This window comes from Hippichthys cyanospilos, chromosome 9 (assembly GCF_059441005.1).
Source record: "Hippichthys cyanospilos isolate Australia breed blue-spotted pipefish chromosome 9, RoL_Hcya_1.0, whole genome shotgun sequence".
NCBI classification, from domain to species: Eukaryota; Metazoa; Chordata; class Actinopteri; order Syngnathiformes; family Syngnathidae; genus Hippichthys; species Hippichthys cyanospilos.
In genome coordinates, this window is record NC_142377.1 from 7,262,109 (window position 1) to 7,387,500 (window position 125,392).

At 40.8% G+C, this 125,392-nt stretch overlaps 3 protein-coding genes across 3 annotated transcripts; 2 read left to right on the plus strand and 1 right to left on the minus strand.

The window, feature by feature from the left end:
* Positions 1-13,858: 13,858 nt before the first annotated feature.
* On the plus strand, positions 13,859-51,419 carry lrig1 (leucine-rich repeats and immunoglobulin-like domains 1). Its single transcript, XM_088423326.1, has 18 exons — positions 13,859-14,731; positions 27,255-27,326; positions 28,558-28,632; positions 32,156-32,293; positions 32,506-32,649; positions 33,947-34,090; positions 34,440-34,583; positions 36,374-36,517; positions 38,593-38,673; positions 40,080-40,151; positions 41,182-41,253; positions 41,357-41,520; positions 42,280-42,636; positions 43,851-44,132; positions 45,522-45,956; positions 46,084-46,218; positions 47,291-47,536; positions 48,514-51,419. The coding sequence occupies exons 1-18, from the start codon at positions 14,529-14,531 to the stop codon at positions 48,717-48,719; spliced, it is 3,114 nt and encodes a 1,037-aa protein (XP_088279452.1). The 5' UTR covers positions 13,859-14,528; the 3' UTR covers positions 48,720-51,419.
* An 849-nt stretch (positions 51,420-52,268) lies between these two features.
* On the minus strand, positions 52,269-79,682 carry slc25a26 (solute carrier family 25 member 26). Its single transcript, XM_088423328.1, has 10 exons — positions 79,533-79,682; positions 78,056-78,212; positions 77,008-77,126; positions 71,796-71,900; positions 71,184-71,231; positions 60,037-60,081; positions 58,498-58,567; positions 57,092-57,156; positions 54,817-54,890; positions 52,269-52,542 (listed from the first exon to the last, which is right to left on the minus strand). The coding sequence occupies exons 1-10, from the start codon at positions 79,563-79,565 to the stop codon at positions 52,443-52,445; spliced, it is 816 nt and encodes a 271-aa protein (XP_088279454.1). The 5' UTR covers positions 79,566-79,682; the 3' UTR covers positions 52,269-52,442.
* An 11,680-nt stretch (positions 79,683-91,362) lies between these two features.
* On the plus strand, positions 91,363-110,468 carry LOC148418669 (death-inducer obliterator 1-like). The gene is made up of 15 exons (XM_088423127.1): positions 91,363-91,459; positions 91,683-92,667; positions 93,675-94,050; positions 94,479-94,829; positions 96,024-96,249; positions 97,904-98,462; positions 99,606-99,765; positions 99,860-99,976; positions 100,666-100,821; positions 101,933-102,086; positions 102,619-103,096; positions 103,735-103,882; positions 105,044-105,133; positions 105,221-105,416; positions 106,134-110,468. Exons 1-15 carry the CDS (start codon positions 91,378-91,380, stop codon positions 110,006-110,008), a joined length of 7,953 nt encoding a protein of 2,650 aa, XP_088279253.1. The 5' UTR covers positions 91,363-91,377; the 3' UTR covers positions 110,009-110,468.
* Positions 110,469-125,392: the final 14,924 nt, after the last annotated feature.

Below are 125,392 nucleotides of genomic sequence, written 5' to 3' on the forward strand. Positions count from 1 at the left end.
CACTCACCACATTCACGTCACAACAAGCCGTTTTTGCCGCTGTTCACGCCGCACTGTTTGTTTTGTAGATTAGTGAGGGAAGCTTGCCCAGTAAAAAAAAAACAACAAAAAAAACAAAACAATGTTACAGCAGTAAAGAAAAGAAGGAGCATGGCCACCACCGGTGATGAGCTCAATGTTTGTTTTCATTTGAATGTCACAAGGTCTACGCTTTTTTTTTTGTCTTTTCCAGAGCTGCACCTGTGGAGCCATGGCCCACGACTGGTAGCATTGTTTAGAGTAGGATCCAGCCCGAGGCTCTGGGCCAGAAGAGACTTATCGTCACCTTGAACATGTTGCTGCAAAAATTCCTTCTCAATTCAGGCTCTTTGCAATGAATCGGCCACTCAGTAAAACTCAATTTAGCGCTTTCCTATACCGTATTTTCCGCACTATAAGGCACACCGGATTATAAGGCGCACCCTCAATTAATGACATATTTTAAAACTTTTTCAATCACAATATAGTAATACTCAAAGTAATAACAATAACAACTCAAACAATAACTCTAAACTCTCAATAGCATCATAACTCAATGTCAATATGAGCAACCTTGTTCAACTGTAAACACACAAAAGAAACAGATAAAGCTTACTTTATCACTTCATTCCCCATCTACGAATCCCAATCTCAATATTGGTCCATATATAGGGCGCACCGGACTATAAGGCCGCACCGTCAGCTTTTAAAAAAAAAAAATTAAGGCTTTTAGGTGCGCCTTATAGTGCGGAAAATACGGTCATTTGAGTGTAACTTTAAAGTGTTTAGGAAGTGTGTTTAAAGTGTTTTTAAAGGCATACTAATTTTTCTTACAAAGGCACTATCATTTATTTTTCAACCAAAATCAGCTTTACAAAAAAGCTTCATATTCCTTATCACTACCTATTCCCCACTTATTTAGCTATTTTCAGCAGTAGAAAATAATATTGTCTATAATTAATGTGACGACTAGATTTTTTGTTATCAATGAATATCTTTAAAAACGCTTTTTTTTTCCTACTTGCCGTCAAGTAAAAAGAGACTCACAAGAGCCCAAGGCACACAACCAATCACTGCTTAGCCTATGAATGTCACATGATCAAACCTGGAAAAAAAGTTCATATTGGCCATATGAAAAGTCAACTTTTTGGAGCTTTTAACCATGTTGCAATGTTGATTTTTCACCCTAAACGTCCCAAAGTATTATTTTCCCTTTATCAGTGCAATATCTAAGCATTCCTTGCTAATTCTGTGCTCTCTCACCGGCCCCAGTATAGCTATAACGGAAAATCTAATGTAATGCTTTTAATTCTGTGAAAAGAACCAAAAAAAACCCACGGGTTTTGAAATGTATTTTTTTCCATTACTACCTCTGCATTTCAGTTATAAATGTATTTTTTACAATTACAATTTTTAAAACACCTCATTTTAAATTTTGATGTGCTATATACAGTATGCTAAAAAAGCACATTTTTTTCAAATAAATTCAGAAACTGTTTTTAAATCAACAAAACAAAATATTTTAAGGTTTTTGGTTGCAATTTGCTGAAAAAAAAGAGTAAAATATTGAATTGAATCTAGTGGATTCATAATGCAACTACAGCCACTACTGTAGCTTCTATTCAACGCACCTTATATATGAAACCCGGTTTAAAATAGGCCAATCATTGAAGAGGCACCTTATAATGCGGTGCGCCTTATAATACTGAAAATGTGGTAACTTTTTGCTAAATTGCATGAGAGTGACATGGCAAAATGTTGTATGCCTTTATTCTTTTTTACAGAGATGCCCTTCATGCGATTTATTACTGACACCATTTTTCAGCCGAATAGCCACAAATAAAACAAAACAGGATGATGCTTCACGAGCTATCAAAAAATGCCCTCAGTGTTACCAAATGTACTCCCAAAGTTTAATAAATCAGAGTCGGCGGCTAAAATATGGCTAAGTGGATAAAAAATGTAATATTTGTAAGATCATCCCAAACGTTTTCCAGGCTTAACGATACATGCAATTGAACCTGCATAAGCACATGTGCCATGGCCCCCAACCTAATGGGCCGCGTAATCAAGATAATTGCATTTAAACATAGTCGTTTAAAGATAAACGAGCGGTAAGAAAAGACAGCCTCTTGCATCTGTCTGCGAATGGCTCTGCAGCTGAGTCCCGTGAATGTGCATCAGTGTTCTTCAGAGTGTGCAAAACTACATCTGAGCGGCAACTCAAGGCTTTATGGGAGTAGTATACAAAGCAATTCAAATATTCAAATAAAGTATTCAAATAAATCTCGGTTTAAACTTCAATGTCACATTGGAGTCAAATTCTCGATTGTTTAGTAGTGCTGCACTTTACTGTAAATTTCGCCGCTACTTTTTCTCGCGCTTTGAACCCTGCATCGTATAGTCTGGTGCAGCTTATCTGCCATTTTTAAACTAGCGACCAGGGGGCGATCTCCCAGTGAACAAAGGGAGACGGACGAAAACGCTATAAAAGTATTGATTTAGAGATAGAACTGCTATATTACTCACCATCGGGGGCACTCTACAGTATTAAATGCAATCGGGCATGTCACTGTTATGTTGGCACAGTATTCAAGCAATCCTATTATGTTGGTATTTTGTTGTAAACATGTTGATGCTGCTTTTATTTCTGAACACTTGCAGGCATGTTCATTCTGTGTTGAAGACGTGATCTTGCAATAACCAGACAGTTTGGAAAAAAGTTTTAAATAAAAACGAATTATTAATGAAAACTTCTTCCATGTCCTGTCTTTTTTATTACACCTCCCGTGCGGGCTATACTTGACAAAAATAGATTTTTGATCAATGTGTGGCTTATACCGGGTGCACCTTATATTCCAAAATTTACGGTACTTCTGCATACTTCGACATAGGCTTTGAAGAAAAAAACAAAAAGGTGTGGTTATGATTGTGTGGGTCGCAAAGCCGTTGTGCCTTGTTCATCCACAATCATTCCCACTCAGCGCCGGCAGGTTGAGGGTGTGAAGGTTGACCAAACAACTTATCCCTGGTGCAAATCACATTTTTCAGCTGTGACGAAATACTGCTTTGCATTTCTACATTCCACTCCGGCTGTAACCTTCTGTTTCATTCTGCTTGTTTGAAAGTCAGGTGATGACAGACGTATCTGAGCATTTGTTACATGATACGGGGTTAACATGGCTGTGCAAGTTGTTTGGAAAACACGGATCTTTCTTTTATACTGGATTACATGACATGGATAATGCTTTTGGAGAGCGAGGGAGATTTACCTTTGTAAAACAGCTTAAATGTAAGTGTAACGCAGTGTAGTATAATCTCCTCTAGAGCAACTAGATCCGACATAAAGTTGGCAATGTCACACCGACTCTTATTTGATGCCTCATATTACTGTCACTGGCATAAAGTGAGTGAGTTTTATTTAACCCTGTGGAATTATGGGAAAAAAAAACAAAAAAAACATGGATCTAATCTCTGTAATGCTGGCTACCCAGAAAAGATCAGTCATGTCTTAAAATCTCAGAAACAAATCGCAAACTCCTTTCATATAATCCAGCCTCTTCATTTGTGTCCACTTTTTTGGACATTGGTTTTTGGTCTAGGACACTCAGTGTAGTAGGATACTGACTTTACAGGCATGCATAGAATCAAACTGAGATGAGCCAAAATCTAATGAAATCAAAATCCGTTTGCAAAACAAAGTATGAAGACTCACATGCAAGCAAAGGGGCTCAGTACCGAAATGTGAGATGATGAAGTTTCAGCCAAAGCAATCAATCTTCTCCCCTCACGAGTGGCCAGACTTACGCGTTCTCCATCTCACTTCAACCCCGAGGTTAATTTCCTGCTATGCTCACAATTGAATCAACCTTTGGGCTGTTTGACTTGGAACCTCCACACAGGTGTCAAGACGGTAATTGTACCTATACACACAAGTCTGACCTTTTTTTTTTTTTGGCATAATCAAGAGGTTGACGTTTGAACTTTGAAAGAATATTTTGAGACAAATATTTTGTTTGAAGACATAGTTTATACTAAAGGCGCATTAATTCAACAAATGTTCGATCATCAAAGAGTTGACATTTGTGATCTTTAATCATTTAGAAACCAGAATTAGTCAAGTATCCTCAGAATTTCAATAACAAAAGAATGAGGCGGTCCAAATATGGTCCAAAATTTAGTGTGCGATTCCTGGATTCAAAAAGTGGGCGTGGCACTCAAGGGCCATAACTCAAAGGTAGAAGGGTTGAATTTCAGAATTTCTCTGTTCACATCACAAAGCATTATTAGAATTAAAAAAAATAATAAAAAATCAGGCAAATTAAGGGGGCTAGTTTTTTTTTTTTTTTTTGGGGGGGGGTCTTATTATGGCACGACCCTTTTACTTGATAATAAGAGTTTATCATTACCTTTTCTAAATGCACAATTCTTCCAGAGGTGGAACCGTCGGTCCGTTGGTCCATCACCAGGGGACAACCGTTTTGCAGAAGAACCACGAAAACTAAAAAATGAATACACAAAAACTATTGACAAAAATAGGGTTTTTGTCCGTCATCATGTTTGTCATTCCCAAACGGTTCAAACCAACAAAAATGTGTAAAACGTCCATCTCGTGGTAACGAACTGACGATGGAACATTGAGTAAAATAATACAACAAACCGACAAACTGACAATCACAGCACGGTTCACTTTGTAAAAACCGGCGACGTGACGATAACGCAAAGAGGCCCAAGGCGCCAAAGAACGATGAATGACAGACCTGAAGAAATTTGTAAAATGTCCATCTCGGCTGTCTATCATTAAAAGGACAGACAGCAAGACAAAAAAAAAAAATCTGAAATGTGGCACACTGTCACGCCCAAGGCCTTCCTGATGTGCCTGCAGGTTAAAAAAGCACAACAAATTGAGCACAGGTGTGTGTGTGCGTGTGTAGGAATGGAGACGATCAAGCAGGTTTGACACGCGGAAGCACCCAACGGCAAAACCAATTGCCTTTTGCTTTCCGTGGTGCAAAAGGTTAAAGACATCTGTCGAATGAAAACATGACGAAGACGAAGAAGTACAATGCGAATGTCGGCGTATTGCTGTCGGTGGCTGTCATGACAAAAACGTGACTTCATTTGTCACGTGGCGATGTTTACAACTAAGCCATTGGATATTAAAATTGAATGGAAGCGATCCATGGATCTGTGCGTTGTTTATCGTAACAGTAAATAGCCACCTCAAAACCACCGAGAAAACGTGCATTTCTGAGGGTTCTGTGACTTTTGCCAACTGCTACCAGATACATCATATGGAAGACATTTGTCAGTGTCTTGTGTAATACCAGATGTCAAAAATTTTGACATTTGACGGCATGGCGAATGCCTGTGTAAATGTGCTCTGTGTTTGTCAGGGTGCAACGGAATGTTAACACAAGACACATGGTGAATTAATCTTGGTGTTTGGGTGATAGTTTTATAGCTGCGCTTGATGATGCCCCATTTCCTGTCTCTGATCAATTAATGCCCAATTCCAAAACACAATTTTGACACAAATATAACTCAGTGTTCCCTCGTTTTTTGTTAATGAGGACCCGCTCTATTGCACCCCACAGATATTGTACGTACATAAACCAAATTCATGAAATGTGTTTAGTAAATCCCTCCCTATCTTTTTTTCACTAAAAGAATGTGCATTAGTACAAAACTTTGCAAAATAAACACATACAATGGTTTGCAATGGAGTCACAATAACAAGTCAGCGTTAAGATGCTAGACGTTCCAATTAACTTGCTCTTAAATTGAAAATATTTTCCCGACAGGCAGGGCTGCACGATTATGAACAAAGTAATAATCAAGATTATTTTGGTCAATATTGAAATCACAATTATTAATCACGATTATTCATCATGTTATTCATTAACATGTCTATTCATTCCCCTTTTTTAAAACAAGCAGTATATGAACAAGGCCTCAAGGCTTGATACTTACTTATGATGAATAATGAACTAAAATAAACATATAAAGTAAATATTCCGTCAAAGGCACGGCAAAAACTTGGCACACAGGTCAACACAGTTAACTTATGTCCTGAGTGTAAACCAATGAAAAAAATGAAGACTGCTTAGATGCAAGCACGATATTTACTTTTAAGCAATTTTTTTTAATCAATTAGCAGTCGAAATGTCATTTACGGTCATTTCAAACTGAATTTATTCCAATTTTTGCCAATCGGATTTTTCAAAACGGGTCTCGATTGACAGTCGGGAAACAATGTCCCCTGGTGGTAGGATGGAAAAGTGCTTCATTTGACTTGTAATTTTAAAAAAATTAAGAAAAGAAGGGCTTACTTTTTAAATGTTAATATCGCCGAGCATCAGTCTAATTAATCGTGGCAGCCAATATGGTGATTGTGATTCGATTAATAATTAACAGAATTTTAATCGTGATCAATTAATAACTGTGTGGCCCTATACCGACAGAGTATCAAAAAGCACTAAATTCGATTTGCTAAGACCTGCAGAAACTGTCTTAACATCTCACATACCCCCATGCCTTTAGGTATACTCAGGGGTCCTCAAACCCCCATTTGAGAACCGCTGCAAAATTATATAAACTTGGGAGCACAACAGTAACTTTTTTAACTTGTTTGTTACGTAAACGAATCATGCAAAACTTTCGCTTTGAGGTTGAGCATGACTTCACTGACTCAAATCTGCCGTTCCCAGCTTGAGATTCAATCTCCCCTTTGATCTGCCATGAACAATGGGCTCACCAACAGCTTCATTATAACATGCTAATTTCCACGATGATTGATTAAAGTAAGCTGCTTCTTTTCTCTGCCCCGCACCAACCCATAGAGCTCAATGCACAGTGGGGGCATAACAATATGTAAAAGCTCCAGCTCCTTTGCTCCCAGTACCCTGCCTCTCATTTATTTTTTTAACATTCCCTAAGTTCCAATCCTTGGTTGCTCCTTCTTTATTCAGCTTTCCTGTTCAAACTCTTTTCACAAAGTCTCTATTGAAGCAAGGGAAAAAGCTCAGTAGAAGCAGGTGGTCGCTCTTTTCTGCAAGGCAGGTATAGAGGGGGCCGAGGGCTCTCTGCATGAGTGAGCCCCACTCCTCCATCCCTCATTCAGCTTTGCTTTAGCCTCCGCTATTCACAGAGGCCCTATTTTGTCAGAAGCAAAGCAACGCAAGGTAAAAGGAAGGATCGTCCTTTCCCCCAGCTCTTTGTACTGCACATAAACATCCATACAAGTGCTCCCAAAGCCTCAACTAACGAGCGAGCCTCTGTGGAGAGAGAAGCGGGTTTCTAGAAAAGAAGAGGTATGATTAATATGGGCTCTTTTCTCACTGATGGAATTTCCTTCTTAGCCTGCCGGGTGGTTTTCTGCCTCAATTGGAATATACAGTACACAGGAAGTCCATGAGAAACAAAGTTTCTCATGCAGTAAACTACGATCTTATTCAATCATTGTAGTGATGCATTTCACGAGAGTTGTAGGAGGATTAAGCTTTTTTTTTCCGGGGAGGGGGCATATCCAACCTGTGAGTGCACCATCGATGAACTCCAACATCAATATCTAAGCAGTTCTGGTGGTGCCAGTCTGTGAGTAAACAGACGAGGTGTGCACCATCAGTCGATTCAAACATTAATATTGATGCTGGTTTTATGACATCCGGGGACGTCACAGGTACCCAAATAGTACCGTCTCTAGTTCAATTTCTCAGTTGAACTTTGTGATACTTTTACGACTCCATCAGCAATACCAACCCCCCTTAAAAAAAAAACAAAAAACAATTAAATTAAAAACAAACAAAATTATGCAAGTTAACTTCGCCATCAGTGTAGGATAGGCACGGGTGAGCGTTGACGATTCACAATGCACGCAGGAGATGTGGTGCATTCAAATGCATTCAGACATTTCGAATTCTGGGAGAATAATGTTAATATTGAAATAATTTGATGATCAAACTGTTACCCGCCTCGTAATTTGCCTGGCAATTGTCCAATAAGGTGAGGACCGTCGCTTACTTTTCCCCGACCGTATAAAGCACTGAATATAATTGCACCTCATAAGATGATGCTGAATGACATGCTAAAAAACATAAACACACTTCAAGAGCAACACTTTATGGCCCTCTGGGCCGTCAAGACATCACTGCACTATATAGCACAATATGTTTTCTGTAATTTATGTCGTTTCTGTGTCTGGTGCATGCAGCATCCACTTCAACCTGTGGGCCTGGAAGGGGGCTCCTCCCACCTGTGGTCCCTTCTGGAGGTTTCTGATTTTCCCCAAATTTGGGGTTTTTGAGTTTTTCCTTCCCCTTCTGGGAGCTTTGACAGGGGATGCTGTTGTGTACCCTATACTGAAAAGATGTCTCTGTACGACCTCTTTTCATTCTGTGAAGCCCTTTGAGACTTTGGTGATTTAGGGCTATATAAATAAAATTTGATTGATTGATTGAAAAGGGTATCTGGTTACCCCTAGGAATTCATTCTGTATCATTGTAGGTTTGAAGGTTTTAATTGAATTTGGAAGAGCGGGTCACTCGACTGCAGATTTCCAAATGTGCTGCACCCTTGAGCAAGCCGGCTATGTAATTTGGGGTCAGAAAAAAAAAAAAAAACCTTTATTCAAGTTCAATATGAAATATTAGGAACTATAGCAGCCTGTTCAGAGTGAAGATTACTCTTGACTGGAAGTACAAACACTTGGGCGAACGATTAGTCATTTTATGGTCAGCAAAAGTCCTACGTGAGCCAGCGCGAGACACAAAGAGTGTGAGATCCTTTGGTGGTTCAAATGCATTCGCAGTAAAAACAGAGAAACAAAGCGTGCTGGCAGACAAAACGGAGTTTGGCTGCCACAGATGTACAACACAGAGGTCACCTTTCAAAGAGTGAAACAAGCACATTCCTCTCCTTACATGGAACAAAAAAACAGTTCCAGGCCATCGCTTCTTTTATGAAATATTCTATTGACAAGGCTTATTAAAACAAACACAGGCAAATACACAAGAGTTGCCCGTCCGTGTACGGCCTCGCCGCTTCAACTTTGTCAGCGGAGTGTTGACACAAGTAAACACCTGCTGAAAGGACATGGAAATTATCCGCCATTTTGCTCATACTTTCAACAATGCATACCTTCATAGCGACTGACACTGTGGCTTAAACTGTTAGCATAACAGACTGAGCGAACACCTCTACCCACACCCACCACGTGATAGAACAGGTCAGGTTAGGGATGTGGAATGGCGTGTCTCTCATCACTTGCCACCGGCCCACTCAGATACCAGTTTAACTTATGACAGAAACTTGGCACGGAAAAGCTTGCCTCATTAGACAAACACTGAGAAGAAGAACACATTTGAGCTCACACTTCCAGTAAGGAGAGACGGAAAATAATGAAACTGCGAAGAGAGGCGAGCAAATGCGATGTTTAGACACCTGCAAATGCTTCTGAGGTGTCAAACAGCCGCAAGAAGCGTCATGCACGTTTGAGTGTTTTCATCGTCTCAAACACATCTATACATTCATATATCAATCTGTTTCTCAAGCACTTTAAAAACACCAACAGCAGCATAAAAATGTTGTAGATAACAATTACGATCAATTAGAGGTACAACAAAATCGTCAGCTAATCAATTACCAAATAAGTTTGATTCTTTAGACATAAAATTGAATAAATGCTAAGAATTTCAGCCTGCCTAATGGAATTTTCATCAGACTTTTTTACTCTCGTACTGAGCAAACTTTGTCTTCTTTTGCAGTGTCTGCTTTGATTTTGTCACCTACATTTTTACAGATTTCCTGACATATCATGGACCACCAATTAAGCACCAATTAAGGAATCAGACTGAGACTAGTATAAGTACTCAACTCTTTAGCAGGCACAGATACCAAATATCGATACCGCTAATACGTTTTTAATAGATACAATTTCAAAGCCAGAACACAAAGTAGAAATCTTACTTAAAGGGACAGTGTGTAAGATTTTCATTAAAAAGGAATACATTAAATGATTGTGAATTTCAAAAACCTGCAAATGAATGTGTTCTTAAAGACCAGCAGTATGTTTTTAAACATCCTCACAGGTCTAGTTATCATGAAATTATAATACATGAGGGGTGGCACTTCTCCGGAGGCGGCCATGTTTGCTATAGATATGTACAATGGTACATGCAGAACCTGCAGCACCGCCTGCTGTCCGTAATGAAAAACGGCCTGAATCTTACTCACTATCCCTTTGAAATTGCAAGACATCCATGTAAAGTTCCTCTTTTCTAGGTTTTTTTTTTTAATCCTAAAATGGCCACTAACATCAGCCACCGTCACAAGTACAGATACCTTGAAGCCTGGTATTGACATAGATATAGATATCTGATATTGGTACACGCCCATTCCTTTACCAAAGCGTTAGAAAATGTCTGACTTGCAATGTCAATTAAAAAAAAAAAAGGAAAATAAAACGTTTTCCAAAACCTGATAAATGAATCAATTGACAAAATAACAATGTATTATTAGAATGACAGTTATTTGCAGCCCTGCAATAAATGGATAACAAAAAAAACGTAAATACAATAAAATATGAACAAAATGCTGAGTCAAACCCAGAATTTTAGAACGGAGCGACAGACGTGGTACCAATAGGCACTGTGCTCTTTTGCTTTGTGTTTCTATAGATTTTTAGACATGCAATGTGAAGCCCAACTTTTACACATCATGATAAAGTTTCTTTTTTTCTGGTATCATTGATTGTACTTTTCTCTAGATGTGTATAGCAGCTCAGCGGGGAGCGTGGTATTGACAGAAAGCATTTCTGCTTCCTATTAGCAAAGCATCGCCTTGCTCCCGCAACACCCGTTAGCCATCCAGTCCCAGTATGGCCAGTTGGCGGCCTTTCACGCCTCTCCGTTTTATAGTTGACGAATCGCTGCAGCAGATGGTTTGTTATCTTTGAAGATTCCAGAAAGACAAGCATGATGAATCCGCCATAGGCCGCGCACATCCATCAAACATCTACCCGACATCGTGATGTCTCTCCGGCTCCCCCCGAAAAAGTGTGCACCTGAGTCGCATGCACCGTTTTATGCCAGCTTTCCACTGGAGACCAGCCTGCGTTTAAGAAAAGTACGGCCATTCCAGCTGTGAAAATACCAATATGGTCAGTGTCAAAAACTTCCATAAAGAAAATTGACAAGGGCTCATCTGGTGCAGTCATTAACTTTTTTTACGGGACGCTGTCATGGAAGACTCACGTCCACTCGTCTCATCAGTCACAATTTCACACAGCAACACACAAAGCCAGTGGAGTCCATGAGAGCAGAGGAACAAGTTATGGTAGCAGATGTTGTTAATGCATTCCTTTCCATGTCAATTCTTTGCAAGGCTCATGAAGGTTATAAATCTGTGGCAATCACTTCAAGACGGTACCGTGTGAAATGTCTGAGGTGTAAGCCAAATAAGTCACAGGCCTGTGTAATGCTACTGGATTTCGCAATGAATTTAAACTCTAAATTACACAATGAGCATGTTTGTTGGCGTAATTTGCATGATCAAGCTCGATGTTTCTCAAATGGGGGTATCCGGGATATTAACAGGGTCTCTGCGGGTACTTGCAAATCTAATTTCATGATTTTCAATGCCGTGACAGGAATAGTAGTTTTCTTTACAAATTGACAGCAAATTAAATGGTACATGGAGGGACTTTTTTCCTTATAGTCACTCCATTGCAAAATGTTGCATGCCTTTATTTTGTTTCATAAGGATGCACATTGCCATGAGTGACAAAAACTTTTGGCAGGTGAGCCAGAAATAATACAGATTTACACACACACACACACACACACACGCACACACACGCACACACACACACACACACACACACAAACAATCTACAAATGTAGTTCCAAAGTTCCAAATCAGACAGGGATGGCACAGCACGATATTTATCATTTACTTTTTTTTTTCATCCAAAAATGCTTTACATTGGTTAGGGAGTACTTGGGTGAAGAAATATTTTACAGGAGGATGATCATTGAAAATAGAAAGAAAAAAAAAGCTGTTGTTGTGTTTTACAGTGTATAACTCTACAGCTGGAATACTAGTCAGATTTTTAACCTAGTGGCCTGCTATATGAGTTTAGTTATTTGTGTGGTAAGATACTAAAAGCAGGTCACCCGCCGAATAAATCACATAAACAGTTCCCCTGAAATAGATCCCAAAGCACCTGATCCATCTGTTGTAGGACCATCAAAATAACGTGTCTAGCATATTTGGGACAACTGCAGTTGGAGACCTTGTCTTGTTAATGCAAAGACTGTAGGCAAATTATAAATTAAAGACAACTTTTTTATTTGAACATTCAAATATTAGCAATGCATCAATCATCACTTGTTTCCACACTGCCCTTTAGCCTTTCAGTAAAATGCACCACGATTTGTTTTAGCTGCAGGCTTTTACACATGAACAACTCCAGCCTTAAACTAACTGATGACAGCTTGTTGCACTCAAGTTCTTTGTTGTTGTCAGTTTCAAAATATTAGGTAGTGACTAGTCAAGACACTACAACTCCACAACGTTAAACTTATGAAAATCATGACATACCATTGAAGTCATTTTCGACAAGCCTCATTGCCAAAACAGCGTCCTCACTCTTGTAGGAGAGATGGAGACCTTACCTGCAATGTGAAAGCTTCTCCTGTTCTTTGGAAAAGAAACAAGGAACCATACCTCTGAAGTGCCTGTAGTCCCACATGTGTGAGTATCTGTGCACCTACAAGCATGATTAATAGCAAAAAAAAAAAATTACCAATTTTTTCAACACAAAACAATCAGTTTGACATTTATGCATTCAAAGAACACATATCAGTACCTAGTAAGATGTTATGGGGAAAAAAAATGTATATCCAAGCAAGGAATCTAATGGGAGAACTGGTTTATTGCAGATGTGCATTTCTGAGACTTGAAAAAAGATCACTTGTTGCTTAAATATGAATCTATTTTAGTTTCTTTATTCACAGTACTTTTTTTTACACTAAAATTAAAATACTTCCTCGCGGTCAATTTGCGTCCACTCTTGCGTCAGTCAGGATCGTCGATGCGTCAGTGAAGTTAAAAATAAGCATTCTGCAATCCAATGACAAGATGTTGCAAGGTCTATTTTTAGAGTTTGAGTATTTACTGCATATAATTCTATACTGTTGACAGAGTATTGACAGATATATTGTCATATATAGATATATATTTTTTTGCCTACACTATTATTTGCTCGATTATGGAAAATAGTCTGCTCGGCAAAGTGAACCAAGAAAGAATTTCATTGTGTAATATTACTACGCATGTGACAATAAAACTCTTGAGTCTTGAATTGCGCTTTAAAATGTGAAGCTGACTATTGTGGAGGTCGTTTAAGTTTGAGGATTTATTTCGTTTACGGTGGCCTCAAATTAAAACTTAATGACATTTTAAACCGGTTTTGTGATTATAGCTTGTTGTAAAGCGATTAAGTGGGCTGTCTCGGACGGTGGCGGCCCCTTTAAGAAAGAGCGAGAGTGAGTGCGAGGAGGCGGTGTTGGAGGTTTCACACCCTGGGGTGGGAAACATGGGCGGGGCTTGACGCCGCTGACTGACAGCGGCTCATAACGCCGCAACTCGGGAGAACCCGAACGAACCTATAAGGTAAAGGTATTGCGTCTACGTCATTTACGAACAGCCAATTGCAACGAGTCTGAGGAGGCTCCTGGAATCACTGTTGTGTTTCCAACGTGGGACTACACTATCCTATCGCAAAAAAAGGAAAAGTAAACCAGAGGACAAAACTCTTGGTAGCGCGGTACACGGTCAAGAAGAGGCAGACTTCTGACCTACTATTACTAGGATTGTTTATACAAATGAAAAACTTCTCGATCGCGTCCAGGATAGGAGTTCGTGAGCCTTTTCAAAGTTGGACTGGGAGTTGGATTTTAACAGTCGAGACTGAGATTTGAACGCTATGCTCCGCTTGACTTGAGACCATCGCTGGAGTCATTTTATGTTGGAAAAAGTTTTTGCCGGAACGTTGTTCTGTGTAGTGGACATTGAAGTACACGGGCATTGTGAAGCGAAATTAACTTTTGTCATGTTTCTAGTGAACTGGGCACACCGTGCCTTTTAAATGTCTTTTTCTTTCTTTTTTTGGACGTTTGCGAACATGTCAAACAAGTTGGTGGCAATGTAACGTTTACTGTTAAAAATTGTTTAATTGAGTCGAAAGTCCAAGACGCGAAACTTTATTTTTCTGCCCAAACTGAATCACCTTTGATTCGAAGCGCGCGTCGGATATCGAGGAGAAAGTTGCACCTCTTTTCAATGACTTTTTCTATCTTACCACATGTGTTTTTGCTATCGAGTGGAATTCGAATGAAACTTTTAATTTGTTTTAAAGTGCAAGCAATCTTTTGGGGGCTGCATTAATATCCCACTTTGCGGATTCTAGGGGGGGCTCAGCGGCGGTGCTTTTTAAAACTGGATACAAAATGGCGGCGTCCCCGGGACCTTTTGGATATGCTTCACGCTTTCTTTTTTATTTATTATTTTCACTCGAACTTTTTAACAGTCATGGATTGACTTCCGAGTTGCAGTGTGCTCACAACTGTACCTGCAATGGAGATTCGGTGGACTGCAGTAATCTGGAGCAGACAGCATCGCCTGAAGACTTGCCTGTCAGGACGGTTTCCTTGTAAGTAAATCACATAATTCCTCGTAATTATTTTCCAAATATTTGTTTCTGTCTTGAATTACTACTGTCTCAGTACTTGATGCTTGTAAAGCTTTCTTTTTTAATCTTGCCTAATGGGTAATTTTGGAATTTGCATGATGTTGCACGGCAAATACGAAGTTCACCTGCGGCAACGCACCTGTCACGCAAGTCATCAGAGACGATATCGAACATCCGGGTAATTTGTTTTTCTTGAACATCGAGGTAGTTTTGTTCGACAAAAAAAGTTTTGGGGACAAAAACAAAATTAAAGTTGCTTACAACCCACAAAGGTATATTTTGAATTTAAAATATATTTGAATATATGTAGATGACATATGATATATGACAATACTATTTATACTTGTATGCAAGACATTTTTTCTCTTTTAATCCAACTTTAAAGTATATACATGTAATAAACAAAATATGCGTTTTTAAATCTGTTTATCTATCTATCGACCTACCTACCTACCTACCTACCTACCTACCTACCTACACACGCACACATAAAGTATAAACTCTCCAAGGTATGGATTTGGCAGGCGTGCCTACAGACAGTGGCCAACATTAAGATATATGTTTTAATTACAAAATGATAAATTATATCCACTACATACTCTATGGCAGGGGTCACTGACCTTTTTGAAAGTGAGAGCTACTACTTTGCTACTGACATACAAAGGGCACCGGTTTGTGCGAAGATGTGGTTCATGTTATTTATTTCTCACAAAAATTAAGGAACAGCTGTAGTAAATATGGGAATCAAGTGAATTATGTTATGTTCATGTAAGATACTGTATGTATAATTGTTTGTAACATTCCTGGAAAATCACACTGTTCTATCACTTCTGAAAAAAACACCACCAATAAAACGAATCAGATTTGAAGCGGCTGCACATGCTTGCTCTAAAAATCAAACCCAATGCAAGAAATAGAAAAAGAACTTGCGCGATAACAACTGAGCCAAACAAGCTGACGGTAAAGGTTAAGAAATGAAGGCACAGCAAGGAAAACTAAATGCCGACTGAAACAAGCGCCTGAATTGGTCACGTGATTTTTCTTAAAGCGATACAAGCACCGACATGGCGTTTCGCTCTATGAGCTTGACACATGCACTGATTTATCAGTGTTACTGGGCCCATCATTAATACACCAACAAGCATAATAGTTAGCGGTGTTTTCTTTTATTTTATCTTTAAAAAAAAAAAAAAAAACTTAATTGTGACATCACATCAAATTCTTCAAGTCTGACTTAATGAAGTGACAAGCAATATTTTGGGTTCATGACATGTTTCACGAGAGCCCAAAGTAGGCAGGCCCAATGTCAGACCAATTTAGCACTGTCCATTGCATCATCTCGAGATGCTGTTTTACAAAGTGCTCAACGTAAACTTGCCCGATAATGACTGTATGATTTATGACGTGTATTTATTTTTGTATTTTGTAGTACTAACCGCAGACTTCACTTAGAAACTCAAGTAGTGTATAGTCCGCCCATGAAGGTCTGTGTGCTGTTCCCTATGAATACTTTACACACGTCAACATCTTGTACGGTCTCCCCCAAATCAACGTATTTTTTTTCATCGTGTCAAGGACTGCGCCTCTGACAGACAATTTGAAAGGGAACGAGAGGCGCTGCTTTAATTGGCAGTGAATCAAGTCAGCCATGTTCACGTCCGCAACAACGGAAAACACCTGTTTTTAACTGTGCCAAACTACGTGCATCTGGAACAATACTAAAACCCAGTCTAGCCCGCCCGCGTGCAGATCTGGGCCACACCTTGTGCTACCCTTGCATTCGGCATGAAAAAAAAAAAGCCATTTGTCTTCCTCCCGCAAATGACCATGCAACTTTTCAAAGTCTCCTTATTACCTTTTTCTCTTTACTCACACAAGCACCGCCACTGAAGTGCAGTACTGCATGTGCTTATTGGCTATATATGCCAATACTATTATGGTTGCCTTGGCAGGACATGTTCAACTTCTGTTGGACGTGTGTCACAATCATAACGGCCGCGTTTGGTCTGCGTAAGGCGATGGTACTGATCCAGCGTGGTCTGGTCTCTCTCTGTTTTGTTCACAGGCAAAAACAAACTTCACAGCTTTAAATTACAATGTTTGAACCACTGTTGCATATTTCTCCGCTTGAGATTGTCAGTTGCTGGCAGCCAATGCGAAGAAAATCTGTGCTGCCGGAGACCTTTTTATTGTCACTAACCACAAAATGGTAATTTCAGGATTTGATCAAGAAAGTAGATTTTTGTCAAAACACATTTTGGGGGAAATTTCTTTCGCTTGTTTGTAGTACAGTGAAACAAGGTTATTACTGTTATTACGATAATTACAGAGTCAATATGACACATTACAGTATCTGAAATTGAAGTGCAAGACAAATTACTGTGCCGGTTGGTGTTTCCGTAATAAACATGTCAGAACAATGAGTTGTTCTTTTATATTTGACGGCTGTTTTGTCTAAATGTACTTCACGTACTAAATGTACTTTGCATACTCGGAACAAGCTCACCGAGTGTTTTCAAGTAATTAAAAATCTCACTTCATACAAACATGTCAGTTTGGTTCAGTTTAGGGCTGCAAACTAATAATTATTTCAATGAATGATGAATTTGGCAATTATTTTGTTGAATAATCAATGAACTGTATTTTCAAGTCTCAAAAACCGGACCGCATTTCAAATACAATAACATAGTAAACAAGTTACTGGTTTAGGCCAAAACTCTTATGGAAAAAAAAAGTGATTCGTGTTTGAAATGAATTATGCTAATATGCCCTAATTTACCCTGCATGCAACAACTTTGCCATGTTGCAGATAGATTTTACAGTTTTTACTGAGCAGAGTGAGCGGGTGGGCTGGCCTGTAGATTTTTTTGACGAATTGGAACTAGAACAATAACTACCTCTGTGTACATCATATGGAGAAAAGTTTGCTAAATGTTAATGGTGGTAAATTCAGAGGATCTGTCTTCTAATGGATTAGTCTTGCCTCACTAATACTTTACAGTATTCCAGATAATCTTGTGACCCTGATTTTAAACGGTCATTTACAAGAAAGTGATGTCAAAAGAATAATGGAACACACCACGTACACACTCCCTTAAAATCCATTTAGTCTTCTTTGTCGCTTGTAGTCTTCCCATCTAGAGGAGTGCTTGTGACATGTAACAAATGGGACCACCAGTCTTGGTTGTTTGCTGGTTGCATCCGATTGATGCTCTAATGACATTCAAAGCAGCTTTCCTCTCATGCAGTCACATATTGTCTCTCAGGAGTGGGGCCTCATCTTATTTTCAGCCACAGTAATGTGCATAAAAAGCACTTTGCCCACAGCGCCACCAACCTAATGGGATTTTTCAAGCCAAAAAGAAAAACAATGAGGATTATTAATTTTGACTGTGATTTCTGTGATGGGATAGCATTAAAGCAGCGTCTGTCTCGAATGTATTTGTTTAGTACATAAAGTACCTTCTTTTGTGGCATTTTATTGTACTTTTTAGTCTTCACTCAGACACTACTGCGACAGCAGCTCAAAGAAAGTCTGGTCTCAAGCCAGCGGAAGCCAACCACTGAATGATCCTCTTTGTAATTCAACATTTCCCAAGTGGTTTCCCAAGTTCCCCAATGTGCTTGGCATGCTCTCCCCTAACCGTAGCCCCAAACCATAAAGAGTAGACTTATTGGTAAACAGCGTCCTTCCTCAACAGTTGGCTTTGGCCTCTGCCCTCAGGAAATGGATTTGTGTCGGTGGTTTCCTGAGAGTGACTGGTTGCTGAGAGGGCGGGGCTCCAGATCACCTGGCCTCTGGGAATATGAGGTGATAACGGGGAGGACCGCAGGGACGGCTTTTTCAGCCGCCTGAATGCAAGTGTTTTGTCAACGTTGCGGTTCGCCACCAATCCCGCCTTCGGGCTGGTCCCGCTCGTCGGCGAAAGTCCTGCCAGCGCTCGGAAATCTCAATCGCTGTGTCCTACGTTTTGCATTTGGCAGGAATGGCTTCATTCCCGTTTCACTTCATGCTTATTAGTTATCCTGGAACATTTGCTGTCAACATTGAGGGACTGGACGGCAGCTAAATGCAGACATGCTTGATGAACATTTAGTAGACACATAGCAACAAGAGCTGCTCTCAGAGGGCTTATAACCCTTGTGGTTTCACGGCAATTTCACACTAGGCCGCGTTGTAATCCCGTGGTATTGAGAGTGATTATATACCAAGTTTGTTTATTGCCATAGTTTTCCTTGCTGTGTGCCTCGCGTGTTCCCTGGCAGATATTTTAAAGTCACAGTTTGAGCATCACAGAAAGTTCTGTTTTACTTGGCTCTGATTTTTATCAGCTGTTATTCACTTTTTGTTTCTAGAAGAGTTTTTTTTGGCGATGCACTGTAAAACTTGTGGCCATTGCAAATATACCTGTGTCATGAATGTTGAACAAATATGAAAAACAACTCCTTGGGGAGTTGTATTAAGAGCAGCTAGAGCTTGAGCTAGTTCTTGAGATCAGACTTTGGCTTGGACTCAGACCACTTTTTAAAGGTCTTGCCTGGTCTCTGAGTCGAAGGCATTTTTTTTACGGTTGAGACTTGTTCTGCAATGAAGTTGCAGAATTTATAGAAAAAGAGTAATAACAAATTTGCTTAGATTGGAGATTTTTTTTCAATTTACCATTTAAAAAATGACAGCAGAATTTGTTTTTGTTGCAAACGTAATAATGATAATGAAAAAAAGATACAAATCATTGTCTTTTTTGCGATCCCTTTTTGATATCATCCTGGGATCCAGCCTATTCATTTGTTCACTGTAGTTGACATTTGTTTTTTTATCCATACGTTTCGTCTCGTTTGAGCTTCCCTAGTAAGTCCTGGTATGCTCAGTAGAGGACATTCTGGCCTTTCCAATGATGAATCGTGTTTGGGTGGAATGTAGATAACTTTGCCGTCTTGCTTTGACAAAATGGAGAATGCATCAAAATGCATGAATAGGTTAGGTCTCAGGAGGACATATGCTGCAGTGTTTCCAGTGGTTCAGGTGTTCTGGGGAACCGTAGCATACCACTGGTTGGTGAGCTTGGAAGGATGAGAAAGCTTGGAAAAAAGAACAAAAGCGCAGCATTATTGATCCCTAAATCGCATTGTCTGTAGTTACTATTTTGGTTTCAACACTGGGTAGGATTTAGGAGCGGAGGGCTGCCGCTCCTCAATGAGTGTAGAAGAAAACACTGCAGTCTTGTCCTTGAATTGTTCTTGACCTCCAGTCTTGATCTTGTCTCGGTCTCGACCTCCAAAAGTCTTGGTTTTGTCTCAAACTGGAAGTCCAAAAGCTTTTGTTTTTCTCGGTCTCGATCTCCAAAGGTCTTGGTTTTGGCTTGGTCTCGACCGCCAAAAGCCTTGGTCTTGACTTGGTCTCAACCTTCAAAAGTTTTTGTTTTTTCTCAATCTGGACCTTCATAAGGTCTTGGTCTTTGCTTGGTCTCGACCACCAAAAGTCTTGGTCCTATCTCTGTCTTAACCACCAAAAGTTTTGATCTTGTCTCGATACTCTCTAGTCTCTAGGGTGCCTAAGTATCAGTTGTTATGGTCTGTTCTACAAAGCTATCTTGCGCATAAAGGATAAAGCAAATATGAGGAAGTGGAGTGGACTCATCTGCCATGCATGTTTGTAAGGACAATTAGACAGCTGCTGCCGCAAGTCATTCTACTGGAATCTTGCCAGTGGCATTTTGTGAAGACATTCTTTTTTTTCTTTAGCCCCCCCCCTCTAAAGTCTGTCGACATAGTGGATTCATCAATGAATCATCTGGGAATTATCTACATCTGCAAGGAAAAAAAGTGTGACCTTCTCAAAGGTAAAGATAATGAAACTTGGATTGTTTTCCCCCAAATTAAAAAAAAAAAAGAACTAAAAAGATGAGGGAAAAAAACAATTTTCAGTCTCAGATCATTTCTAGAGCCTCGGATACAGTGTAGAAAATGAATGAATTAAATGAGAGCATTTCCATGCGAATATCCAGTGTTTAATAAAAGAACACAGTGCTATAAGCACATATGGAACGTAAATGCAGTATAGCCAGTGGGAGTGTTATTCTTCCAAGCTTGAGTCGTTGAGGCCGGCCACAAGGTCATGCTGCGCCTCTGGCTACTGCAGACCCTTTCGCCTGAATTTCTCTTGTTTGGACAGTGTTGTCTGTGTGCCAACGCACCAGTGCACATGGCCCCAAGATGTGGCTCAACATCCTGCATGGGAAAACTTAAGACGCTAACTTGCTCTCCCAGTCAGGGTGATCTCAGACGTTTGAGCAACTCTTTGTTGCTTTGCGTGGGGGCAAGGAGCATGTGTAATGCAAAGTGGTTAACCGTGCCTTGCCCCGTTAAATGCCGTGTGTCTCCAAAAAGGCAGCTAATTTCTAATGTAAGTTTTTTAGTCGAGAGATCGTGATGGCCATTCTAAAACTTTGCTCTAAACGTTTGGGTGATTTGTCTTCATTTTGTTTCACGATGAGTATCTCCTAATCACGTAGCTTGCAAGTGAAAGACAAACATGTTTTGATGAATTTATGAGCTATTTTTTCTGTCACCATCACTTGCTACATCGATGAAGATGAATGAGCCTGTCTCAAAAGAGTCTCTGCATTACCTTCAGTGTGTGTCATAGATTAGTTTGTACTCTTATGTTAGGGATCACAGGCACATTGTTTCCTTCTTGAAAAGTGATATCTTTTCATCGCTTTGATCAAGGAGAAAATTCTTCTCATCAACCCATAAAACTTTTCATTTTCAACTTTTCAAAGTCTACCTTGACCTTTATTCTTTATTTAACTCTTTCAAGCTCAAAAATATTTTTACGTTTTTTTTTTTTTTTTAATCACAAGTCCAGACATTCAATCCTTGGTACTTCCCCCCCCCCCCCCCCCCCCCCCCCCCCCCAAAAAGATAAAACCTTAGAAATTTTAATATTTTAAGGTTTTTATTTTTGAATTTAACGTTTTAAGTCTTGCTACTGTCCTATAATGAGGGAAAACAACAGTTGCATTTTTTTAAAGTTTTTGTCCTAAGGGGGGTCTAAAAATGTCTGATAGTAAATTAACTGTAATCATTTACTTTAGCTAATTACACTTAAAGCACCTACTTTAGTTTCTAATTCCCAAAAACAATCGATTACTTTAGTACTTAATCATCTAAAATGCTTAATTCATTGTGGTACCAGCCATTTTAGACCATTCTTTAGCAAAATACTTTAAATTTTGACAGAAAAGCACCTGGGATGTTTGGTGGTTTGGACTCTTAGGAAAAAAAAAAAAAAAAGTAAAAATATGTCTTTGGGATTGAGCGAGTTAATGGATTTCTGCTGCCTCTTCTCCTGGTGTGGTCTTTTTTATAGCGCTCACAATAATTCTCTCGTCAACTGCAGCTGTTTTCTTGTTCTGTTCTCTCAACATCTGTTACTTAAAGCACAGGACATTACAATTGGTTCGTGTTGGCTGTGGCGCTAATTGGTTTTCCATCTCTCAGCTTCTGCTAGTTTTCTTCACCTATAGACTAGTCTCTGATTTTCATGTGGGTTAGACTTCTAACGAGTGCTAATAATGTCTTCACAGGTTATGTGTAACATATGTTAAAGTATGAGTCGATCTTATACGATGTAGGGCTGAATTTAGAGCATTAAACAAATCGATTGCTGACTCGGATTGAGTAGCAAATTGACCTTTTGAAACGTATCAGAATTTTCCCATTCGACTCAAACGTTTCATAGCATGTTGTTGTTAGGGAGGACATGTTTTTACACATTTTAGCCGGGTAATGAGCGTTACATCCCTATCCTCCAGTCCTTGAGGGTCGGTATCTTGAATGTTTTCCGGTTTCAAATGATTAGTTCTCTAGCAAGCTTTGCAGGAGCTTGAAAATGATCCTAATCATTTGAACCAGGTGTGTTTGAGAGAGAAAGTTCGAAAACATGCAGGATACCGGCCCTCGAGGACTGGAGTTTGACACCTGTGCATTTAACTGTTAAGTAATCAGTCAATGGAGACCATCTAGGCAGTGTATCAATACCGTTGTTATCACTTTGCTGTGGTAGCATGAATTGAGTTTGAAAACTTGGACAGTGGACTGGAGAAATGGTCATTTGTTAGCTTTGCACATGCTAGCGTGAACGATATGAATTTAAAAAAATTTAATAAATAAAATTTAATAATAAATTTAAAAACAGGACAACTTTTTTTTCAAATTCTAAGTGTTCATTACTGTGTTGATCGGTAACATCATAAAATAGGCAAAAATGTTGATCATTGTTTTCCAAAGTGAAAGCAGATGTTTGTATTTTTTTTACTTTTCATTTACCAGAATGATTGTTTCTTTTATTTATGGCTGAGAGGTTGAAATTCTGAGGACGAGGACGAAGCGATCAGTTATCAAAAATAATAATAGATTATTTTGATAATCATCCGGTTGCGTATCTATTAATTTCTAAAGTGGTCCACTTGGGTGACTACATGTTTTTCTTTCATCATGCTATTTATCACATATAGTAGTAAATCTTGCTTATCAAGGCAAACTTTAACTTGTTCAAGAAGATAAGACGGACGCCATTGCTTCCGCATCTCTTTCGCTGATGCCGAAGATGGTATCCAGGAGCTTGCTCATAGTTTTTGTGTACACCCTCACTGCAGTTGCCTGGCTATAAAGCAGAGCCTGATGACAGAGAGAATTGTGTGTTTGTGTGTGTTTGCACGCATGTGTGTGTGTTGGCTGTCGGCCACACAGGTTATTTGCTATTTGATGAGTTTTATGATGCTATGAAATTGACCACTTTTAAGGGCTTTTGCCTCCCTGCGGGACTGAAAGAGGCTCGTCACTGACATCACTAAACACTCTGGATGAGCAAAGTTCAAACTGCATTTATGTCTGATAGGAATAGAAAGAATAATGATGATGTATGTCCAAGTTTCTTCTGCTTTTCCTCTCCCACATGGTCTCTGTACTGACTTAACAAGCATCATGTCATGTTATGACATCATCTCTAGTATTCTCCCAGCTTTCCTCTGGTCCCTCAGCACCCATACAGAGCACAGCTTTTTTTTCTAAAGCTTTTTAATGTGCTCTATTTGTCAGATGAGCTGCAAGGTGCAGCTGTTGAGCTTCGTTTTTCTTTATTTTTGCTTTGTCACACCGGCCTTTGCTACCTTTTTCATTTTATTCTTCGAAAGATTTCTCGTCGGGCAAGTTTGACGCTAATGTCTTCGATTAGCCGCATATCCTTCCAGCAGTCGGGCCACTTAAAATGACAAATTGTGACCGACACCATGAGATGAGCTGGACTATAACTAACCATTTGTGCATGTTGTGAGTCACAAGTAATAACTTTAAGTTGTCTTTTGGCAGACTTATAGGTTTTAACTCCAAAGGTATTGACTTGCCATAATTCATGAGGTTTTATATGTATTTTTTGTGTTGCGGAAAAAAAGGTTTCTGAGTATAATTTTAATCTAACGTAAAGTTGATACTGTTTAAAGTTTAAAACAAAAAATGAATACAAAAAAAAATGGCACTCCAGTTGGCCATTTGAAATCAAAGCAGCATAACATATTGTTGTCAGGGAGGAATGTTTGAATGGCATCTTGTGTGATTTATGAGATCATCTTGCACAACGTCTTATGATTCATATCAATGTCTTTGTCATTTGTTTCTTATACCATGCCAGCTCGAAGGGAGCTTGCAAAGTTAGCTAGCTAGTATGATGGACACCACCATTACTATGATGGTAAAATTAGATTTTTTTTTTTTTGCAAAAGTATGGATGAGTTCGGGATTTGCTATCATTCTGCCGCTTATGGAAAACCCCAATTTCATGATTCGGCTCATTTTTAAATGACAAAATATTATTGCCCAGCTGTAGTCTACCCAATCTGTTGAACAATACTTGAAGCGTTCATAAACAAAACTACTTTGCCGAGTCTGAGTTGAATCCCAGTTTCTATTTCTATTCCTCATTTCACGACGATATCTCCTTTCCCTGTTGGGTATATGGAACAACTTGCGATCTCGTTTCCTCTTCCTCAGTCAGAAATGACTTGTAGGCATTTGATCTCTGCCCTGCCAAATTTCTTCTAAAGGTTTTTTTGCTGGGCTTCTATCTGGAAAGCATTAACCACGCTCAGTGCTGGATTCCCCTTTTCCACTCATTGGAGAAGGTAAAGAGGGAGGTAAACTACTGTTACTATACTCACATACAGTAGGTGTTAAATTGCAACAACCCTTATCTGATAGGCAAGACAATAAATCAGTTTGAATGAAGTAGAGATAAATATACTTGTTGAGCATACAGTATGCCACCTCTGGCTGAGAAAGGCGTGCACGCAAGCGAAGCAAAGTTTGGTGCTGGTGCACGAGACAGCCCGAAAGAAGGTTGCAAGTTTCTTTTTTCTTAACGCTTAGATTCCCCATAACGAGGTAATTGCCTCCTGTTTCAGGGGACGACAATTTAGCTATCGAGACCACAAAGGGAGGTGCCCCATTAAACGATCATAACATAGACACACATGTACGCCTCCACGTCAGGCTTTTGCCTGAGGGCAGACACATGCTCAGCGATTACCTCGTCACCCTCTCAAACGAGGAGAAAGACACGTGGAGGGAAGTGGTCATTATCTGCAATCAACCCCGGGAGATGTAAAAGGAAAATCCGACTAGCAAAAGTCACTATATCCTCCTCCGAGACTCAGACTATTTATTTGTGTCCAATGTAGTGGACGTTTATTTTTGGTCTATAGCTTTTGAATAATTTGGTGTGATTAATCGATTAATTGACAACTAATCGATTCATTTGTTAATGGATTTGTTTGTTGATTAACACGGACAAATTAATTCAGATTTTTGGTTGTCAATTAATTGTTAAGAAACCTAAAAGTTGTCCAAATGCTCAGAATTTCAGCCTCTGGACTGGGAATATTGCCAGATTGTTGTCGTGTTGAATCAAAATTAAACATTTTCAAGCAACTTCTCCTGCTTTGAAAACCAATAATGAACATTTTGGCTGATTTTTCTCATCTCTACCAATCAGCAAACAAATCATAAAAGTTTTGGATTTGCATTATCAACATGAAAAAAAAAACCCAAACCATGTTTTTTTTTTTTTTAAGCTATTGCAGGAACTGAAAAATTCAAATCAATTATTTAATTAAGATCATTTGTAGTTGCAGCTGTAGTGGTATTGTTGGAAGTGCTGGTGAAATGATGCTTCATGAAGCACTTGTGATTTTTTTTTTTTAATTCGTCTGCATACCACTCGTTTGTTTGTTTGTTTTTTAAATACATTTCCACACTAATGTTTATCTTATAACCATGAACACCATCTAGAGGAGTAAAAAAAACAAAACTAAATAAAATCACAAGTGATTCATGAAGCTTCATCTTTCCATCGTTTTTGTTGGGGGAAATTTTTAAAAGAAATCAATTAAATTTCCACTGCAATTGCATTTATCTTTTTAACGAAAAGCCTCATCTAAAACAAAAACAAAACAAAAAATCACAAGTGCTTCAAGAGGCTTCAGTTTACCCATCACACTTTGTTGGACAAGAACAACCTTCTGTTAGGGGATTTTCCTGGATTCCGGTACACTATGTTTTCTACAAGAAATCAGTCTCATGATTTTTGTCTAATTTTGAAAAACAGAAGCACCGTTTCACATTTTCCTCGTGGGCCAAATGAGGAATGTGGCGCATCAGGTAAAAGTTTCCCTAAACAAGAACTCATCTCTCAGCAAGCCTCCAAAACATTCCCAGTCGGTCTCGTACGTCTGGACAGAGAGGGGGGGGGTGGGGGGGGGGGGGGGGGGGGGGGTAAGCAGGGATCTGTGGATTCCCTTTGTCTCACCCAGTCTAACCCCAGCAGCAAACACAAACAACGTTCTCACTGCAGCTATCCCTGTGCCAACAGGCTGTGGGCCAACAAAGCGGGAGGTGGATGTGAGATGGTATACATTGGACTTGTTTATGCGTGAAATTAATTTGATGAATTTGGCATGGGAAACTTTCTGCGAAATGCAGATGTTTGCACTCCAATACCCACAAGTAGCTCCGCCTCCCACTCCCACATTGCCCAAGGTAACTACAGTACACGGTGTTGCTGAACAAATCACTCTTCCTCTGTATATCGAGTGCCGGCTATTAAATCTAATGTTTGACTAAAGTGCAAATTGATCGTGCAGATGAATGGCCGGCTCGTTTTGTTTGCACAGTGAGCAATGAGGGAGAGTTACTCTCTTGATAGTATTGATTTTTGACCTGCTTGGATTCAACCGGATGATTTTACGCTTCAATTACGGTTTGAATTGACCTTCTTGGCACACGGGGGCAGACCTGTTGTTATTCATCTGGTTCCTAAATGTGACTACTGACAATTCCCGTGAATAAACCAAAAAAATGCATTACTGTACTAAACCACTCTGGAAATGTGAATAGCCTCAATTCATGATCACCGCCTTTGTTTTTCCAGGAATCTTGGCCACAACAAGCTGACAGCCATCAGCGTCGATGTCTTTGACAACCTACCAAATTTACGAGAGCTGTAAGTATCAATAAAGACTAGAAATCTACAATCAACAGTAGGGCCCGACTAAGAGGGATTTTATGAAGCTGACACTGCGTAAGAAAAAAATAGTGATTACTTATTAATCAGCCCATTGATTTCAATATTTAAACTAAATAAAATAACATTTACTTCGTCCCAATGCATTTCAAGGGGCAACAATTATACATGGCCTTTCACAATTTACAAGCCGCCCTGGTACCTATTTCCCGTAAATAGCAAAGGTTAACTGTAAATATATTTTTAAAAAATCCTTTTCAGTTTCTAGATTGCATTGCACTGTGCATTGCATTTAATTAATGGATCTTTTTTTTCGCTATTATTATTCTAGTGTACAGTATATATGTGAAATTGTTAAGCGAGAACCTCCTGAAATGTATGTCTGGTCACCCAAAAAAAAAAATAAAATTGGAGATTAAACCATACCTAGCAGGGGTGTAGCGAAATCATTTTCTTTGGGGTTACCAGAGTGATGCAACTCCTCAGTGAAGGGTGAGCGAGTGTGTGTGCATCATTCTTTATCATACACTGTATTACCAGGGTTTCAGAAAAAAAAATCATTATTTTAAAATTAAATGAGCAATTAATTAATATAAATAACTTACAGCTGGTTTCAAGAGGTCTATGAATGCTGCAGGCTTGTAAAAATGGCAGAAAAATCTGATCGTTTCACCCTCTGTCTGGGGGTGGCCACCAGCCCTGGCCACCATGTAGCTTCGCCTCGACTTATAATCATACTGATAACGTTTAATAAAAATGGGAACGAAACAGAAGACTCCCCAAAAGACTCATAAGACCGTCACTTGTATACTTTGGTGTCCATCTCAATGCCGCTGAGTGCCTTGGAGACATTTTCATGACAAAAGTTTATTTGTAGCCACTTAAGCGGCGCAGTCTTGTCAACTAGTAACAATTGTGGTTGGCACTTAGTGGCAGCTTCCTCGTTGGTGTTACCTTGAGCTAAGTACGATTGAGAATAAGTGGTGGTTTTCTATATTAAGCCTCCCCTTCTACCACCTGATACTGTAGCCAACGATGGCCTTGTAAATATTTTATATGGCGAGGAGGTCTTGGCTCAGTTTCACTCAGCTTCACAACACAAGACACACTCATTTGTTTTATTCTTTTGTTTGATTCATGTATTTGAAATATTTTGATTTTTTTTTTTTTTTTTTTTCATCTCTCTAACCAACTACGTGTCATTTTTCAGGCGGCTGGACCACAATGAGCTGACCTCCATACCGGATTTAGGAGAGGCGGCTTCCCAGATTGTAGCGCTCTACCTGTGAGTATGGCCCCACTTCAAGCCTGTTGCCAGAATAAGCCGCCTCTTCGTTACTGTATTCTTAGGCCACTGGCCTCTTTGAAATGCTCTTGAAATAGTCTCATGGCATCTGTCAAGGATGCAAACGCTTTGACGTGTCACTTTTAGAAGAGTGTCAGTATCGTTTGCAGAAGCACAATGTTATAAGATCTACAACAAAAAAACCCACAATAACTGGATTTCCATTTGAGGTCTTTGGGTATCGTCGTAAGATTTATAACTGTAATCCTATTAGCCAGACATTTGCGTCGTTTAAGCAGACCGCTTGCTTGGAGCGACCGCTTGTGTAACAGTCTAACTTGGTTTCTCCAGAGTCGTGAATCAGTGCCTGTGGGGACTGCCTGCATTGGCATCTCGCTGGAGATTGACTGCCTTATTTGGGAGGGACAGTATGTGCTAATGCTTATCCTGGGTAAAACTATGTGCCTCACAGTCACAATCAGAAATTACAATTATGATTGCAGAAAGGTTCCATTTTATTTTTGAAATGGGATTTGGCAGTAGTAATTCCAAAATTCATTCTGAATGTTTCTGTCTTAAAATGCGTAAATTACATGGCCGTATTATGTTTCCATATACTGTACAATACGATGAACAACAACATTCTTATAACTCATTTATCCTAAAACAAGTTCAGTACTTCCAGCGAGTCCAGCAGTTCTCAAATGAAGGTGTTATTAACCCTTGGGAAAGCACTTCATAGGATACATAAGACTTTTAACAGGGTTTCTGCAGGTAACAGCTACTCTAATTTAGTGCTGTGGCAGGAATATTGCATTGACTGTTCAAATTAAGAGCAAATGAATTGGAAATGGCACACTTTATTGTTCACTGTTGTCTGGACTCCGTTGCAAAATGGGGTCTATGAGATTTAATGCGAGATGAGCCTGAGAGTTTTAATGCCGTGAAAGCAAGAGTAGATTTTTCTTTTCAAATAAGAGCAAATTAATCACATGTCACAACTTATTGCTAAATTTTGTGATAGTGACTCCTTTGAAAAAATGGGGTATTTAAGATTTTAACTGGATATCATGCTTTTTAATTAATGATAACTTGAAGTTACTGATCGCTAAATTGCGTGATAGTGACTCCACAAAATGTAAGTAAGTTTAATAAGGGTTTATTGTTGTTAGGAATGCATTTTCCAACTTGAAAGCCATATATGAACCGGCTGATATTTCACAATCTATCTCCTGGAGTTCCTGATTAAAATATGCCTAGAGATACACCACAAATGTAGTTTCAAAGTTATTCTTTTCATCTAAAAATGCTTGGCGCTGTTTTGGGTGCATTTGACTGAAATATTTCACAAGGGGTTTGCTTGATTGTAAAAAGATTGAGAAGCACTGAGTTAGTCCTTGCCTGACCATGAGCTCCACTTTTAATTTTGCTAACACCTCGCTGGTGTGTGGGCCGCCTGCCTGATAGCCTGCAGCTGCTGGTTCCTATAACACTGGTGATCATCAAATTGCTCCAGCGCTGAGCATTGCAAGAGTCACACCTTAGCTCCTCTGTCATGTCCTCTTTGCTTCTCAGAAATGATACTGACACATTTTTGTGGTCAGCATATTTGAGCTTTTGGAAGGGAGGATTTGAGGTTTTATCAAGCCCTCGCATGCAACAATTTGATCTTTTCACCTTTCCTCCACAGACTTTGACCAATTATTTGATAGCCGTGGCTCTTTGATACAAAAGATCCATCAGATCTCTGTCCCGCTTACTCTCACTACAGAAAACCTTTATTTTCCCCAATCATTTAGTAACGCCCCTCCAAATAATCACGGTGTCTTTTTTTGGCCTGACTTGAAGCCTGTTGCCAGGGAAGGGCCCATGGGCCTGACAGGAGAAGAGGCTAGAGGGAGGGTGGAATATTTACAAAGCCACACAGCTGAAGTGAAGGCCCACCGTAGCACTTGCAGCTGCAGCTGTCCGTCACATAGCTTACAGTAAAATGGGTAACAGCGAGCCGTGGAGGAGGATGAGGAGGAAGGGGTGGGGGATGGATGTGTCAGATCAGGGTGACATCACCGTACAGTCAAAGAGAAATAGTGTGGCAATAGAGGGCATTGTCAGAGGGTCATGGTAAAAAACGGAAGTTTAAAAGGAGAAATGAAAGTTTATGGTAACCTCAGTTATATCAAAGGGCCTTTGTGTCCCATTAACCAGCGGCGGGTCCAAAAAAGATCATTGTATGGCTTGAAATAAGCCAGTATATAAGTAGGTCTAAAAGTAGGTTCACACCCCTGCTAGTGCTTGAAGAAAATGATCCCAAAAATTGCACACGTGTTTAATGAGATTAAGTTGAATCAAGAGTAGCAAAAAAAGACACTCTTTGACATCAAATGCTTCAAGCATCAGCCTTGTCACTAGCTGTATGAAAATGATGGCCGCCAGTGTGGGCCAGTAAAGTTTTCATAAACGCTGCTATTGTATGTCCCTACTTCAAACACGGCGAGCACTCTCTCTCACGCACAGCTGGATCGGCGACCGTGGGAGGGAGCAAGATCGGGTGGGGGCTGGAGTGCTGGGACTGGAACCGGCAAGAGAGGTCAATCTCTTCCACCAGTCTGAGGCTGATCTGTTTTTCCCAGCAGAGGTCACCAGCTGTTGACCCTCCCTCACTTCTTAACTATCCCCTATTTTTCCTCCGCCCCCATTCCATCCCCCATGCGACGTGCTCAAAGTAGCCACTGTGTGTGTGTGTGTGTGTGTGTGTGTGTGTGTGTGCGTGTGTGTGTGTGTGTGTGTTGTTATTTGTGTTTGTGTGCTTGCATGGGTCATCCTTAACCATTTCTGCCTGTGTTTATTCAGGTGAGCACTGTGGTGCGACCCCCTCTTGCCCCCACCCCCGCCCACCAATAAATGACTGTGTGTGTCCATTTGCTAGCTGAAGGCTAGAAAGGAAGGAGGGACTGACCTTGTTTTGGCAGAATTTGACTGACTGAGCACCTGCTCTCTTTTGCTTTCTTTGGCTTCCTCAACACACACGACCCTGGGAATATATTGTAGCTGGTCGCGTATATTTCTCAGACTTGATTGGAAATGAAGATGGGTTGAATTCATAGTAATGCCTCTCTAATATATTTTGCAAAGGTCTCCTAGGAAAGAGCAAAAACGTCTGCCCCACACACACACACACACACACACACACACACACATCTTGTCCAATTTAAATAAGATCTATTAAATATGTCTAACTATACCTAAAACTGTATCCTTTTTAAACTTTAACGAAAGGAAAACACAATGTAAATCAACTTTTTACTGGGTTTAGCTTACAGGTTAGTCTAAAAACAAAGCATTCCCCCCATCACATGACATATTTGAGAAGACCTGAATTAATGTCTCGCCAACAGTTTTCAGAAATAGCGCTATATAATAAAAAATTGATGCAGCAATTGGCAAAATATGTAACGTTTCAATTCATACAGTGAATGTTTGTTTGTTTAAAAACAAAAACAAAACTGCTTTTGCTTTTTTCCAGACATCACAACAAAATCCGGAGTATTGATGGCATACGAATCAGAACCTTAGTTTCCTTGGAAACCTTGGACCTGAGCAATAATGAAATCACGGAACTACGAGGACACTCCTTTCCCGCAGGCCTCCAGATTAGAGATTTGTAAGTACTATGGGACTTCAAAATACTCATTACACAAGTGGCATCTTTAGTTGAATTCTTTGGCAACATCGTAGTTTTTTTTTTTTTTTTTTTTAACATTGTTCAACTAACGTTGATATAATACTGTTACTCATTTGCACAAGCCTGTTGGCGGGCGCTGCGCGACCTCACTGAAAAGAAGAAGTCATGTGGCTGTGTTTGGGCGTCCGCAGGTACCTAAGCAACAACAAGATCAGCACATTAGAGCTGGGAGCACTGGACCATCTGGGCTCCACTCTCCAGGTCCTGAGATTGAGCCGAAACCGTGTCAGTCAGATTCCCGTCAGGGCATTCCAGCTCCCGAGGCTCACACAGCTGTGAGTAACCTTTGGATTTATATCACTTTGGATCAGTCAGAACCAATTTCCTTACGCAAACTATATACTTTTTTCACAGCTTTTGCAACTTAGACTAACTCATTCAATAGCAAAGTCGTATTTTCACGTATCTTTCAAGAATCTTAGACATCCAATCCCAAGTAATGTATTTCTTTATGTCTTGATATTTATTATTTATTTATCTGCTGATTTACAAACATGGAGAACTCTTTTGACATGCTCTTTACCCTAATATTTGAAAAAAAAAAAAATTCAATAGTTAAATTAGTTCGGCGTATTCAATGTCTGGATTCTGTAAAGATGCGTAAATACATCTATGGAATTGACTGAGTCGTAATGTGTCAGTAATTTATGGGCTGGAGGCATTCCACAATGTTGTCGTTTTAAAACTTTTTGAGAGATTGAGTCTGACAAGTTAAACACAAGGTATATTCTCAAAGATTCATTGGTGTCTTTCATGACCTTATTTCGTTTGTTTCCCGCAACATGCCGTATTAAATTACCTATAGTCGACTCCTTTAACCCGAAGAGTGAAGGTGTTCTTGGAAATGAAGTCTAACCTGTTTTGGCCCCACCAGGTTCTGCTGGTGCTTTTTGCTGGCGAGGCAAATGCGTAACTACAAATTATACACAAAAGAATAAGCCTGATTATTTATATTTTCTCTTTTGAATAATTCTTACAAGTAGCATACTGTGACGTGCATACATTGTGTGCAAAGAAAGATAAAAGGAGGGTTCAGATATAATCCATCCAAACAAAAGTGAAGATGTGATTTTTTTTTTCAATAAAGTTCAGTTTTTTGGCTGAAGCCTATTGGTTTTAGTGATTTTAGTTATTTTTCTTACTCAATATTTTGTTTGAAAATAAAGTTAGAATGCTGACTTTTATGTTAGAACTATTTTGACTTTAAATTCGAAGTCAGAAGACAAAGCCCCATCATTGTTTTTATTTTATTTTTTACTGAGAGTCAGAATGCGGACTTTAGTCGCACTGGCTTTGGACTAACTGGCTTTAGTCAAAATACTGAGGATTGTCAGAATTCTGATCTTAAAGGTCTGACTTTAAAATCAGAATTGTGAGAATTAAGTGAGAATCCTCAGTTAAAAATTCCAATTCTGACTTTGAAGTAAGAATTTTCAAAATAAGTTAAAAATTCCCACTTTAAAGTTGGATTTCTGACTTTAATCTCAGTCTGAATCCTGCAATTAGCATGGAGGACTTAAATAATGCATATCTGTTCTTTATATTTCGTGTTTGTGTGTGTCCAACTTGCAGTGAACTCAACAGGAATCGCATCCGTCAGGTTGAGGGTTTGACTTTCCAGGGTCTTTCCAGCTTGGAGGTGCTGAAGCTACAAAGAAACAGCATCAGCAAGCTGACTGATGGAGCTTTCTGGGATCTTGCCAAGATGAAAGTCCTGTACGTACCTAAGGGAAGACAAGAAACAAACAATACATAAGCTCTTAGAATCAGAATTTCAATGAAATCCAACCTTACCTTTTTTCTCATCAAGTCCCGTTTGACTCAGCTTGAACGCATGTGTAAACTAATCTCCCACTAATGTGAGGTTGATTCATGGATTTTCGACTGTTCAGGATTTTTAAACCGACAATTGTACATTATCAGTTTCTTTATTGAGAATGACTCTGTTATACTGTAGTTCACGCCGCAATAGAAAATGACCCACCCACCCTCAAATTAATTTTTAGGCATTCGACAGCAGCATTCTTTTGTCGTCAATGCACTTTTGTCTTTGTTTTGAATACAGACACCTGGAATACAACAGCTTGACTGAGGTGAACAGTGGCTCCCTGTATGGTCTGACTTCTCTTCAGCAGCTTTTCCTCAGTAACAACTCAATAACCCGCATCAATCCTGATGGATGGAAGTTCTGTCAAAAGCTGAGGGAATTGTGAGTAACACGCCATAATAATTGTCAAGTTTTGAAGAGCATTGCTCTTGTTTGCCTGCGTCCTAGATACCTAGCTTTTGACAGGGAAGTTTACGTTCAAATTAAAGCTTGAAGATGAGGATGAACAGTCAAATTATGTACAATCAGGTATCAGCCAGAAAGTAAAAATCGAAACGTAACGCTTCAGAAGATCGAGAAGAGGAACAAAACTGACAACGATGCTAAACAAACGAGCACTCAAAGTAAAAAGCGGACTTTTCTTCCAAAATGGTCTTAGTTATCAGTGGTTCAGTTATCAGTTATAACTCTCCAAGGATTGAATGACATTGCAAGTTTACACTCAATATGCTGTGCAATAGCAAGTAGGATAATCTTGTTTATCCCATAATTAGACCTGAGCTCAAGAGCTTTAAAGCTGTCTTATACAAGTTTCTTTGCTGTTTAGTTTTTTTTTTTTTTTTCCTTCATCCCGCGTGCGTATGAGATCGTGTTGTGGTAATTACACTGAAGGATCACATTTGCCCCCATTGTCAACTGAAGGGCAAGGTATTACCTGAAAGCCTTCTCATTTCTGTTGACATGACAGTCATTTCAGCGCTATAAAGCGCTTTGCTCAGCTGAGGCGTTACTAACTGCGAGGTAGCCTGGGGTTTCCGTGTTTGTTGATGTGTAACAGTTAGACAAGATTATGACTTAGATGGCTCGCATGTAAGTTTGCTGTTCATATCTCGGGGCCATATCCTGTAAACATGTCATTGAATGATAGATTGAACCCTGGATGTTCTCTTGGTGCTACACAAATAAGTATCAGGCCATCCTGGTTTTGCATCCGTGGCGGGGTCGGTTGCGCTGTCAACAGCAAAGCTCTCCGCGTAAAGTACATGAGGAGGGTAAAGGCCAAAACAACAACTTCAGATTTATTATTGTTATTTGTTTAATACTGTCCAAAAAGTACAAGCACATTATCACTAATGATCATAAAACGTTTCAAGTTTTTCTTGTATCGAAAACAAATCAGCTAATCTTTATACTTTACATTAAAAAGATCATCTTGCAGGCCAGGTTAAAGCACTGTGTTTGACACCCGTCATAAACAATGTTGCGTTTCTAGCTTTTTGATATACCTCCTTTTAGATCCACATTGGGTCCCAAGGAAAATTATGTGTTGCTATTTTAAATGTAAAGTGTTTAATAAGAGCATTGTTTATTTTCTTGCCAAGAAATGTGTTTGGCTAACAGTTAGCCGCTAGTTATTGTTAGTCATAGCAGATGTTAGCTGCTAACGTCTGCTATGACTTCGTCAATTACTTTCTCTGACGGGCAAAGTGATGATGAGCACAAATCGAGTACCCGATAGACATTCAACAAGCATGTTCTGTCAGCTCTTTCCGAAGCTTACCCTACTATGTCTGAGCCCAGTGACCGTTTGCGGCCTACCATCAATTTTTCAGCAGTTAGGAAAACAACACCAAAAAGGACATTTGAAATGACCCATGAGGCTGTTTCAAAAAATCTAGGTGCCACTTCTAAAAATGTAGTGAAAATACTTTCGATCATAGGTGTCAAACTCCAGTCCTCGAGGGCCGGTATCCCGCATGTTTTCGATGATTCTTTTTCAAACACACCTGATTCAAATGATTCGGATCATTTTCAATCTCCTGCAGAAGCTCTTAAAGAACAAAAAGTTTGGACACCCCTGTCAGACACTGAATTTTTTTGTTTCCCCTCCCTTTCTGTCTGTGACTCATCCATCCGTCCTACTTACTCCTACTTACTCCTTTCCTCTCCAGGAATCTGTCGTATAACAACCTGACTCGTCTGGATGAAGGCAGCCTTGCTGTGCTGGGGGATCTCCACACCCTCCGTCTGGGGCACAACTCAATAAGCCACATCGCTGAGGGAGCCTTCAGAGGCCTCAGGGCTGTACGCATCCTGTAAGTCTACCCCCCTCATGCGCCATTAGCAAGTCGAAATCACTCTGAATAACCCCCACATAACTGCCATGCCCTTGTGGATAATAAGGCCGAGATGTGCCGCAGGGGAGCAGTGAAAGCGTAGACGCTTTAATATTTGTTTGGCTCTATGAATATTCGATATTTAACTATCCAGACCCTACAGCTGATTGTACAAGACTTTAAGGCATTTGCTTATTTGAAGTTTGGTCACATTTACATTCAAGTTTGTTTTGAGGTGTTTTGGACTCACTGTTGTCATGGTTTCTCGAGCAACTTTTGGGTCTTCTTTCTTGCTTTGTTTCTTTTGTCTGGTTTTGTTTTGGTCCCGAAGGAGTCTTTGTCGCTCACTTCCTTGCCTTTGCAACTCATCCAACAAGTTAGTTTTCCCGTTGCGATCTTTTTTTTTTTAACTAAACCTTCAACACATTAAGAACAAAACACACAGTACAGTATATTGGTGAATAAATGACAGAGCCCTGGTGACTGATCACAGTCTAGGTCAGTGGTTCTCAAGGGCGGGTACATCAAGTAAGATTTTGAAGCATTTCTGCAGGGATTAGCAAATCTTATTTGAAGCTTTTTCATGCCATGGCAGAAAAAGTTCATCTTTGTTTTTTCTCAAATGAAGCAACATATTGAGGAATGGTGTTTTTGTAAGTCCAAACATGAACCAGAAATAAAATGGAGCATGTTACCTGATCAATTTGCGGAGGTGTTGAATAAAATAGGCCTAGAGATGAAACTACAATGGAGTTGTAACATCATCTCTTTCATTTCTGCCTTCTCTACCAGAAAATTGCATCATTAATGACAATGCTCTTCCGTTTAAAAGGTAACAAAACAAAGGCATTTAATATTTGGAGTCTCTATAACACAATTCAGAAATCGGTTTCTTCATATTCCACTTAATTTGCTCTTAATTTGAAAAGAACAGTTCCGGTCACGGCAAGTTTCTGTTCATACCTTCAGAAATCCTTTTAAAATCTCCCTTATCCCCTCAAGTGCCTTCACGTACCCCCAAGGGCAATTGTACCCCCATTTGAGAGCCGGCATTTCTGATTTTTGTTGTCATATTTCTCCTCCGTCCTCCCCCCCTGCACTCTTGTGTCTTTGAGGCAGACCTAATCTAATCAGCGGAGGGGAGAACAGCCATAGACCGGACCCGAAAGTTAGCTGGGGGAGCTTTAATTGGACCTGCTTTGCTGGCTGATCTGGCATGGCACCGGAGCTTGCAGCGGGGTGTGAAAGCTCCAAACAAGCCTGCGTGTCCCCTTATTCGGCCACGGGGTTTGTTGGCCCATGGTGTGGCCCCCGCCCGTTAGCGCTCCGCTCCCCTCCTAGCGTGGTCCCTTGCTCTTGAGCCCCCACCACTGGCCTTGCTTTAACAAGCCAACAAGCATTCACATCCAGCCAGCCAGAAAGAGTAGGAAATTGGCAGCTCCAGTTTGACGGCCAGTGGGGGATGAAAAGAACAAGGGGGTGCAAAGCATGGGAAGGAGCAACATTATGTTATTGTGAAGACGGTGATGGGTGGGTGTGATTGGCCAGCAACCTCAAAGGTCTTTTCTCTAAGTTTGAAAGATGATTTAGTATAAAAGGGTTTGTTCCTTTCCCACATAGTTGGCTTTGACTATATTGCTAGAGAAAGCAACTGAAAAACATTCAACAAGTGTTAAGGAACTCCCGAAAGAAGCCATTCTTTCACCACCTCTATTCTAGCTTCGCCCAGCCATTGCCAAGCTTGGTTTGCATCCCCTATATCAGACAAACACAGCCGATTGTCCGGCCCAATACAAAACGTTGCGGCTGCCAGGCGCATTGCCGTCAATTACGCTTGACGGCGGGTTCGCCGTGACACACAAACACCAACACGCATGCTCCTCTGCCTCGCTAAGAAAAGAATGCGCTTAGTTGGCAGAGTACAGCAGCGGAGGGTCCCCTAAGCCAGGTGTGAGAGGGGACCAAGCATTAGTGGCGGCAGACTCCAAACATGTTCTCATCCTCCCTCCTTCCGGTGTTTTTATCCTAACCCTCTTTTCTGTCATTCTCTGCAGGGAGCTGGACCATAACGACATCTCAGGCACAATAGAGGATACCAACGGGGCTTTCTCGGGATTGGATAGCCTCAGCAAGCTGTGAGTGTCACTCCTCGTTTTTAATTTTTTTCTCCTCACTTAAAAAAAAAAAAAAAAAGAACAAACAACCCTCCTTGCCCTGATGCACTCTAGAAATACGGCAACGACAGATTTGTTTTGTAGTAAAAATTAGGGGTACAATTGGTTATTTATTACGCAAGTTTGAAAGAAAATTGTTGCTAATTTTAACTACATGCCACTTTACAAGCTCGAGGAGGTTTTTCAAGTTTCTCCGCTGCTAAATGTTGCCTTCACATGTATGTGGAATTTTTCTTTTTTTTTTTTTAAACAATCCACAAACCATGTGTGGCCCAAATCGTCCTCTGTGATCCTACCAAACATGTTGCAACACTTTTCACATTTACTGACAAGTTTGCTTTCATCTTTTAAATCTGGCTTCCCTATTATAAGGATGAACCTGAATAAAAAAACAAAAAAAACAAAACAAGTCAAAAAAAAGTTGAGAAATGTGCCAAAGTCCCCTTTGATGTAGCGTAGGTGCTGTCTGAGCGGTCTTGCTCAGTAATCAACCTCCGGGATGTCCAGCCAAGATGGTTCCCAGTGTGTGCGCTGCAAAAGAAGAAAGAGGAGGAGAAAGGGCTTTTCTTCTCACTGGCGGGGGTTCACTCCCCAATAGGCTTAGTTCAATTTCTTCTCCATGCTTGCGCTCCACTTGCCCCTGCTTTCACGCTCTCTGTTGTCGGGAGCTGAGAGAGGGTGAAATTGAGGGCCGCATTCAGTCATCAAACTCAAACGCCTCACACGCCCCACACTCTGACCCCTGCGTCTTTTGTCAAGTGTTGGCCTAAGTGGCTCGCCGCATCCAAATCCTGGTGCGCCGAGCCGTGGGAGGGAGGGAGAGGATGCCCAAAACCAGAAAGGCTTGGCGGCACATCAAAGTGAGCGCACAGGCAGGCATCAACTCGCTTCTTTTTAAAAAAAAATGTAAATATTGGAGGTGCAACGATTAATCAGGTAATTCTCAACTAATTGATGATTAAATTTATATATCATTATTCTTGACAGTCGATTAATAATTTAGAGATAGGTAACATTCTCTTTCGGTTTGGATTTTTTTTTTTCTAAGTCTTATCAAAGCAGAGTGATTATATTATATTGAATCAAAATATGAATAGGCTTTTAAAACATCTATTAACGTCTGAAAAGTTATCACCATTTTTGCACATTTTTTCCCCTAACTAAATAAAAATGTGAGGGCATTTTCTGGGGGGAAACCTATTTTTTAAAAAGAGAATGGAAATTAAAATGTGTTCACATTTGCACGTTTTCAATTTCCCGCCTCTCATCAGGTTTAGCCTCGCTAATTGTGCTTCGCTCTTTTTCCAATTGTCACCCCAACCCCTCACGCTTCTTCCATCGACATCCTTCCTGTTGGGAAACGGCAGAACTCTATTTGGAAACAAGATCAAGTCCGTGGCAAAGAAAGCCTTCGCTGGCCTGGAGACCTTGGAACACCTGTGAGTAGTCCACAATTTCCTTACGATGGAAGTGAGATCACTTTGTCCAAGTGAAAACATCGGTGATGCACATGATTTGCTTTATGATGAGCAGTGGCTCAAAAAATGGCCGGCGGGCCTTATGTTTGAAATCTGTGATTGGGTAAGTCGGCCCCATAATTTTCTTACAATAATTAACGGCCATTTAGTCACCTATCACCTGAAAATGACTTCACAGTTGCTGGCTTGTTATCAAAGGCCTGAACAACTGAGATGTTATTTTTTTGTCATAAACAAGTGCCAAAATGGCCGCCCCTGAGATAGATTAAAACAGATTTTCTTGCTAAATTCATATTCCACAGATGCAACTTTAACCCGTTCGCTGCCATTGACGACCATCAACGTCAACCATTTTCATTGACATCTTTGGCGATCCATGGCAGCGAATGAGTTAATATAGCATTTGGGGAATCTGAATTAATCAGCAAAATCAGTTCTAATCCATCTAAAGGGATCGTCCGTTTTGACACTTGCTCTCGACTGAAAACGACATCACCGTTGTTCGGGGCGTGGATAACAAGCAATCGCAACACAGCTCGAGTGTCTCGTGACCTTACTCGGAAGAATAGATGAGCCACAATTGGTTGCAATGTCATTTTCAGTCAACAGCAAGCAGAAAAATGACCGTCCCCCCCTGAGATGGATAAAATTGAATAAATGTTGCCACTTAATTCATAACTCCACAGACGTAATATTATTATTTAGAATATTAACATTATATATTATAATTCAAATAAAATTGAACAGGTTGTGAGGAGCCTTTGTGCCCAGCTGCTTCTATCTCGTTAGCCTTCCACAAGTTCAACTATGACCTTTTGTTTCCTGCCGTGGAACAGGAACAAAGTTGTCCAACATATGGCGCATTCTACGAGGAATTCAAATTCCCATAAGCTTTTTCACAGCCATCTTCAGGCACGCACACCTGGATTCCGTTGGCCCCTCACTATGCAAGAACGTGTTTTTTGATGACTCGCTGCTGTATCCCCCACAGGAACTTGGGTGCCAACGCTATCCGCTCCATCCAGCCTGACGCCTTAAGCAAGATGAAGAACCTGAAAAGTCTGTGAGTACTTTTCCACGTTGCGCAGCGCAAAAGATTTGCATCAATTTTCCCCGCGCACGCAATCTCCCAAAAGGATTATCCAACTGTTGCCGCTCCTCCACAGTCTCATCCAGAGCGACAGTTTGCTTTGCGACTGCCAGCTCCGCTGGCTGCCCGAGTGGTTGGTGGCCCGTGGAATACAGAGCGCTGTTAATGCCACATGTGCCCACCCTGACAGTCTTAAGGGTGCCAGTGTGTTTCAGGCCCCATCCAGCAGTTTTGTCTGTGGTGAGTAATATGTGTGTGTGTGTGTCTGCTTATGTGTTTACTCGCTCAGCATAGCAGACGTGCTCCAGGATATTTGCCGTTGTCTCTTTGAAATTGTGTTCTTGTTTGCCCCCTGGCATTGCGTCCCAAACATGGAAAACGTGTTTTGAGGTATTAAATGAAGAGGGCGAATTGTCTACTCTAAAAATGAAGAAAGCAAGCAAGAAAAAAAGAAACGTTTACACGTTTTTGTCCACTTTTGTGTCCATTTTGTCTCAGCAAGACAAGACAAGAAAAGTTAATTGCATTCTACTCAAACACGAGACCTCACCGAAAAGGCCAGGATGTCCTTGACTGAGCTCACTAGGACTTAGTCAAGTAGTCTCCAATGACTCTAAAGCTATAGACCATTAACAAATGTCCACTACAGTGGACACAAATGTCTCAGGAGGATAACGTGACAATTTTGTCTACATCCAACCTTCTTATATTCACTTTTAAGCAAGTGTGACACTACCGACGCGGAGTAAATATTTTTGACTGACAAACCCATTCAAACGTATTTGGAAAGACGTTCAAACTTATTTGCAAGTATGTCTGTGATGTCAAAAAGAGCATTTTCTCCCCATCACCCCAAATATGTTTAGACACACCTGCAAATATGATAAAACAAATTTGCCGTTCAGTAACCTGATTCCCACCGTATCTTGCAAAGCTCTCCCCCTTTTTATTTTCTCCACTTTTCCATCATCTTTTCTTCCTTTTGGCTCCATTCTTTAGATGACCTTCCCAAACCCCAGATCACTGTTCAGCCCGAAACCAGCGTGGCGGTCCTGGGCGGCAACGTGCGCCTCACCTGCACGGCCGCCAGCAGCAGCTCGTCCCCCGTGACCTTCGCCTGGCGCAAGGACCAGGAGCTACTTCGGCACGCCGAGACGGAGAACTACGCACACGTGCGCTCTCAGCACCAAGTCGCCGCATCCGACGGGACGGGTGGAGGCGGCGGGGGGGTGATGGAGTACACCACCATCTTGCACCTGCGCCACGTCACCTTTGCGCATGAGGGCCGTTACCAGTGCATCATCAGCAACCACTTTGGCTCCACTTACTCCAGCAAAGCCCGTCTCATTGTCAATGGTAAGATTGTATTAGCATGTTGGCTAACATGGATGTAACTGACGCTATTCACTCGAGCGGTGGCTACCTAAAGTCACCCCGGGGCCACGGGAGATTTTGAAATGTATAATGTAGCATTCATACAAAATTCCTATTAAGCTACTTTTTAAGTTATAGACATACTTCTGGAAAATAATGTCGTCTTTTTCCGACTATAAGGAAAAATTTTAACAGAAAATTCTGTTTTGTCATGTTTAGGCCGTACCGCACTATAGCCGCAGGTTGTTGAATCAGATATTTACGCAAAATGAGGCTCCATGTCAGGTTTTTTTTTTTTTTTTTTTTTAATTTCAAAGTTTTTTTTCCCCTCAAACTGCTTGGTTACAACAATATTCTTTCAACACAGACTGAACATGCCTGCACATTAGAAATAAGTGCAGCACCGACATATTTTTAACATAACACCGACACTCGTATTGTTAGAATACTGCACCAAAACAACAGTAATGCACCTGATTGCATTTACAACTGGAAAGTGACCCCTTGTGGCGAGTAAAATAGTAGTTCAAACTCAACCCTTGTAGAGTATTTTGTTGATCTTCACGTCAAAGGCTTTTACATTAAAGGAAAAGCTGAAATTTCACCCAGATGGTGACTTGTCAGATTTCAGCACGGCACAACTACTTTGTTATTACACTACCAGAAGTGTGCGATCCGTTGGCTGAAATACAGTGATGATGTTGAAGAAAAAGACCCAAAAATGGTCAAAATATTGCACAAGGGTTCAACAAAAAAAAACGTACTCGTATTGTGTCGTTTTCTTCCTTCCTGCCTGGAGGTTGTCCCCCAGTGGCTTGTAAAAACTGTACTGGACTATGAACCGCAGGGCTCAAAAAAGAGAAAAAAGTAGCAGCTTATCGTTGGAAATTTACGGGACGTATCTGACAACAAGGCTGTGCAAAAACAGGCCATTAGTTATCTGTTAATATGTGTGTGAATGCCTCACTTCCACCAAATAAAACGCCTGTCGACGTTGCATTGATATGCTTTCCATTTGACAGAGGCGCAATTGAGTTCCTCTTTGCCTCCAACAAAAGTCTCCTCTCTCTTGCCTTTTGTCGCAAATTGATTTGACTCCATGACGGAGGCCATTCGCAATTACGACAGAATTATCCGTCATCTCGGCGTCACGCGTTTGAAAGCCGGATTTATGACGGAGGCCACTTTGTCGGCAGTGCTGCCATCTTTCGTGAAGACGCCCAGGGACAGCACCATCCGAACGGGCCACACCGCCAGGCTGGAGTGCGCCGCCGAGGGCCACCCGGCGCCGCAGATCGCCTGGCAGAAGGACGGCGGCACGGATTTCCCCGCCGCCCGCGAGCGCCGCATGCACGTCATGCCCGACGACGACGTCTTCTTCATCATGGACGTCAAGGCGGAAGACATGGGCGTGTACAGCTGCACGGCCAAAAACACGGCGGGAACGGTGTCTGCCAACGCCACGCTGACTGTTCTAGGTAACCCTAAGTCGCCGTTTGCTTCTGCCCGCTCGGATTTGTGTAAAAACCGCCGTTGATCATTTTCCCACATATCCAAAGGCAAACGCCGGTAAATAACTCGGCTCTGGTGTGGGAAGCTGCAGAAAGGCCGGCTTTATATTTTTCTTTTCCTCGGCAGCTGCGGCCTTGCTGCGGGTCAGGGGCCAAAGGTCGGCGTTTGGGGTCAAAGGGGATTGTTGGGGGAGCAAGAGCCACTCACAGAGGGATGCTTGTCAGACATTACCAAACAACCCCCACCACTACACCTCCGCTCTCTATGGGAGCCACCAGAGTCTGAGTGCTCGCACTTTATTGGCTGCTTGGTCTTCTTGCTTCAAACCAAATTGACTGAGGTCACCTTTGTCCTTGCTGTTCTCGCTAAATATATATATATATATATATATATATATATATATATATATATGTGTGTGTGTGTGTGGAGCAAAACGGGGTCGGTTGGCTTCGTGGGGCCTCCGTCTGGAAAATTGTATTGGGTAAAAAAAAAAAAAAAAAAAAAATGGAAGCCCGAGACGAGACTGAAAAGAAGGCGTGTTTGGGCGCTGGAGAAAATGCGCTGAAGTAAAGAGAGTGAGAGAGGATTGATAGAAGAGAGGCGGACCACTGAAGTGTGTTAAGGGAGATCTCTTAATCTGTGTATGTCCCGCTGTGAGGGGAAGTAGTAGGTGAAGACTTCCATAGTGGGTCATTCCATTGACATAATGCAGTTCTTAGTCCCTAACCTTTAAAACAAAAATCAAATTCAAAACTATACAAAATATTTATTAATACCTGTCATTTCTTTTTGACAGCAGATGTTTTTCTATGTTCCAAAAGAGAACACTTTACCTTCATTATTTTTTGTGTATCGATACAAATGAAGTTTGAAAGGGTCTATCAGACACAGATGGCATCTTTTAAGTTATTGTTTTTTAAACCCAAAAAAGCTTTGCGCTGGTTAAGGGGTACTCGGCTGGAAAAAAAAAAAAATCACAGTGGGTACATCACTGAAAAAAGGTTGAGAACCACTTTTATTGAGGTCCCCACAAAGAAGACTAATACCCCCCAGTAAGAAGACTAATACCGCTCATATCAATTTCACTTAACACACTGACATCAGTTTGGAAAAAAGACATTTAGTTTTGACTCAGATGATGAGTTTCTGATGGCAATATGCTATGAAATAGCGCCAACTACTGCCAAGGAGGACATTCACAGAGACAGATATATTTTTGCCCTTGTGTATTGGCGGCCGGTATCGGCAGCCTCCGCGAGTACCCAGTACCCTAAAATAAGGCCATTACGAGCCTGATAGCAATACCTGGCATCAGTACAGGTCTAAATCAAAGTGTCGTGGCTCTCGCCTTCCAGAAACCCCCCACTTGGCCCAGGACCTGGAGGATCGCAACGTGGTGGTGGGCGACACGGTGGCCCTCCAGTGCAAGGCGCTGGGCAGCCCCCCGCCCCGCATCACGTGGCTGCACGACGACCAGCCCCTGCGCCCCTCGGACCGCCACCACTTCACGCCGGGCAACCAGCTGCTTGTCATCGGCGCCGCCACGCTGGAGGACGCCGGCCGCTACACTTGCCTCATGTCCAACACGCTGGGCACGGAGCGCGCTCACAGCCAGCTGCTGGTCACCCGGCGCCGCGGGCCCTGCGCCCCGTCGGCCGGCCTGAGCACGGTCACCGTCGGGATCGTGGTCATCGCCGTGGTGACCAGCATCGTGGTCACCTCCCTGGTGTGGGTGTGCATCATCTACCAGACCAGGAAAAAAAGCGAGGACTGTAGCGTCACCAACACGGGTGAGTCTTTTTCTACAACGTCAGTCCGCTAAAAACACAAAGTACGCAAACGTGGTTTGACCTGTCGGAACCGCCCTCGAGGGAAACAATATTTTTGTTTGAGCTTGTGACTTTTTGTTTTCTCTAGATGAGACCATCGTTCCTCCCGACGTGCCAAGCTACCTCTCCTCTCAGGGAACTTTGTCAGAGCGCCAGGATGTGTGTATCCGCGTAGAGGCCGCCGGCGGACCTCAGCCCAACGGACACATTGTCGACTCGACAGGTAGCCGACCGCCATCTTACGTTTCTTACGGATAACGCTTGTTAACTATTTTAAGGAAATTTAATTCCATGTTTCTTTTTTTTTCTTTTTTTTTTTTAATTGACTGGTACAAAACAGTATGCTTCCACCTAGGTGTGAAACGAGCCCTTGAGTAATTTGAGTACCTTGGACTAAAAAATGCTTGGATCCTTTTTTTGCTGTCTCAGTACCTGTCCATTTAGTGAATGCTATCAGGAAGAAGTGCATCAACAAGTACAACAACACAGCAACCTTACCTACCAAAATGACATGGGCATCAGTTCCTTGGAACACTTTTATTTTGAAGTAGATATCCGCAGCGTGTCGCGTCGTAACAGCTAATTTTGCTCATCGCCAGCGTCCTCCGTGTCGTGAAATCGAGTTCACTTGCTATGTATGTTAATTAAGGATGCTTGGAAAGTGATCGGTTTGCAGCTATTAGCAACGGCTACAACGTTAGCAGCTAAAAGGGCTAGCAGCGGCAGTCAGCCAGCACTGGATGCTAGGCTAGCATTGTTATCAGCTAGCAGCACTCGGCTGACCGTATAGGCTAGTGTCACCTAATAGTGTCACCTAATAGACATTTGTGAAAAACTATGAACAAAGAAGGTGGAAAGGCATTCATTTCTGCTCATGCATGAGGAGAACGGAGAAGGACTGCGCGGATACTATTCTGCTGCCGTCTAAAGCATTCTCTCGGTCTGAACCAAATAAAAAGAGAGGGTTTTTGTTTGGTTCAGAGGTCTCTAAGATCACATGAAGGCTCCAGCCTTAAAAGGGCAAAGTGCAGCTGGGGAGAAAAAGCACAGCATGACCGACGTGGTAAAGTTGCTGTTCCTACTGATCACTTTTTACTCAAACGTTCTGCTTTAGCCAGCAAAAAATGATGACGAATGATGAAAATTTAGACATCACTTTGTTTAAAAAACTATGTAGGTTGATACTTAAATATCTAAACACCCCACTAATGAAGCGGTTCCCAAACTTATTTTGCAGCAGCCTTCCTCTGGAGACGAAATCCTTAAGTTGTTTTTTCCGGACATTTATTCTCTAGGTTTCGATGGTCCGGTCATGTGCACGGATTGCATGGAAAACGGCGAGCACTACTCCAAAGATCCGGACTACCAGGTGCACGGCTTTGCCCCGTCGGGGCTTAGCGAGTACCATCAGAACCCCGCTCCTCCGCCCTACTCCCAGTGCAACCCGGGGGACCGCGCGGCACCCCTCTGCAACGGGGTCCCAAAGGACGCTCAAGGATTACCTGACAACGTGCCGCAAGCGAATCCGTGCCATAAAAAAGGTAAGCTGCTGGAATTTGGGAATTCGTGTGGAGGCAAATGTCTGGCGCCGTAGCCGTTGATTGGCGAAGGCGGGCACCTCACGGCGTTACATTGTTGCGTGGGCCCAGCTCCTGCCAAACTTTTCATTTCGCGCCTCAACTTGTCCTGCTCGCTATCGAGCTGCAGGCGACCGCACGCAAGCAGATCTCTGTTTATGTTGCAAGTAGGCAAGGACTTGTTGACGGTTTGCCGTGCTGTTAAAAAAACAAAAGAACAAATCAAGGTTTTCTTTTTTTGGTTAATCCGTCAATGGGGGAGTTTAAACTGAGAGGAATATGATTAGCTGCTTGCAGAGTTGACTCAACAAGCGACCTCTTTGAAAATGATTTGAATTTCAATTTTTTTTAACCTATTTGCATGCATGAGAATAAGTCTTTGTCTTAACCCCTTTGGATCTAAAATGGAGGGCATGACGCGTTTCCGTGCCTGAACCAAGAAATAACGTTGGATTTTGATGATGTCGCCCACTCGCGGAAGATAATCAGACGAAGCTTTACCAATCGAAATCAAGTTTTGATGCTTAGCACTTTTGGATCTTACAAGATGGCTCTGGAAACGCCACTTCTAAAAGGCAAGTTTCATTTTTTTCTGTAGAAATGGAAGTGTTGTCACTGATAAAGTTAAGAAAATATACCACCAATATATATCAGTATGTTAGAGGATTTTTTTTCAGTCCAGTGCGCCTCATAGTGGACATTCATGGATGTGCGATGCAGCTCAGTGATGATGTATCACTTTATTTTAGTTTTTTTTTCCCCCAAAGTCACACGGTATCACCAGTGCTTGCAGAGTTGACGCAACACGCCGTCTCTAAAAATAGATGTCACTCATTGTTTTCATATATTTCTTAATGTACCAAATGTTCAATATTTTGTTTAACAATAAAACAGAAATCCAGCTAGGATATTTTTGCTGAATCTTGTCTTTTCCGTCCCAGCGAGCAGAGAAGGAGGAAGAGCGGCCGCGCGCACTTCGCAGGAGGATGGTTTTCACCCTCCGGTGAAGCTGGCGAGCCGAGGTCACCCGGACGACGAGCCCGAGCTCAGACAGACTCTGCTGTCCAACGGGCACGCCGTCGGAGCCTCGCCCGACGACGGCGCCTCCCCCGAGGAGAGCCGTCGACTGGCGGCGGACTCGCTGTAGCCGCGCCGTCCCCGCCCTTTTTTTTCGGGTTGTCTTTCTTTGCACTGGGAAATAAACTGCTACCTCGTATGGATTCCAAGCGCCCCCGAGCCTCGTGGAACTCGGAGCGCCAAAAGGGGGGAAAATCCGGAGTTTGAAGGCGGAGCTTGTGTGGGTGGCGTCCCATCTGAGCGTATGTGCTGTACATAGTTTAAAAACCTTCTGTTGGGAGGTGACCACTAAGAATTCTGAAAAAATGTGACTTGCATTTGAAGCAAATACAGTGCCCTGAAAAAAGATTTGCTCTTTTCTCAATTTGTGCTTTTTTTCTGTCCTTTATGAATTTCTTTGATGTTTGATTTGCAAACAAAAGTCAACATACGCAGATGTGCCCCCCCCCTTTTTTTCCCAATGTAATAACCCCCAATAATTTATTTAAAGGTAAGATTTTTTTAAAAAACAATCCTGTTCAAAATCTTCATTTAGGAATACTCAATCTGCTTTTGAATCAGTTTTGATGTACTGTAGATGTGTGCATCTTTTGCTTAAACTCCACAATTTAAAAACATGTAAAGCAATCTGCCAATCTTTGCAAACTTTTTTTTTTTTTAAATGACAAATTAATTATCCACATATACCAGCACCTCATGGGTCACAATCTATTATTTTACTCCTATCAGTCCACATGTGTGGGTGTTATTTTTTTAAAGTTATTGACCAATCCAAAGTGTTGAAAATAGCTTGTTCTTTCGCGATTCAATGCTAGTAGTTGAACAAAGTAATAATAACTATGACATGTAGCTTATTATTTCTGAATTATTAGTGTACTTTTTCGGTTCCATCAATCAAAAGTCATCCAGCTCCTGAAGAAGCAAAGCAGCCCCAGGCCAAATATACAGGTACATTTTTTTCTAAATAACCCAAATTATTTCACTGACCCCTCACGAAGCTTCATGTGTCCATCTCTACTATTTGATTTATGCCAATGCAAAAAAAAAAAAAAGTCATTTGGGAAGAATGCAAATAGTTTTTCAGAGCACTGTGAATGTAGGGAACCATGTACAGTACGTGAATGTGCAGGGACTTCAGACTGTACATAAGAGTTTTCTTCTATATCTTTTATAAAAGAGTATTTGGATTTATGTGCATGACAAAGGAGTGATAGTATTTTTATTCAGAAAAAAACAAAGGAAAAAAAAACCCCACCCCTTTTCAAGCTTTTCCGAACAGTCAGCTGTGGTGCCTTATTGCATTGGTGAACGGAAACGATGAGACACTGGTACACTTGCAAACTAAACACTTGATTGCACTTGAATGTTTTTTTTTTTTTTTTATATCTGACGCAAACCCACCAGTCACAGCCAAATGATTATTACTACTTTCATTATCCCTGGATGTTTTATGAAGGACAAGCTTTTTTTTTTTTTTTTCTGTGTGTAAATGATGTCAGTGTGTATGATTGGTGGAAGGGGCTGCCAACAAAAGCACTTGTTTGCTCCCTTGGTTTTTGCATCTTGATTTTAGGCTCCGAAGGCTCGAGACATCTGGATGTCATTCCGACAGACGTGCAATTCCGTAGCCAAAAAAAAAAGTTACGACTGTTGTATTGTTGTGTTACTGCTGTAAAGTGAATCTGCAAGAAACAGTCAAGTTCTCAGAATCGCTGCAGCTTGAACCTCCCGAGACCCAGCCGATACATTTGTGTCCACTGTAGTGGACGTTTTTTTTTTTGGTCTATATCAGGGGTGTCAAACAGGTTTAATCCTGCGGGCCGCATGGAGGAAAATCCATTCCCTAGCGGGCCAATAAAATCATGGTATATGTTCATATAACTTTAAAACTTTATTATTGTTTTTTTTTACACGGTCCAAAATAGTACAACATTAATTAATCATAAAACATCTTAAGTTTTTCATGTATTAAAACAAATTCTGCTCATTTTTATGCCTTCCAAAATCATCTCACGGGTCAGATTCAACCTGTTTGCGGGCCAGAACTGGCCCATGGGCCCTATGTTTGACACTAATTATATATATATATATATATATATATATATATATATATATATATATATATATATATATATATATATATACACACAAGAACAAAACTACCAATTGTTTTACCTTGTCTTCTCACTTCTAAAATAATCCTAAGTCTATTTTTAATGCTTTTTTTATAGCTTTAACTTTTGACTGCTCTAATATATATATATATATATATATATATATATATATATATATATATATATATATATATATATATATATATTTGTATTTTTATTTTTTTATATGACCTCATTAAAGCTAACCTACTAGAGCCTACTGTCCTCAGTAAAGGACATTGTGGCCTTCCAATACCGCGCGTTTGATAGTAATGCATTTCACTTTCCGATCTTGGTAAGACAAAATGGACACAACAGTGGACACATAGAAAAAGGCTGCATCTCAGGAGGTAAAGTCAAATGCAAGTTGCAGCCTTCATCGGAACCGTGAGCCTATCGGGGTAAACAAGGGGGCACAGCAAAAACCCGCTACCGTCGCAGTCAGAGCAGCGGGTAAAAGGGACAAACAACGCCAGGTGTAGCTCTACGTTAATTTATTAAAACACATTGAATGTCAGCGTTTAAAAAAAACAATGATGTCTGCCATGGTATTGAAGTGTCTAATAAAATCCCATTTGGCTTTCCAGACCGGATCCCCACTGGTTTTACTAAACAGATTCAAGGTGCGTTTTGTTTTGAGTCACACGAGCCGGCAGCCGACTCGTGTCACGTGTCCCCGCCGCTTATGGACGAGTCATCAATTCAAATGGAGCGTGCGCAGCAGACGTGGAAGCGAAGACCTTGATCTTCAAAGCGCACGCATACGTAGCCCCTGTTTCCAACAGGGATGTCTCCAAAAACAGCAGGCATTTTTATGCCCTTATGCGGCCCGCTTAGAATATTGACGACCGAGTCAGAGCTGACCAACGCGCATTCCGCGTGGACGTTTGCTAGACCAATCACACGCCGACCATTGTTGTCCAACAACCTGCTGACAAGCAGCTCGACAAACAATCCCACCTGTGTGCTATCCGTCTCCCCTCAACTGAGCTTAGAACATTTTCGCCAGACTGGACAAGTGAAGGGGGAAAAAAACTACCAGACTTCAGCATTGTAAATTCTTCATTTACAATATATAAAAGTAGAGGTAAAAATCACACAAAATGACATACCGTTACATGACATAATAAATCCATGATTCACATTCCTAGTTCTTCAATAGTTGCACAGTGATGGCCAGATGAAGCTTCATGAAGCACTTGTGATACTGTTCAACACCTCTAGATGGCACACCCATAAGAAAGTGAAAAACTTGAGCAAACTATTCTTTTTAAGATTAACAAAAAAAATATACTGTAAATAAACTGTCAGCAATTGTTAACTACAGTGTTTATAAAGGTTACAGGTTTTTCTGAAGCTGAAAAAAATAACCAAGTGCGTAAAAAAAAAAAAAATGATGCCAATGCTTGTTTTATTGGGATTAACAAAGCTTGTTCCCATGGGGTAATGCCCCCCCCCCCCCCCCCCCCCCACCTATTTGAGAAATTCTAGTCTAGAGTAAAAAAAATATATACTGTATATCAAGTGCTTCATGAAGTTTCATTGTCTCATTCTATTGCATCTTAACACATGATAATTTACACATCACCCAAATTAGCGGCAAAAAATGTTCATGACTTTGTGGCACCCACTGACTGCGCTTATGACAGCAAAGTCCGGTGGACTTTCTCGTAGGCTCCCAGGAAAATGAAACCGCCAAAGCTGATGAAGGTCATCCTCGGTATGCTGCCCGCAAACAGCCTGCGGACAGAAGCAATTTCAGATTATACAGGACAACTCTTAACTAGAAATTGATGCTCCCTACACAAACTAGTGATGGGGAAAAAAGCTTCATGAAGCACTTGTGCCTTTTTTTGATACTCGTATACAGTATCTACTATTATACTGTATATATGTCTAAATATATATGTCTAAAAAATATGTACACACACACACATATACATATATATATATATTGTCTTTTATTATTAATTATATATTATTATATATTATTATAATGATATATTATTAATAATTATTTCAATGATTTTTCCATATCCCACGAACAATATTAATGCATGTGTGTTTGTTGTGTTGCGGTCACAGCTGTTTTAGGGATTAGGCTTCAACCCCCTGAAAGTCCCAAGCGCTCCTCTCCCCTTCCCTTTACGTCTCTCTACGTGGATGGTCGGAGACAGCTCCACACACATCCTTTTACTCATTTTCCCCTCTAACAGCTGGCTTCGACTTTTAGGGGATTTCTCCCTTTCCGTCGTCTCCTTTTTTTGCCGTGTCATCTAAGATCTTAACACATGTTGCGACGTCTCCACATTGGCTCTTTCTTGATATTCCGCTCTGTTTTTCGGCCAATCTGTTTTATATCCGTCTTAAATTCTGGAAAATCGTGTCACCAATCACAACGTGCGACCGCATCAAACGGTTCACCATAAAGGTTGAAAATTTTACTAACTACGACCCAATTAACGTTCCGATTATCGCTGCAGATGTCCAACCCGAAACGCAACGTTTTCGCTCCCTCGATCTTCTTTGCTGTTTACGCGGCGGCGATCCGGCATACACTGAGCTCGTTAGTTTGGTTGCCTCAGCGCGCCTGCGGAGAGCGCCGGTTGCGTCACGCGGCTCCCTCCTCGCCTGAGGTCTCCGGGGCACGCCGCACACATGGAAGCACTTTGGAGCTTCACTACGCCGCAATTGGGTATATTAACATAATTACTGCTTTAAAGCCTCAGCAATTTGTATGAGCCGTGCCCGAGCGCGTACGGTACGAGGGCACCGCACGCTGGCCTTTGTGTCTCTCATTTCCACTCTCCCGCCTCGTTCCCCGAGTCTCACTTCATGTCTGCGCTTCAAGTTGCAGTTACATGAAAAAAAAAAAAAAAAAAAACGTCGGAACTTGCGGACCGCCGTCAAGGGGTTCATCTTTTCCTCAGGGGTCACCACAGTAAATGGAGTGTCCCAATCTAAGCCTGTGTCCTCTCACTTCAACCTACCTTCGCGTCCTCTTTCACTACATCTATAAACCTCCTCTTTGGTCTTCCTCTAGACCCCCTGCCCGGCAATTTCAAAATTCAGCATCTTTCTACCTATACAGTACATTGACTGTCTCTCCAATGGGCCATCTCCATCTCCTGACTTTATCTCCCAAAACTCTTAACATGTGTTGTCTGTCTATGTCAATATGGGTGCTGCCATATGAAAGATTGACTTCCATTCTTCAGTTAGAATTGTTGTAGGTAATAGCTGTGTTGTGTGGAAATACTGCCATCCAATGGTCACAGTTAGCACTACGGTGCTCACTCGGCTGATATTAGGTAAGCTTAATCAAGGGTGTCAGCTACCGTCCATAAAAAAAACACAATTGATGAAAATTGTATTATTATTGTTATCACTATTTTAAAAGACGAGAATTCTCATTAGAGTTAAGTAAAAAGAAGTATATATAATATGTGTGAACGCAAGAATAATACATTTAAATGGTTTATTGTCCCCTGTATGCATAAATAGTCTTTCGCTAAGTAAAAATGTACATTTTCTTAGTTTGTCCAAAAAGCGGATTAATCGCAAACATTTTCAGGCGGATATCCGAATACCAAAACTTTTGGTGGCTGCAGACCTTGTTGAATGGTAACTTTTCTCTGCAAAATTTTGTTCAGAAAACTCAACTGGCACAGCACTTTTTTTTTTTTTTCAGAAAATGTAAAACTCAACTGTCACAATGCAGCATCGAACTCCGTTGCTGGGTGACTTTCACATAGTATTCCATTTGACTACATTTCCCATGATTCTTAGACACCAAATTGGAAGTAGTTCTAGTGAAGCTTTGCGCAAACGTGAATGCAAGTAAATAGGAAGGACTTTAACCCTAAATGACTTTCTACGTGATTTATCGTACCGATCGTTATGACGACTGCGTGATTGACGTTCACGTGTCCCGACAATTGGCTCGCTGCGGAATAACAACGTTTCGATGACATTTGCTACAAAAACAAGCGCGGCCCGCCTTTGCGCACTCACCCGGTAATCCCTCGACTCTTCCACACATCACAAAGTACCAGCGGGATGTTGCCGCTCGCCGTGGTTGACCCAGCCTAGCACAGACGGCGAGACAATAGAGGTGCGATGACGGATAAAAAGGTCTGCTTCACTTCCTGCTTCGCAGAGAGACAGCACTGTTTAGTCTCCCCCGCCTCAGCTTTCTTTGACCCTTTTTTCTGCTTATGTGTCGGCCAGGTGACGACTCCAACACGCGTGGTCAGACAGTGCTTCAGAATCCCACTCAGCCGTTTGCCCAGCCACACACACACACACCTTTGTATAGCTGTACTTGTGAGGACATTCATTGACCAAATGCGTTTCCTCGCCCCTAACCATCACAAAGGCTAACACAATTGGAAACTATACTAATAGCAAGTCTTGACCGTCAAAAAGTGAGGACCGGCCTAAATGTCCTCACTCGTCCAAAATGACCTCACTATGTCGATAGAAAACTCAAAGGAGTTCTCACAAGTACAGCTGTACAGGCACACACACACACACACACACAAGGGAGGGTTTCCTTCTATTGTGGGGACATAATTGACATAATGCATTTCCAAACTTTGCTCTGAGGTCTACAAATGGAAAGATTGGAAAGGGCAAGTGCCACTTTTAATTTTTTAATATGATTTCATTTTTAACAGTCACATTGAACTCAATCAAGTAACTGTCTATTTTTTTGTATAGTAGTTTTTTGTTGTTGTTGTTGTTGTAACTATGACCTGAGCATCTTTTTATAGGATTTTACTAGCATTTGGGGCGGTCAGTGACCTAGTAACGCACCAGAAAATAGCTGCAGCTGCACTGATTAGCAGCTGAATGCCATTTCTATATTTCGATCCAAGATTCCCAATTTTGAAGATTTCTCATCTTACCGAATTGTTAAAATGAGAAGTTTGGTTATTTTAGTTCAAAAATGTTTATTTACATTTTTTTCATGTTTAAAAAAGCTCTAAAGTATGCAACAGATTTCTAAGTTGCTAATATAAACTTTGGTTTCTGTCATGGGCCAAATAAAACTAGAGTGAGGGCCACAAATGGCCCCTGGGTCATAATTTGGATACCCCTGGCCTAACCCTCAGCCCAAATCCAATCCAAACCTCGACTCTTAAAACAAGTCTTGACCCTCAAAAAGGTCTGAACTTGATCAAAATGGTCCCCATAAAGACAGTGAAACCCAGGAGTTGGTCCCCACCTTGTGGCAAAGCCAAGAGTGGACGCACACGCACACAGACAGACACGCACAGTCTGGTGCTTCTTATTTACACAATAAGGCTTAGCCAGCCAGGGCGTTTTGGATCTATCAGTGTAGGGTGGCAGAGACCCGCAAGACGGGTCCGGTGGGGTGAACTCAGCACACATGGCAGAAAAACACAAAGTCTGTCTGTGTGTGTGGCTCACTGAGCATGAAAGAAACAGCGGCAAGCGTCTGCCGTGAATCCTAACGACCAGATCTGCTGCAACCAAATGCGTAAAACGGAGATTCCCGCATCTCGTCAGTGTGACGCCACACCGAGATGAAAAAAAAAGAAGTCTAGTCCTTATGGATGTAGCAGCCAGATCATTTGTTTCCACTGTAGTGGATGGACATTGACATTTGAATGACGGGGCTTTGCGCTACCATAGCGCCAGTCCTAACCAAGCAGTGATGAGCTGGGATAGGAGGCAACAGTTGGAGGAGAAGATAGAGGGGTGGAGGTAAGCTCTGGAAAACAGAGGAACGACGGTTAGCCGCAGTAACGAGTTGTGAGAGTAGGAAACAGTTGGAGGAGAAGGGCCAGATTAAATCCATTCGTGGGCCCGCATACTGCATGTTTGACACCGCTGATTTTGCGTATGGCTTTGAACTGGGCAGAGATTTGGTCAAAGGTTAGGCAATCATTTCTGATGTCTAAAGTTAGGGTCATGCATTCTGTCAAATGGATGTCCCCACATGGATGTCCGCGTAAGAATGTGCGTGTGTCCAGGCTGAGAGGATGTCCATCCAGCAAGGAGTTAACACGTCCAACCTTCTGTTTCACCTCTCGGAGACAAGCGGCCTTGAGATGGAAAGTCTTCTGACGCGCTTCTTTCTAACACAAACCATGCTCCGCGATCCAGATGGGATGACACGTTGTGTGTGTGTGTTTCTTCAGTGTCCCGGTTCTACCTCAGTGGATTTGCAGCCTGCGAGGCATCACCTGACAGGCTTGTTTAAAACGAGCCGGCGTCGTGTGCGTGTGTGAGGGAGTGAGAGCCAGAGAGTTGTGCATACCTTGGCCAGCATGATCCTGGTCTTGGCCACATCAAGGGGAGTGGTAACCAGCGCTGCCACCGCACCTACGGGCCCATACATGAATATCACTCAGGAGATACATTAAAGCTGTTGCGCTAACGAGAAAGTCTAAACACATTTTTTTTCCTGAAATAATATGTTCTGTTCCACAAACGCCTGCATGTTTGTAAAACCGACAATTGTTTAATATAACACACTCAGATTGTTAGAAACTGCACCAACCCAACAGTAACATGCCTGATTGTGTTCACTAGTACAGAGTGCCCCCTTGCGGTGAGTAAAATCAAAGTCAAAGTCAAGTTTATTGTCAATTTCTTCACATGTGCTTAACATACAAAGGAATCGAAATTGCGTTTCTCACTATCCTCAGCGTTTTACATGTGCAATAACAAAGTGCAGGTGCGCAAGACCAGACAATCCTAAAAACTAGATTCTCGTCTAGAGTAATGTAATGTTCAGTATGTTAGATCTACTTTACCTAGTGTTGCTAAACTAATAACTAAAAACAAAAAAATAGCCCTTCAAACGCCATATCAATACTTTGATAGCATCATCTTCTGTCTCCTTTTGTTTCCAGGGAGATTGCCCCCTGGTGGCTAGTAAAAATACTGCAGACAAGCCTCACTGGAATATAAGCCTCTTATGGTCTAAATTTTATTTTAAGGGCTCCCTCTCTGCCCAAATCACAGAACATAACGCCTACACGCTCATAATTGTTAGCATACTGCGCCAACCCAACAGTAACATGACTGATTGTGTTTATGAGCGGAAAGTCCCCCTTGTGGTGAGTGAAATAGTTGTTCAAACTCCATATCAATACTTGGATGGCGTCATCTTCTGTCTCCCTTTGTTTACTGGGAGATTGCCCCCTGGTGGCTAGTAAAAATCCCGCAGATAAGCCGCTCGGACTAAAGGTCTCTTATAGTACAAAATTTATTCTCTGGCCAACCCAATGAACATAACAGCTATCGAGATCTATATGAAAAAATATATATATATATGTGACAAGTGCTTCACAAAGCTTCATTTTCCCATTATTAGTTGATGTTGTTTTGAAGAGAAGCCTCCCAGCAGTCTGTGTTGAGGTCACACAGCTGCAGGAAGCCATTCCCTGGAAGTTACTCCTCTCTTCTCCCCCGATACTCATCCAGGCCGAGACAGGACCATAAACTCTAGTTGATGGAGTTGGCTTTGCGCCGGCTGACATTTTCTCTCCCGACAACAATGCAAATTCACCATTGTGCAGATTTTCCTGAAAAATCCAAAATGTTTTTCCCTCCATGTGTCTGAGCGCCAAACAACGTTTCTTGTCTAACTTGGACTTTTCACCTATCCAGCCCCCCCCCCACCCCCCCACCCCAAGCAGGGCCCATAATCCTCTGCACCTGCAAAAGCTCCGCACAGCGCAGCCTGCCAAGAATGGAGCGTGTGACCTCCTCTTTGCGACCACTGAGTCTGCAACACAGAGAAAATGAGACAGACCATAAGAACTAGATTCAGCGTTTACCCCCCAGGAGAGATTGCACCTTTCAACCAAGTACTCCTTAACCAGTGTCCCCTTTTATTTTATCCAGCAACTCCAGAAAACAAATTGTGTAACATCGTCTGTTTTATTTTTGGCTTGTTTACCGGAAAATAGCATCACTGATACAGTTGGCCCCCGGTTTACGAACACCCTGTTTTACGAACAATTCGATTTACGAGCGTGGACCACGGAGATTTTTGTCCCCCACTCACGAGCAAACCTTTCGTCTTACGAACAATCTGACATGCCGGCCATTGTGTATGCAAATATATTTTCGTTTAGCTGCGTCAACAAAATCAGCAGTGGAAGCTTGTGACAGTAACGTGAACGCTATTGCTCTTACAACGTCACAGTCACTGTCTCAGTCACGGTGTCAGTCACGGAGTCAGTCACGGAGATGCCATATGCTATTGGTCGATTAAGGTCACCCGGTCTCACTCACGGAGATGCTATTGGCCGGCGTCACGTCAATCACAGAAATGCCGATATGCTATTGGCCGAACGCCTTTATCTAGCTTGATGGCACAGCTGGTCGGGATGGAAGGAAGGAGAGAAAATGAGTGAAAAACGGAAGGAAGGAATGTTGTGAAGACTTTGCAAACTTTATCTGTTAGACATGGCTTCTAAAATTGCTAGTAGCGGTAAAGGAAGAAGTAAGAGGATGATGACAATAGAAACCAAGCAGGAGATAATAAAAAAAAAAAGAGGGAGGCACACGCATAGTTAACCTTGCTCGTGACTATGGACGGAACCGCTCGACAATCTTCAAAGGGCAAGACTTTCCTTGCCGGGGTACGGACCTCGCTCGACAACAAAATGGAGAGGCTTCTTCTATTATGGATTAAAGAGAAGGAAATTGCCGGTGATATGTTTTAGCATCTCCGTGACTGACACCGTGACTGAAACAGTGACTGTGACATTGTAAGAGCAATAGCATATCAGCGTAACTGCGTCAACTATGCGGGTTGGTCTCTGCTCCCCTCCGCCTCCACCCAGCTCAAGTCACGTCGCTCCAAAGGTAAATGTCATTTTTCCTTTGTATATGTTATTTAATTTGACTGTACAGTATATTATGTTACTCATTTTTAATGTGTGTATAAAGTCGTGATGTTTTTACCTAAGGTTTTTGCACGCGTTGCACGCATTCACGGATTAACATAGGTTTGGATTGCCCGTCATACGAGCAGTTCGAGTTACGAGCAGAGCCGCTGAACGGATTAAGTTCGTAACCCGGGGGCCCACTGTATATTCCAATTAATTTCCTCTTGATTTGAAAAGACGTGTAATGCTCCCGACATTCATGATCATAAAATTAGATTTGCTGATAAAAAATTGTTCAAATTCTACATAACCCCAATTAAGCATTTTGCTATCAGCAAAGCAAGGCTGCAATACGTACCTTTAAATATTCCCAAAGCGGAAACTGCACCAGAGAGAACGGAATCTGCAAAACACAACAACGGACTTTTGAACATCTGCGCTAGTATTCAAAATTCAAAAGATTCATCTTTAATTAAAAAAAAAAAAGTCCTGCTGCCTGTGCCTTTCTTTCCACCATTTTTTCTCCCCCTTGGTAGTACGCTGACTTGCCGAGTTCCTTTTGGCTTGTGATGATGAATGAGTGGTCTGGAAAGGTTGACTGCATATCGAAGGAGCCAACTTCAAATGAAGGATAGATAGAATGACGACGTCGGCAGTTTGGGCATTGCCACAGGAAACAATTCATCGGTGCATAGGAAATTTTCAATCATTGGAGCCAAAGAAACGCAGTGTTTTTCTATCATAGCGGGGACATCTCAATGACATAACGCACTTCCGAGCTCCTAACTTTAACCATCACAACAGATTGCCTGATGCTAATCCTTAGTTTAAACTCCATTTAAATCGAATTCCAGCATATATTCTAAAAAATTAATTGTCCTCAAAAGAGGTCTAAACATGCGGGGTCCATTTTTTCTATTGTAGTGTGGACACCTTTATATTCTGAAAGCAAGGAATGCTCCTCACAAAGAGATCTGAACTTGTGGGGTCCACCAAAATGGTGCAAGTGCAAGAGATCCCCACAAGGAAAGTAAAACTCATTATTTGGTGCTCACCATGTTGCAAAAACAAATTACACACACACACACACACACACACACACGAGGGACTTTCTGTCGTATTGGGGACATCCTGAAGGCAAAACTTGACCCTCAAAAGAGGGCTGGGTTTGTGGGGTTCACCGAAATGGTCCCCACAGGTGCAAGAGGTCCCCAAAAAGACCGTAAAATCTGGGATATGGTCTCCAGCATGTCACAAAAAATACACACAAGTAGGGGTGTCCTTATATTCTGTAAGCAAGTGTTGGCCCAAAAAGGAGGTCTGAACTTGTGCAAATCACCAAAATGGACCCCAAAAGTGCAAGAGGTCCCCACAAAGACAGTAAAATGTGGGATTTGGTCCACACCATGTCGCAAAAAAAAAAAAAATACCCACACACACTTTTGTTTTTGTTTTTTTCTATTGTAGTGGGGACATCCCTATATAGTGAAAATAAGGATTGCCCCTCACAAAAGAGATCTGAACTGGTGGGGTCCACAAAAATGGCCCCACAAGTGCAAGAGGTCCCCACAAAGACAGTAAAACTTGCACCATGTGGCAAAAACAAAGATCACAGATTTTTTTATGATCGTTGTGGGGACATCCCTATAGTCCGGAAGCAAGGATTGCCCCTGTCTGAACTTAGGGTTCACTAAAACGGTCCCCATAAGTCCAAGAGGCCCCCACAAAGACAGTATAACCTGGGATTTGCTTCCCGCTATGTCGCAAAAACAATACACACACACAATCAAGGAAAACCATCGAAAAATGTTGATCACATCAACAAAAGTATCATTCAAGCATCTGTGCCTTTCCTTCCTTATCCGTTTCATCGGACTACAACTTCACAACTGTGTTTATGCCGTTGCATGAGCTAATTAAACACTCGGGCCAAAGCGAGTTGATCTCATATAAACAGTCAAACTCCAAAAGTGCATCAATACAACATCTGCTCCCTGAACTCGCCAAGAGCTTTGCAACTAATTGGGCCTTTATTTGTAGATGACAAAGTTTGTAAGCGAATTGGGATTTTACCGGCATAACAATGTCATTAGCTGCTCCTAATAGGCTGGTTTCAGTACTACGCTTGCCGTGAGAGTCAAACCGAAGCGAGTTCACCGCAAGGTCACGAACAGTTTAGTGAGCTCGAAAAGTCCCCGCCCTAATCGGTCAAGCAAACGTCTGCCGAGAGGAAGGTTTATTACTTTCACTTTCGAGAGATACGGGTTAATTTCGGTCGTTTTGTGCTTGGTGTGTGTTTCCGATTACAATTACGGGCTACAAACGCATGCGCGAAGAAGGAAATGAGCCGTTTGGCATCGCGCTTTGCGAGGGCATTTGGGGACTTTGCGGCTCGTTTGAAAGAGGGAAAAAAAAAATCTGGGTTTACATAAGCAATTGAGCAAGGAAATGATATAGCCACTCAGTGACAGTGCAAAGTATTTATTCCTAACAAATAGTCGAATACAGAAAACAAATTCAGTAAAGCAATATTTTGGCACCATTCCACAGAATGGGCGAGTTTTATGCAAAGATGTTAGCTTCATTGCCAGATAAGGAGTTGCTTTTTTTTTTTTTAAGTTTAAGGTCATTTGGTGCACTTTTTTCTGTTTTAGACTAAGCTGTAACCCATATAAACGCTGTAAAAAATAGACAATTGTTGAACGTTGCTTTGTTTTTTTTTTCTTTTGTTAATGTTAAAAAGGATTCAGGTTTAGGTATACCAATAGAAATTTTATAGAAAATAATCTTATTTATAGTCAGCGCATTGAATGGGGGGGGGTGAAAAGTTTTCTCTTTCTTGGGGGGGTCTTGGCAAAATATAATTGACAAGCACTCTAAACTCATCTCTGTAATCAGGACACATCTATATATATATATATATATATATATATATATATATATATATATATGTGTTTTTTTTTTTTACACACCCTATCCTGGACTTTGATTACTATCGTTTTAGTCAGGTCGTGTTCAATAAAATATATGAATAATGTGACAGCATTGGGTTCAATTGTTAATGTAAGCAGTCATATGTTTACTAATGTGTTAAATGACAGCAAATTTGGTACAGTATGAAACCTAACTCAATTGAATCTAATCGGGCAGTTGTGAATCAAATCAAACTGATTTAAGATATTTGAAATATATTCTGGACATGATTCGAAATCTGTAAAGTACAAAAAAAAAAAATCATAGCATCCTTCCGTTATCAATGAAAATGCGAAGAATGCCGGTGAAGCGCTGAGAAAAAAAATAGCACAGCCATCTTGTGTTAGCATATGAGATTCTTGCTTTGACGGAGACTAATATTTTACAGTTTGAAGATCTGCGAACCTCAACAGACATGGCTAAACTACTGGAGTGTGTCCAAATCCTACGTAGTCACTTGGCATGGACTACAATAAAAACAGATAATCCCTAAAAGTAGAGCAATTATATCGAGCTGCGTATATTCTGGCAAAAATCCTGTCAAAATAAGGCTGTGCGTTTTGACTACATAGTGAGAACTTTGTTCCAGGAGCTCAGCAGCATCTGCTCCCAAAGCCCTCAAACATCTGTGGTATCCGACCGGGAAATACAAGAACGACTTTCTCACAAAGCTGCCATTTTGCATGTGAGTATAGTGATTGGCGATGCGTTAATTCATTCCGGAATTAATTGTGTAATGTGGCTTTTTCATAAGTAGAGATGCATTTTACATGTAAATAAAATAAAAAAAAACCCTCCTAAACCCTTTAAATTAAGCATATTAATTGTAGCAGTTAACAACATGAATGCAGTTCACTTGTTTGCCTTGAGATGGTGCTGGTTTGCTGGTGATGAGTGCAGAGAGAGGGACATCTTTTTAGGACGTTCTATTTGTATGTTTTTATTTGACATTTCCAGTGATCCAGGAATCCTTTTCAAGTCCACAGGAGCAATAATATTTATTTTGGGGATTATTTTGAGCATGTACATCTACTTAAGGTTAGTTTGGGGTCATGCGAAGTGCTTCCTGTGTGATGGCATTACTAAAGATGTTATTGCTAACGCGAACATCAGACGCGACAGCACAATGTGGTATGTTACATATGTGTTTTTATGCGAATATGTACAATGTTAGCCGTAACCAATGTCATATTTACGTTTGTTAGGTCTACGGGGTAAATTGTTGGGAGGAAGTGTGGATGAAACGAGTAACGATGAAAAATGGAAGACCACAGTGAACATCAATGCAAAAAACTATTGTTTCATTTGTGGGCAAGCCGGCATTTAATAATGATTAAAATGCGTCACAAACTGTAACAAATTCGGTAGACGTGTTGGCATGAGCGCTGGTGTCTCGTGTATCATATTATATGCTAACAACGTCGCCTTTTGTACCTCGAACTTTCTCTTGTTACTAGAGACAATATTTGTCCGCCGAGGAGTTTCGCAGGATGAATTTCTTGTAAAGAGGTATTTGTAAGTAGAGGTACCACTGTTGTTTAAAAGAAAACTGTATTGCGGGCCATGTAAAAATGTACCGGTAATTTTCTTGTATGCCGTGGGACGCTAAAATATGGATGGCGGGCCACAAATGGCCCGTGGCCCGTAGTGTGGACACCCCTGGTTTAATTATTCCTTTAAAATGGTTTAAAATCGTTCCTCATCAAGAAGGATTGAAAAAAAAATCTTGATTATTTTTCTGACAGCCCTTATTTGGGTATCTTACACAAATTTTTGCATGCGGACGTGAAGGCTTGGGATCGTATTTGATCTGACGCACGCGCGGCAAAAATGACTCTTTATACATGCTCGCTGACACCATTTGCGGCCGACGGAACGAGACAGCGCCACTTTCCCTTAACGTCAGGTTCTATGTGATATTCGTATTGGGACGTGGGCCGACACGGCTCCAGGTGGCGTTGTGTTTGTGTGTACAAAGCCATAGTTGCCAAGTGTATTAGCGGGGACTTTATTAGTATTCCGAGAGGCTCGGGCCTGTCACAGGTCCTTAAGCGCTCAGCGGAGGGCAGAAAAACACATGTCAAAATATATTCCGCATGAGCCTGATTGGAGGACAAGCCAAGTTGGCTGCAATTTGACAAACGACTTTTAATAGGTCATACTGCAGCTTGTGCATACTGATGAGCTTTTAAAAGAGTGCAAGGCAAGATGATGGATGTTGGGACAGAAACCAGGAGACAAATGTATATCAGCGACCATGCCTAAGGAGAGATCATATGAATCGTTCTTTCTTTTAGGCAAGTATCCTTAATGTTTGCAAGCTTTTTTTCTTTAACTGTGAAAGTCTTCCATTTATTTCTACTGTAAATCTATATACAATGCAATACCGGTAGAAAAATGTCAAATTGTTGTTTTTGTTTTTTTCAGAATTGGGGAGGGGGCTCACCAGATACAACAATAGGTACACCTTAAAAATAATATTTTAGAGGTACAATAGTTAATCCATTAATAGACAACAAATCAATTATTGACACATTCACTTATTATTGACGGCTATACAAGTCAAAGCCCCGTTTTAAGTGGTTGGGCAGGATTTTCCTGACTATAAGGCGCACCTTAAATGATTGGCCAATTTTAAAACTGTTTTCAAATATAAGGCACACCGCATTATAAGGCGCATAAAATAGAAGCTACAGAAGTGGCTGGGGTTGCGTGATGCATCCACTAGATAGAGCTGCCGAATCAAAACAAAATGCAGATAAGTCAGTCAAACGTTCCCATCAGAAATTAAGCCCATGGCCCCCCATACCCCAACGCCCCTCCCCCAGCTATCTACATGTCGTGCAAAATATGCCGTACTGTCTTTTAAGTGGCGCACGTGCCAACATTTTTTTTTTCCAGACTTGAGCCACGCCCTCTGTTTGGGGCATGGCTGAAGACATGTATTTTCCTTCCACTATCACATCATATAAATTGCTTCAAAACTGGAGCATGTATATCAAAATTTCAAACAGGGTGTTATAAAAAAATAATCATTTTAGAAAATAAATTTGTAACTGAGATGCAGAGGTAAAAATGTAAGAATTTGCATGGCGACTGAAAATGAAAACCCGCGGTTTATGCGATGTATAAGGCGCACTGTCGGCTTTTGAGAAAATTGAAGGTGCGCCTTGCAATGCACAAAATACGGTATACAACTATCACAAATTTCTCATTTATAGCCACCGCAAAGAGGGGGGGGGGGGGGGGGGGTGCAAAAAATAACTGAGACGCACAGGTTTACAGTCAAGTGCGCTGTAATGACAGTTGTTCCTATGGAAAAAAAATGAACACAAAACACCTCCAAGAACATATCGTGAACATATCATGTTATAAGAGAAGTATATTTGTGAAGCGGCCCTTGAATCGGATGTCATTTTGCTCCGTAGGTAAATAGATTAAAAGCATTCCCTTCAAAATTTGACAGCGATGCTCGCCGATCGCCTAAGTGAAGAAAGTGGAACCTTGAAAAGAGATCAGGAACAAGTATGTGCTGAGTCTGTTCCACACTCGCCACCAGATGTGGAGCAAATGATTCATGAGCTGGAGAATGCAGCTGGATCCCATGTTAGTACTCGATACCCAATGAGCACTGCAAATCCATCTGTCAGAATGTCCTAAAACCCTAGGATTTGGAATCCACTACATGAATTATATAGCATTAGGAATTTCAAATGCAATTTATAAAATGAGCTAACAAAAATTAATTTGAAACCATCTTGGGTTGATTTGAGAATTAAGATAACCGTTCTGCTGGTGTGGCGCATTAAGGTGCATTAAGTAGTTTTCCAATTGCATCATGCTTGACATTTTCCAAACTGGAGCCCATTCTTTGTCCCAGTTTAGTTTTTTTTACAGTATACTTTGCACACACCTTAAAAAATGCTGTGTCATCCATGTTTGATTTATTGAACTTAAAAACTACATTTGTAGTCGACAGCAAGTGGGAAAATATGTATTTAAACCTTAGCAGTATTTTGTCCAATGCTTTGATCTTTACATCAAAGGCATTGAAAGACGACCCGAGGGAGCTGAAATTTCCACCCAGATGGTGACAACATGTCATTTTTTTTTTTATTTGACACCATTTGAGGAGGATCTGTCAGCCACATAAGCAGAGTTTTGATGCACAGATGTGCATTCTTTTATATCGGACATTTTCTTATTTACAATAATTACCGTAACGCTACAAGCTAGAAGGTGCACGTCAGTTGACTGTTAGCAGCTAGTGCCTGTTGCAGCTAACAGCAGCTCGTATTCTTTGAGTTTGTTACCAGCACTATTTTCAATATGAGAAGCGAGCGGCCTGAACCAAGGTCCGAGTCCATCCTTGTTCACACACAGGAATATTACTAAAACGGAAAAGTTAGGATGTCTCCAGCTGTGTGCACCCGTTAGAGCACGAGAAAAGGTATTCCATTTGACTCATTTATTAGCTGTGGTCTTTTGGCAAACACAGACAGTCATAAACCTGGTGGAACACGGATAATGTGCAAGGGGGCGTCCTATACACAGGTGCGTTGTATATTTGGGGAATTACCTTAGTTATCAAATGAATTACACAGAAAATGGCTAAATAATTTTAGTATCCCTTTAACAAAGGCGCTCCGAGAACTTTGTCCACCCGTGTATACTGTTTTCAAATCCATAATGCATAAAAGCAACATAGCCTTGAGCAGTGTTTGCTCCAAAACCGAATTTGTGGTAGACGGGTTTGAGATCATCCCTCCTTGCAGAACGAGCAAGGGGCCCGTTCAGAACCGGAGTGTTCCGCCTTAAGCGACGGCCAATCACTCATCTGAGCTTTTCCAACTCCTCGGTGCTGTACCAACGAGAACGTGTCTGACTGCACTTGCTGAAGAATTCCACCTGACAATTTTGAATGCGACGCCGCGTGTGTGTGTTGTGTATGTGTGTGTGTTGGTTTAAACAAGCCAAAGTGGAGAAGTTGAAGAAGGCATCTCCCATAAGGCAATCAAAGCGCTGCCTCCAGCTGCTCCATCCCCGCAAATGTCAGCGCGGGCCAGTATTATTCACAACAAATTAGGACTTGTTTTGAGGGAAACCAGGAGACAAGGGAGCTAATTAAAAGAAGGTGAGGTGGAGGTGGGAGGAGTCAAAACAATCATTTATGAAACAGTACCATATTTTTCAAACTATAAGTCACACTAGCAAACATTTAACAGAAAATTGAGTTTTGTCATGTATAAGCTGCACCAGACCAAACCACAGGTACTAACATCAGATATTTACGCAGAAACATACGACATAAACATTTATTTTATTTTTGTTTTTAAAATGTTCAACTTTAACACAGACTGAACACGTTTGCATATAAAGAAATAAGAACAACACTAATATATTTTCGATATAAAACCGAGAAACTCGGATTGTTACGATACTGCACCACCACAACAGTAACTTGCCTGATTGGGTTTACTAGTGGAGAGTGCCCCCAGTGGCAAGTAAAATAGCAGTTCAAACTCAAAACCAATACTGCCCTTGTGTCTTTTTCTGTCTCCCTTTGTTTAAAGGGAGACTGTCCTCTGGTGGCTAGGAAAGAAAAAAATGCAGATAAACCACACTGGATTAAGAAAAAAAAAGTATTTCCATAAGGTAGTATCACAAAAACAATGCTACCTGAAAAGTGCTTCGAAACACTTTAAATGAAAGTATTAAATACATAAAATACATTTATAACTGAAATATATAAAAATAAGAACAGCAGAATGAAGACGACAGAATGAAGGTTGATCAAGTAAATTCCTCCCAAGTTTTAAAAAGGCCATTGAGGCAATTTGTCAAAGTGCCAAATATCGGCGCATATAATCGGTCTATCCCTACAATGAGTTGCTAGTTTAAAGCCATTCATGTCTAATTTTTGAAACGTATCCGGAATCTGTATCAATCAGAATTTAAGAAGGAAGAGAATAAACCACAACAAAGATTTCTGGAGATTTGAATTGTCTTGCTGTGTCTCATATTCAAGTTGACAAATATCGGTGCATATAATCGCTCTATCCCTATGTCGAGTTGCTAATTTAAAGCCATTTGTGTCTCATTTTTGAAAGTATTCAGAATATGTATCAATCAGAATTTAGCAAGGAAGAAAACAAACTAAAACAAAGGCTTCTGCATATCTGAATTGTCATGCTGTATCTTAGTCAACGTTGCCAAACAAACATCGTTGCATATAATCGGTCTATCCCCACGACGCATTTCCAGGTTATAGCAGTTTGTGTGTCATTTTTGAAACGTATTCCGAATCCGTATCAATCAGAATTGAACAAGGCAAGAATAAAGCAGAACGAAGACTTCCACATCTCTGAATTGTCCTGCTGTGTCTCATAGTCAAAGCTGATAAATTGAGTGGAGTGACTGCGTTCAATAGTCAATCCAGTGGGGCTCAAGGTGCCTCAGACTGTCAGTTTCACTTAGAGCCGCAGTCATTACGCCCCACTCCGCCAATAAAACATCTAATAGCTCATCTCCAACTCATTACGCCATTTCAAATTGCTGCGCTTTATATCAAATTGAACGTCACCTTACAGCGCTTTAGATGAAAAGCTGAGGGCAAATATTCTTTGTGGTGGCTGATATTCCAAAGTGAAGCGCAACGGGGAGGAGCGAGGGATAACAATGAGCTTAGCCTGCCATCTAGTGGTAGATAGAGGTCATGGGAAACATACGTCTCGTGTCAAGATTAGAAATTTACTAGATCGGTGGTTCTCAAAAGGGGGTACGGGTACCCCTGGAGGTACTTGATGGAACTGCGGGAGGTACTCGAGATTTTAAGTAAAAGAAACATGCAAAAATCCTTTAAAAATAATTATTGAAGTAATTTAATGTTTCAGGACAATAGTTCATAAAACAAATTTTATGTTCGGTAGGTTATTCAATGTCATTATTTTAAAATGCCAGATTCTCCCTAATACTAGAATGGTTTGACCCAACATGTCATCTGCCACCTCTCGTTACCTGTCAAGATCATGATTTATTTTGTGGACGAATATACAACAATAATTAAGTTAAGGATTTATTTTGGAACTTTAATCCCAAAAGTGGACACTTTATGTTGAATGTGTTTCTGTGGACACATACTTATTTATAATTATTTCTTTTTGAGAACAGGTCTGACATTTTATGTTGATTTGTGTTTGTGGACAAATATATAATAATTACGTGATTTGGTGTCTTCGGAAGACACCCTGCCAGCCAATTGCAGGGCCCTTTACACAATAAGCGTAATTGGAACTTGAACGGGACAACACGCTTGCATCAAGCCCATGTCTTCTGAAGGCTATGTAATGAATATATAGCACAGGTAGGACCTCAATTAGTTGGCGGGCAAGAGAGGAAGGCCACGCCATGGCATATAAACAAAGTTATCTTGACAAGAGTGGCTTGCCCACCCCCCAAAAAAAAAAATAGAGAAAATGGATTACCTTCCCAACAAGCGTCAAAGCCAATCACGGCACGGGATCCTTTGCTGTTGTTGCGCCGCGTATCCCTGCCGCCGCCGCTGCCATTCATCTGCCCTGTGTTAGTATGCACGCAGGTCGTGCGCCAGGCTACAAATGTATTCATTTATTCGGAGTCCCTCCGAGAAATCACAGCGTCTTGTTGTCCTTTTTTTTTCCTCCCCCCCAGCTGTCCAGATGGAATTTGCGTGAATAACATCAGTTTAGTGAGGCAGAAAATAAGTACAGGCTAGCACAGTGGAGGGGACTAGATTACACCCACCCCCCCACCCCCCAAAAAAAGACAGAAATACAAATGTCACCTTCATATACTCCTTTGTGGCTCAGACTTCTCACTTATTCACACAATTACGGAGTATCAACTTTTTGGAATGCTACTATAGCGTTTTAAGACTCAAGAAAATCACAAATAAAAAAAATATGTCATTGTTTTGCATTCATAATGCAATAAATGAATAAGATAAACCACTTAGTCACTTCTAAAAGAGCACAATGTAATTAATGCATAAGGCATTTAATAACCAACTTTGGAGCAGTATTCAGAAGCTGTTAGAAATTGGGAAGGGTTGCTGTAATATTTTTAAGGGGCGCAGGTCCATCCACTGACTTTGAGAATATAAAAATAAGAAAACACATAAAGCAAACGAGAAAATGGAACAACTATACAATAAAACTGAAAAGATCTAAATCAATGGATGTGTTGGAAAAGTGTTATTATTAGAAAAATATATAAAAAATGAGGGGGGAATTGACTTCCCTGTTAAAGTTTGATGTCAAAGTAATCAGATGAATGTATTACAAAACCTAAAGAATAGTAAATCATTTTTATTACAAAGAAAAAAAACTATCCACGTAGTGTTTTGACAATGTGAAAAGCCAACAGATAATACTTACATGTCTGTGTTAATTTTTGTTCTAGGCAGTTAAAATGTCCTGATTAGAAAGCAGAACATTTAAAACCAGCGCTTGTTGCACTTATTGTTAAAATAAATAAGTAAATAAATGATCTTACCTCTCTGAGAACCGTACTGCCAAATCCTCTGTACAAACCTCGGACACCCTGTTTAATCAGAAAACAGTTTCAGAAAACAGTTTCGCATAATTTAATGTCCTGTCGACGGTGCTCTTTCTTTAAAGATAAATGAAAATGACCATATTTTGGCCTATTTTATGACCAAATGGCCTATTTTAAAAGTGTTTTCATATAAAGGGCGCACCGCATTATGAGGCGCATAGAATAGAAGTTACAGTAGTGTCTGGGCTTGCATTAGGCTTCCATTAGATGGAGCTGAGCTAGAGGGAATGGCAACAAAACAATCAGATAAAACTTTATTAACAGACAATCAGAAATAATAAAAACTGACGTTTTTTGCGCTTTGATCCCAAATAAATTGCTTCAAAATTGGAGCATATCAGCATTTCAAACAGGGGGGCGATAAAAATGTTGATAGTAAAAAATACATTTATAAATGACATGCAGAGGTAAAAATGGAAGGATTTTTTTGTCATCTCTATACTATTTTAATGCACTAGCATTTAATATCAACATTTTCCACGAGGTATGCACATCACAGTATATACGTATACTGTATAATTTTGGAGAAATGGAAAAGATATGTGGTACCTCTTCCCCGAGTGCTACCACCAGCACGCGGTATGTGCTGGACGAAGGAGAGGCTTGTGTCCTTTGTTTTACCACCTCTGTGGGGACCCGGATCAAACACGCCACCTACAGGATGAAAGAACAAATAAGGTTGGGCGGCTGAACATTATCAATCTTTCATATGATATCATACTTGTTTACATAGACATCACACACAATATTTTGTTGGCCTTGAAAGATGAGTTAAAATGCTAAATATACTGGCCCTCTCGAGGTTTCCTTTTTCGATAACGCTCGGCACTAAAAGAGTAATTGAGTTTACGTTCAAAAATGAACGAACCATTTGTTTCTGTTTAATTATCTTTGCACTTCACTGTACTCCTTGAAAAGAAGTTGTGCAACCTCATACTGTATTTTGATTGCGGCAGTTTTCCTTCTACTGGATGTTTGTGTTTTGATTTTTCATTTATTAATTATGTTTTTTTTTCTCATCTTATGTTTTATACAAAAAAGGTATTTAATGAACTTATGAATGCAATTTAGGGGGAAAAAAAACTTGTTGGGGGGACCAAAAAGGAAGTTATTTTACTTTAACTTTATGTTGTTGTTTTTTTCAACAATATATTTACAGATGACACCGTCAATTGTGACCGGATCAAAACACAAAGCAAAAATCGACATATAATTGTCACTAATTGATTTTAAGCAACACAACATGATTTTACCAACCTGGTCTTCTTGAGAATAGATTTACTTTCACGTGGCCCCTGAGCTAAAATTAGCTCATTTTATGCTAGATTGTAGCATAGTTTAACCAATGAACATGGCGGAAAAACCAGCAGACATAGCACCAGAACAACTGGTGAAAAATTCACCAGGCTGGTAAAGATGCCCCACTGGTGACAAGCAATTCCACTTATCGTTCGCTACACAGAGGAAATTGTGAATTGTGAGCCTTTTTACTAGTGCTCCATCTCCCATTTTAGCTTTAAGGCCCGAATAAGTCGGTGGAGACGCTCCCTTGCGGATATTGCTCTTAAACCTCATGTGCGGGGGTCAGGGCTACACCACCAGCTGTTAGTGGACAAAAGGTGACCTGGGAACAAGTCTGTGATTACAAGGAAAAACAAACGCAAGCACAATCAAGACTCGAGCAGGTGTTGCATGACAACTGTCTCAAAGCCAATTGAGGATTTGCATTCATCGGTTGCTTAATTCGTCTTTGCATAGCATCGGGTGAACTTGACGAGCATGGCAAACCGGCGCTCATTTCACCATGGAGCAATAGCACCCCCAAGTGGCTCAATCTTTAAATGCAAGGCATTCTGACGTCACATAGCTCGTTTACCCTCCTCACTTTAGTCAAGTAACCATGTATAATAATGCAATATAGGCCATTTTTGTTTCAGAAGGCGATTCCCCAAAGAATCAAAGTAATGCGGCTTAATGAAAATAAAGTGGCCGTGACAAGAAATTACCGATTAAATTGGTCAGCAGTTGAAACCCATTTTGTTCCCCGGTCACTGCAGAGGTGAAGTCAGAAATTGCCAAGGATTAGATCAAAAACAGGGACACGTTTTTCATTTATTTATCTGTTGTTTGCAGGGGGGAACTGAGTCAAAGCTAGTTTACGCAATTTATTAAAGACTAGATTACATCACTGAAAACTATGGAGCTAATTGAAGGGAATAACAGCGGTGAGGCTGTCACTTCCCATAATTGAGATGAAAAAGCAAAGACATTTTACTCATGTAAATTCGAGATAAGATTTATGTGTATTAAAAAATTACACCTGTGTTACTGGTAAACAACTGCAATAAATGGTTAGAATACAGAACGATATATATATATATATATATTTTTTTTTTTTATAAAAATAATTTGGCCATTTTTTTCTGTCCAATTTTTGAAGGACCATAATCGGTCGATCCCTATTAATACCTCCTTGTATTATCTATAACTGATAAAGGAATTAAGCGTAGAATTAGAATATATCAATTTTCATTTTGTGAGACATGAGCCCGAATTTGTGAAACACATCACCCGCATTAAATAGATTTCTTTCAAGATAGAACCTAGGCTTAATAGTGAAATATATGTTCCTTTGGGCTGGAACTTAACTGTTTTCTGCTGAAAAAAAGCCATTATTTCCAGTAGCCTTCCTGAGCCTCATACGTTAAATTCATAAGGGATACAGTAACAAAAAAACAAATTGAAGAACTCAGACGAAAGGACGAGCGGGAAGAAAACGGGTCATGTAGAAAAAGGCAAAGTGTGAGGACACGGCACATCTCCCAACTTGGAAACAACAGCCAATAAATCACAAAGCGCAGTGTTGCTCCGAGGCAGGCATGGATTATTTCTCAGTGCCAGCTTCAAGTAGCTGCCAGTTTTACCATCGACGGCATTTTCCTGTACACCCTCCCGCAGATGTGAGGTAAGCGAAAGGGTACGGCGGGGCGTAAGCATGCCAGAGAAGGCCGCCGCCTGCCTTTGACAAATGAGCTTTCACACCAGACGTCGAGCGAATGGGAATGAAGATAAATCTGATCTAATGGCTGGATAACAGCCTGCTAGAGCCTGACAGCCACCATCATCTTACACATTCTTTATGGGGAGCGTCCCACCGTCATCGCCGCGCAACCGCCGAGACACTGCCGGTTCTTGGGGAGGCGGTTTTAATCCTAATGTGCGTCTCCCAGTGACTTTTTCTGAGGTGGCCCCTACGCACTTTAGTGTGCATGTTTCCTACAAAAAAGTTACTATGGGAAATGTGTTAGTGAACTACAGTAACACTCCCACGCTCAGTCCTAACGTGGAGTGGCAAGCCGTCTAACAGCCTGTTAATACTCGATCTTGTTCCGCCGCAAATGAAGGCATTTTCAGTCATGACAATACATAAGGGGTAATTCAGGGGAGATTAATTTGTGGGAGAAGGGGAGGGTATGTGAGCGGATGCTCAAGGGAATAAGAAAGAATGACCAGGAGAGGGCTGTCACTTTAAAAAAACTTGCATTGTTGGTAGTGCTAAGGCCTGCGAGGAGAGTTAGCGCCCGCTCACCATGCATTGTTTGTTGCAAAAGGAAATATGTTTGAGCCCAAAAAGAGACACATGTTCAACTTCCGTACTATGGTTAGGAGATCACTGGACATGAGAAAGGGAGGCAAGGTTTTGTTAAACACATTTCATACACTATATTTATGTAGGTGAAATGTCGGGGGGGGTACGACACTGAATTGACTTATCGGGGGGGGGGGGGGGGGGGGGTTCCCATGAACCAAGAAAAGTGAGGAGACTCCTTAGTTTCTTCATTATTGTTTTTGTTCTAAGTTGTCCCTTTTCAAATGCCACATTGCTTACAGTTACGCACAAATTGAAGATTTTACATTAAATATTGCACCCATTTCAATGGGGCAGACATTCCACATTTCAGCATGATTTACTGTAATACAATTCTACATCATTGCATGGACTTCGTTGTTTTAGGCTTAGCTCACTAGGTGTCACTTGCTCAATTATCAAGGGCTCAATACATTTTTAAAATACCACTTGAATTGATAGATTAATGCACTGCCACAACGGTAACATGCCTAATTGCCTTTACTTGTGGAGATAGTACCTTAGTGGCTAGTAAAAAAAAAAAACTGCAGATAATCCACAGAGTTCTAAAATCATAATGTCTGATTTAGACTAGTGGAGACACATCGAACATATTAAAGAAGATTTTTGTCTTGACTTCCCCTTTAATGTCTGGTTTCATCACATCCGCACCAGCCCAAGCTCATCGAGCTGTCACGCTTATAACAGACGTTCGGCGCAATAACTTTAAAAACAGACCAATAATGAAGACTCAAGAGAGAATTATGTGCCTGCGATTGCATCATCGTGTTAACATTTAGACCTTGGATACAACTAAGCGGTAAGCTAGTCCTTTCACGGCCAAACCCGAAGATTACTCCCTTTGAAGAACACGCATGAAGAAGCCAGACTCTAGCGGGATACAAAAACCGCTCCGCTCCACATCGAGGATTTGAATCTTTGATGTGCTCAAATCCAGAACAGCGGGAAATGGGTTCAAGCTAGTCCCAAACTCGGCCTCACCTTTCACACTTATCCGGCTTCAGCCACGAGCAAAAAGTTGAAACCAAGTGCAATCCCCCCCGTGGATCATCCGCTTCTGCTGTGATGTCTCTGTTATAATGATACTTGTGACTGAATTTGCACTAATGTGAGCGTCAACAGTGTGAGACGCCACAGGGACGCACACCCACTAGGAAAAAATCCATTTCATAAACATGCAAAACTTGGCTAGATTACATCCATCTAAAAGCCATGAATACAGAAAGTCTCGTGCTGTGGTATAGCAGGAGGGCATCCCTTTTTTGGTACCAATGCCTATATGAATACCAGTAGCCCACTGAGTATGACTGGGAGAGGACGGTCCAAGGAAATTACACTGCCCCTCGGTTTCAGTCATTGGACATTGTGGGGACCTGGCACAGTAAATTAGTCAATATCATCTTTTTCTTTGCCCAGCAGGATTAGTAAATACAGAGATGGCCTAGTGAGAGCTTGTTCAACTTACCCAGCTGGACCTTACGGGCAATTGCACAACTGCAAAGCCTAATCCTTCTCAAATGGGGCGGAACACCTGGGTAAGGGTTTTGTTTTTGCCATGTAAGGTGTAATTGCATTAGAATAAAGATTCACATGTATTTGTATTATTTGAGGTACTTTGAGGCACTTGTTTTATTCTCATTTTAGACCTGAAACCTGTGTGTGTGTGTGTGTGTGTGGGGGGGGGGATTGCCATGTAAAATGTAGTGGCAATAAAATAAGGATCAGCACGATGTTTTTTTGTTTTTTTTAAAATTTTGTATTACTTCAGGCTTTGTACTTGGGTACTTTTTTTTCCATTTTGGACTAACACGTAAGATGTATGGGGGCGGGCCCAAGGCGATGCAGGGGAGGAGATGACCCAAGGGAAAAAGCTTTATTTTTGCCATGTAAAGTGTAATTGCAATAAAATAAGGATTAAATATTTCTTTGATTTCAATCACTTTGATGCATTTGTTTTTTTTTTTCCATTTTAGACTAACCTGTAACCTTTATGGGGCAGGGAGCAAAAAATGTGTAATCGCAATAAAATAAAGATGAGCAAACCATAACTGGGAAGCACTGGCATAAACAAAATACAATGGTTGGGAGACAAAAGTCAGCAGGCACACTTACCATTTCACCTAAAGAGGCCGCTAGCATGTGTGTGACCGCAGCCACTGGCGGGTCTTTTAGCACTCTGCCAGAACCAAGGAGGGACTTTGCATAGTCGTAGGTGACAAAAAAGGCAGCCGCTGAAAGCAAGCAAAACCCAAATGGTCAACGCCAATACCATTCGTTAACTTGCCTCACTACGTGTGAATAAGTTCAGATTGTATTTGTGCAAGTTGTATTTTGGAACCTATAGTGGCTTTTCATGTTAGAACAGAAAAGGTACATTTTTGTTTTAAAATGAAGAGCAAATTAATTGGAACATTCCTATACGCATTGACATTGGTGATGCAAATTTCCAGTCGGAAGGGAAGAAGAATTTAGAAATTGGGGTGGATCATATAATCCAGTTATTGTTTTAATCTGGATCCAGTCTTTAGTTTGAGAGGTTGAAAAAAAATCATTAGAATGTGGGTAATTTTGATGAAAAAAAACAAACGGATTATTCTCATCCGAAAAGGGAAGAAAATGCAGCAAAACTTTAAAGTCATTCTTATTTTGCACTCAATTTGTTCAACAATTACAGGGATGACATTGATGAAGTTGACTACCAATTACATGAAACTTTCAGTTAAGTAAAAATAAAATAAAAATGACCAAAAAAACTACCCAAATATATTTGTTCATGGCAAAGACTTGGAAACCACCACCAAATTCAGTGTTTTCATTATTTAAAATGTTCTTGAATTGTAGATTAATACAGTACTTAGGTCTGACGTGTCCAAACTAGGGCCATTCGTGGCCCACCATCCGCAATTTTGCATCCCGAGGAATATGAAAAAGTATATATAAAAAAGTTTGATGAGAGACACAGTTACAAGTGTGACAAAAAAAATCAAATTTTCATCACCTTCAACAGAAAGCCTTCAAGGAGCATACAGAAAAATATAGGAATTATTTGGTAAACGATAAACATGAATCCTAAACGTATTTTTTATTGGAAAGCCAAAGTGATCTTTCAAGTATCAACAGAACAACACGGTACTTGCTGCAATCACCATTGTTGTCTTACCGCTAGGAAAGGAGCCGAGTGCAGCAGATGGGACCCCTGCATAGATGCCTCTGAAGCCCCCGGCCTGGTAGAATCCTTGCTGGCTCTGCAGTCTGGTTTTAATGGTGTCCAGCGGGAAAAGGGTAAGATCCACGCACATCCCGGCACAGCCTCCGGCCTGGGTAACAAATGCACTCTTAATGTTGATGCTACGTTCCACAGCAGTCCAATTTCCATAAACATGGGGTTAGCATAAGTATGCCTGAAATTGTATCCTTTTTAATATTAACATAAGATAAAAAATCAATATAAATCAACTTATAAGAATTGTTAACTTTACCTTTTAACGTACAGGTGTCAAAGTCAAGGCCCGGGGGCCAGATCCAGCACGCCACATCATTTTATGTGACCCGCGAAATGCTAAATAGGACTTTAAGTTTCTGACTAAAATTACCAATTCTGCAAAATGTCTTCAACTTCAAAAAGTTGTTTTCGTTTTATTATTATTTTAGAAAACAATAAGCATTATTTTTCCCCAATCCTTCTTCAAAATTAGACAAACGAAAAATTATTTGACTTCACAGCCATGACGGCCTGCCGACAGATCCTAGAAGTACAGTTTGGTCCATGATTAAAATGTGTTTGACACCCCTGTTTTACAGAGTTTAGACAGGTTATAGGTTAGTGTGAAACTGAAAAAAAATAAAGTGCATCAAAGTGCCTGGAAAAAAAAGGAAATTCTTATTTAAAATACAAACATTTTTTACCCAAATGAACTGTTTAATGCTGAAAGAAAATATTGAATCAATAATTAACAATAAATGTAAATTGATTTGGAACATTAACAGAGGAGCCAATCAATATCTTAAACGTTTAAACCTGTACAAAAAGATCCCAAATATCCCACTGAGTCCAAATCCACAGCACAACACTGCCACTGAGTCAATGTTTGATCATGTTAATTAATCATCAAGAAAAATTGGATCACTCCCTTAAAACACACGAAAATAAAAAAGTGGATGCATAGTGTATTATAATGTTTGTGCTTAAGGACATTTTATTATATTTATATTTAGGCGTGTCACAAATGTTATTCGCACTTCATAATTAATTTTAAAAAACGTTCACAAAATATTCCTTCAAGCGACAAATATTTGAGAGAAAACGTACCTAAATTAGGACTCTAATAGTGTTTTTTAATAATAATAACAATAATACTCTAGTTCCTTTCAAGAGATGTTTCCTAATAACCCATGCATTATTGATGATGGTAATGATAAAACTTGAATAAACACAAAAAAGTTAAGCTGGATCACATAACATATCAATGTGATATTATGTGCAATCAAACTAAGATCGGAACATCCAAAGATACATGCACAGTAGACCGCTCCAAAACAATAATTTCTGTGTTGATTCGGCTCAATGTAATAGGTGGCTATAAACGTAATTACGTTCCAATAAATAGTCAAAATTAACAGTACTGTGATATTCATACCACAAGAGACGAAATGAATTCCCGTCTCTCCATGATCCGCTTTCAATCCATCCGATCGTCCGCTTCAAAAACTAAGAGTTAACAACAACAGCTCATGATTGAAAGGACACTCACATCAAAACACGCCCGCACAGGGCGGCGCCATTTTGTCGGAACGACTTCCGTGTTGTGTAGTGACGCAATAGTCACATGATGCCAAACGCCGTCACCTTGTAAAATGTTTTTTTTATATGATTTATAATAATTTATAAAATTTCACTGAGAAACATATTCGTATTCGCTACTTTGTAAAGTAAGACTAAAGCAAATAATTTTAGAAGTTTATATTTGCGGTATTCAAATCTTATGGTGCAGATCCTGACTTTTCAAAATACTGTATATTGTATCCTGTCCTCAGTGAGGACAAGTCTCTCATTGATTTACCTTTTTTCCATTACATAATTTATTCGTCTAAATTCTAGACATTTTAAAAGCATTTCAATATCCGTGAAAATAAATACAATACTGATTTCAGGTTGACAATACAAATAATTTAATCATTTAATCATAGCTCCTATCTTTGGCCAGTCCACAGATTCTTGTTTTTCATTCATTCGTGATGCTGTTGCGTGAGCGTGTAGGAGTGAATGTGTTCTTTTCCAATGACACGCCGACTCTGTTATTTATGGGTTTCTGTCAGCCAGGCAGTATCTCCCATTAGGGAAGAGCAGGCAAGAGGCCGCCACCTCCTTATTCAGCCCGGACCCAATGATGTCTGGGCTGAGTGCACCCAGTTTGAAGCTCTGTGCCCATCATCCATCTTGTTGAAGCGGGTCTCGGAGGGATCCCTTCCAATGCGGGCCTCAGCTGGACTCGGGTTTGGATTCTGCCTCGTTTTCCTGATGTATAATAAGCCCGAGGAAGGCTAGACGGCATCGCTTACAATCTCTTCACTCTTTTGCTGTTTTTATAAAGCAAGGTCATGGGTGGTGTGTGTGAACTAGATTCTTTGTAATGTAGATTATGATGCTGGACGTATTTTATAGTCTCAGAAATTCAGAACATTAGATTAGATTTATTTCACATTTTTGACCCGATGAAATTGCGAACATTACTCATTTACTGTAATTCCCCAAATATAAGGCAAAACTGTGTTGAACACATCTTTAATTTTGGGATCAAATTCTGGTATCTTCTATGTTACCGTGTATACTGTAAAACGTACAGACACTTTGGCAACAATATAAAAACTACAGTAACAGAGAATAATACTCATCCTCCTAAATTCTTCGTATTTTCTTGTGTTCATAGCCGTAAATTATGTATTGTTATATTAAGAATTCTTAACACAAAATAAATATGTATCACCTTAATGGCCCGGTGTGTGAACAAGGATGGACTTAAACGTTGGGTCATTATGCTAGTTTTTTTTTTAAAACCAACTTTGGTAACCACGAACACCGTAAAAAGCTATAGGATGAAAGGAGAATGTAAACAGGAAATACAGAGCGGCCTTCCAGATTAGAAGCAGATATTTCGAAACAAGATAACATGGGTAAGTAAACAATGCATCACACAGAATAAATCTCATTTTAATGCTAATGCCCCTGTTTGTGAACACGGATGGATTCAGACGTTGGTTCGGTCTGCTTGCTTCTATTAATGAAAATGTGGTGCAACCTTGGCGAACAAAAGCCGCTGTAAGCAACTCCCAACTGATTCTGTCCGCTTTTGATTAATTTATAGGGATAGTCGTCCTCCTACTAGTCCATGCACGGCATCCTGATTAACATTGCATTTTTGGATTATAAATCAGGGTTCCACCTGTTTTTATCCATCTCTGGGGGCGGCCATTTTGTCAGTGGCATTCTCCAAAAAGGGGTTCATGATTCCAAAATATTTGCGAACCCCTGTTATAGAATATGTCTAGCTAGTTGATTTATGCAATTTTACTGTGGTTGATAGGTTTAATAATAAAAAAAAAAAAACACACACACACACCCCTGACATAGAACATATTATCATAAAGAACTTTTCGGGCTTGACTTATTACTGTGACATTGATGAAAATCTTGTGAACAGTTTATGCAGTCCACGTAACTCCAAAAGGCTCACATGCTTGCAGCGGTACCCCCAAAATTTAATTCAAAGACTTCCTGTGTGAGAGAAGGTGTGTTCCGTTACCCCTGTGTAAGGTTAATAAGAAGCAACCAAAGTCTGCGCGGCTTTGCAGGGAGCACAATTGATCTCGACCCAGCCGGAGTATGATCTGAGAGATAAAAAGGAGCGAACGAGAGAGGAACTGATTCACTGTCAGCTACGAGTCAGCAAAGGGCAATTCTAGCCCGCAGGCCGTCTTTGAAAAACTGAAGGGCAAAGCGTGGTGGATTAAGCCACAAAGTGGGGAGGGCCAAACCCAAAGTGTTATTGTGCTAACTCAGAGCGGGCGACTTGACAGTTTGCCCTTTTTTGTTTTATTGGCAAACATGGCGCCGTCTGTGAGGATAAGCCATTTGAACCTAAAGTTTTTATCTGACTTTCACCAGTGAGAGTGCATGCAGTGGTCCGCAGACCAGACCTATTCATATGTGTCCACTCCTGTGTCCATTTTGTGTCAACAAGACAGCAAAGGTAATTGAATCTACAACAAACACCCCGGGAACCACAATCTCTTTATTACATCTGAAGAGAAAATGAAATGCAACCTGAAGCAATCGCAACATAAACATCTACCAATTAAAAAATGTAACTGAAGCCACATGATTTCATTGTATGCAATCACCTGATAAAATACAATTTCGGCACCCTAACCTACAATGAGGGCTACACAGACCCTTTTGAGAACCACTATAGCACTGATCAGCAATCAGTTGCTTCCTGTTCCTATTAATTTGCTCTTGATTTGAAAAGAAACCTAGTGTTTGTCACAACATCAAATTGCTGACCAAATTTGACTACAAAAGCCCTATTAAATCTACCTTCATGCTTTTTAATTCATTTTCACAACAAGAACAATGCAGTTTCCTTTTCAAACTAAGAGCAACTGAATTGGAACATGAAGTAACTTATTGCTGAATTGTGTTAGAGCCTATACACCGAATTAAAAATGTATCTGGAGCCATAAGATTTTGTTGCTTTATAATCTTTGATGATGATGATGATGATGATTATTATTATTGTTATTATTATTATTATATTATTATAAGTATTTTTATCCTTACTGTCTAGTTGTAAATGAAGATTGGCTTTGTCCTTGGGTGTGAGCCATTTCAAATTTCCACCTATATTGTAATTAGACCGTTTTAGACACCTTTTAGACACCTTTTGTGGATCTTTTTTCTTTTTTTTTTTAACATACCGGCAAGCACCATCTGTAATGACGCTTGGATGTGAGTTCTGAGAAGCACACGTCTTGATTCTGTCATTCATGAGACAGCGGGACAAACTCGGGTGGAATAAAACTGCTGCTCATTAGGCAGTCCCACATTTGCATCATTGGGGCGCAACAACAGCAGAAGCAGCCACAGATGCAACTAAGAAATAAATAGTTGTTTTTGCTCTCAGGATGATGGGCTACAAGGTTGGGTGACAGGGAGGGAGACCAGAAGGCTGCGCCGGCGAGAGGTGACAGCCGCAACGGCCTGTGAGGAGAAGAGAAAGGTTAGAAAGAAAGATGAGAATAAAAGAGCATTCATTATATATTCACTCAATCGACAAGCTGTCAGGCCGCCGTGCCGTCCACAAAGCCGCCGTGCCTTCATCACGCTCCCAAAACTTGCAACCTTTACTTGGATTTACTGTTAAATTTCAGACCGTAAGACGCAACTTTTTTCTCATGATTTGAGCCCCGCGGCTTCTAGTCTGAATTAGGTGGCTCAGTGGCGCAGTGGGTAGCACGTCCGCCTCACAGTTCGGGAGCCCGAGTTCAAATTCACCAAAATTAAAAAAAGAAAACTTCCATATACCATCTTTCTGTGGAAATATGAGATCTTACTGTTAGAATAAATGGATATAAGATTTCCCCATATTTACTCTGAATTGTATTGCAAAGTGGGCGGCTCGGTGGCGCAGTGAATAGCGCGTCCACCTCACAGTTCAAAGGTCCCGCTTTAAATCCACCTGGCTCCGGCCTTCCTGTGTGGAGTTTGCATGTTCTCCCCGAGCCCGCATGGGTTCTCTCCGGGCACTCCGGCTTCCTCCCATCCCCCAAAAACATGCATGGCAGGTGAATTGGACATACTAAATCGTCCTTAGGTGTCATTGGGTGCGTGAATGGTCGTTCGTCTCTGTGTGCCCTGTGATTGGCTGGCAACCAGTTCAGGGTGTCCCCCGCCTATGGCCCGGAGCCAGCTGAGATAGGCGCCAGCAAGCCTGTGACCCCTGTGAGGATAAGCGGCTATAGAAAATGGATGGATGGATGGATGGATGGATGGATGGATGGATGGATGGATGGATGAATTGCAAAGTAATTATTTAGCTGTGAAAATTTGTTTGAATCGTAAAAAAGAAAAGTCTGTGAACTGTAAAGGATTTCTGTGAACTGCGAAAGAATCAACCACACGAAGGCACATGACTCATGCAGCTTCAAGAAGATGGGAGGCATCATGACCTAACTACAGAACAAAACAACCTATGGATGACCATTATGGAAAAGAAAGAAGGCACCACTTGTTTGAACTGAGAACTGTTAGTACACACACATACGCACACCTACACACACACACTTTTGTTGATGAACCTTTAGGGTAGCAACATTTGTAAATGAAGGCTACTCTGATCAATAAATGTGGCCAGTTTGTTCTCCTCGCGAGCAAAAGAATCTACATCTGTTGTCTTCCTTCTTTATGCGTTGTTTATTAAGTATCCCATAAACCACCTATAACCCGGTGCGACTTACAGTCCAAAATTTACGGAAACTTCATTACCATATGAATGACCAATAAAAACCTAGCTAAAATCCGATCATAATCACATCTTCCCATTCTTTTTTTTTTTTTTTACTTCCCTTTCAAGCAGTTCAACACCACTGGGCCATCTGTGAAATATGAGCTGCCCGCAGCGTATCGATCCCAGGCTGCTAAGATGGATTGATCACAGAGAAGACAACCCAATTGTGACGCATCCTTTGAAATGCTGCAGAAGCGCTGCCAATGGCTTCGATACTTCGTATTGATTCCTGAGATGAATTCAGCCGTGATGCAAACAGTTGCGTGATGCGCCTTTTCACTTCAACCTGATGAGCTGAGCTCAGGGAAGATCTGTCACTCGTACCTTTGTCTTGCCATCCATCCATCTATTCTCTGTCTCGCTTATCCTCATTTTGGGAATCTGCTGGATGCCATTTTAGATCCCATCATATATATATATATATATATATATATATATATATATATATATATATATATATATATATATATATATATATATATATATATATATATATATATATATATATATATATATATATATATATATATATATATATATATATATATATATACACACACACACACACACACACACACACACACTCATTTTCTGCTACCCATTTTTTTCCATTAATACCTAATCGATTTTCGATCAATTAAATTAATTAAGTTTAAAAACGTTTATGATTAATAGTAATGTAAATTGTTTTGTGATTAATAGCAATGTTGTACTTGTACTATTTTGGGCCACAAGGAGACAATATTATTCCCAAGTGGGCTGGACCAATGGAGTCATGGTAATTATAAAACTTTAAAACAACAACTTCCAATTTATTATTCTTTTTTGATACTGTCCAAAATAGAACAAGCACAAAATCATTATTAATCACAAAACATTAAACTTACTATTAATCGTAAAAGATTTCAAGTTTTTCATTTACTGAAAAAAAAAAAATCAGCAAATTTTTATATTTACACAACAAAACTATCTTGCGGGACAGGCGAAACCCATTTTCGAGCCAGAAAAGGCATGCAGGCCGTATGTTTGACAACCCTGGTCTGGTTTGTTTTTCTTTTTTAATACAAGTACATTATCATTACTATTAACTCATTCAATGCCAGGGATGTATTTTTACATTTTTTTTAATAGTCCATACATTCAATCCCAGATACTTAACTATCGATTTAATACTTAAGTATCTGGAAATGTACGTTCCTAATGTACTTTTTTCATACTTAAGTATCTGGGTTTGAATGTCTGGACTCATAAAAGAAAAAAAAAGTTCAATTACGTCCCTGGCATTGAATGAGTTAATTATAAAACATTTCATGTTTTTCATTTATTAATCAGATCATTTTTATACTTATTATTCCAAAATCTCATGAATTAAACCCGTTAGTGGGCCAGAACTGGCCCACGAGCCATATGTTTGACACCTCTGGGTTACATGTTCTGCATGCAACTTTCGTGGAGAAACAAAAGGAATTATTGTGATGCTTCGGAGAGGAAGCAGCACAAAAGTCAAACTTTTAGAGTCAAAAGTTTTTTTTTTTTTTATTTTATTTTATTTTTTTCAAACCAACACAGCAAAAAACTCAATCTACAGTGCATCCGCGTATAATGTTTCTCACGAGATCAGTGAACGCGTAGTTTCATCTGTGCTTCCAGCCTTTTCTGCAGATGGATCAATAGCATCGCTTCCCCATTTCTGAAATGAGAACTCTTGAGAAGCTTTTTGTGACAAAAAAACATAGATTTATAAGGGGGGGATCGATTTCATCTAATAGAAAAGGAGGAGCGGGGTAGAATTCCTATGGATGTGTGTTTTTGAGCATGCATGTCCATATATGAAGTAAATCCTTGGAGGCGTCCCCCCGCAGCCTCCTCTGCGGTTCAATGAAGACCGAGAAGCTCTATCACAGTAAAATATGCACAAACATGCTTGGCAATCATGTCCTCTCTGGTCCAAACGTGGCATCTAATAGAATTATGGATCTGTTCTCGTATGCTCCGCGGAACAGTGACATTTGATTTCATGAGCTAATACAATGGCCCCAATCCAACGTTTGAGTCACAGGAGATCTCTTGACAAATTGTGAACATGTAAGTGAGAAATGTTTTAACGCTGCTGGGACTCACTACTGGAACATTCTTGACCTCCGTGTTCACCTTTGCTTGGCATCGGAAAACTTTTGAGAGTTAGCCAAACTGGGATAGTGATGAGCTCTACGCCCTACGAAAAGACAATGAATATGATTCTGAAACATAAATGTTACATCAGATTGTCCTCTGCTTGCGAATGGTGACCTTTCAAATACAAAGGAGTGAGAGAGAAACTAACCTTTAAAATTGAAATAACATCTGGATAGCTAAGGCTGTTTTGCTGCGGTGTCACAGTGTCATCTAGTGGCCAAACGGTATACTACAATAATTCGCGACCTGGCGTTTTGGAACGTAACACAACTATAAGAATATGATAGTTGAATATTAATATTAAATATATTAACATTAAATTATATATATATATATATATATATATATATATATATATATATATATATATATATATATATATATATATATATATATATATATATATAAAATATTTTACAACCATAATTAATATTAAATTGAAAATGTTAGTACCAGGCATCATCTTCTTTTCAACTAACTTGAAATATGCTCAAAAATCTATAGTTGGAAGTTAAGAAAAAAAAATCAGTACAAAGTGTCTTATAACATGATTTACTACAAAAAGAAAACTGGAGTTACTTTGAAGGACCGCAGTCCTTAATTTATTGTGCTGAATATTATTCGGCTTATTAACCAGCCTGTTCATTTGAGCTGAATGTGAATGAGACAGCTTTTTAAAGTCATAATTTACAACCCATTAGCCCTGCATGCATTATTGATACATAATTTATATATTTCACATTTATCAGCTGACAATGACAGCTCATTTCGCGATTCATCTTTCCAATAATTGCTGTGATCAATAATAGCTTATTTGCAGAAACATAGCTTAGGATTTTGTGAATGCCTTGCATGATGATAATTCACGCAGTGGCAATGTATAGAAAAGAAAACCACACTGTAACAGAATGACCTTGTCTATTTTGAGTGGTAGAAAATAAAGTTTCAACACATTGGTCTGCAAAGCATGTAAAATATGACAAGAATACTTTTTTAATCTTTAATGTAATATCATTCCTTCCATTTGTTGATGTTTTTATTTATATGTCTGCATAAAGTTCGGTAGAAATGTATTAAATGAAAATATATGCCAAGTTTATATAAATACAGGAAAATTTGAAGGAAGGTTTGCTGGAGGCCAAAATGTGTTTTGATGAATCAGAACAGCAAACAATTTATTGGACTCTGTCATTTGTGTTGTTTAAATTCGCCTGGAACGCTTTCACAGTGGAACTGGAACAGTCTAAGTGACACACGTTCTCCGATTTCCCACATCCTATAAATGCAGCATAGTCATTTTCGTTAGCGTTTTCTCAATACAGTGGCACAAATGAACATAAAGCCATGTACTCACAGCAATTAAATGTGAATACAGTACTACAGAAAATGTATCTTTAGAATAATAAATACATGAAATTCGGTCGAGAAGAATTAGATAGTCGTAATTCCGTTTCAAACTTTGCCCCCACCAACGTGGCTAAACTAAATCAACGTCATTTCGTTGGGTCTTGGACCCGCCCCCTTTTGCACTCCAAGCCAGCAGGGGGCAATAGTGGGTCAGAGCGCCGCGTATCCTGTTGATGGTCAGGTCAGCCATCTGGCGCAGTCAGCTAGCTTCAGCAGGATTTGGGAAAATGGAGGCACGACCGTGGAACGAACGAGGGCACATCCGTATTTCTGCCGTATAGGTGGGTAGACTAGTGTGGGTTTTACTTCTTTCGTTTTTGTGAATATTGGTGGGATGCATTCGACTTTTTGACCAACCCACCAGGTGAAGGTTTGTTTTTTGTTCTCCCCCCCCCCCCTCAGTCGACGCCTACTGCAGTAACTACGTGCAAGATTGTACGTGTGAACTTACTTCCGCCAAATATCTCGATTCTTCTTATTATTAGTGTGTCAAATTAGTAGTAAACAAGTAGTGTTTGTAATTTCGAATTTTTTAATGCATATTTGCACATCCGAACGACTCGTCTGTCAAATTACGAAGCTAGCTAGCTAGCTGGTGGCTCGTGGTGGGCGGCCGACGTCAAGAGGATTTGTTGAAATGCAATTTCTTAGAGGATTTGGTTTCACGACGATATAGCGGAACCGCAATAAACTTACAACTAAGAGAAAATCGAGATCCGGTGTTAATAAATTGCGATTTGTTGGCCATGCACGTAATTATTTCGTTAAACAGCGCCATGTCGTCTTAGCTAACGTGATTAGCCAATGAGGCTTTGCGGCCATTACATGTTGATGTGTAGCCTCACGCATGACTCTGTTGCGCCGATTATCCGTTAGGTTTGAATCACAGTGTCCGATATTTTACGTGAGCTTTCCTGCTGTGGTGCGACATTTGCAGGCCCTTGGATTGTGTTTGTTCAGGGCCGCGTGTGCCCCCGTTTTGGGGGTAATAACGTAACGTCATCAGCTAGCATAGCATCGCCGCTAATGACTTTGTGGACGTTGTTATGCGTGAAAATGATGACAATCGTTGCGGGTTTTTCCAGCGTGTCCTTACCTACGATGCGCAAATTGTGCAGGACTATCTCTCCATTTTGGGCCGTCCTCCCATTTTGTGAATATCACACCCAGTCACGTGGCACGGTGCGGCGCCACAAGCGCAGTCGATCAAGCTCGCCACTGTTTTGTTTTGTAACGGAGGAAACAACTGCACGAGGATGCTTCAGAGCGATACAAGATACTTTATGCTGCTAAAAGACTGCACTGCGCTTCTCGATGACCAAGTATGCACGATAATTTTGCAAACCAACAACATCGAACTGAAGTACTCTTAATTGGAAAAGGTTGCAAATACCTTCACATTGAATTCAACAGTGATGGGCATAATGTTTAGTTGTTGCCGTTTGACGTTCACACTGCATCCTGAAGTGACCCAATTCCAATTTTTTTTGCCCCTATGCGACCTGTATCTGATCTTTTAATGGCAGTGTGAACGACACAGATCCACTTGCGCATATAATCCTGAAAGTTGTCATGCGACTTAAGTCTGAATGGCCAGGTCGCACTCATCCGAACCACGTGTGTCCAACAAGCTACAAATGCTACAATTCTGCACTCAAAAAGGCAGAAACAGGATGGAAAAACAAAAACAGCAGGCGAAACGGAGACAACTCAATGAAGAGCGAGAGAGGTTCATTAAATCTCAGTTGAGGGAGAGGGATGAGTATTAGGTTTCTCTCACTCTTTTTCCCTCTCTCTTAGAACCAGCGAGCAAAATGTTGCTGGGACTGCCCCACAAAATGCCATGGCCAAAAATCTCACCCTTCCCCTCCTCAATTCCTTCCTTAAATTTAACAGATTGAAAATATTCTGGCTCCAATATGACAGCAAAATCACCAGGTACTTTTGTAAAAACTGATGTTACGCACGCCCACTGTGTGTGACGTCGCAGTGTCCTCGCAGTGCATTCGGTTTTGGGCCGTTTAGCGTCCACACAAGGGTCATATACAGGTCGCCCTTATTTAGAAAAGAGAAAGACCTCTCAAAAATTCAGACTTGAGCAATAAATCCTGCAGTGGGAACGTAGCCCTATTTGCTCATGAGGTGCAGAGTGCCCTTTTCCTTAGTTGCATTTTTTATTTCTTCTAACAGATCTTCAAATCCTGATGATTGTAACCTTTGTTTTGTTGAGGAATTCCAGGTACAATTTTCACAATTAGTCGATTTCCTTCCTTGGATTTTGATCATAAAGAGGGCAACTGTGTGAAAGGATGTTTATATCCCCCTGCGACCCAGCTTATTCATTCATGTTCAGGGTTTTGGCAAGTTTGTCTCAGCAAGACAGCAATGTAATCGCATCCTACCCAATTTAGTAGGGCAGCTCAAATGAGTAAAAATAAATAAAGACCAAAAAAGAGTGTACACTCCAGTAGACACACATCAATTGGCTGGGTCTCAGGGGAAATAGTGTTACGCTTAGGAATGAAGTAAATCCTTGAAAAAAAATACACATATAAATTGTGGAACTCATTTGAAGATAATTTAAGCAATATTTTTAAACACATTTTCTCATTTAACCATCTGTTCAATAGCAGATGTAATCTAGTATGTCTTGGATTTGCAATCAGCTGTATAAGTGTTCACAAAAACCTTGACACCTGGAATTAACACTCAACTGGCAAGCATAGTTCCACGACTTACATGTTTTTTTTTGTTTTTTTTTTTTTTACCGGATTACAGCTAATCAAAACGTATAATCTTAAGCATCTCCATTTTCTTAACCACTTGCTAAAAACTGTGTTTTCTTTTTTGAACCGGATTGCAGCTAATCAAAACGTATAATCTTAAGAATCTCCATTAACCACTTGCTAAAAACTGTACTCATTTATTTATTAAATAGAAGTGTGTTTTATGTGTTCCTAAAATTGGAGTTTTCAGAATTCCTGTACAAAAGGAATTGAGTTAAACTTGAAAACAAGCCCTTAATTTGCATGGAAATAAATATTAGATCATTTCAAAATAGTTAAGAAAATCAACACAATCTATTAAGACGTCTTGCACTTAATTTTTTTGTAAAGACTGATTTCGCATAATCCTAAATGCGGCTGAAATTGGCACTTTTTTCCCCCCTCAAAGTTGCTTTCAAAATACAAGCATATAGCAATTTTTCAAATTTGGTCTTGATTTTTTTTTTCCCTAATCAGTCATCTGCTTGAACGCTTTTGCACTTCATTAGTGACTCTGTTGTGCTCTTCTTCTAACTAGTGATTCGGTTTCAAAGTAGTGATTGACTCCACCCATGGAGGAGAATGTGAGCCCTGAGCGCTCTCTAGCTCATGAGCCAGAAAAGAGCCGAGGCCATATGGATAGCTGCTCTCAAGGTACCTTGAATGAGCTTGTTTTTCCCCTTAAAGGACCCTTGGGGATACTGCCGTTTTATTGGGTGGTAGTGTGCTGTGATGTTGACTAAGAGAACTTTAGATGGGTGGAAGGTAAAGGCACACAAGAAAACAACTTTGCCAAGCACATCTGTGGGTGATTCTTAAAAGCTTCTATGAATCCTGTGATTAATTGTATATTGAGCTTTCTGTGATGTGTCTACAGGTGATGGAGAAGTGCGACCCAGTAAGCAAAATCAAACTTTGCCAACAGGAAGTGAAAAGGGGGCAGAGGAGCCTATAAAGAAAGCAGACAAATCTTCCAGAGCCAACAGCGAATTCAAGAAAACGTGGACATTTCGTCGGTCCACCGTTGCTAAAAGAGAAATGCCGGTTGAAGCAGCAACCGACAGCCCCGAAAGCCGCTATCCAGTGCGCCGTAGCGGCAGACAGCCCAAGCGGACCGACAAACTGGAGGAGTTCCTCTCCACTGCCAAAAGAGTGTTAAGAAAGAGCGCGCCTCCAAACCTGGAAAGCGGAGACCCTCCTTCGCAAACCGCCACTGATGCCGAAACTGCCTCTGAGGCCAGCTTCGATGGCAACGCAGACACAAAGACGGCGGAGGACAAGCCCGAGGCGTCGGAGAGGAGAACCCGAAGCAGCACCAGGGAGCAGACCCGAAGGTCAACTCAGCGCGGTAGTTGGAGGCGGCAAACGGAAAGCGCCGCCGCCAAAGACGAAGGGAGCTCGGAGAACGACGACAGCGAGGATGGCGCCGAGCCGCAGGACAAAGATGCCGAGAAATCGGGCAAGGGGGCCGTCGTCTCCAAAGTAAATGACGGAAATGCAAATAAGGAAGAGCAGCAGCCTGAGTTGGTTGTGGAGAAAAAAGAGGAGGAGAAGCAAAATGTTCAAGGGGAAGCTCAGGAGGAGAACAACACCGATGAGGAGACGGCCGGAAAACCTGAATTGTCAGTGAAACGTGGCCCAATCCGAACGTACATAAATAAAAAACGGGCCGCCAATGCCAACAGCACCTCCGCCAAAGGGCCTGCTCCCGTGCAAGCTGCCGGCAAGGCGGGCGAGTCTCAGGAAGAGGACGACAGCGACGACGGCGGCTCTTCTACCTCGTCTTCGTCAGGCAGCGATTCTGATGGAGGATATGACCCCAATGCACTTTATTGCATCTGTCGCCAGAAACACAACAAAAGGTTTGTTTTAACGATCCCAAATGCAATCCTAAACGAATAAAATTGTGATGTCTGGAAAATAGCTGGGGAAAAAAAATCCTAGTCGAGTCTAACTTCAAATCAGTGAATTGCCTTCTAATTTGTATTGGTCAAGGAACTTGTTCTCTTGAAAACTTGGAATCTGTTGACACAATGGAATCTTGGGAGTGGGCTTATCAATGACAACAAATCTATACAATCTTGACTTGCAAGATTTTCAAATACACTGGGCCATGCATATTTACCATGTTTTTTTTCCCGTTCTATCGTAAAATCATATAACCCTGCTTATTTGTGTGAGCGCCAATTGATTTTTGCTCTTCTTGATCTCTATCCCAATCCCATGTGAACAGTAAGGGACCACTGTACACTGTTTAATTTCTGTTTTCTTTATGCCATTATAATCTATAAAATCCTCCTGAGACCCGGCCTATTTGTGTCTACTCTTGTGGACATTTGATGTTTAATATATTGATCACAAATCATAATTTTGGTTAGTCCGGAGATGATATTTAATATATTGATCACAAATCATACTATTTAGTACGGACATTTGCCACCTGCTGTCAACTGAAAGCCATATAAACTCAGTTTGTGAACATCACAGGACCAGCAGGTGAGCTGTGATTGGTTGTTACTGGAGCCTTGAGCACAGATGTAATTTTCAGTCCACAGAAAGTGGGAAGATACGTTTTTTAAAGGTATGGACCGTATGTGAAAAAACATTTAGTTACTAAACTATAGCTATGATACCTGTTTTTACTTGTGAAAAGGGCTGAGCGAACTGTCACTTTCATTATCTTCCACTTAGCTGGGAAGCAGGGAAGCTGAAATTTCCTCATGTCCAGCCAGGGGGCGATCTCGAGGCGTTCACAGGCCATCCAGAGCGAATGTTCTGAGCTGTCACGCTCATATTAAATGTTCTTTTCCTTTTCTTGTGCTGCTGCGTTTGCAGTAAAATTGCCATTACAAATGTCCTTACTCACTAGGTTCATGATCTGCTGCGACCGCTGCGAGGAGTGGTTCCATGGAGACTGTGTGGGCATTACAGAGGCTCGGGGGCGTCTGATGGAGCGTAATGGCGAGGACTACGTTTGCCCAAACTGCACGGCTAAAAAAAGCCAAGTGATCAGGCCCGCCACCTCCATGCTGTCCCTGAGCACAGACATGAAGACCAAAGCGAGCGCCGACCCGCCTGCCGCTGTTGCCGACTCTGTTCCCGCGGCAAGTCCAGCGCCGGCTCCTCAACCACGGCCCACGTCTGCCGGCAGTGACGAGAAAGGAGCAGAGGACGTTGGGATCAAAGGCAGAATCGAGAAAGCAACAAATCCTACAGGAAAAAAGAAGATAAAAATCTTTCAGCCGGTAGGTCCTGAAAGCTTTCAAAGTTCACATATCCTCTTGAGACCCAACTTATTTGTGGACACTAATGTGAACATTTTCTTGGGGGCTAACTCTTTTGACCTATTTGAGCTACCCTACTAAGTCCTAGTGTGGTCAGGGGAGGGCATCCTTGCCCATCCAATGATGTCTCGTGTTTGGGTTGAATGCAATTCACTGCTGTCTTACTGAAACAATAGACGCAACTGAAACAATAGACGCAAATTCGCCGGGTCTCAGGTGGCTACAAAACAACATTTTGGTTAAAAGTGGTTTTAAAAGTGCATATGTTTTGCGTATGGTCATAAATGTCATAAATAATGAGGATAGTGTCCAATCATGAATGCTAATGACATTTGTCACTACTAAATCAACTTGCTCATTATTAGCTGTTGTGTACTGGTTTGGAGCAGACAATACAGCAGGCAGCAACACCAAGCACAGACCAGAAGAGGGCGCCTGCGCCGGGAAAGCCGGCGTGCTCGACACCAGAGGCAAAAGCAACACCGGAGATGGAGCAGGAGAAGGTGGCTTCAAACGTGGAGGTGAAAACAACGGAGTCGGACGAGGCCGGGAAATCGGCGACGCAGGAGGACGTGTCGCTTCCGAAATGCATCGGCCCCGGTTGCGAGAGCAACGCTCAGCCAGATTCGGTGTACTGTGGGAATGACTGCATCTTGAAACACGCCGCCGCTACTATGAAGTCCTTCAGTGAAGTGAAAGAGACGAAGAGCAAAGCTCAGAAACCCACATCTGCGTCAAAGGTAATTCGGATTACCTTAAGTTGCGAAAAGATGCGCGCTACAGCCTCCTGAGGCGCATACGTTTATCAGCAAAGTGTCTTTGCTCAACTTTTGATTTGTTCAAAGATGATGTCACCACCAAGATGGCAGCTCCACTCCTGAGTTTTTTACTGACACATTTTCCATACAGTTTTGAACATGAAGTACAAAGTCCGTTTCTACAATGAGCTTTAGCGTGAACATGACTTGTATGCTTGCTTGCTTGTTTCTGTATCTAGTCTTTTGTTGTCTCTGTTTTAGTGTGAATTTCAAGTGTCAGGTTATGACCAAAAAGCTTTGACATAAACACTTTGTGATGAAGTTTGTGCTTTGATCATAAACATGGAAGTGGAATATTTTATAACAGCCACTGTTCAGTCTTCATGCTAATCTTTTAGGTGACTGATTTTTTTTTGTGGGGGTTAAAATTTACAATTTGAGTTATAATACAGCTTTTGGGTCTACTTTACTTTTTTCAACTCTACAAAGTGAAGTCAGGATAAAATACTAAAATGAACCATACTGTTAGCAAGTCAAGTGTTTGCTAACTTACAAGTGTTACAAAGGGAAGGCTAAACAATGGGGATGAGAGCTCTTGCTATGCAAGTGCAATTTCATCAGCGCTTGCAATTTAAAGCTTGCAGGGCCTGTATAAAATAGTGCTGTGCATAATACCCACAATTAGCTCATTTGGTACAAGCCCTTTTTGGAACTTCCTTTGGCCTAGTTCTTGAAAAAAAATATATAAATAAATGCTTTCGAATGTCTGGACTCTCTAAAAAAAAATATATATATATATATAAAAAATCGTAAAACTAAGACCTTTGGCAATGATGAGCTGACAATTCCGAGGCGTACCCTTTCATCTATTCAGTTGTTTTTGACTCGTTTCAAATATTACTGTTGCAAACTCACAGTCGCATACATTTTGAATTTATGCTCATACATTATCCCAACTATACTTTATAAAGCATCAAATAAAACTTCCATCATGCAGACCTTTGCAGCCATAGATGAAAATATTTTGGCTACCCGCCTTTCCTAACAATTGCACTGCAGCAAATAAGATATAAGCTAGTTAGTTAGCCGCAGTTTGCTTAGTAAAGATTACAGTTAAAAGGCGCCATTTATCTACTGTCCCTAAACCGCTTTGATGTGCATCTCTGATCCTTTTAGAGGGGAGCTGCCAGTCGGACGAGGGCCCAGAAGGACAACAGGGAGGAGGACACTGAGAGCGACGGAGATGACGCCGACTACGTTCCTGATCCAGACGATGAAGACGCGCACGCCGTGGAAGAGCGTCCGCCGCCTGCCACTGCGTCCTGGTGCAGCGACCATAATTACATTGCGACACCACCCGAAAAGACTCCATCCATATCAGCAACAGTGTTAAACAAAAAGTGTATGTATCTCTTTGAGGGTCTTTTTGTTCAAATTGTGCATTTTTTTCCTAATAATTATTTCTATCATGCTAGCGTAACCTAAACAGGACATTTCAGATTTTTTCCTTGTTTGACATAATCATGCCTTGTTAAATGTGAATTTGATGGCGCGTGCCTCTGGATGGACTAGTGGCAGCTGCTGGAAAGGTAAGTTGTCTGATTAACGTTTGAAAGGGAGCATCAGATTCTGAAGCTGTGGATTGGATCAGCCACGTTTGCCAAATTGAACCTCTGGGGGATCCGATGCGTTAGTGCATTCGGGCAGTGACCATAATTGTCCTGCTAAATTGCCCTTTCGGATTTGTCAATCTGGTTGTTAGCTAATGATGCGCACTTCGGGATCTTTGAGAAAAAAAACGTCAAATTACATTAACGGTTTAATCATAGTTGGATTGTTTTGGTTAAGATGGTGCGTATGTGTAGGGCCTATTGAAATAACCGCTTTGTAAGTGTCTCCTTCATGGAGGTTCATCACATCAGCAGGCAGGTAATTTCTCCAGCAGGTACGTCTCATAACGCCTCCCCACAGATTATGTGACGCTATAGCCCGTCAAGATCAAACACAGTAACATGGTGATTTTTTTTTCTTATTCCATTTTGAGCGCATTTAATTATGATGCATCTTTGATAGTGGGAAACTGTCTTAAAATAAAAGATGATGTGACAGACAGATTTTTGGATCCCTTCATTGATTGAGTTTCTGAGCAGTGTTGGCTTGCTATCGGATATCCCGAAGGTCAGCAACAAGCATTTGCGTCTGGGTCAAAGAAAAAAACGCACTGGAGGTGGCCATTGCGGGGGACCCATTTCCCAGATGGCAAGCGGCTGAAACGGGATCTACCAGCCGATGCTATCCCAAGTGACCGATGGCAAGGAGAGGCTGGAGAGAAGTTGAGAGGTGACCCCGGAAGAATGAAGCTGAGATTTACCTACCAAGGCTCCCAACAGCGAAGGCGTTAGACATACTATGAGTGATACTTTTCACACCTTGGTGTTTGCTCACCTTCGTAATTTCCTTGATGTCATGACACGCCGTTTTATTGCATAATCAGTTGGGGCCCTTTGAACTTGGTTCCCCAATTGTCAAAACCGGCTCATGTGGACAAATGTTGCAAGTGTGCTTTAAAAAAAAAAAGACCACTGGTTAGGGATTAATGCTGCTGAGTTATAATGCATCAGAAAAAGTGTGATTGTAGAAGCATTAATGCACCTTTGTTTGCTTGCCCTTATAATAGGTTAAGGATCCTGTTTTTTTTTTAAGTCTTACATAATGGTCTGTCATTTCAGACTTTTGTAGTATGTAGCATATTTCCAATGGTCTTTTGATAGCTGTAATCTGACAGATTTACTCATAACTGGTCATGTGAGATCAAATCCTGCTCAGCAAGCTCTTCTGTCATTTTTTGTTCGGGTGTGTTGCAACAAGAATGCTGTTGCCACAAATGTGGTGAAAAAAATGTCATCAAAGTACTGTTGATGATTACTGAAGGCTGAATTTGTCCTCATATTTGAGTGCTCTCAATTAGCACATTGAATGATGTCACATTTAACAATATTGTGATTGGTGGCAAATTTTAAAGTGTTTTTTTTGTTTTTGTTTTTTTTTAATTGCAGCCCCTCCGAAAGAAGAGAAGCAGACAAAGAAACAGGCCCCAGCCAATGTCAAACCTTCCCATGATTCCAAGCCCCCTACCAAACCGAAGAAGACCATGACCACCAGGGCATCCAAGGTGTCTCCAAAGGGCAAGAAGTCCAAGTCATCCCCTCCGTCCAGCAGCTCCAAGCCAACCAAGAGATCTGCGACCCCTCCCTCTAAATCTGCAGTCAAGGCCAAGAAAATGCGGCCGACGCCTACCCCGGCCCCGTCGCCTTACCCTCCAGGCCCCATCCATGTCACAGGAGCGCTAAGAGTCACAAAGAGCAACTTTACCATTCCGAAGAAGCAGCCTCAACAAAAAGACTCTCCGTCCCATCAGTCCTCGTCATCCTCAAAGGTCCCATCATCTCCGGTGTCCACAGCTCCCACCGGTCACTCTTCTTCCCCGAGGTCTCACCATCCTTCTCACCATCCACCGGCGTCCTCGGCAGCCTCTGCCTCCCCAATGCCACCTCCCTCTAACCACCAGATGAGACAGAACATCCGTCGCTCCCTGACAGATATCTTATACAAGAGGTCAGAGTCCTTCAAATGTTTTCATAATTCATAAAGCAGCGGCGGTTCTCAAATGGCAGTACGAGTACCCCAGGGGGTTCTAGATTTTAACAGGCATGACAGAAGCAATGCATTTTCAAATTAAGAGCTAATTATTTGAAGCATCAGCCATTGTGTTAATGCTGGATAAAGTTACAAGGTTTAGAAAATCAGACACGAGTAGCAAAGCCCACCGTTATCTTTTAAAATCCTAAAATGCTTTATGCTGATTCAGGTGTGCTTGGCTGGAAAAACAAATATTTCATGGGGTACCTCTTTACTGTTGACCATGATTCCCCAAATATGACACTTTTTTTTCCCCACCAAAAATGAAGGCCAAATGGATGAGTGCGTCCTATCGATGGTGACTTAACAATCAGATTTTTTTTTTTTTATTCAACTTGTTGATATGAACACAAGAAAACATTAAGAATTTACAAAAGGTAAGATCCATGCTGTTTTGCTATTGTTTATACATTGTTGCCAAAGTGTTGGTGCGTCTTATACGCGGTAACATAGAAAATACCTGAATTTCACCCCAAAATCAACTCTTTCAGTGCCAAGCGTTATTGGAAAAGAAAACCAGTTTATTTAGCGTTTTCATTCACCTTTGTAGGCCAACAGAATATTGTGTGCTATGTCTATCTAAATATGGGTGCTGCCATATGAAAGATTGACTTTCATTCTTCAGTTAGAATTGATGTAGGTAATAGCTGTGTTGTAAGTGTGGAAATACTGCCATCTAATGGTTACAGTTAGCACTACAGTTCTCAATAGGCTTATATTAGGTAAGTCATGACTTTAGGCATGGGTTTTAGCGCTTCTTCATTAAAAAACAAACAAAAAAAACAAACAAAAGCGTATTTTACCAGAATTTTATTATTTATTATCGTTATTACTATTTTAAAAGACGATCGTCCATGTCACGGAATGAGTTAAGGGATTTGTCCTATATACATGGTGACAACCCAGATGAGTTTTCCTGCTTGGTATCCTAATGGGGCATCATTGGCTTTGTGTTATCCTCAAAATAAGAGTAAATTAGATGGAACATGAAGAAATCTCTTGCTTGGTTTTGCTACTGTAGCAAGAGCATTGATTGACGTAATACTTTTTTATCGCCAGGGTGACTGACAGCGATGATCTGAAAATGACGGAGAGCGAGGTCGCACGGCTAGCCGCTGCCATTGAAAAAGAGATGTTTAACCTCTGCCTCAGCACTGACAGCAAGTACAAAAACAAATACCGCTTGCTCATGTTCAACCTGAAGGACCCCAAAAACAAAGTGAGTCAACCTGATCGGAAACTTCTCAAACAAACAGAAAAACTTGACTTTTCTGCTTACGAATAAAGATGTTAAATGAGCGGGTTTGTTCCAGGGCTTGTTCTACAGGGTAATTGGCGGGGAGGTCAGCCCTCTCCGACTGGTAAGGATGAGTTCTGAAGAAATGGTTTCCAAGGAGATATCTCGGTGGAGGAAGCCTGATCCATCCCAGGTAAGTGTATTTTCATCTTCACATTGCAATACGTTATTGCAGCCATTCTCAAATAGAGGTTTGAAGGCTTTAAAATGTTTTCGACGTGTATCGCCAAATTTTAATGAATGATTTTAACCCTCAGGTGCTATTTTGTCCAACCCTTTTATCTTTAGGTATTTCACATCAAAGAGAAAGCGTTCAGAAAAGACACTAGGGAGTTGAAATTTCACCCAAATGGCGACACCATGACATGGCCACTTAGTTATCGCACTAGCAGGAGTGTGCCATCGCTCTGATGTGGAAGAAAAAGATCCAAAAATGATCAAAATATTGCATTTAGGGTTAATCCCATAACAATGGCAGTACTTTTCTATTGAAGTGCAAATCGATTGGAACATGAAGCGACTCGTTGCTAAATGGGGTGATAGTGACTCCGTTGCAAAACATTTGCCTTTATTTAGTTGCCGCATTTGCCACACTATAAGGCACACCTAAAAACTTCAATTTTCTTCAAAGCTGACCCTGCACCTTATAATGCGGTGCGCCTTATACAGTGCATAAACAGGGAGTTTTCATTTTTGGGGGGCTGAAAAATGCAGAAGTGCTTTATCATTAGTGATGTAATTTGTTTAGGGAGAGTTGAAATAAGGGCTTCATTATTGAAAAATGGAAAAAAAGCTTTCGCATTACTACATGATTTCCCGCAGGCCCAGTCCTCCAGCGGAAGAGCGCATTCAGGTGTTTCCAAAACGAGCAGTAGGTACGACTCTCATAGCATGGACGCCGAGGATGCCCCGCCCCCGTCAGATGCAGATGTATGTATCACCGCCACAGCTTCATCTTCTCGCATGGCTTCTGCTGTAGTAAGTGATGGCACACTGTCTTTCTACTGCTTTCACACCTTTTCTTTGCCTATGTTAATACTGAACACTGGGTCATAGTGCTCTTCAGCTTTTTGATCTTTTTCTTGACTTATCTTACAGTAACTCATGCGATCCCCTTTTTACAAGAGTGCAACACATTCAAACCCAGGTAGTTTGGTTTAAAAAAATAGATATATATATTTTGCTGAAGGAGCATCTACAAATGGATGGTAGTAAGTAATCGATTAGTTTGGGTAATTAAGTACTAAAGTAGTCAAGTAACAATTACTTTGGGTGCTAACATGCTGAAGTAATTGATTAACTTTGGTAAAACTAATTGATTACTGTAGCTATTCACTCAATCAATGCCAAAGACATACTATTAGTTTTTTTTCCAGACCTTCTATACCAGGTACTTACTTTTTATTTATTTATTCATTTTAATTAATTTGGGTAGTTAAGTACTAAAGTAAAAAAGTACTAAAGTAAAAATTACTTTAGGTACTAAAATACTGACTTATCGACTACTTTAGGTTAAACTAATTGACATAATTTTACCTTTTTTCCCCAGACTTTCTATCCCAGGTTATTATAATGAATTATTATTAATTATTTTTTGAAAGAGACCAAATGAGGGTGGTACAAAATGAGTGAATCGAGACCTGTTTTCATGTATTATTGTTTTGATTCCTTGAAATTTTAATCCCTCAACAATAAATGTTTGTTTTTGTTTCTGCCCTGCATATATGGCTAAATAAATAAATATCTAGGATTAAATACCTAAACTCACAAAAGCTTTGTAAAAATATGTCTTTGGCGCCGAACGAGTTAAATTGTTGATTGACTCGTACCAGCCGTTTTCAGGCGCTCCTTTAGCCAAACTTGAAGTGAAATTGAAAAAAAATATCACTTGAAAAACAAAAAAGATGAAAAAGTAGTTGGATGTCTGGACTCATAAAAACACAACAGGAATTTGTTTTTGGGACCGAATGATTTAATCGATAAAAGCACTCAACTTACATGCATCTCCTTTGCATTTAGTCATGCTGGTCCAGAAAGTGGATGTGCTTCTTTTGTAAGGATTTGACATTTGTCTATTATGTTCCTCCAGGACCAAGATGAGCCCAGCATCACTGCTTCAGCTCCAACACAACTGTCTGCTGAGGGGAGCAGCAGTATGCCAGATATTTTCAGTAGCATGCTCAAAGACACAACGTCGGAACACAGGACTCATCTCTTTGACCTCAACTGTAAAATATGCACAGGTACAAAAAGATATTTCTTTCAATGAAGTATTAGGATGAATGCTTTCATATTTAGGACCTCACAGAAAATGGTATTGCATCACTATTTGTACATTAGTTTACATCTCCTGAATACATTTGTGTCATTTGTGTCAAGGGATGTTACATCATTTTCATCAGCAAAAATGTCTTTTGTCAATATTTGATGACTAAATTATTTTTCATGTACTATTAGTACTTTTGAAAACATTTTGCCACTTGCCGTTGACGGAAAACGACATCACAATGTGCTCAAGGCTCAGGTGATTGCCGTTTGGTCATGTGACGTACGCAAGGTCACATGATCCAAACTGGACGACAGGTGAGTCGTGATTGGTTGTTCAAGCCTTGAGCGCCTGTGGAAGAATTTTTTTCAAACGTGTTAATTCTTCATTGAAAAGTAATTTAATTATTAAATGAATGATGGCAAGGAAATTTGTATTTTTGTATATATATATGTATATGAAATGCAGTTGCGTTATAATGATTTTCATCTTTCCAACTTTTCGTTTAGGTCAGAAGACAGAAGAGGAGCTTGCATCAAAGAAATCCAAATCCACGAAAAAACCTGAGCCAACCAGACAAGAATCGCACTCAGCCAGTGCCACCAACCAACCGCAAGTCCCCTCGGCCTACCAACACCAGCAGCTCATCCCACCACCGTACCAGACCGGCGCAGAAGCCATTGGCCTCGAGCCGCAGCCGCAGCTTTACCAAGAAGACCCCAACACACTGGTCCCACCTGTGCAGACCCCCCAGGCCGTGGCCCCGACCGTTTCCTCTGTCAGCATCACCCGCAGAGACCCGCGCATGGCCAGACATGGCTCGGGCGTTACCGTCACATACGCTGCTCCGGAAAAAGCCGCAAATATCATGGCAGAGTCGCTCCCAGCTCCCGTCGTTGCTCCTTTGGATGTCGCAGTCAAGGCAACCCTTCCTATGCCCCCCGCTCTTCCGCCTTTGATGGCTTTGTCCAAACCATCGAAAACAAGGTGCTTAGATTATTTACTCTCTCGCCGTAGGGCTGAAATGAACCCTCCAATAATTTGACTTCATTAGACTGGACGTCAGAAAAAATGGGGGGGGGGGGGGGGACATTAAGAGTCCCAAAAATGCTTCCCAAAATGCACACAAATTACATCCATTAAATGATCGTACAACTGAATTACAAATGCTATTAATTTCAATGCCTAATGTTAATTAGATGCAAATATATACTCTTAATAATATATACACTTGATTAATGGACTGTTGTGCAATATTTTGTCCAATCATTTGATATTGACATCAAAGCATTTCACATAAGTGAAAGCGTTAAAAAAAAAAAAAAAAAAAAAAAAACACGAGAGAGCTGAAATTTCACACAGACATGGCACGACCACTTAGTTCTCACACTAGCAGGAGTGTGCTATCCCTTTGCCAAAATACTGCCAGAAGAAAATGACCCAAAATTCAGTTAGTTTCATAATGTTTCGCATCCTATTTTAAATTCTGGTGTTTTAAGTTATAAATGGAAACACATGCTCTGGGTTTAAAGCTGCCAGGTCGATATTTTAGTATCACAAAAAAGGAGGCTTTTTTCTTTTAAGCTAACATGGTTTTCTTTTTCTTCACGGTTTGTTTTTAGCAGTACTTCTGAGCCGCCTCCTGAGGGGGAAACCGCCATCTTCCTCCATGGTCAAGAGAGAATTTGGAAAGGCTTCATCAACATGCAGTCTGTGGCCAAGTTTGTTACCAAAGCGTACCTGGTTTCAGGCACCTTCGAGTATCTCAAAGAGGTACGTCAACTTCTTGATTCTTTAGTCATATTATCCCTTGAATGTGCAGTGTTGTAGAATTTAGTACCATCTAGTGGAGAAGAAAGCGAATGCGGCAATTGTTTAACATGAGCTCGGCCATGTCTGAGAAAGACCACACTTGACAAGCCCACGAGCACCACACGACCTTCAAGAAGTTATTCACCTTCGTGTATCGGTAGCACAAAGATGGCGTCCAAACATGTCCGCCTCCTGTTAGGTGTAGCTCAGCCGAGGTAACATAATTAGCAATTACTTGACCTACGATTGGATTAAAAAAAATATATTGTACGTTATGATAAAATACTTCTTCGAAGGGGATTTCGTAGTGTTTATTTTTTTTTTAATTGAAGGTATTTTTAGTTTACCACTAGATGGTGCTAAATTCCACACACTATATTTAATGAGCATCCAGACTTTTTACTTAGAGAAAAATCAAGACGTCATGGCCCCCTATTTTTTATTGTATTTTTTATACTTAGAAGCAATAAGAAGCAATGTCTATAATATCGACTTTAAATGTATAATATTTAGCCAAGTTAATTTACTACTTTAGTACATTAAGTGGTTAAACTAATTGTACTTTTAATACAAAAATCAATTGATTACTGAAGTATGTAAGCACCAAAGTAATCAATTACTTTCATACTTCATTAAACTAATCTATTACTTTATACATTAAAGTATTTAATTACTTTATACATTAAAGTATTTATAATTTGGTACTTTAGTTCATAAAGATAGACCTTTTTGTACTTAAAATATTTTAATACTTTTGTACCTCAGTAATCAATTACTTTTGAACTTAATTAAACCAAGCAATTGCTTTGGTGCTTTAGTACCTAAATTTAGGCACTTTATATCGTAGTTATTTGGGTAAAAAACTGCTATGTCTTTTTGTTATAGGTGATGAAATAAATTAGGATTTTTTTCACATTTGTAACAGTGTCTACCCACAAAAAGTTTTGTTAGCTTTCAAGCAGCTTTGCGAGCCAAGTCGAAGTGTATTTCGAGCATAAGGGCCGCAAAAATGTGAATGACGGGCTGCAAACAGCCCACGGGCCATAGTTTGAACACGTCTGTTTTAATGTGTGTTTTATATTTCACAAGTGGCAAGTTTCATGTCTTGTCAATCTTACGCAGGATTTGCCAGACACAATTCATGTTGGTGGACGCATCTCTCCGAACACAGTGTGGGATTACGTCGGGAAATTGAAAACCTCCCTGTCAAAGGTTAGTTTTTGCACAAAGGCATAATTGCAGACACATTCTTTTTTTTTTATGCACTGGATTGATCTTGTCGCTCTTACGTGATGGCAGGAGCTGTGCCTGATCCGTTTCCAGCCGGCCACAGAAGAAGAGGAAGTAGCTTACGTGTCTCTCTTCTGTTACTTCAGCAGCAGGAAAAGATTTGGCGTGGTCGCTAACAGCAACAAGCGCATCAAAGATCTTTATCTAATCCCTTTGAGTTCAAAGGACCCATTACCCCCCAAACTTTTACCATTTGACGGACCAGGTATGCTTTTGCGGATTTATGATTCATAATTCTCCTGAGCCTCAGCCTATTCGTTTGTGACCACTCTTGTGTCCATCCTGTCTCAGTAAAACAGCAAAGTTAAATTGCATCCCACCAAAGCACAAAAGACATCAAAGTAAAGGCCGGGTTGTCCTCTACTGAGCACGCTAGGACGCAGTAGAGTAGCTTGAATTACCGGACGCGTAGACCAAAAACAAAGTCGACAGTGGACACAAATGAAATGAATGATTTTCAGGAGGATCTCAATATTGAGAAATGCAGTAGAACAACTGAGTGCAAAACGTTTGTCCCAATTTGGTAAACTTCACCTTTTTCACAAAACTATAGTTGTCAGTATTGGTCACAAATACTAATTGCCAATTAATTGGCCAATCAATTTAAAAAATGTATAATTCATAAAAGAAATGCATTTCAATAGGTGTCAATTATATGTTATATTACCAATTGGCCACAAATAGCATGCGTCAACAGTATAGTATGTTTCCCTTCCAAACACACCTGATTCAAATGATTTTTCAAGCTCCTGCAGAGTTTTCATATGAGTTAATCATTTGAATCAGGTGTTTTGGGGAGAGGAACCTGGAAAACACAAAAGGATTGCGGCCCGCCGAGGACCGGATTTCGACATGCGTTATAGGCGATGAGAGGGCAGTCTTCCATTTGTTGATTCACGCGTGTATGTGTATTTTTTTGCAGGACTTGAGCCGGCCCGGCCCAACCTTTTACTCGGGCTCTTGATCTGCCAGAAGGATAGAAAGCGCGCCGGCGTTCCGTTGGAAACGGACGAGAAACGATCAAAGATTCAAATAAAAGATACCGAAGAGACCGGTCTTCCGAAGCCCCCCCTCTCAGTCAAAGCCGAGCGAAGCACTCGGCAAAGTTTGGAAATCCCCTTCAGCACTACTCCTCCGGGGTCGCCCCCCGCCAGCTCGTCTGGGCCGCCAAGCGTCCCTGTGACCACCTCGCCTGTCTTCTCTCTCCTGTCATCTGTTAAAGCACCTGCCCCCCCCTCCGTCACCGAAGTTGAAACCCCAACTTCATCCAGCTCTATCCCCACCCCCGCAGCAACTGCCACTCCTCTTCAGACCATCCTCAACACTCTTTTTGGAAAGAAAAAGCATGACTCGGAAGCTTCCAACTCGCCGTCCGATCAGGCCGCCGAATCCTCCGCGCCGCACTCCACTATGCTAGATCCAATCGTGCAGCAGTTTTCACAGATTCCAAAGGAGAAACAGATAGAGCAGGATGATGATAGACCGTACGACCCAGAGGAAGAGTATGACCCAACTTTGGGTTACAGTGTGCCTAATAAACCCTTGGAGGTAGCAGACCAACCTGAAGCGGAACCCAGCGAGGGCGATGACATTGCGTATGACCCCGAAGACGACTCGATATTTGACGAAGTCAAAACTACTGCCTCAGATGAAAACGAAAAGTCTTCGTGCGAGGATATAACAGAACCGGAAAAAATTCTGGCTAGCCTCAAACAGAAAGGGACTCACATATTCCCAAAACAGGAAGACGAGCATATGCTGTCGGCTGAGCCGACTGGGACTCCTCCAACCGCTTTGGGCAACAGCCATTTACTGCACCTCGGTAAAAAAGTGGACGAGCTTCTGAAATCTTCGTCGGCTACGCCCGCCATCAACCAGAGGAGAGATCCCCGACAGAGTCAGGAATCCCGCCAGGCGGCGGCAAGCGCAACACCGACAACAGACGAAGTTCTCCCCAAAGAGTCGGCGTCATCGGATGACTCGCCTCCACCTCAGGAGTCAATTCAGGAGTCGCGGTTGCCCTCTGTCGCTCGCATTCCAGACACCTCGCAAGACCCAGAGAGGCCGTTACCCATGGAGGAAGAGAAATCGGAGACGCTGCCCTTTATGGAGCCCGTGAAGGCAGACGTATCAATTCCTTTATTAGGAGAAACTGTGGAACCCGATCTGGAGTTTAACTACTTTGACGAAAAAGAAGTGGCAATGAGGGAAGAGCAAGCAGAGACGACCCAGGCTGAACTAGAGGCGGACAAGTATAGCATTTGGCCAAACGCTGCAAGTATTTTAAAAAGTAGCGAGGCAGAATACGATGACGACAATAGCCAAGACCGAGCAATTTGCAGCTCCTACGACGACGCGCCAAACCACTCGACGCTGACTTCCACAATCCCGGTCCTCAGTGACACCCATTCTCATCATACGCGACATCATATGGCACCGTCAGACTTTGACAGTGATTTTAGAGCGCCGTCCGACATCCACCCAGCATCTAATTTCCTCCCGCCTCAGTCGATGCACGGGCAGAATCCCATGATGAGGCCTCCACCCATGTCAGTCCCACCGCCTGTACAAGGTCTCGCTTCAATGTCTGCGCCGCAGTCTATGCAAGGACCCCCGCCGGCGCTTCACGGTCCTCCCTCAGTACTCGGTCCTCCCATTCAATCCGACAACTCCCGTTCGTACGGCCTACCTCCGGCTCCGTTCCCCCCCTATCAAAACCAGTGGACGCGCGCCCAACTACCGCCACCTCCGGCGCAACAGCCCATCTCAAGACCACCCCCTCAGAACCTTCTACCACCCAGGTTACCACCGCCACTTTACCCGCCAATTGGCCAGAGAGGTCCTCCGCCTCAGATTTTTGATCCCCTTCTCCCCCCTCAGCATAGTGGTCAACAAGTCCCCCCTCCGGGCTTTCCCCCACCACCTGCATTTGATGCACAGACTCAGCTGCCTCCCCCACGATTTACCAGTCCACCGCCGCCGTTTAATTTCCCTGGAAACAGAGGTCCTCCTCCACCTTTTACAGGACCTCCGCCAGGACATTTTGATAACAGGCCGCCTCCTCTCAGTCCTCTGCCCCACTTTTCCGGGCCAAGGGCTCCCCTGCCCTCTCAGTACGGCGACCATACGAACCAAACTTCAATTCCCCTAATGGTAGAGCAAAGCCGTGACCCGAGGGATCCGTATAGTAAAGACAATCGCTTGTTCGCGCACGCCGACCACCCTCAGAATATTTTCAAAGACAACCAGCCGACACCTTACCGGGATCTTCCGCCCGGCCAGTACGACGAGTCGCGAGGTCCTCTCCCTAACATGGACATTAGCGGACAACTCATCAACCCCCATAACAAGTTTGTGGTTCCCAGGCTACACTCACCCCCGCATCGAGGAGCGTTGAATGAGCACATGGGTCTCCCTCCTCTTCAGGACAGCCGAGCAGTCAGGGATCCCACCCAGCCTTTTGGAGGCTCTGAACGGTACCGCTTCGATAGGTTTTCAGATGAGGCGAGATCCGGTCGTCACGGCGGCCCGCTGCTGCCGACCCCCGCGGAGGCGCCACTTGTTCCCTCCAGTCGCATCGGAGGCCTCAGTCCGGATAGACGGCGAGAGGACTACTGGCGGCGACATTCCCCCGAAACTATGAGGAGAACCGTCGCCAGCCGAGAGGACCTGGAAGCACGAAGCGCCGAACTTATCGGTCACTTTGAAGTAGGGCTCAGGGAACCGGGTCCCGGTCCCGCCCTATCACTAGAAGAAAGACTCAAGGAGCTCTCTGGTCAGAACAGAAGAGACAGAGACCGGGATGTCCTTCCCTCAGCTAGACTGTTGCTGGACAGGAGTCAGGTCAAGCGATGGAGCAGAGAGCGAGAGTGGGACAGAAGCAGAGAGCGGGACACGGATGGTGAATCCAGCAGAGAACGGGAGCGCAGCAAAGGGAGGGAGAGCGAGAAACACAAGGAGGTGGAGGTTGAGCGGCACAGGGATCAAGACGCAGACAAGAGGAGAGACCGCGACAGGGAAAGGGAAAAGGACAGGGGCCGGGACAGGGACTCGGACAGAAGGGACTACGATCGCGAAAGAGGGCGGAACCGTGATAAAGAACGAGACCGCGAGCGAGACAAGCGCCGCGACAGGTCCCGGAGCAGAGACCGCGACCGGGATCGAGGGAAAGACCGAGGGAGAGACCGGGACAAAGAAAAGGACGGCGAGAGAGACAAAGACGGGGATCGGGAAAGAGACCGGGAGCGGGACAGGGACAATGACAAAGAAAAAGATCGTGACAAAGATAAAGACAGGGACCGTGACAGAGGCAGAGACAAAGACAGAGATGGGGAGAGGGACAGAGAAAAAGACCCTGAAAGAGAACGAGAGAAAGACAGAGACGCAGAGAAAGACAAGGACCGCGAACGAGACAGAGATAGAGGTCGGGATAAAGACAGAGCCCGTGACAGAGACCGAGACTGGGAGAAAGATCGAGACCGCGAGAAAGACCGAGACCGCGAGAAAGACCGAGACCGGGAGAAAGACCGAGACCGGGAGAAAGACCGAGATCGCGAGAAAGACCGAGATCGCGAGAAAGACCGAGACCGGGAAAAAGACCGAGACCGGGACAAAGACCGAGACCGGGAGAAAGACCGCAGCCGGGAGAAAGACCGAGACAAAGACCGTGAAAGAGACCGTGGCAGGGACCACCGGGAAACCAGCAGAAGCAGGGAAAGGAGAGAGGATAAAACGAGCAAACGGGAAAAATCCAAGGAGAAACAAAAGACTTCAGAAAATGATAAAAGCTCCTCCTAGTGTGTTGGAACCCCCCTCCCCCTCCCCCCGGTTATCCTCGGAAAGACATAATTTATAACCACTGGAAATTCTTGTTGTGAATGACGATGGCAGTATTTCATTTCTCTAGGTTCCGACGTTTGTATTTCCCGTCTTAAGTTGATGAATACATTTACCAAACATAACTGAAGAACATTTACCTTACTCGTCTTTGGGGCCTGGGAATATAGTTTGACAGAAGACGGAACCCTGCGCCCAATCACACCACAAATGTAAATATGAAAGTATTTGTGTACATAGTGATGTTTTTAATACTTTTCTAAGTAGGCAAAATAAAAGCCATATACACCGGATGGATCATCTGAAACAGAACTGCTTAGAACTGTGGCTATTGAACTGGTTGAAAAAGAGGTTCCATTTATCGACAGTACAGTACTTAATCGTTTGTTTGGACTCAAATTAAACACTTTTCTTCACGTAAGGATTTGACTGTTTGTTTGTTTTTTCATTTTTTATTTTACTGGTAGTTGTCATCAGCAAATATTTTCACTGCTCATGAAAAGGCTGATTCAAAAATGCGAAATCTGAATATTTTTTTTAAATATATTTCATCACACTTCTAACTGGTTTTGAAATCATAGACCAGTAAAAACTGTTCAAAAGAGAGATTGGGAACAAAAAAAAAGCTGTTTTTTTTTCCCCACCCTGAATTAAAAGTTGAAGGCAACTTGCAAATTTGGTATTTTAACCAGAAACTTGTAGTCGAATCAGAATTTCGTGGGCCACATGAAATGATGTGACAGGCCAGATTTGGCCCTGAAGCCTTGAGTTTGACACCTGTGCGCTTAATGATTTTTGAAGATGAATGATAGAACATTGGAAATTTAATGCACTTTCACAGCGTCTTTGACGTAAGAACGCCATCTAGAGGTCTAAAAAATTAAGTGCTTCATGAAGCTTCATTTGGGCATCACTACAACTCTAGTTTGAAAAGCATCTTTGAAGCCCGTTTTTAAGACCTGGTGGAGGTGCAGTGTCTGCTCTCAACTGAAGCTGCACTGTTTTTCCTCACTACAAAATGTAATACCACCAGCGGCCAGAGACGGCGCCAAAAACAACTCAAGCCAAGTCATTATTTCGGGTGTGGCCCTGGTTGGGAAGCTTCGTGAAGCACTCATACTTTTTACATCCTTATCTTTACATCTTCAAATCAATAGTGCCACCCAGAGGGGTAAAACAAATTCAAGTACAAAACAAAAAGTACATTATACATTAAGGCTTTTATGTATTTACTGTACAAGTTTCCTCTATGCTTTGGCAAAATGGCACATTCACCAATTAAAAAATGAAAAGTAAGGCAATTTTTTCCCCTGGAATCAAAACAACAATGTTTTGAAAGGCTTTTTTTTTTATATTCAATATGAGACCATATTAAGGCGTTTTTTTTCTGTCAAGATCACGTTTTAAAACTGAAAAGTGAGACAACTTTCCCCCAAAACAAGTATGTAAAGTCAGGCATTCCATAAAGAAAAAAATCCAACCATGTATAATAAGGCTTTTTTTTTTTTTAACAATTTGAGTCCATACAGTAAAGGCGTTTTTTGCTGTCAAATAAGCCCACATACATGATTATTTTTGAGGGGGGAAAAGGCCATATATAGTAAGGCTTCTTTTTTTTTTTTTTTTTAAGAAAAACATGTATATGAAGGTTTTTTTAACGACCACGCATAGAAAAACTTTATAAAAAAGTAAGACCCATATTCTTTCTTTTAAAAAAAGAAAAAAAATAAGGTCAGGCTGTGCTGTCACTCGTCATTTTGAGTGCGCTAGAAACGGCGAGTTCTCCTACTAAAGAGCGTCGTTCTAGCTTGTGACCAGCAGATGGCGGTAGTGCTCCACAAGCAAATTTTCATGCACCTTCTCATGCAGTCTAACCACATCTATCCTTTTTTCGACCGCTTGTTTTCGTTAGATAGGCCAGATGTGATGCGAAATCAACAACAGTCTTCTAGATATGCGCGACATTGTCCATTTAAATAAACGCGCACGTGGAGAGAAATCTTTGAGGGAGAAGCTGCTTCCACGGAATCCCAGCATCGCAGCTCCACAACACGCTTATTCTCGAATGCATCGCCATCTTTCCTGGCGGAGTGAATAATTGATTGCTTAGTTAGATATTTCTCTTCGGGAACACATCGGGTCATTACTGTCCGCTGCTGAAGGCTCTTTCATGTGCCGTCACGAAGGCGGGAATGCGAGATTCAATTAGAAGCAAGCAGTGAGTTCAAACGGAGGGCAACAAGTACTTTCCAAAGGGTAACTATCATTGACCTGCCACAAAAATGGAGAAAGAGGTAATGCACGTTTTTGTATTTTGCAGATGAAAGCCAACCTGTTTGGTCCGGATTTGACTCGGATAATGGCGGACTGGAAAAACCCTGCTATAAGTGAATTTGACATTGTAGGTATATGATCAGAGTGTGAAACGTGTTTAACAAAAACTTGCCTACTTGCTATCCCATGCTCAGCGATTTCGTAATACAGACTATTTGGGGGAAAAAACTTTTTTTTTTTTGGCAACACACAGTGCATCTGAGCATGGTGAGCAGCCGCTAACTCTCCCTGTTGCTTAAAATAAATATGCGAGAATAAAAAGGGAATCAAATAAAAAAAATAACAATTTAAAAATAAATGAATTATAAAAAATAAATAAAAATAAAATGAATAAAAAGCAAATGCAGATAATCTAATAATAAATAATAAAAATAAAAGATAATAAAAAATCAAATAAAGATTATTTAAAAATCAAAATAAAATAAATAAATAATTAGTTGAGATGGACGAAAATGGCGGTTTAATACATATTCCACATTAGCAATATTCATCAGAACGGCGTGTTAAGACGAGCAGAGATGCACAGAACATATTATTGCGGAGAACATTTTCGTGATGACTTCTCCATGAAAATAACATCAGATGAGATCTCCTTGAGCTGAGGGATCCGCCAATGAACGGGAGCAAGGAATGTCAGAAAGAAAGGTGCTAGAGACTGAGCTTCCTCTTCTCCTTGGACCGTATATCTGTGGCCGTGAGGCAAGGCTGTGGCCAATGGCAGATTAACGACTGTCAAGGTGTCTTCATTGGCTGTATGGGCTCCTCTATTTAACGGCACGCTGTAAAAAGGGTGACGCTACGGAGGAAACCCCCCAACAAAGATGCATTCAATGAACGGTTAAACTTGAGTGTGCACCATTATAAAGAAGTACCGGAATCCCCCAAATAAGACACTAATTTTACTACCCAAAAACGTAGGCCAAAAAGTATGGTACCTCAAAAATTATAGAGGAAGTTTGATCTTTCAGCCATTAAAGCCAAATTTTGGTCTGCACGACTGCGTGTTTTCATATCGAACGTATTCTTCTTGAGGTTGTTACGGCATTATTTTCAATTTAAAAAAAAAAGCGAGCTGACTGAACCAACGACCGAGTCCATTTATGTTCACGCAACGAAATATGACTAAAATGTCAAAGTTTGGATGTCTCCTTCCGATTCAATTAAGAGTGACAAGGTATGGAGCTGAGTGCACCGGTTAGAGAACATGGAAAGGTATTCCAATTGACTGGTTTATTAACTGCGTTGGCATATACACACTATCATAAACTTGGTGAAACATTTATGATGCGCAACTTCGGTATTTATGGTTAAACGGACTGCTTGGAGCGCGTTCAACGTTACGCTGGCGCCGCAATCACCACTGACCACTCACAATGTTAGAATATCTGATACAAACGTAACATGCAAGAAATATATATCTTACGGACATGAACACAAGAAATTATTAAGGGTTTAGGAAGATGAGATTTATTCCGTTTTGTTATTGTTTTTACATTGTTGGCAAAATGCTGGTGCGTCTCATACTAGGGAATGTAGAACAATGGTTCACAAAGTGGGTCAGGTTTCAGGTCAGGTTCAGGTCAGGTTCAGTCAACCCAGAACGATAATTAAATGATACGCAAGGAAGGAAGACAAGAGATTTTTGCTCGCGAGGAGAACGGACAGAGATGTCCTCTAGCTACACATCTCCCACCGCTCTGGAACACATAGTCGAGTCCTCTTTTTTTATTCGTTAGAGTATAAAAAGTAGTACAGGTTTGAGAACCCCTGAGGTAGAAAATCCCAGCGTCTGACCCCCAAATTCAGGGTGCCAATTACGGTATGTCATGATGAGGCGGCCAAGAATTGTACAAAATGTCATTTCACAACTTGGAATACAAATGAATGAGATTCTATTGCAAAAGAAAAAAAAAAAACTTCAAATGCACTGTCCAGAGGAGGAAAAAAAAGATGGGGACAAATAGGCACCAGTGGAGAAATGAAAGCAATTTCTTGCTAGCTCAGATTGACAAGCGAGCGATTTGCGACAATTGTTAATCTTCTAAAATGAGCAAGTAGTCAGATCTTTGCTCCAGCACCCGTACTAAATAATTCACAGCTCTCTGCTTTAGTTTCCTTCTGCGTAGAACTTTACAAGGATTCCTTTCACTATCATTGTATCATTTAGCACTTTGTTCCGCGCTGAATACACGGCAAAGAAATAAAATCAAAGAGCACATTTTTTGCCTTTTAATAATACAGCCGAGCGCCGAACGCAAAACAAACCGTGAAAGGTGATTTACAAACTCTACCGTTGACGTCATTAGATGTCAAAGATTTATTATTATTATTATGATTATTTATTTATTCTTTTTTTTTTTTTCCCAGAATGAGTTGCCATGATTGACAGGTCAAATGTTTTAAAAACCGGCTTGGACCAGAAATATCTTTTTTAAAGATTAAAAAAAAAAAAAAAAAAAAATTCTAAAAACATTCTAAGTCATTTCGTAATGGGAAAAAAAAAAAAAAAAAAAAAATATATATATATATATATATATATATATATATATATATATATATATATATTTATTTTTTTTTTTGCATTACGAAATGACTTAGAATGTTTGCGCCGCCGTTATTTTTGCCAGGCAACCTGGAGAAAGACTTTGTTGACGTATTTGTCCTCGTGTGATATCGTAATTCTGCTATCGCACGGAGCGTCTTTGCTGGTCGGCTGAGCAGGAAGCAGACGTTTCCATGAGCCGAGCGGCGCCCGCCCGGCATTCATCATCAAAGGTCTTCGCTCGCGCTGATCAGCATCTGCTTGCTATGCCAAGCGTGTGAACGTTCTCCTCATCCTGCCTTCCTTCTCATTGGCATATTCGCTCCTTAGGTACACAATGCGGGGAATACTGCGCGCTTTATCCACTCCATTTCTTTGGGGTAACTGCATTAAAAGGGCTTCGATGAGGTGCTATCTCACTTCAAAGAGACCGATATTCTGGACAACAAAACTTTCAGCAGGTCCCTCAACTATTGTTTGTCGTATTGCCGCAACATTGCCAATGACACAAAATAAATGATTCAACGAATGTTGTAAAAAGCTCAAATGCTATTTTTGACTATATATATATATATATATATATATATATATATATATATATATATATATATATATATATATATACATATATATATATATATATATATATATATATATATATATATATATATATATATATATATATATATATATATATATATATATATATATGTACACACACATATAGTATACATGCACAATATACATCCACATATAACTGAACAAACATATACATTTTGCAAAGGCAAATCAGTTGTTCCAATTCATTTGCTCTTAATTTCAAAAGAAAAATGTTCTATTTAGTTCTCTGCATTAAAAGCATTAAAGCATATATGTGTATATACGTATATATGTATATACGTATATATATATATATATATATATATATATATATATATATATATATATATATATATATATATATATATATATATATATATATATATATATATATATATATATATATATATATATATGTATATACATATAAATACACATATACACATATACACTGTATATAGGGCAGTTCAAAGGTCCCGGTTCAAATCCACCTGGCTCCGGCCTTCCTGTGTGGAGTTTGCATGTTCTCCACGAGCCTGTGTGGACTCTCTCCGGGCACTCTGACTTCCTCCGGCTAAGGGTGTCCCCGCCTAGTGCCCGAAGCCAGCTGAGATAGGCGCCAGTGAGCCTGCAACCCCTGTGGGGATAAGCGGCTATAGAAAATGAATGGATGGATATACTGTATATAGTCAGTGCAATGGTGAATAATTGAAGCAAAGGTATGCGCGCGGCGGCTCTTCTTGAATACGACAGAGAGACTCAATGACGGCAGTGTCATTGGAAATGTTCCATTTTGCCTGTTCCGCCATTGCAAAAGGCCTTTTGTGGCGCTTGTCGATCCCTCAGTTGAGAATCATTTCAAGGAAGAAACGCAAAGGACCTTGCCCTTACTTCCTGTAAAAGCTGCCCGCCTTTGTGCATGCGACGACTTTAATTAACTGCGCGCAACTAGACAAACATTCTTGCAGTCAGGGTCACAGCTGAAGAAGTGAGCTAAAGAGCAACATGAAAAAAGATGGGAAAAAAAGACATTTATTCCCACAGATCGGTCGGCGCAGCCTTTTCAATATGTATGCGCTGCGACTTGCTGGATTTCAGATGTCCATAGTGCGTACACATTGATATAGAAATATATATATATATATATATATATATATATATATATATATATATATATATATATATATATATATATATATATATGTGTGTGTGTGTGTGTGTGTGTGTGTGTGTGTGTGTGTGTGGGTGTATACAGTATAGTATTGTTTATAAATGGAGCTGGAACCAGTCCAATTTGGACCAATTCACTCACATACTTACTTTGGGTTTTAAGTATTTGGCTAAATGAGGCTTGTGCTAAAGGAATGGATTACTTTAGGGAATTACTTTAGTACTTTAGTATCTAGGTAAAGTAATTCCTAAAGTAATTACTTTAGTATCAAACATATTGGAATACTTTAGTACTCATTTACCTAAATACTTACTTTTTTTACTTAATTACCTCTACTATTGGATTACTTTAGTCACTACTTTAACATTACCAAGCGTGTTTCAGATTTCCCACATGGGGAGTGGCCATTGAACGCCTCACCAGTGCTTATTTTATGTAGCTCCGAAGAAAATATTTCACCTTGATGAAGCCAATTTTAACCTTTAATTTAAAAAAAAAAAAAAAGCAGGACAGCAAAAGCAAGAAATACGGCTCCTGTTGAAATCAGTGGGCAAAAGGTGATTTTTCTAACTTGCAGGTTGCGCGCGTGTGTGTAAGCATGATTGCGTGTGAGAATGTGTCCTGCCTGGAGCTAACTTGGCTCCGTGGGGCTACGTATCCCTCAGAGAGGTGATTAAACAAAGAACTGGGAGGCCCACGTCCGCCTGTGTTGGAGTCAAGCTGAACACGCGTGTTCCTGTGGTGCTTGCCGTGACCCCTGCACCACACACGCGGGCCTACACGCTCAAAATTGCAACACAAATGAAAACACTTGGGGAAAAAGGAAAAAAAAGTCCGTTTTTTTTTTCTCCATCACACCTGGTCAAGTATGAATAAAGCGGCTAGCACATGGGCGGGCAACTCCAGTCTTCAATGGCCGCTACCTAGCATGTTTTTGAAGGTTCCTCTTCCAACGCATCTGAATATGTATGCTTGCGAATACAGCTAGCAGTTCGCCAGGGGTGGGCAACTCCAGTCCTCAAGAGTAGCCAATAGCATGTTTTTGAAGGTTCCCTTTTCCAACACACATGATCATGCTTGCCTGTGAATACAGCTAGCAGTTAGCACAGGGGTGGGCAACTAAAGTCCTCAAAGGTTGCCACTGCGCATGTTTTAGAAGTTTCCCTCTTCCAACACACCTGACCATTTAGGCCTATGAATAAAGCTAGCAGTTAGCACAGGGGTGGCCAACGCCAGTCCTCAAGGGCTGCTACCTCCATGTCTTAGAAGTTTCCATCTTCCAGCACACCTGATCATGTATGCATATAAATATAGTTAGCAGTTAGCACAGAGTTGGACGATTCCAGTCCTCATGTGTTGCCACCCAGGATGTTTTTGAAGTTTCCCTTTTCCAACACACAATACCATGTATGCCTCTGAATAAAGCTAGCACTCAGAAGCGCCATCCTGCATGTTTTAGAAGTTCGCTTCTTCAAACTCATCTGATCAAGCTCGCAGTGAGCAGGAGCAACTTCAGCCCTCATGGTTGCTCCCCTGCATGTTTTTTAAGTTTCCCTCTTTCAACGTACTTGATCATGTATGCCTCGATGTTTTCAACGTTTCCTACTTCCAACAAACCTCCTTCAAATGAGCCGGTTTATCAGGCTTCTGCAGAACTGATGATTTTAATCATGTGCGCTGGTGGAAGGAAACATCCAAAACATGCACTACGGCGGCCCTGGAGGGCTGGAGTTGCCCACGAGCCAACAACTAAATGCGCTTCGTACGCCAAATAACGGGGAACGCATTCATATTCATAACCCGACATTTCTTCTCCTCTCTATCGATGGACAATCTTTCCAAGGTCTTCTCCTTTGGTTTCCTATTGAAGGTCATCTGATGAGAGCTTGTTCTTGCTATCAGGCTCCCGATTTTGAGCTGATGAAAAGCGATCGCTCTTCTGAGGACGAGCCCCTCCCCTTCCCCATGAAAACCCAATATCACCTTCGGCAAACAAGTCACGTCTTCGTGAAAGCGCCGCAGCCTGCTTTTCCTTACGCTTTGAAGCTTTTTCCAGCGTGAACTTAGTTTTTTGGAGTTCACCCGCTTGTTCCGTACTTTCACCTTTTGTGATGCGCCGTCTGCCACCGAAAGATAAAAAAAAAAGAACGCCATTTCGTTTCCTCACGTGAGTCTGTTGGTGTAAAGACGTTGACAGTCATTAAAATAATTAGCTTTGGGTTTTGTTTTTGCAATCAGACGACCAGCAGACGCATTTCTCCGCTAATTGTCTTTTGATTTTCGAAATGTTGAGCACGCTAGTTAGCCCGGCTGTCAGATGCGGGCCCTTGAAAATTTCAACTTGATGTACGCGCATTAAAGGCTCCATTAAAGTCACATTCCAATTTAAACCGCACACATACCACCTTCTAGACTATCAATTAATGTTTGTTGTTTTTCTGTTTGGTTTCAACTTTTTCTCCAAGGGTAAACAAGAAAAAAAAAACATGCATACAATTAAGGATTGAGTCAAGTATTTATCGTAAAATATATCATAAAAGAATCAATGGGAAAAAAAACCCACTCGTGAGCTGGAATTTCCAGCAGATGATTAAAACATGGCAGATTTTAAAATGCAACAATTTTGACGCTTTTATGTGATTGCAACGGGACGTGCAAGATTTTGTGCACAAAAATAATCATTGTCCAAATTTTGGGCTACACAAAACCATTGTAATTACAATTTTTGAGATGCATTTTTATAGGATTCATTACATCGATTTTCCTGCCATTTTTGCAACATTCCGTTGTGCGTCGGTCAAATTATGACAGCAAACAGAAACTTGACTTGTGTTTCTCCTCAAGACACAAGGTGGCAGTAGAGACCAGTTAATGGCTATGTCTTAAAGAGTCTGTCAAGTGACAGAACATACCATATCTCATTTTTTTGTGGGTGTTAATAAATGTATGGTTCGAACTGATGCCACTGAACAATTTGAGCGGTTGAAAGAAAAATATGATTCATAAATAACTTATTATTATTACGCCTTTAAAAGCATTTGCCAATGTGTGAAGTTTGCAAAGTGTGTGCACAAGGATTAAAAAAGAAAATCACATTTTTAACTTACCATTTATAGGACTCACCCGTACTTTTGGCCTTCATTTTTGAGGGGGAAAAAAGTGAGTCTTATACTTAGGGAATTACGGTACTTTACTGTAATAACAGTCAGGTTTAAAAATTGTGTGCACAACAGTGTGTCATCAAACAAAAGACTGATTTCCCATTCTGCAGAGAGAGACCGATTATTGGCCAGGCTTATAATCGGCACCAATTCTTCATAAACGTAAAAGACATAATTGTTGTGGGTTAAGTTTAGTGTGTTTCAGATTTCCCACATTGTGAGCGGTCAGTGAACACCTCACCAGTGTACCGTTGCAGTTGTTTTTCCTTTTCCTCCTGACGCAGCTCGAGTTAATTTTGCCATAAAAACCCAAAATTGTGTTCGACCAAGTTTATAATTGTGTGTATATGCCAAAAGTCCGCAATTAATAAAAGAGTAAAATGGAATACTTTCCTCTGTTCTCTAATTGGTGCACACATCTCCATACCTTGCCACTCTTAAATGAATCAGCTGGAGACATCATAACCTCTCCATTTTAGTAATATTATTGTGTATGAAAAATGATGGACTCGGATGTTGGTTCAGTCCGCTCGCTTCTTTGCTTGAAAATAATGCATATTTCAAGTTATATTGGGATATTTGTAATTGTGTGACTCTTTGGTAGCCGTGGTGCACTTTAGGGAATGGCAATCAGATACTTAAGGTAAGCCGCGATCATTTCGTCAGAGCAGTAAAAACGATTTGACGGCAGGCAAGTAAAACACCGCTTTTGAAGTCTAATATCGCTTTCCATGGCAAAACTGATGGACATTTCCAGTGATTTGAAAATTAGTCCGATGAAAAATGAAGCTTATGATCTGTCGGATCAAATAAACGCAGCTCAAGGCCAACTGAAGGAGAGATGAGTCTTCATAATTTTACTTCAATTTTTGTGCACTCGTGTACGTAGATACTAAATATAGGTTACATTTTAATACCGTTATTTTCCGTGCTACAAGGCGCACCTAAAAGCCTTCAATTTTCTCAAACGCTGACAGCGCGCCTTATAATCATTATAATTCCTCAAATTTTACCTCTGACGTTCAGTTATTAATGCATTTTTACATTTCAAATTCTTATAACACCACATTTGAAACGATTATCGTTGATGGTGCTCCTCATAGGGTGGAAAATATGGTACGTATACAATTATAACATTATAAACATTAACTTTGCTTGCCCGCCTTTGAAAATAACAACGCTTCATTTTAAAATAGATGGACGTTTTGTTTTCAATTGAACACTCATTGCCGTGTTGGAGAAGTTGATCATATTTAAAAATCGGGGGGGAAAAAAAAGTGCCAATTGAGACTCGGTTGGTGGAGATATTCTCGTCTGTTTCCTTCACACTGTCAAGTTGCCCTTAAGCACATTTTGACATGGCTCCCTCCCTGCATGCCATGCGCAAAATGGGCGTGTATGTGTGTGAAGGAAGGGGCTGTGTAATGTATGCATCACAAAATATCCAGCAGAGTAAATTTAATTTCTCCAAGGATTGAAATGGTATAATGTATGCAAAACAGAGCTTGCTTGGGGATGTTGTGTAAAATGTAAACAAAAAAGGAATGCGATGATTTGCAAATGCTTCTCAACTTATATTCAATTGAAAACGCAGTGAATGCTCGTATATTTATGCATTACACATATATTAGTGGAGCCATGAGACTAAAATTTAACTTGATCAAGATCAATCATGAGTAATGGCATTTTTCAAATCTTATTTCACACGAAGCTTTTAATTGATATTTAAATGAGTGTTTTTTTTCTTTCAAATTTTATCGTTATTTATTTATTTTTTTAGTAAAATAACGTAAACATCTGTTTGTGTGCCCTTGTGCCGTAGACTCTCCTCTCATTCTAGTTGTTATAGTTATTGTAGTTAGCTGCCACAGGAAGTAATATATATATATAGTAAGTAAGTAATATATATATATAGTAAGTAAGTAATATATATATATATATATATATATATATATATATATATATATATATATATATATATATATATATATATATATATATATATATATATATATATATATATATAATTTAGAATTTGACTTCATGTTGCTAGCAGTTTGCCTGCGCTTGTTGTGCGTAATGCTCTCCAGAAGCCAAATAGCCCCAGTCAGCTTTTAATACATTGCTGACAATTTTCTCCAAAACACACATAAACATACACTCACAAAGGAGTGCAATGTAAGCTTAAACATGAAATAGGAACAGCAGGTCTCATGATAGCAGCTTTCAGAACCGTTTTTTTTTTCCCATATTGGACATTAATCTAAAAAAAGGCGGGAATATAACAAGATGCCTGCAAACAACAGCATGAGCGCGCTTGTCATCTTCCAACTGCTGGTGGCCACACAAAGATAGATTGCAGCATTTTATTTTTCAAATACAAGACGGATATATTGTGATGGTAAACGGCGTCAGAAGGAGCTCCCGCTGCGCTTTGCGGTTTCTAACGTGAATTCGCCGTTGCAGAGAGAACAAGAACCCGCTGTGACTGGTAGACATGCAAATTCAAGCGCTGATGGATGATGCCACTCTGGACTGTTTCAAAAGGAGCAATAAACGCAGCACCATGCAAAATAATAGGCATCAACATCCAGCCAAGCACGTGTACAACCGACCGATGCGATTTTAGCCCCGCCCACGCCCGTTCCCGGTTGTCTGATGATGAAGTCGCTCAGTTGGATCAACATGCTTGTGAAAACAATTAGGGGAATCACGGTAATTTCCTAAATACAGGACGCACCTGTGGAAATTTTAGGCTGAAATTCTGGTATTTTCTACGTTACCGTGAATAGGCCGCACCAACAGTTTGAAAACAATGTCAAAACCGAAGCCAAACAAAATACATCTCATCTTCCTTAAACTCTTCATATTTTTATGAGTTCATGAGCACAAGGTGATGCCAGGGGGGCACCGATGACCCCAAGGAAAAGGCTTTGTTTTTGTTTTTGTCGTATGAAGTGTAATTGCAGTAAAATAAGAATTCTCATCTTGTTTTTTGTTTTTTACTTTCAGGCATTTTGAGGCACTCGGTTTTAGACGAAGATGTAATCTATCTAAACGCTGTAGAAAATAACAATTGTGGAAAGTTGATTCACATTGCTTTTTTCTTTCATTAATGTTAAAAAGGATACAGGTTTAGGTATGCTTTTATAAATTTTATAGATAATAATCTTATTTATAGTCAGTGCGTCGAGTGGGGGTGGGGGTGGGGGCATGAAGGGTTTTTTTTTTTTCCTAGGGGGGGCTTGACAAAATATAACTGAGAAGCTTTACGGTAATTATGGTAAGTAAGAAAATGGCCGACATAAAAATGCACATCTGTAAGCCAAAACTAACGCATAAATCTTCTTTGAATAGTGTCGAACTAAAATAAAAAAAAATCACATTTTTAAGTTACTGTAAGCTACTTTAAGTTACTGTTTATAGAACGCAGCTATACCTTTGGCCTTCTTTTATTTCATGATTTAATTAATGAAGTATATCATGAATTAAATCAACACTTAATAGTCAGATTTTTCCTGCAACGAATGATGGATGTAAAAAAAAAAAAAAAAAGAAATCCCTAAGGAGACCCGGTTTAACCCTCGGCCCAAAGAAAGTGAAACCACCCCCCCCGAGTGAAAACAGCACTTAAAGGCTCCCAAACACAAATTGAAGCCTCAGCCCAAAGATAACGGCAAAAAGCTGGAGGCTTTGTTTCGGAACTATTTGCATTACTCATAGCTGCAGTTAAAGCGAGGTTATGCCCACTTTAATTATGCATGCTGCATTTTAATTAATGCAGCTCTTTGTCTTTGCTGAAATGTTTTTTTTTTTTTCTATTTTGGCTTCACACTGCATCCTTATCTACTTGTGTGCAAATGGGGTTATGAAAAAGCGTGTAATGTGTAAACACAAGAGCGCCTATTGAGACAATCCTTCTAAATGTGTCTTCTGGGACTTCCGCTGCAATATGAAGGGGAGAATATGAATAAAAACACGATGAAACATTTACAGATAATAACTTCTACTGATGTGCTGATAAGGAGCTTAAAAGGTCTCTTTTAGCAAATGTCAATTTTAGGTGAACGTATGTGCAGGATGAATCCTTGATGATTGATTTTTCATTATTGTTAAAGGCGTGGTGAGAATATAGTGAGAATTCTGGTTGTATTCTCCAAAAGTCAGCATTCAGACTTGAACTCGTTCAATGCCAGGGACGTCATGTCAGGTTTTTTATAAGAGTTCAGACATGAAGCCCCTTAAGTATTAAATCATTACTTAAGTACATTAAAGACATTAATTTCCAAATACTTAAGTAAGTATCGAGGATTGAATGCCTGGACTCTGACAAAAAAAACGCGAAAACACGTCCCTGGCATTGAATGAGTTAAAGTCAGAATTTTAATGTCAGTATTCTCACTTTAAAGTGAGATTACTTCCAAGGTGAGATTAACCCCTGGGGGAAATTTCGAGCCAGCTCGGGCTTTTTGATGTTTTTCATGCATGATATCAAAGGAAAGGCAAAACACTAAAAAACACTAGGAGGCTAAAATATTGCATGTATTGTCCAAACATTCCGACTTTCAATATGCCACGCTGCTGTTCCTTCTAAATGCTTGCTAAATACGAGGTCGAGAGCTACACCCTATAGGTGTCAAATGTAGCCCATGTCAGGCTCATTTACTGCCATTCAAAATTGGACATATTGTCCATTTCGGACCTATTGAAAACCCAGTGTCTTACCATGTACTTTCCCCGATTTTTGCACTAATCTCTTTAACGGCAACTCACATCAAAATTATGAGAATTTCTCATTTGAAACCCATCTAATCTTTTTTAATTCTCATTTTATTAATTTTAAGTAAGAATTCTGAGAACAGACCTCATGAATGTTGATTTTTAAGTGAGAATTTTGAGAATGCGATGAGAATTCTGGTTTTATTCTTCAAAAGTCAGAACTTAAACGTTTTAGTCAGGATTTTAAAGACAGAATTCAGAGAATAAAATTGGAATTCTCACCTTAAATTGAGACTGCTTACAAATATGAGAACACAGAATACAAACTCAGTATAAAATTAGACTTTAAAATTTTGACTTTAAAGTTTGAATTATGATTTTTGGAGAATAAAGTCAGAATTCTCACTATATTCTCAGAATTCACTGTTTAACATCAAAATAATGAGGAATTCTCACTTTGGATTCAAAGTCAGAATCTTCACTTTAAAATGAGAATTCTGAATTTATTCTCGGGTATCTCACTGACAATTATAAATCAGATTTCTCACTTTGGGGTGAGAATCAAAACTTTCACATTAGATTCAGAATCCAGCCTTCAAATGAGAGTCCTAGAATAAAAGAAACCATTTTTTCCAACTTCACAGAAGCTAATTCTCACGTGATATTCACATGTACCAAAAACGGAGCTAAAGTTCAACAAAGTAATGCAAATGCATACCGCAATATGGCATTCACAAACGCCGTTTCGATCATTCTCATTTAGATGGCGCACATGTCTGACAACACAATTTCACAGCCCGCCGACTTATCTCATCATT

Bases quoted from the DNA above. Each gene is read 5' to 3' on its own strand.
- lrig1 (XM_088423326.1), top strand. From the start codon at position 14,529: ATGGCGGCGTCCCCGGGACCTTTTGGATATGCTTCACGCTTTCTTTTT. The intron at 40,152-41,181 runs GTGAGTAGTCCA...TATCCCCCACAG, and splicing joins CTGGAGACCTTGGAACACCT to GAACTTGGGTGCCAACGCTA. The intron at 45,957-46,083 runs GTGAGTCTTTTT...TGTTTTCTCTAG, and splicing joins CTGTAGCGTCACCAACACGG to ATGAGACCATCGTTCCTCCC.
- slc25a26 (XM_088423328.1), bottom strand. From the start codon at position 79,565: ATGGAGAGACGGGAATTCATTTCGTCTCTTGTG. The intron at 58,568-60,036 runs GTACGTATTGCA...TCTGTGTTGCAG, and splicing joins CGCTTTGGGAATATTTAAAG to ACTCAGTGGTCGCAAAGAGG. The intron at 57,157-58,497 runs GTGCAGAGGATT...ATGGGCCCGTAG, and splicing joins GCTGTGCGGAGCTTTTGCAG to GTGCGGTGGCAGCGCTGGTT.
- LOC148418669 (XM_088423127.1), top strand. From the start codon at position 91,378: ATGGAGGAGAATGTGAGCCCTGAGCGCTCTCTAGCTCATGAGCCAGAA. The intron at 99,766-99,859 runs GTGAGTCAACCT...GGTTTGTTCCAG, and splicing joins TGAAGGACCCCAAAAACAAA to GGCTTGTTCTACAGGGTAAT. The intron at 100,822-101,932 runs GTAAGTGATGGC...ATGTTCCTCCAG, and splicing joins CTCGCATGGCTTCTGCTGTA to GACCAAGATGAGCCCAGCAT.